The sequence below is a fragment of the Maylandia zebra genome, linkage group LG22 (genome assembly GCF_041146795.1).
Source record: "Maylandia zebra isolate NMK-2024a linkage group LG22, Mzebra_GT3a, whole genome shotgun sequence".
Classification (NCBI taxonomy): Eukaryota; Metazoa; Chordata; class Actinopteri; order Cichliformes; family Cichlidae; genus Maylandia; species Maylandia zebra.
Window position 1 is genome coordinate 37,105,834 of NC_135187.1, and position 123,722 is coordinate 37,229,555.

General features: G+C 42.3%; 4 protein-coding genes and 1 pseudogene across 4 annotated transcripts; 3 read left to right on the top strand and 2 right to left on the bottom strand.

Annotated features, from left to right (window-relative positions):
* Positions 1-5,511: 5,511 nt before the first annotated feature.
* LOC101473557 (uncharacterized) lies at positions 5,512-23,271 on the bottom strand. The gene is made up of 2 exons (XM_004561034.4): positions 23,117-23,271; positions 5,512-7,224 (listed from the first exon to the last, which is right to left on the bottom strand). The coding sequence occupies exons 1-2, from the start codon at positions 23,178-23,180 to the stop codon at positions 5,597-5,599; spliced, it is 1,692 nt and encodes a 563-aa protein (XP_004561091.3). The 5' UTR covers positions 23,181-23,271; the 3' UTR covers positions 5,512-5,596.
* Positions 23,272-30,080: 6,809 nt separating this feature from the next.
* Positions 30,081-38,950, bottom strand: LOC101473267 (uncharacterized). Its single transcript, XM_004561033.4, has 2 exons — positions 38,779-38,950; positions 30,081-31,376 (listed from the first exon to the last, which is right to left on the bottom strand). The coding sequence occupies exons 1-2, from the start codon at positions 38,795-38,797 to the stop codon at positions 30,523-30,525; spliced, it is 873 nt and encodes a 290-aa protein (XP_004561090.1). The 5' UTR covers positions 38,798-38,950; the 3' UTR covers positions 30,081-30,522.
* Positions 38,951-49,193: 10,243 nt separating this feature from the next.
* LOC143414516 (dynein axonemal heavy chain 6-like) lies at positions 49,194-106,588 on the top strand (annotated as a pseudogene).
* A 4,734-nt stretch (positions 106,589-111,322) lies between these two features.
* Positions 111,323-113,875, top strand: LOC143414517 (uncharacterized). The gene is made up of 4 exons (XM_076879060.1): positions 111,323-111,378; positions 112,295-112,463; positions 112,804-113,637; positions 113,793-113,875. Exons 2-4 carry the CDS (start codon positions 112,295-112,297, stop codon positions 113,873-113,875), a joined length of 1,086 nt encoding a protein of 361 aa, XP_076735175.1. The 5' UTR covers positions 111,323-111,378.
* Positions 113,876-113,962: 87 nt separating this feature from the next.
* On the top strand, positions 113,963-120,680 carry LOC143414550 (HMG domain-containing protein 3-like). The gene is made up of 19 exons (XM_076879196.1): positions 113,963-114,096; positions 114,196-114,335; positions 114,471-114,675; positions 114,753-114,854; positions 114,940-115,130; positions 115,214-115,355; positions 115,440-116,090; positions 116,186-116,263; positions 116,929-117,104; positions 117,201-117,320; positions 117,395-117,442; positions 117,528-117,611; positions 117,721-117,786; positions 118,844-118,904; positions 119,002-119,052; positions 119,138-119,182; positions 119,267-119,331; positions 119,408-119,516; positions 120,260-120,680. The coding sequence occupies exons 1-14, from the start codon at positions 113,967-113,969 to the stop codon at positions 118,895-118,897; spliced, it is 2,187 nt and encodes a 728-aa protein (XP_076735311.1). The 5' UTR covers positions 113,963-113,966; the 3' UTR covers positions 118,898-118,904; positions 119,002-119,052; positions 119,138-119,182; positions 119,267-119,331; positions 119,408-119,516; positions 120,260-120,680.
* The last annotated feature ends 3,042 nt before the right edge of the window (positions 120,681-123,722 follow it).

Here is a 123,722-nt window from a genome sequence, read left to right on the forward strand (position 1 = left end):
GAGCGCAGGGCAAGCTAGCGAGACAGAAGTTAAGCTCTCCTTGCAAGATGGACCTCCCCCACCCTCATTCAGATCTGGCGTTTGGAATTATTTTGGTTTTCATGTGACGTATGACCCTGAAGGTAAGCGAGTCATGGACTAAAGTAAAACAGTATGTTGGATGTGCCATGCAATGCTTAATTACATTGGTGTGAACTAGTGTGTTAGCGCAGTTAGCTCGTTAACGTGTTGGCCGTCTAGCCCCATGCACGGGGCGATCGGCGGTAGCTCGTTAACGGAGATTTGCCGTGTTGTGGCGTTAAGGTCATTTCAACGAGATTAACCTGAAAGCACTAGTGGGAACACAACGAATATGACTGCACATTTACGCCGACATCATCCTAGTGCAAAGACAAAAACAACAAGCATGCTACTAACTTTAGCCGAGTCATTTAGACAGCTGTTAGCACAGGATTCTCCTTATGCTGCTGAGAATATAGCCCAGAAGAAGCGGATAGTATAGCTTTTATTTTGGAAAGAGACATTTCTCTGTAATAAACTCTCTTTTCCAAAGATGAGTGATTCCTCAATCAGATACAGGGCTTGCAAAATCGCTAGCCCGACGTCCCGGAGCTAGCGATTTTTTCAGTCGGGCTACAAAAATCTCTCTGCCCTGCCCGTCGGGCTATTGTAGGAAAAATATATGTCAATGCTTTTGCATTCTTTCAGAAATGTAGCTGGGTAATTATGTCATTGGCATCGGTGAGCCACTGTCAATATGTGACATATTGAAATCGCGTTTGAATTTGCGCTTGTTTTTTTGCTTTCACTTTGCAATGACAGCACTGATCTGTGAGTGATGATCATTTGTGCACCAATTCCTCTGACATCGTCTTATTAATCGTTAGCTTACTATGCAAACATGACAAGTGAAATCTCCCGCAGCTTAAACATGCGAGAGGTTGATCGCGCAGAGAATCGCTGAGCTTATGTGAGTGCGTGTGTAAAAGCAGCACGATATATATTTCAGTTCTGCTGAGCCAAATAAGACAGGTCAGGGTGAAGAAGTGACAGCCAAAGAAAAGCTTACCACAAAACGGAGAAGTTATGACAAATCAGACTATAAGGCAAAAAGAAAGTGCAGCTTTATGGTTTCATGGACAAAAGAATTTCTGTGGCTGCAATATGACGAGCTAAATAACCAGGGCTGCACATAAGTGGTCCGCAGGTGCGCATTCGCTGTCAAAATAAAAAACACGCACAAGGGTTAGGGTTAAATTTAAAAACTGTACTTTTGAGTTAAAATATATATTTATAATTTTAATAAATGACAAATTAAAAATGCATGAACATTTTTTTGTATCGAAAAAATATCGAACCGTGACACCAAAGTATCGAACCGAACCGAACCGTGAATTTTGTGTATCGTTGCACCCCTAATATATATATATGTATATATATGTATACATGTATATATATATGTATATATATATATCATTGATCATTTGATCAGATTCAGTACCGAGTGTCGAGACATATATATATATATGTATATATATATACATATATATACATATATATATATATACACATATATACACATACATATATATCTATATATAGTAGAAGTGCAAAGAGTTGGCCGTCCGACTGCGGTCTGGAGTGTGGGGCCTCCCTGCTGCTGCGGAGTCGGGGCGGTCTGCCTCCCCCCACCGCAGGGAAAAGGGTAACACCACCTGGGTCTGGGTGCAGTTCCCCCCTCCAGGGGCAAGGGTACCTAGACCCGGTTTGTAGAGTACGCTTGGGGAGTGTGATCGTGTGTACAGCGTCTCTTTATGTCTGTCTCCACGTTGGTTGAGTGTGGAGTAAGTGCATATGAGAGCATGAGGGTGGGAATGGATGTTTGTATATGTGTGTGTCTGTATTTCTGTGTCTATATGTCAGGTTGGGTGTCAGGCGCCACCTCTCTGGGGACATCTCAGGCCCTCCAAGGTTTGGAGGCCTATCTCCCCCCACCACCACTTCCCCTGCCAGTGGCGGACTCCCTCAGACATCGGTGCCTTGGTGGTTCTTTGTGTCCGGGGATGGGTGTCCAGGTACACACCGGCTCACTCCTTGGCGGCCGCTTATCGGGGCCTGGAGCCTGGGGCTCGCTCGGGCCACTTCGGAGGTGGGGTGCCCCCGGCCTCTCGGCCTGGGGCTCGGTCACTCAGGCACGGCTGGCTGCCGGCGGAGCTCACGGGCGCGTCACTGCAACTCCCCCTGGCTTCTGCTCCGCGGCTGCTGAGTGAGCCCTCATCTGGGACTCTCCTCAGCTCTTTCTGGGACAGTGGCGCAGCTGCCCCTCTGTTGGTCTTCCTTGGTCTCTTGTGTTCTGGGGACCTCTGGATGTCTGGAGTTTTGATCTCCTCCATACCTGCTTCATGCCCTGGAGGACGGGGCTGTGGCCCCCCCCCCCACACCCTCTAGCAGATCATTACATGAAGGAACCTTTTAAAAAACAAAAAACAAGCGCGTCCATGCTCACAGGTGTACACACGGGTGATCACACCCACAAACTACACCCTTTTTGGCTCCTACCTCAAAGCACACTGTGTTCTGTTGATCTTATGTGCTGCACAATAATGTTTAATATTTAGTATTTACTGTCATATTCCCATATATCATCGTGATGTTGTTTATTCTATTACTCTTGTTTTCTTCTGCTTGTTTTCTTTTTTCTTTCTCAGCAGGTGATCCAGGTGATCGATATATGCATTTTTTTCTTCTTTTTTTTTCTGCTCATTCTGTTGGTTTTTGCCCTTCTCCCCCGTCCCTCTTCTCAGCTGTTTCTCTTTCCCTCTTTCTTTCTCCCCTTCTTTCCCCCAGTCAAGTCTGTCCCGTATTCAGTAAGTGAAAATAAAATGAACAATAAAAGGTGAATCAAATGGACCATTACGGCAAGGCTGGGATGGTCAATTTGGTAAAGTAAATCCGTTGGGCATCTTTGTTTGCCTTTAGACAACAATTCTGATGCAAAAGAGCCAAACGGGACAGGCAAAAAAAAAAAAAAAAAAAGATTCACAAAATTCACGGTTCGATATTTTTTCGATACAAAAAAATGTTAATGCCTTTTTAATTTGTCATTTATTAAAATTATAAATATATATTTTAACTCAAAAGTACAGTTTTTAAATTTAATGTTGCTGAAACAACAAAGTAATAAAATAATAAATATATCTGATGGAGAAATCACTCATCTTTGGAAAAGAGAGTTTATTACAGAGAAATGGCTCTTTCCAAAATAAAAGCTATACTATCCGCTTCTTCTGGGCTATACTTTCAGCAGCATATTAAACATATCAGGTCCCCATAAGGAGAATCATGTGCTAACGCCTGTCTAAATGACTCGGGTAAAGTTTGTAGCATGCGTGCTTGTTGTTTTTGTCTGCTTCCACGCGTCTTTGCACCAGGATGATGTCGGAGTAAATGTGCAGTCATATTCGTTGTGTTCCCACTAGTGCTGTCAGCGTTAATCTGAAATGACGTTAACGCCACAACACGGCAAATCTCCGCTAACGAGCTACCGCCGATCGCCCCGTGCGTGGGGCTGGACGGCCAACACGTTAACGAGCTGACTGCGCTAACGCACTAGTTCCCACCCATGTAATTGAGCATTGCATGGCACATCCAACATACTGTTTTACTTTTGTCCATGACGCGCTTACCTTCAGGGTCATACGTCACATGAAAACCAAAATAGTTCCAAACGCCAGATCTGAATGAGGGTGGGGGAGGCTCAATTTGCCATGTTGCAAGGAGAGCTTAACTTCTGTCTTGCTAGCTTGCCCTGCGCTCTTCCTTCTGACGATGCTGTCTGTGTTGAGCGCTCAGTGGATCTGCGCTCGACAGTGCAGCCTAGGCGGAGCAGTCGAACGCAGATCCACTGAGCGCTCAACACAGACAGCATCGTCAGAAGAAACGTTGATAAAATAAATTTAAAATTTTGTATTGTTTGATACATATGCATACCGAACCGAAAGCACTGTATCGAACGGTTCAATATCGATACGAATATCGTTGCACCCCTAATATATATATATATATATCAGCCATTAAAGGGATGTTGTCAAAGTTCGGCTTCATGTGAGCCTCACAATCAAGAAGTGTGCAGACAGTAAAGGTTTTAGACTCGGAATTCTAAATTTATAAATACACATATTCACAAACGGAAAATGTTTCTGCAAGGAAGGAAATTCAGGAGTCAGGAGGTTTCAAGAGTAAATATTTCAACAGCAGCATCATTCCATGAAAAATCTGTCAGTGGCCAACTTCCTTTAGCACCAGCAGACTTTCTTCTACATGGATGGATCAACATGAACGAGCAGCAGCCCCCCTCTAAACTGATGAGAAGCTCAACATTAAGCCCGAGTTCTCTGGGATCCAGAACCTTCAAACAGTCATAAAACCTTATTCAGGACGTAATGCTGTTAGGCTGATGTGGTCTGTCCAATCTGTTACACAGAACGTGATTTCACAGGCACGAGTCAGCTTCATAGGGTTAAAAACTTCCTATATCAGAAAATTATTTTGACACAGAAGGAACTAAGATCACCCTGGTATGAAAAGAGGACTGATTCATCACACTGATGCTGAACTGTGTGATGGCTCATGCTGACAAACAGAAACAGATTTGGTCTATAGTCGGTGTTTCCTGCAGTGTCACAGAGTGAAGACCAAATACTTTGAGTTTCTGTAAGTGAAAATACTCATAGTATGAAAGTAACGTAATTTAACATAGTGTGATTAAATATGCTAAACTCCTGCAGAAGAAGATGAGCTGATTCTGAGGGGGTCAGGTGTAACTCATTCAAATTGCAGCATTTTAAACAGGTTTGTTTTTCTTGTATTCAGACAATGATATAATTTTGATGCAATATTTGATAAAACAAATTTAAAAAGTGAGGCGGATTGTTTTCATGTATGCTCAGCCACAAACATTTAAATCAACATACTCGCTTCTTTGGACAAATCTATTCTACAGGTTCATTATGAAAATACAGTAGAACCCCGACTTACGAAATTAATTCGTTCCCGAGGGTCTTTCGTAAGTCGAAAATGTTTGTAAGTCGAAGCACCCATCGCGCCTTTTGAGTGAAAGATAGGCTATAGGCTAATTGCTAACTACAACAACAATACGTCGTTCAAGTGGAACAGCGAAGCGCAAGTACGAAAGCCAAGGGGGTTGTCACATGATTCGGAAGGCATTGTGGTTATTGTAGGCATTCTGGGCTCAGCCAATCAGAGCCAGCGGATTTCGTTACGCGAGCATTTTGCTGTAACACGGGCAGAAATATTGCCGTTAAGTGCCTTCGTAACTTGAATTTTTCGTTAAATGGGGTATTCGTAAGTCGGGGTTCCACTGTATTGCACATCCCAGAGTCTTTTTGTTGCTGTCAGGATGCAGCACTTAAACCTTATGCAGGAAGATTTAGGCTCAATGCTCTATATTTTCAATATAAATGACAAAAATGTATGTAACACTCAGAAACATACTATGAATCACTACAGCTTTAATATTAAGTGACTTATGAATATAAATCTGTGGATGTGATCAGAGCTGATAAAGCGTCCAAGCTTAAACACAGGTGTGGTTTTTAATAAGTAACTTCTTATTGAATCCTTTACCGCAGATGCTGCACTTATAGAGTTTCTCCCCTGTGTGAATTGTCATGTGTTCAGTCAGATGCACGTTTTGTTTAAAACTCTTTCCACAAACTGAACAACCAAATGGTTTCTCTCCTGTGTGAATTCTCATGTGTGTCTTCAAATTGCCCTTGAGGCTGAACATTTTACCGCACTCAGTGCAGCTGAAGGACTCCTTCAGAGGAACTGTCTTCTCACTTTGGTTCTGGCGGAGCTGTGATGGCTCGCCGACACACCTGTGCGTTTTGAGCTGCGTATACCAGGTGAACCTTTTGTCACAAGCGCTGCAGCTGAACCGTTTCTCCTCTGTGTGGACAGACATGTGCAGCGTCATGCGTCTTTTGTGCGCAAATCTTTTATCACAAAAAGGGCAGGTGAAGGGTTTCTCTCCCGTGTGAATTCTTACGTGAAGCTGCAGTGTTCCTTTCTGGCTAAAACTCTTCCCGCAGAACGAACATTCAAACGGTTTCTCTCCTGTGTGGATTCTCATGTGTGCCAAGATGTTCCCGCTACAGCTGAAACGTTTCTCACAGACTGAGCAGCTGAATGGTTTCTCTCCAGTGTGCGTTCTCATGTGGCTGATCAGGTGGTCTCTACGGCAGAATGTCCGTCCACACTCAGAGCAGCTAAATGCCTCCTTATCAGTACTTCTTATCTCACTCAGAGAGACAGCGTCACTCCTCAGAGAGTTTAAATGGGGCAGAGATTCTCCAGGTTCCTTCAAAGTTTCGTGGTTTGCTTCAGTCTCAGGTTCTGGGGCTTTAACATCACTTCCTGGTTGTAAGGAAGTGTCTGGATGTAAGCTCCCGCCAGGTCTTGACCTCACATGAATGCCACTGCTGACCATGTCGCTAACCTTGCTGCGGCCTTTTTTCAGTCCTGTGTGGATTTTCATGTGCCTGCTCACGTCACCACTGTACCTGAAACTTTTCTTACAGATGGAGCAGCTGAAAGGTTTCTCTCCTGTGTGAAGTCTCATGTGGCTGATGGAGTTTCCTTTCTGAGAAAATGTTTTGCCACAAAAAGAGCAACTAAAAGGTTTCTCTCCAGTGTGAATTCTCATGTGTGCTTTGAGGTGTGGCTTTCTGCCGAACCTCTGACCACATTCGGAACAGCTGAACGATCGCTCAATGTTACAGTTAATGTCGATAATAGTGAAGTTGTGGTTTTTCCGGCATTTTTGACCTGACTGAGGTTCCTTGTTCTGCTCCCAGTCACCGTCACTCACCTCGGTCTCAGAAGAGTCTGAAGCTTTGTCAGTTCCTGGCTCTGAATGGCTTTCTGAGTCTGAGTTCCTGGCTTCTTTTTTCATTCCAGTCTGATGGCGATGAAGCTGCAAGGACTCTGGTTTCTCCTCAGCATCTTCTTCATTTTTCACGGGACTGAATGTTAATATGGTGACACAGGCCTCCTGCGGACGTCGAAGCTGATCTGCGTCCTGGCTGCTCCAGGCTTCCTCCTGCTCCTCTTTGATGTGTGTGTGCTCTGAGTCCAGGAGGGGGCTCCACTGTTGCTGCTCTTCTTCACCAACAATCACTTTGCGGACATCTGACGGTAAAACTGAAACACAGATAGGACAGATGCTAACAGCTTGTTAACTGAGTTCTAACATGATGCTTTAAGTTAATCTTTACAGGCCTATAGCAGCGAGGATCTGTGCAACAACCTGCTAAACTGTTCCTGTATAACAGAAAGAAGAGGCGTCCTGGAAATGTCAGGTATATGATATTAAACTATTAAACTATACTTTGGTGTGGTTACAAACTCCGATTAATTAATTTTTTTCTATATAGTGCCAAATTACAACAACAGTTGCCTCAAGGTGCTTAATACTGTAAGGTACAATACAATAATACTCAGTAGACAAAGCAGATAAATAAGGAGTCAAACTGTTTCTTGGATACTACAGGCTTTTCTCAAGAACAGATTTTAAATCTGCTGATTATTGATGTTTTTGTTCTTTTAAGAACAGTTGTCATATACACATATTTGTTTTTAAAAAGAAGATATCTGCAAAAAAGACAGCGCTATTTTATAGGTTATTAGTCAGACGTTATGTGAAAGTAGGCAAAATGCTTAGAGGGATCTGAAGGCATCCGCGCAGGAAGTGACCAGCAGGACGAAGCAACCAGAGAAATGAAATGAAAGCCAGCGGTTTCTGGCAACAAAATAATGGTCAGTGACTGAAAGTGAGGCGGCCTCAGGCTGAGATCATGTCAGTTCTGATGTGAGTGATTAAAGAAGCTACCAATAATACTGACTGACAGTCCAAATCTTACTCTTTCCCTTAGAATGTTCCAGCCCAGTTGTTCTCTGAGGTTTGAAGACTCTGAGAACATCTGGAGCCTGAGCAGGAGGGGCACAGGAGGTAGTGCGCGGCTCTGAGTAGTGATGGATGAAGCGAGGCTTCGTGAAACACTGAAACACTTGGGCTGGAATTCAATCGAGCCACAGAGTGACATCTGCTGGCCAATTTGGCCATCGCTACATCTTAACAATACTTTCCTGTGAAACAGTGATGCACTGGATAACTGTGTCCATCAGTACAAACAAGGACAGAAAAATAAAGACAGCAATCTGTGACTGAGGATGAGTGTGCTTCAGCAAAATTCTCTATCAAAACATTTGTGTTTCTCACCATCGATGTCTTTATAAAGTAAAACACACACAGAAGAGACAACTATGTTTACTGTAATAATCACAGGGTTACAGTTGCTTTTGGGCTCAGTTGGCTCAGAGACTCTGGATGTATTTGCTTGACTTTCAAGATTTCTGGGAGTTAACATCTAACTTAACATCTCATATTCTGACCAATCATAAAAGACTATTTAACACACATCTTTAAATCAGCAACTTCAACCTCTAACCATGAAGAAACTTTCCTGAACTTTAAACTGCTCTGGATTTTCCAACATGTAACACTTGCATGGTGTTTTAGTCAGTGTGAGTGTGGCGCTTCGGTCATAGTGAACCTGCACAATGGGATCAGAACGATGCCACCTTGAAATGAATATGAAAAAAATATTGAAACTGAAATAAATGTACTGAAAAATTGATAGTGAAAAACAATTGATTGAAACCGTCATTTTTTTTCAGTTTCACTCTGCTGGCACTGTTTTGGCGTCCGGGGGCGCGCTGGGGGGCGGGGATTCCGACCCGCATATATTTGCATATATTATGATGCTGACCAATGACTGGAGAAAACACTGACGTCGCAGCTGCGGTCACGGACAAACTTGCACGTGTCTGTTCGGGAATGGCAGCGTTTACATTACCGACTATTTCAAAGTGACAGCCTGAGGTGTTCTTCAGTAAATTGGACTACCAGACAGGAGGACCTGAGGCTCCACCGCATTATTTTTGGTAAGCTAAATGTGTTTCAGAATCAGAATCAGAATCAGAATACTTTATTGATCCCTGGGGGAAATTATTTTTTGTTACAGTGCTCCATTTTAAACCAACATTAAGACAAGACAGACAATACGCTAACTAAGAATAGTACAATATATACATATATATACATACATACATACATACATAAGTCACTCATAAATAAATATTTGGAAAAGAAACATGTGTAGTTGTAGCAGCAAACAGTGTGTTAAGTGGATGCGTTGTACAGGGAGATGGCCACAGGCAGGAATGATTTCCTGTGTCGTTCAGTGGTGCTTTTCGGTAATCTCAGTCTCTCACTGAACGAGCTCCTGTGACTGACCAACATGTCATGGAGTGGGTGGGAGGTGTTATCCAACATTGTCTTTATCTTGGACAGCATCCGCCTCTCCGACACCACCTTGAGGGAGTCCAGCTCCATCCCCACAACATTGCTGGCCTTACGGATCAGTTTATTAAGTCTGTTGGCATCTGCGACCCTCAGCCTGCTCCCCCAGCATGCAACAGCATAGAGGATCGCACTGGCCACCACAGACTCATAGAAAATCCTCAGCATTTTCTGGCAGATGTTGAAGGACCTCAGTCGCCTCAAAAAATAGAGACGACTCTGGCCCTTCCTGTAAAGTGCTGTGGTGTTTTTAGCCCAGTCCAGTTTATTGTCAATGTGTACTCCAAGGTATTTATAGTCCTCCACAATGTCAACACTGACCCCCTGGATTGAAACAGGGGTCAAGTGTTTCCTGGTCTTCCTGAAGTCCACGATCAGTTCCTTGGTCTTTGCCACGTTGAGCTGCAGATGATTCTGCTCACACACGTGACAAAGGAGTCGACCACAGCCCGGTACTCTGTCTCATCATCCCTGCTGATGCATCCAACCACCGCAGAGTCATCAGAAAACTTCTGAAGATGGAGGTCTTTGTGCAGTGGCTGAAGTCTGTGGTGTAGAGGGTGAAGAGGAAGGGGGAGAGGACAGTCCCCTGTGGTGCCCCTGTGTTGCTAATCACCTTGTCAGACACACACTGTGGGAGACGTACATATTGTGGTCTTCCTATCAGGTAATCAACAATCCAGGACACCAGAGCAGCATCCACCTGCATCGCTGCTAACTTATCACCCAGGAGGGTCGGCCTGATGGTGTTGAAAGCACTGGAAAAGTCAAAAAACATGACCCTCACAGTGCTCGCCGGCTGGTCCAGATGGGTGTAGACACGATTGAGCAGGTAGATGATAGCGTCCTCTGTTCCGAGACGAGGCTGATAAGCGAACTGAAGGGGATCCAGATGTGGTCTTACTATGGGTCGCAGCTGGTCCAGGATGAGCCTTTCCAGGGTCTTCATGATGTGGGAGGTCAGTGCCACGGGCCTGTAATCCTGGGGGCCACTGGGACGTGGCGTCTTTGGTACAGGGACGAGGCATGATGTCTTCCACATCACCGGGACCCTCTGCAGACTCAGACTCAGCATAAACAGTTTATGAAAGACTCCACACAGCTGGGGGGCACAGGCCTTGAGGACAAGGGGACTCACTCCGTCTGGTCCAGCAGACTTGCCTGAGTGAAGTCTCCTCATTTGCATCTCAACCTGGTATTGAGTGAAGGTGATGGGTGGGGGAGGGGTGTCAGGAATCTCACAGGAGGCAACATGTGAAGAGAGAGGCTGGCACAGTGGTGTGGCTCTGGATTCCAGGCTGACTGCAGGTGAGGTTGTGGGGGTGGGAGCAGACACTGTGGTGTCGAATCTATTGAAAAACAGATTCAACTCGTCGGCTCTATTCTCACCTCCCTCAGCTCCCCTGCTGTTGGTTGGCCTGAATCCAGTGATGGTCTTCATGCCCCTCCACACCTCTCTCATGCTGTTCTGCTGGAGTTTCCACTCCGGCTTCCTCCTGTAATTGTCCTTAGCCTCTCTGATCTTGTCCTTTAGTAACACCTGGATCTTCCTCACCTCCTCTTTGTTGCCCCCTCTGAAAGCCCTCTTCTTGTTGTTGAGGAGGGCTTTGATGTCCTTAGTCACCCACGGCTTGTTATTTGGGTAACAATGAACAGTCTGAGCTGGAACAATGGAGTCGGTGCAGAAAGTTATGTAGCCTGTGATACACTCAGTAAGCCCATTGATGTCCTCGGCGTGAGGCTCACAGAGTGTTTCCCAGTCGGTCACCTCGAAACAGCCCTGTAGTTCCGCTATTGCCTCCTCTGACCACCTCCTAACAGTCCTGGTGGTCACAGGTTCCCTCCTCACAATTGGCACATAGCGGGGGGTGAGGTGAATCAGGTTATGATCTGACCTACCAAGTGGGGGGAGGGAGGAGGAGCTGTATGCATCCTTGACGTTAGCATACAGTAGGTCTAAAGTTTTCTCTCCCCTGGTGGGACAGTCCACATATTGTTTGAATGTTGGTAGTGTATTGTCCAGTGATACATGGTTGAAGTCACCCGAGATCACAATAAAGGCACTCGGGTGCTGAGTCTGTAGCCGAGCTATGGCAGAGTGGATAGTGTCACATGCAGCTGTGGGGTTAGCAGAGGGGGGAACATAGACAGCCACCAAGATGACGTGAGAGAATTCCCTGGGTAAATAATACGGCCTGAGTCCAACAGCCCACAGTTCAGTGTCCGGGCAACAAGTCCTTTCTTTTATTGTTATGTTGGCAGGGTTACACCACCGGTTGTTAACTAAAACAGCAAGCCCACCTCCTTTACGCTTACCGCTAGCGATGCTGTCCCTGTCCGCCCGAACAGTGTGGAAGCCTTCCACGGAAGCATTCTCATCGGGAATGTCCTGGTGCAGCCATGATTCGGTGAAACACATCAGGCTACACTCTCGGTATTCCCTCTGACTCCGTACCAGTGCTGAGAGCTCGTCGATTTTAATTGCCAACGATCGCACATTTCCCATCACGATAGACGGCAGACACGGTTTAAACCTCCTCCTCGCTTCGAGCCTCCGCTGTCTCACCGTCACCTTTTTTCTTCTCTTCTGTCCTTGACCTCTGCATCCCCGATGTGTTTTCCTCCAAATTTCAGCTGGTACTTCTGCGGGCCTGGCCAGCGAGCCGGCCGGCATCAGGGCGATCAGCTGATCTCTGGAGTAAACAGTCCGTGCGTGTAGGAGATGTGCCGCGGTCCCGTTCCATGATAAAAGTAACAGTTCCACGGCCACCAGAAGAACAAAAACTCTCTCAATCCACATGATTGAGTAAGAGATAGAAAACGGAGGAAAATACAAGTCAGAAAAAAAAAGAATACGTAAGAAAAAAGAGCTAAACTAAGAGAAAAGCAGGAGCGACTGTAACAGGCTGCACGCTGGTTGGCGTTTGTAAGCTAATCCGTAACTAAGGTCCTTAGCTAGATACCTAGATAGCTAAGGACCTAGCTAGCTGAGATGACCACTCGGCTGTCGGGGAAACTAGTTTTGTAAAGTTCGTTTAGCTAACCCGTGCAGGTGAATGAATTTACCCTGACTAAAGAAATCAAGAGAAACGCACCGGGCTGCTCAGTGACTAACCACGCTTACTGTACTCTTATTATGAGTATTATACTGTAAGAGCAACAGGCTGTAACTCCAAAATTAACTGAAGAAAACAGTACAAAGGTTAAAGTACCACATGTGCTGTCAGTGAAAGCTGCAGCTGTTTTATTGATAAATTTAAAGACAAAAAGTCAAAAGGATTAATCACCCCTGTAACTGTGTCACTATACATCAGCATTAACAGGACCTCAGTTTGGTGTTTCAGGAAACTGCTGATCTCAGACCTGCACAACTATGGCGTTATTTTTGTGCCACTCTTCTGAGCGCACGTAAAAAAAATTTGCAGGTGCAAGTGTTGCATTTTGAGGAGAAATTTATTTTGAGCGAAGAAAAGCTGAATTTGAGTGAACAAAATTCATTACTGCGTGCAAAACATGTATTTCAGTGTTTGCTATTATCCACACACACACACACACACACACACACACACACACACACACACACACACACACACACACAGCAGCCCCTCTCACTCAGTTTTTGCATTTGCGCTCGCTCGCAATGTGTTGCTCGCGCTCTCAACATTTCTGCCAGTGCGCGCTCAACTCTTTCTCTACACCGTTATATTTGTGCCACAAAACCAGCCAATCACAGACTTGGATGCAAAAAAATCTGATTGGCTGTTCTGGTCTCCAATCAGCTCGAAATGATGAAATGCAATATCCCAGAATGCATTTCGTCCAAAACTCAAACGAGGCAGTGGCGGAGGAACGCAGAGTGGCGGAGTTTGAAATATTACTCTGTCTGGGTCACAAAATAAACTTTTAAGATATTTTCATGCGAGAATGTTTCTGTGTAAACTTCTAATATCTGCTCGATTCATCAAGACATCACATATTTGCATAAGTGCTCTAATGTCTCCTACAGAGACACGGGTGTCCCTAAATTTAGCAAATATTAGCTTCAGGCTAGCTTGCTACGACGAATAGGCTAATACCAGCATTTTACCACAACTTCACCAGATGTAGCTAAAAAAACTAAACTAATGTCCAGCCCAGTGGGACAGCAAGGAAAGATGACAAAAATATTTACTTACCTGCGGTTTAGAGGGTCAAGCTGAAATTGAAGCAGCCATTGAAAGACGGGAAGAGAGAACGATGGCAGCTTGGTCAGCACTAGTGGCCTCTATAATGTATGCAAATACACGCAGGTCAGAATCCCCGCCCCCCCAGCGCGCCCCCGGACGCCACAACAGTGCCAGCAGATTGAAGCTGAAAAAAAAATTTGTTTCAATTAATTGTTTTTCACTATCAATTTTATTTTCACTTTCAATACAAGATTTTTCAGTACATTTATTTCAGGTTTTTTCAGTTTCATTTCAAGGTGGCGTCATTCTGATCCCACAGTTTTTGCGTTATTCCCAATAAAAGCATCAGTGGGAATAAAGAAGAAGGAGAAACATACTGAGGATGAAGTCACTGCTGCAAATTACATTTTCTGTTGAAAGTAGAAAAGATTTGGGAACAGACGAAGGCAAAGCTGTTGTATTTTCTCACTGAAAGCAGAGGCGGTTTTTAGTAAGTTTCCAGTGCAGCGTGCCTCTCTCTCTGTCTGCTGGAGTGTTGGAGCGCACCCACCAGTCTGTCTGTCTCTAACCTATAAGCTAGTAATCATTCAAATAAGACATTTATATATTATGATATATAAATTACATATCGATATAATGTTCTAGATAGTCTAGTCTTCTGGCTACTATTCACAATCCACAGGAAAAATAATAAGAGAGAGAGGGGATTATTTTGTTTTGCACATGCACGTATAATTAATTGAAGTTGTAGTATAAAAAAATATGAATTCATTAATTCAGAAGTCCAAACGATTCTGAATGTTTGCTCCCGGCAATATAACACTGAATATTTCATCAGTGACGTGTGAGGTTACCTTAAACACAGCCCGGCAGTCTTTTTTCTCTTGAACAATAAAATATTAAAAACTGTCGTGAGTTCACCTGGTGATATTCTCACGCACGAGGCAACTGCGAAAACGGCAAATAAACGAATGTTGTTCACAGCACAGAAAGAGTCAACCATCATTATCGTTCCCCTCGTGCAGCCTCACAGCTAAAGTGTGCAGGTTACTTTGTGTGCACTCAAATGGAGTCGAGTCAACCAGCGCTACCTGTGTCACAGCCTCCTATGGAACGCCAGCACTGACATGATGAATTAATTAAATACACCATTAAATAATTAATAAAAATTGGAAATAATTCATTAAATAAATATTTACAACACACTTAATTAATTAATAACACATTTAAATCATTATTGACAATTTTAATTATTTAATGATGCATTTAATTCATTTTGGCACTTTTGTCCCCTTCATGTCTCACCTTGAAATCATTTCATCTGTCAGCCTCACCCATCAAACTCAGGGGGCGGGGTTAATGCTGCCACTGCAGCTTCTCTAACATTTGATTGGTTGTCGTGCAAAGCAAGTCAAGACAGGTCGATCCTAGATAATAGATTGCTTGTGTGGACTTGGGGCAGCCAGGTATCCCAGAATGCATTTCAAATCACAGGCAGCAATGGTTTTAAAATAACCTGTTTTTCTGTCACCAGCTACACTTTTAACAGTGTTTTCGCCGCGAATGTCACACGTCTGGTCAGGTTGTCAACATAGAACGTGTTTGCAAAAGTGCTCAGGTGCTTTCAGAGACGTCACTCGCTCTGCGAACAGTCAGCTGACAGAGAGCACCGAGCTCACAGCCCCGGTGTTCCAGCTTCACTGTTTGTTTGTTTTTGTCTGTTTGTTTGGGGTTTTTTGTTTTTTGGGGGGGGTTACGTTAACCGGTTTGTTTACATATTCCACTCTCCGTGTTCCACATGTTGCATTCGCAGATTCTCATTTTCACCGAACGATCGTCTCTTTCCGCCTGGTCTTGTGTCTCTGTGCTTCTGTAACATAAAGAACGAGCTGACATTTTTCTCACGAAACCAGCGATCAGCTCAACAGGCCCTCAGTTTACCTGCATGCATCCTCCTCCTCATCTGTCAGCTGTTTAACACCTGCTGCTAATTCAAGAAACACGCCTACGTTACCTGGTGATAGTCACAGTTTAACTGGGCAGCCGGTACTCGATATAAAGCAATGTCAGCGCATTTTTCTGCACAAGATAAGTAAATATAGTGTTTTCCCCGAGCGCAGAGCTGCTGGAGCTTGTTTCCTTACAGAGCACTTTATAGGCGAACAGCTTCATCAGCGGCTGATGTCCAATCACAGCTTTGAAACCTCAGCTGAGTTTTAGCTCTCAGTGGTTAAACGCTGGACTTCATTCACTCAGGTTCTGTCTGTCGGGTCACGTTTACTTCGCTGTTTTATTTACAACTGAGCAAATCGGTTTGGCTGAGGTTAAAGTTACGTTTCATAACTGCATAGTTTCACAGACGTTTAATGGTTCACTGGCACATGTGTTAGACTGAACTATTCTGGTGTGTTTTGGATTTAACAGTGAATTTTGAGATTAAACTGACATTTAAAACGTTTTTATTGAAAGAGGAAAGAGAAGAGAAGGCGCATTTCCACCGAGAGGAGCAGAGTTTGCAATAGAGATGGCACGATACCACTTTTTTATGACCGATACCGATATCACAAATTTGGATATCTGCCGATACCGATATGAAGCTGATATAGTGTTTTTTTAATCAATAAAACTGTTTTTTTAATATCTTGCTGCATTTTGTAGAAGTTCATACTCAAGTTTAACTAAACAACAACACTAAAGCTATTCTGTTATACCTGTATGTAAAAAACACACTGCACCCAAAATATTTCATAGTTCAGCAAAACTGATCAATCTAATAAACGTAAACCTGCAACATCCTCCCTACTCTGGTATTTTAAAGAGTACTTACCAGAAATATTAAACAACCTAACTAATAGGGCTGCAAACTCCCAGCAAAAAGAAAAAATAGGGAACCACCCCCCGCCCTCCACCTCATGATGCTTAATCGATGTAATCAAATTTAATTTGATGCAGTGTGAAAAAATGCACAGAAATCAATTATTTTTCAAGAATAATTAAACAGATTCAACATCTTTCTTCAACAGAACTGCAGACTGCACAGATGGTTCCCAAAGGAAAAAGTACTATAGCTTACTAGGGTATATTAGACTTAACAGTTACTATATACAGTAATGGACTTCTATATATTTTACATCAGATTAAAACTTTGGGTGTCAGATTCAGATAATTATTTATTAAAAGCTCGACATTTTAAATGAGTGTCAGTTTTGGCCGGCGGTCATAGGTTCTGTCCAATAATATGACGCGAGACTGGAGTAAAAGACATCCATGGATTGGCCCTTTTATTAAAGAAGGAGCATGATAAGAGCACAAACACTAACTACAGCTAGTGATGTGACGTTCTGTATCGAGGCTTCGGAGCGTGTGTCGAGTAATGGAGGGGGCGTTTCCGCGAAGCGCGTATCGAGGCTTGCTTCATTTATGGGAGGAGCTGAAAATGATGACGTCCGCAGCCTCGCTGCCCGGCTGTACCACGTGACTGGTTCATGAAGTGGTTCGAACTTTGCCGCGAGATATGACAGCGATATAAACCCCTCAGACTTCATTCAAAAATGTGGGTGTTTGATGGAGAGTTGCGGTTAGTGAGAGTTTGGAGACCGTATGGAGGTTTATGAGAGTGAGGAGAGAAAGTCAGGAGAGAATGGAGCCAGCTAAGAAGAGGAGGATGTCCTCCCCTGTGTGGGAACATTTTGATCTTATTCCTCCCAACAAGGTATGTAAATTTCTACAGAAGATGTATTTTCATGATACTGATGGTGCAATAAAACTTATGTTGAGCTGTCTTGACTTTTGTACAAGGTGAAGTGTTTGCTATGTGCCAGGGAGCTGGGATATAACAACAACACCTCATCCATGCTTAGGCACTACAGAGCTTTGCATGAGAATAAGAGGAACACCGATTGTGGAGCAAGACCAGGTGAGCCATCAAATGCAATGATAATATAGCATGCAGTAATGTTACTAAATGATATAACAATATTATACAGCTGTAATAAGTTACGTGTGTGATATTTATATCTGTGCTTTGTCTTTATTGTCTTTCCTCAGGAGAACAATCTCAAATAGATGAAGACCTGGTCAGCATGGTGATCGAGGACTCCCAGCCATTTAGCATTGTGGAGGACAAAGGATTCAAAAGATTTGTTAAATCATTAAATCCTAGCTATGTTCTCCCCACTAAAAAGGCCATAAAAGCAGTGAAAATTTAGTTTTTACAGAATAAAATGTGAACAGGCAGGACTGAGGCTCAAAGCCTCAGTGTGTAGCTGTCCATACCTCAACGTTACAAAAGCACAACTACTGTCCACACCCCAACCACACCTCACCTCACAGTAAATGATCATTTCCATTTTAAGCATTTCCAAATAATCATTTCCCATACTGCCACTATAAATATACACAGTATACTGCCATCACTACAATATAGATGTTTTACACACTCCTTTTGTTGTTGACATTTACAGGCTGTGTGCAAAAGGCCACACTCTTCAAATTCATGCCAGCTATTATTTTTACGTCCAGTAGGTGTCCTGCTAGAGCAAATGAAGCTTCATGAAGCTTCGCGTTGGGGTGAACCAATTGGATGAAAAGCTTCAGTGCTTCATGGGGCTTCATCTGCCCATCACTAGCTACAACTAAACAAAATGGCTTCCTTTTATACTCTACCTTTTCAGGTGAGCATCCGGAATAGCCCAAGTACGGGGGTTAACTAATCAAAATGAACACATAACCCTCCACACAAACAAACATACAATAACATTAAAGCACATCACAAACATATACATATTTCCAACACATACTATAAACAGACCAATAACATAAGCTTCACTCATTTCTATCTAAATTAAAACCCTCTTTAACCATACTCCCTAACCCGGCACACTGGTCTGCTCCAAGAGCTCTTAAACAGGTGATTGAGCCGCTTTCACTCTTTTGCTCCACATCCTGCAAGAAGCAACCAGGACAGGTGAGTACCTTTACAAGTTCTCATTTCACATACGTTTAGGTTATTGATAAATGATTAACTGCAAGCAGCTCTAACTTTGGCTCTTCTCCGACACAGGTAGGATGGCCAGGTCCACTGTCTCTTTTCCGTTACAAGCTGTCAATTTAATCGTGTGTCAAATAACCTAATAAAAGACTCCATAAGAACTAATGTGTTTTCTTTATTACCCTATTTTAAATTCCCAATCCAACAATTTATTATTAACAATACCAACCAGGTAATGGAACCCCTGGTCTCCATTACAATCAGAATAAGAAAGAAAAGTATGTCTTTGTGCCCCCTTTTCCCTGTTCATGCCCTATCGGCCCCCTTGGCTAAACTTTGCTAGATCCGCCCCTGCACAGTTACCAGCCGTCAGCTGTAGAAAAAGATCCTGGTGTAGAAAGTAATATTAAATAAATCCTAACAACAGTCAAGCTTAAACGTGCTGCTGTTGTTCAGCCACTGGTTTCCTCTTTCTGGCGCAAAAACAAAGAAGAGAGACGATCAGCTGATCATTGATCAGTTTCATGATTGAAGTAGCAGCAGGAGAGAGAGAGAGGCAGTCGCTCCATATATCGGTTGTTAAGCTTAACGCTGGAATGCTTTACAAACATTCAGAGATGAACTTACACACTTGCTTTACTTCTCTCTGGGATCACTTCCTCAGAGATGAAATGCCGGTTTGGTAGTGAGGCTACAAACACACAGCCGCTCTATCACGTGAGCACACTGCTGCGACGTGCTACGGTTATGAGCCGAGTTACGCCGTGTAGTTTAGTGAGGTGCTTTTTTTTATATTTAATGGATCTGATTACATCTTTTATTTCTCTCTGATATCCGATCCAGTAATTTGGGTCAGTATCAGACCGATACGTAATATCGGATCGGTCCATCAACAGCGTGTTCATCATGCAGACTGCAACCTGCACAGAAATATTACATCTGTTTTTTAATAGTTATTCAACTGTATTCTAAGCACAGTTTAGAGTTTACTTAACTAAAAATAAATGAGGTTAACATATGATTTGTGTGTTTTTTGGGGTGTTTCGGTCATGTTACGTTTACCTGTCAAAGGCTTGTTAGAAACTATGAAACACATCGTGGCTCAAGAGTTGGGAGTTCGCCTTGTAATCACAAGGTTGCTGGTTCGAGCCCCGGCTTGGACAGTCTCGGTCGTTGTGTCCTTGGGCAAGACACTTCACCCGTTGCCTACTGGTGGCGGTCAGAGGGCCCGGTGGCGCCAGTGTCCGGCAGCCTCGCCTCTGTCAGTGCGCCCCAGGGTGGCTGTGGCTACAATGTAGCTGCCATCACCAGTGTGTGAATGACTGGATGTAGTGTAAAGCGCTATACAAATACAGGCCATTTACTATTTACATCGTGCAGACTTCTGGATGTTAGAAGAAAACTAATACTGCTCATGAAGGAGACTAAAGGCAGGAAGGTGTCCTTTAAAACTAAACCTGTTAATAGGACCTCCCTATTTATATCACAGTTAATGATATAGCACGTGTATTTCAGTAATAGCCTGCTGATTTCAGTGGTGAACAGTCACACAGCTCCGTGGGCGTTATCTGTGATACTCCTTAACTATAACTTATCCAAGTTAACTTCAGTTAACCATTCAGACAGTCAGACGGTTCTTTTGCAATGAAAAATCTAAACACCCATGTCACTGGTAGGTTTCCAGCTGTTTACATTACAGCTGCTTATGCAGTAACCATGGTAACCACAGACTGTGAGTGGCTGGATCTACGCAGGTCAGGCAACAATTTTACATGTATGATCTTAAAACAGGACACAGCCACTATACGTGCTGGCCTCATATCAAATGTGAAGGCAGACTGAGTCTATGTTTGACGTTTTTTATATCTAATCTTCCTCTCAAACATTTAAACAGCAGCGAGTCTGCAGCTGAGGGAATACAAACTCAAACTGTTCGAACAGGTTTGTTAATTTGGTGATTTATTAAATGTGTAACTGTTATTCTAATCTGCTGCTGAGTCTCTTACACTGATGAAAATGCAGAAAACACAGATCACACCTGTTCAACCAATCACTTTCATTCCACTTTGATCTGGACAAACTGACGCTTCATCTCTGTTACAGTGTTGCTATATGTTTGTGTTCTTTATGCTGTAGATTTTCACGTCTCTGGAATAGTTGGCAGTAATAAGGATGATTTTCTGTAAAATCATATAGATATGAGCCGTGACATATTCGTAGATGACAGTTAGATAGTCAGCTGGGAAACTCTGTGTTAACTCAGAGCTGAGGATATCGTGGATATGCTGACCTCGCTCCGTGGTGTACAGGGCCGTTTACCCTCATGATTAATATTCACAATAAAAATATTAGCCGAACATCATGAAGTCTGTATGTGTTTCATAGTGTCGAACAACCTTTGTACAGTTAAAGCCAGCAGTTACTACATGACAGAAACACCAACGTTATCTCTTTTATGTGTTTATACACAGGTCACGCTGATTACTGAACAAAAACCTAAAGATCAGCTGTTAATCGAATTTATTTGCTCTCTCTCCTCCTCAAACATGTTTTTGATGTTAGTTATAATTCAGAATTATACTGAAACACGTAGGACACATAAGAACATCAGGAAATAAAACACCGATAAATATAACCTCAGTAAAAGAAGTCAGCGGGGGTTACTACAGCTGTGTACCGGGGCCTGCGCTTTGTCGGTGGGATTGCTTGCGAGGCGAGCGGGTCTATCCCACGCTTTGCCGTGAGACTGGGCAGACATCTCCGAAATCATCGAAACACTTTTGCAAAGAGGCTGTATCTTGACAAACCGACCAGACACATGAAGATTAAACCACTACATTCTCCTCTAAAAAAATATTAAAACGGTATTTGGTAACACACAAACAGGGTTTTTCAAAGCTCAGTTCTGTTAGCTTCCACATGCCGGTTGTTGTGTGCTAGAAACAATGGCCACCAGGCCAAAGCAATGGTTTTGACTCGATCAGCGTTAACCCCGCCCCCTGAGTTTGATGGGTGAGGCTGACAGATAAAATTATTTCATGGTGAGACCCGAAGGAGTCAACTGTGCCAAAATGAATTAATTAAATGTGTCCAAAATATTTATTTAATTCATTATTTCCCATTTTAATTAATTATTTAATGGTGTATTTAAATAATTCATTATGGCATTCCTGGCGTTCCATAGCCTACAGCCACATTAACTTGTGACAAGCATCTGCACCACGTTTTATTCCTGTTTCATGGACAATACATTTGGAACTTTCAGTGTTTTCTGTTCTTGTGTCTTGCACATAAACCTTAAACCAATGAAATGGTATTGTGTACTTACTGTCAGCCTACCTACATCAGTAAGAAATGCCGAATTAGGTGATTTCTAGAACTTTGTGTATATAGTTTGGCAAATCGTTTTCAAACTCACCGCCGTCTTTCGCTACTCAGGTTAAACATGATATATGAGTCACTTAGATAACTTAAAATGTTATTGTTTGGCTTTTTTCAGTATTTTATTTGTTCCTGAGTAAATCGGTTTGGCTGAGATTAAAGTTTTTACACAGCTGAATAAACGTCAAGCAGACAGCTGATCATCAGAAGTGTGAGATGCTCAGAGTTTACTCCGGTGTCCTGTTATATTTTAGATAGAAGGAGTTTATTAAACTTCACCGAAACAATCTGCAGATTTCATTAAACTTTAATAAACTATCATCTTGTCTTTATTTTTAGTTAGCACCTTAAACACTTAAAGCTGTCAGCTAATGATAGTTATATAAGAGCAGATGCTGCTGGTGCAATAAGCTGTACCTGTACGTCCAATGGATGATGATCTGATTAGTCGACTATCAAAATAACCGTTTGTGGCAGCCCTAGTGCGCAGCAATCTGCAGTAACTTTAAGCATGTTCAGCTGCTTCATTCTACAACCTGACTTTGGATGAGTGACTGTGGCAAGATACAATTTCTCTACTCGACGTGGTGATAGAGGCAGGTGCAGATGTGTGTTCATCTGGCTGCAGGCTACGGCACTTGGCCACAGGTACGTGGAGTGCACTCCACCTGAGACTGCTCCAGCTACTGTATGATCCAGCGACAAAAAAAGGACCGTATGCAATTTTTGGAAATTAAATCACGAATACTGTTAACTTAGAAAGTTTACGTTTTAAAGCCAACTCGGGTCAAAAGTCAGAAACACACCAGCTGGCACACCTGAGTCACTCGCGCTACGGAGCAGTGTTTCGAAACATCTGAAGCTGCACAGCGTCTGTGTGCAGCTTCCATCCCCAGCTCTGAGGGGTTAGCCTGCTCCGTGGACTGTCACTTTTCCCCGCAGCGCCTCTTTGCTCCCTCACGGAGATCGTCAGTGTCTCACTGACTCACTAAACAGCCTCTCATCCAGTAACAAAAGCCTCTGACGGCGGACAGTCGGACAAAGACATGTTTTCTTGTCGGACTTTTTGACCACCGTTGTCTTAGCTGGGCAATAGCTTAGCACCGCGGTTCCGGTAGATAAAACCGAGCAAACCTTCGCCCTGCAGCTTCGGTTCAGGGTCCAGAACCACATCCGGGACTTCACGGTAGCGGTCCATGTCTGCTCCGCTCACAGAACCGCAGAACACCCAGCGGCTGTTTATCTGTTGTTTGAGAGACGTGGTTTGCTCTGCTGCAGCATCGATAAAACGGGCTGATGTTAGAAAACTACTTCCGGGCGCGATTTTCACAGTAAAATAATCTTTCAAGTTTTTTTGTTTTTTTTTCACTTTAGGTTCAAGTAAATGAGAGGATGTAAACGAAAGGAGTTTACATCCTCTCATTTACCACATTTCATTCTTTGTTTTTTATTATAAGTAATAGTAGTAGTGGGAGTAGTAGTATAATTATTAACAAGTAGCTGTCACATATATGTGACAGCTGATACTCAGCTGTCACATATATGTGACAGCTGAGTATCAGCTGTCACATATATGTGACAGCTGATACTCAGCTGCAGTTTGTTACTGTGCTTGTTGGACCTTCTCGTTCAAACACCAGGTTGATGCTGCCAGCGTCTCCTCCTCCTCCTTCCTGCTACATGTGATAGAAAAGACTGTATATAAAGGACAGAGGCACCGTGAGGTCGCCCACGTTTAGTGCCTTTGGCTTTGTCTCATGTGAGGGTTACATAAGTTACATTTGAGAAGCGTTAAATGGAAAATGTCAAAATGAATAACAAAGGCATTTTAAACCATTTTAATCACATTGGTCAATAATGAATCATACTGTGCAGCACCTCAATGTGACGCGTTATACTGCAAACAGACAACAAAGACAGAAAACACTGAAACTAAACCGACATTAAACATGAAAACATGTCACTACAAACGATGTTCATGTAACACTAAAGTATGACAAAAACAAACTGGAATGTGTGGCTCACTGTGGGTGCATTATCCATGATGCAATGACTCAAACATTCATTGCAACCACTTTAGTAAAGTTGAAATCTAAAATAAATCATCCGTGCATTTTCTTCCGCTTATCTGAAGTCGGGTTATGGAGCCGACAGCAGGGGCGACCCGACCCCCCTCTCACCGCCTCCTCAAACTTATCTGGAGAAACATCGAACCTTTCCCAGGACAGCTGACAGACGTAATCTCTCCAGAGTGTCCCGGGTCTACGCCGGAGCAAATCAGCTCCTGTTTTTCCGACTACTACTGGAACACAGTCGATGCGGAAGTGCGGAGCAGCTCCGAGGTAAAAGGAATGCAGCACTAAAGTCAGGTTTAGTGGATGAGTGCTGTTGTGAGTAACTGAAGGAAAGCTGGACATGTTGTTGTGCAGTCTTGACTATGCGCTCAGAACCAGAGGCAGTACATCATCCCACAGACAGTATCTGCTGTGGGTTGACCTTCTGAGTGGCTCTGATTGGATGCCCCAACATGCACAGAAGCTTGAGACTGTGACTCTTCACCTTACACTTGGCGCCCTGAGAGGTCAGCGCAAACATCTGCAAACTTTTTCTTCCCTACAAAAATCAAATTAACCACCTGTATTCATAAACATGTTTTTTGGGTTTTTTTTGCCTGTCCCGTTTGGATCTTTAGCCATCAGAATCGTTGTCTGAAGGCCAAGAAAGATGCCAAGTGGATTTAATTTACCAAGTGGATCATCATGGCCATATTGGTCCATTTGATTGACCTTTATTATAATTATGAATTTATTTTATTTTCAGTTGCTACAAACGGGACAAACATGACTGGGGGATAGGACGGGGAGAAAGAATGAAAGAAAGAGAGGGAGAGAAAGAAAACCAAAGGGGAGAAGAGACGGCGAGAAGGGGGGGAAGAAAAAACAAACAAAACACCTGGATCACCTGTATGGAGATAAAAAACCAGAAGAGAAAACAAACAACAAAGAGCAACATAATAAAAACAGCACCATCACAATAAACTAGCTAACAATAGATAACAGTAGATACTTTAATTTCACCTGTTGAGAATGAAAAAAGAAAACAAGCAGAAGAGAACAAGAGTAATAGAATAAACAACATCACAATGATATATGGGAATATGACAGTAAATACTAAATATTAAACATTATTGTGCAGCACATAAGATCAACAGAACACAGTGTGCTTTGAGGTAGGAGCCAAAAAGGGTGTAGTTTGTGGGTGTGATCACCCGTGTGTACACCTGTGAGCATGGACGCGCTTGTATTTAAAAGGTTCCTTCATGTAATGATCTGCTAGAGGGTGTGGGGGGGCCACAGCCCCGTCCTCCAGGGCATGGAGCAGGTATGGAGGAGATCAAAACTCCAGACATCCAGAGGCCCCCAGAACACAAGAGACCAAGGAAGACCAACAGAGGGGCAGCCGCGCCACTGTCCCAGAAAGAGCTGAGGAGAGTCCCAGATGAGGGCTCACTCAGCAGCCGCGGAGCAGAAGCCAGGGGGGGTTGCAGTGACGCGCCCGTGAGCTCCGCCGGCAGCCAGCCGTGCCTGAGTGACCGAGCCCCAGGCCGAGAGGCCGGGGGCACCCCACCTCCGAAGGGGCCCGAGCGAGCCCCAGGCTCCAGGCCCCGATAAGCGGCCGCCAAGGAGTGAGCCGGTGTGTACCTGGACACCCATCCCCAGACACAAAGAACCACCAACGCACCGATGTCTGAGGGAGTCCGCCACTGGCAGGGGAAGTGGTGGTGGGTGGAGATAGGCCTCCAAACCTTGGAGGGCCTGAGATGTCCCCAGAGAGGTGGCGTCTGATACCCAACCTGACATATAGACACAGACATACAGGCACACACAGACACAGACATCCATTCCCACCCTCATGCTCTCATATGCACTTACTCCACACTCAACCAACGTGGAGACAGACATAAAGAGACGCTGTACACACGATCACACTCCCCAAGCGTACTCTAAGCATAAACATGTTAAGGTACCAGAGTCTGTTGCTGGTGTGCTTCCAGATCAGTTACCAGCTCTTGTCTTATGGCTCCTTTCTACATGTAGTGACAGGCATGGCTGTTGGAGGTGATTTAAACTGGAAGTCTTTTACCCACGTTTGATAGTGGACAAAGATTTATTAAAGTTATTCTAAAACCTCTGATTCTTTTTCCCTTTGTGCCCTCTCCTGTGTGGACTATCAGCCCACTCAGGTACTATGAAACAGTAACTGTGCCATGCTGCTGCTGGTAACACTGCCTAAGAGAAAATGCAAAGACTGTCTTTAAATCTCACTATATTTAGCAGCTAACTGTAACACGTACAAGCCAAAAGGCGGATTCTGTTCATCTGGCTGCAGCGTTTGCAGTGAGAGAAACGTTTCATCATCATTCAAGTCGGTCAGAAAACGCTAATCCAGATGAACAGAATCAGCTTTTTAGGATTTCCTTACCTGGATGGTTGAGCATGCATCCAGACAACATGTAGCATGTTTTGCAGCGATAAAATCATTACATTTAGTGTGAAACTGATGAGCAAGCCTGAAAAGAAAACAGCATTTTTCGAATCGACCGCCTCACTCTCTAAATGAGATTCTTGGTGTAAAGGCTTTTTAAGAATGAAAATGTCTCCTGCACTTCAACAATAATTAAAAATCATTCAATTCTGCCCAACTCCCGTGTACTTCCTGCAACTAACTGATAATGTTCACAGAATGAAAGTTAAACCTTTAATGAACATTTACAAACTGTGGTGTCTGTTATGAACCCGCCCCTCCTTTTACCCCATCGGCCTTTAACAGCTGAGGGGTAAGAGCAGCTGATCCTGAAGGTTCAGAGGGGAGGAACTCAGATTGTCGATGAAACGACCCACACTGGATTGATTCATGTCCTCCATCTTTATTCTTTTGATGTCTCTGTTTCAGAGGCATTGATATGGAGAAGCTTACTGACAGCCACTGATTCAGCTTCATTTGAAAACAAAAAGAGGAAAAGTGGTTGAAATCTTCACAGAAAGCTCCAAAATTATGTTTCTGTGACTTGACTTCAGTGGTTTTTGTTCTTGACTTTGTGTTTAGTGTGAAAGACTGTTGCCTACTGAATGTCCTGGTGCATGCTCGGTCATCCAGGTAAGGAAATCCTAAAGTTGATTCTGTTCATCAGGACGTTTTCAGTGGGAGAAACGTTTCATCATCATCAGGTGACGTCTTCAGTCTCAGCTGACTGCAGGTTTCCAACCTTTAAACAGGACATTTGCACAATGACTGAAACCAGCCCACTGAAGGAACAATGGGCTGGGAGGTCAGTTCCTTAATCTTAATTATGCAAATTGTCATGATCATTGATCAACAACCATGAGTCCCATTCACAGAGAGCTGGGGAATGGCTGCAATCACAGCATGTAAGATGGTGACAGATGTACCCTTAGGCCCCTCCTCCATTCAGAGATGGTCTTTCCCTTTACACGTAAATGGCCTCCTTGACTCCGCCCTCAAACCAGCCTTCCTCCCTGTCCAGGATGTTACATCCTCATCATTGAAAGAGTCCACTGGCCTGTAGGTGTAAATAGACTGCAGAGTCCTGGCATCTTTACCACAGTGAATGCTTAAATTGTATTTATTGGCATATACCTGACATTCAAAGCTAAGATTCAGCACACTGTGTTAGAGGCTGGGACTTGATGAATTCATCAAACATCCATCTTTTAAGTATTAAATTTCAAATTGCATTAATAAACAGCCATCATGTCAAAAATAAAACTGGATCATTATTTATGTCCAGCTGAGAATGAATCTGGGCGCTCATGTTACAATAAATTAACTCAAATCAAATCTACAGTCTTAGCAGCGCACAGTGATACAAGGGATGAGAGAACTGACAGCTATTACTTTAATCACCCCGTCTCAGTTTTGTGATGTAATGTGGTAACATCTGGACTGCTGTGTTTACTCTCACCATTTTTATTGCTAGTTTAAAGGCTGTATATATATATATATATATTAGGGGTGCAACGATACACAAAATTCACGGTTCGGTTTGGTTCGATACTTTGGTGTCACGGTTCGATATTTTTTCGATACAAAAAAATGTTCATGCCTTTTTAAATTTGTCATTTATTAAAATTATAAATATATATTTTAACTCAAAAGTACAGTTTTTAAATTTAACCCTAACCCTTGTGAGCGTTTTTTATTTTGACAGCGAATGCGCACCTGCGACCACTTATGTGCAGCCCTGGTTATTTAGCTCGTCATATTGCAGCCACAGAAATTCTTTTGTCCATGAAACCATAAAGCTGCACTTTCTTTTTGCCTTATAGTCTGATTTGTCATAACTTCTCCGTTTTGTGGTAAGCTTTTCTTTGGCTGTCACTTCTTCACCCTGACCTGTCTTATTTGGCTCAGCAGAACTGAAATGCTTTTACACGCACTCACATAAGCTCAGCGATTCTCTGCGCGATCAACCTCTCACATGTTTAAGCTGCGGGAGATTTCACTTGTCATGTTTGCATAGTAAGCTAACGATTAATAAGACGATGTCAGAGGAATTGGTGCACAAATTATCATCACTCACAGATCAGTGCTGTCGCTCTCTATACACAGTTCGCACGATTGCAAAGTGAAAGCAAAAAAACAAGCGCAAATTCAAACGCGACTTCAATATGTCACATATTGACAGTGGCTCACCGATGCCAATGACATAATTACCCAGCTACATTTCCAAAAGAATGCAAAAGCATTGACATATATTTTTCCTACAATAGCCCGACGGGCAGGGCAGAGATAGATTTTGGTAGCCCGACTGGAAAAATTGCTAGCCCCAGGACGCCGGGCTAGCGATTTTGCAAGCCCTGTATCTGATTGAGGAATCACTCATCTTTGGAAAAGAGAGTTTATTACAGAGAAATGGCTCTTTCCAAAATAAAAGCTATACTATCCGCTTCTTCTGGGCTATATTCTCAGCAGCATATTAAACATATAAGGAGAATCATGTGCTAACAGCTGTCTAAATGACTCGGCTAAAGTTAGTAGCATGCTTGTTGTTTTTGTCTTTGCACTAGGATGATGTCGGCGTAAATGTGCAGTCATATTCGTTGTGTTCCCACTAGTGCTTTCAGGTTGATCTCGTTGAAATGACCTTAACGCCACAACACGGCAAATCTCCGTTAACGAGCTACCCCTGATCGCCCCGTGCATGGGGCTAGACGGCCAACACGTTAACGAGCTAACTGCGCTAACGCACTAGTTCCCACCCATGTAATTGAGCATTGCATGGCACATCCAACATACTGTTTTACTTTAGTCCATGACTCGCTTACCTTCAGAGTCATACGTCACATGAAAACCAAAATAATTCCAAACGCCAGATCTGAATGAGGGTGGGGGAGGTTCATGTTGCAAGGAGAGCTTAACTTCTGTCTCGCTAGCTTGCCCTGCGCTCTTCCTCCTGACTATGCTGTCTGTGTTGAGCGCTCAGTGGATCTGCGCTCGACAGTGCAGCCTAGGCGGAGTAGTCGAACGCAGATTCACTGAGCGCTCAACACAGACAGCATCGTCAGAAGGAAAATTGATAAAATAAATTACAAATGTTGTATTGTTCGATACATATGCGTACCGAACCGAAAGCACTGTATCGAACGGTTCAATATCGATACGAATATCGTTGCACCCCTAATATATATATATATATATATATATATATTGTTATGATCCAGTGTTGTGTTTGTTTTGTGTTACTCTTCCCACCAGAGGATGGCTGTGGGTTTTTGTTTTCCCCTTTTCTCTCTTAGGAGGTGGACACCTGGGCGTGCCTGCTGGGGATCTGGGTGGAGTCTCGGCCTATCCTCGGATTGGATAATTGACTAATAACCTCCAGTTTTTAACTACCAGATGACAGCCACCTGGTTCCTCTCTCCTAACCTCCACCATTCAACCAAGAATCGTTACAGTGTAGAGTTTCTTTGACAAAGTGATTAGCCATATATATATATATATATATATATAAATATATATATATATATATATATACATATATATATACACACACACACACATATATAAACAGGTGAAATTAATTTTCGATATGAAGTATTTATTAATGGATTGATAATTCATTTTGAAATATTGATTTAAAAATAGTGTTTTTATTTTAAATGATAAAATAATAAATTACTTTAGTAATGTTTCGATACACGTGGCTCTTGTGGTCCTCCATAGCTGATGAGAGTGAGCGATGATGCTAATGACATCAAGATGTTTTCATTACTTCTGAACTTCATAAATTTGCCTCCAACAAACCCCCCAAAAAGAAATCCAGAACTAAACGTGAATCTGAGCATTTTTAAAGAACACACACTGAAAAGACACTCAAGTAAAAAAAAAAGAAAAAAAGTTTCTTCCTGTCTGAAGTTAGTCGTTGACCAATGAAAACGCTCTGAGCATTTAATTCATCAAAGAAACATGAAATCATGATTATGTTTGAAATAAACTTCATAACTCAGCCGCTGAAATCACTAGGTGAAGTGTACAAACACAACTACTTTGTCATTGTGAGGCCGAGGCATTAGCACTCGGTTTCGGGCTGGTTTCGGACTGATACACTTGTGTCTGTTCAGCTGATAATTCCAGGTGAACGTCTTGAGACAAGTACTGCAGCTGAAGTTCTTCTCCCCACTGTGAATTTTCATGTGAGCGTTCAGGGCCGAGCGGCAGCTGAAGGGCTTGCTGCACTCGGAGCAGCTGAACGGTTTCTCTCCCGTGTGAAGCGTCATGTGGTTCGTCAGCGCCGCCTTCTCCATGAAGCATCGGCCGCACTCGGAGCAGCTGAACGGTTTCTGGCCCGTGTGAGTCCAAAGGTGTTTTTTAAGACTTCCGCTCTGAACGAATCTTTTGTCGCACTTCGGACAACCGAACGGTTTCTCTCCTGTGTGGCTCCGTTTATGCCTTAACAGGTGTGCCATGCGCTTAAACGATTTCCCACATTCGGTACAGATGAGCGCTTCTTCGCCCGAGACACATTTCATATCCCCTGCGAGCACTTTGCTTTCTTCCGAGCTTGAAGGTTCACTGCTCTCCTCCAGATCTCCTTCATGGACCTCCGTCTCCATGTCCTTGTCCTCAGGATCTAAACCTGGATCTGGTGCTGGTCTGCCAGCATCCTCTCCTCCCACAGAGTCTCTGCGCTTCTCAGTCAGGGTGTGATGAAGCTTAGAGGACTCAGGTTTCTCTTCATCCTCTTCACTTTTTACAGCAACAGGACTGAATGTGAACTTGATGATGTCGACCTCCTCCTGTTCCTCTTTGATGAATACTCCCTCCTGCTCCTCTTCATCACCAACTATTACCTTCTGGACATCTGGAGGTAAACCTGAAACACAGACATTAACACTGACATTACTCAGTGTCACTGAAACCACAAATACTACATGCAGATGATTTGTGACAGCTTGGACTTGTTATTAATCTGCTTGGTTGCACTGTATTCACCATCTGCTTTAACACAGTTTGCAGACACAGCAGTGGACACAGGAGGGAAGTAAAGCAGACGCCCAAGAAACACTTCCACTCAGACGTAGAGTGGCACAAATGTGTTTCATACACTGAGCACACATACAGGTTTTATTGAGATTACTTATTTTATGTTTCTATGATGAAGTGAAGAATGATCAGAAGCATTTCATAAGATTCAAAGACCTTTATTGGAAAATAGAGCCAGGATTTACAGTGGTGAACCCTCTTCTTAACTTCAGCTGGATATCAGCTTCACGACCAAGTCCTGATTGATGGACATCATTCCTGCCTCCTCAGAGCTCCAAGCTGATCTTAGTTTTCCTTTTAAAGGAATGCTTGGCTCAGCAGAGCTCTGACTGTTTGTCAGCCTGGCTACAGTGCTGCAGAGAAATCTAGGCTTGTTCTTATTTCCTTCAATCAGTGAGATGTTCTAGGTTTAAAGGGGGCTTTTTTATGAAGCAGCAAACTGGCTCTCCAGGCTAAATGATGATCTTCTAAATTAGCATGACGCCATTTCTTCTCCAGATGCGCATTTGAGAATTATACCAGGGTCAAGTACTTCTAATTTGAGGCTTTCTTTTTCACAGGAGCTACAGTATCTAGAGTTGTACGCAGTGAAGAAGTAAAACTATTAGCAAGATAATCGACCTTTGTGGGAGTTCTAGCTGCTCTACACTGTGTTGGCACGAGGCACTGAAGATCACAACAGTGGAGGAAATATATCCTTACACTTAGTTACAGCGCTTTCAGAAAGACATCTTCTTTCTCTCACCCCAACCAATCACAGCAGATGGCCCCGCCCCTCCCTGAGCCTGGTTCTGCTGGAGGTTTCTTCCTGTTAAAAGGGAGTTTTTCCTTCCCACTGTCGCCAAAGTGCTGCTCATTAGGGGTGGGGGGAAAAAATCAATACTGTGTAGTATCGTGATATTTTGTTTGCTAATGATGTATCGATACAGGGACAGCAGAAATCGATATTTTGTTACAAAAAAGGTTTTTGTGCTCTGACTTCAGAGCATGTTGATCCTTTTTCTGAGCAAGAATCCTGACATTCCTTCACTGTCCAAATGTGTTTAACTTTTTTTTGGCAGCAATAAACATGACAGTTTACTTATTTTAATTTAAGACATGTCTTATTTTAATTAAGTTTAAAACTTTTTTATTTAATGTAAAATTATATTTTGTTTTAATTTACTTTCAAATTCTTCAGTTGCTGAATGGGCTGCATAGTTTTCATAAATAAATAATAATAATATAATATATTATATTATTATAATAATATAATAATAATAATAATAAATAAATAAATAAAATTGCAATAATATCGTATCGTGCGTTAAGTATTGTGATAATATCGTATCGTGGGATGTATAGTGATTCCCACCTCTATTGTTCATAGGAGGTCACATGATTGTTGTATGTATGTATTATTGTAGGGTCTACTGTACAATATATAGAACCTTGAGGGAACTGTTCTTGTGATTTGGCGCTGTGTAAATAACAGTGAATTGAATCTACTCCTGTGTAATCCAAAAATATAAAAATAAAATACATGTTATTGCATTAAATCTTCTTTTCTTCTATTTTCCTGCTGGAGAAGATCCAGTATAACCTTTTCCCTCCTCCTTAGGATTTCTGTGACCAAAACTCTCTAATATCAGCTGAACTTAAGTAAACACTGAATAATCACAATCCTAAAAGCTGCAATACAAAAACAGACATTACTAATGCAAACTAAAACATACAGAGCCCTACAGAAACTTTGACCAGGCGTTTGGACCTGCCTCAGTCTGGAATAGCCAAACTCAAAATGTACCCATCTGGACAGCATGATGGAGCTCTCTGTGTTATTGTTGGGTCTAGAGCAGGGCGATATGACCAAACATATTTATCACGATATACATTTGAAAATTTGCGATAACGATATAACTGACGATATAATTGACACTAGACAAAATACTTTACAACTCCACAACTTTATTAGTGCAAAAAACCCATCAATGTATTTTCACTTAAACAAGCAGCTGTTTTTTATGTGCATTAAAGTTATATAAAAATGTAACAGTGCAAATTCTTTGCTGACAGTTTAACCAAAAGGCATTTCCAGTGGAAACTGGCCGACACATCCTCAGCATAACCATGTATAACATCCACAAAACTTAAAAAGAGGTTATACACACACAATATGGTAATATTATGTTGAAGCACAGTACGTATCACTCCGCGAGGCTCCGCCTACGATGCCGTAATGCTCCCACAATCCATCAAGCGGTGCGGCTTCGTAGCTTAGCAAAGTTTTACTAAAACATTTGACAGATTTTCGAGCTCCGTGCACATAAAATCGTTTCCAGGTCAGTAAACACAACCAGAGTTCATACATAAGGCACACGGGATTATAAGGGGCTCTGTCGACTTTCAGAAAAATCAAAGGATTGATTCTACGTGCGCCGTATTTTCCAAACAACACAGTAATAACGACGGCCCGCTAAGATAAGATAAGATAAGATAGAACTTTATTAATCCCTCGGGTGGGTTCCTCTGGGAAATTTGATTTCCAAAAAAGCACAGCACCGACAGAAGTTACAGAGTTACAGAATATTATATATATACACACACACACACACACACACACACACACACACACACACACACATATATAAATACAGAGACAATATAAATAAAATATACGAAGGGGATAAATAGAATAAATAGGAATAAAAAATAAAAATACAAGTGAATTGCACATTTCAAGTATTGAGGTCTATTGCGCTAGCATGCGCTACCAAAAATAGTGCTTTGTTGTGTATCTGACGGACGAAAGCTAAACCAGTTCCACACCACTGAAGCTGCAGCATTTTTACAAACCAGTTCTGGTTCATCCGTTTCATTCAACGATCCGCTTTCACCCTTCTCATTCTCTGTTGCCGCCATGCTTTTTCCGCCATGTGTGTATGAAAACAAAGGCTCTGCACATGCGCGTTTTACCCATATTCTATTTTATATTTCCTTTTCTTATCGTTGCCCAACATTACGATATGGTACGGTATGATATGTCCCAGCCCTAGTTGGATCTTTAACTTACTGTATAAAGCACCTTAAGGCAACTGTTGTTGTGATTTGACACCATATAAATAAAATTGAATTGAACTGAAAAACGCAAAAGTGATAACTAAATGGCTCAGAGATTTAACATTTGGATCCATGGCCTGGAAACTCCCAACATCTTAATCATCAATCATAATTAAACCAGTATTTAAAAAGCAGAAGCCCAACTGAGGCAGCAATGATCTCCACTCAAGAAAGGTCAGCACTGTAAACACAGATTCTTCACACCATACCTGTGCGATATGACCAAAATCTCATATCCCGATATAAAATATTTATCATCCCAACAGCGATTGCATTTGTCTCTAACCATCAGGAACCTTCACGTTAACTTTTATCGAATGGAAAAGTGTTAGCGTTCATCCTGCAGCTTCACTGTGTTTGTTATGCTAACATAGCTGTGTCGCTAGCGATCACGTGGCACATCATTATATAGCAGCTAGCCCAACTTCAGTAACCCTACAAACGTCACTGCTGTTTAGTTTCCTGTCTTCATTTATGTTGGAAGTGACAGCAGAGCTGTACATTTGAATGTTTCAGAAATCTCTCAGTCAGAACATGCTTTAACATGCTTAGGTAACTAACGAAACTAGTGAGCTAACTTCCGCTAGCTTCCTGCTAACTTCTAACTCTGTTAAATGTCATAAATTCTGTTTTCATGGATGCCTGGAAGTTAAACTGAATTGTTACACCTGGTAAAGCAGCAATGCTGATCATTTTATTAAAGATGAAAGAATTTAGACAGTTTTTAACTCTCAGTGATGCCGCAGTGTTCGTTTGACTTTGGGACCTGAAGAGACGGAGTTTAGGACCCAGATTACCATGAGACCGGACAGTGTGCGCACCGCGGATGACGTCAGTGCGCACACTGTGTCTGAGGAGGATGTGCGGAAGTGCTTCAGGAAGGTGAACGCGCGCAAAGCTACTGGTCCGGACGGGATTCCCGGCCGCGTCCTCAAGTCATGCGCGGCTCAGCTGGCTGGAGTGTTCACGCACATCTTCAACCTTTCCCTCTCTCTGTCTGTAGTCCCAGCCTGCTTCAAATTGGCCACCGTCGTCCCTGTACCCAAATCCTCCACCATCTCCTCATTGAACGACTGGCGACCTGTAGCCCTGACCCCCATCGTAAGCAAATGCTTCAAGAAGCTGGTCAGGGACTTCATCTGCTCTGCACTACCCGACTCACTGGACCCTCTACAGTTTGCATACCGCCACAACAGGTCCACTGATGATGCCATAGCCCTGACACTACACACTGCCCTGTCACACCTGGAGAAGAGAGACACGTATGTGAGAATGCTGTTTGTAGATTACAGCTCAGCATTCAATACCATCGTTCCCTCGAAGCTGGACAGGAAACTGCAGGATCTAGGACTGAGCAGCTCCCTCTGCAGCTGGATCCTTAGCTTCCTGTCTGACAGACGCCAGGTGGTCAGACTGGGCAGCATCACCTCATCCCCCGTCACACTGAACACTGGTGCTCCACAGGGGTGTGTACTGAGCCCTCTCCTGTACTCACTCTACACCTACGACTGCACAGCCACTAACAGCTCCAACATCATTGTGAAGTTTGTGGACGACACTACAGTGGTGGGTCTTATCACCAACGGTGATGAGACGGCTTACAGGGAGGAGGTCAGCGCCCTGACCCACTGGTGTCAAGACAACCATCTCACCCTCAACGTCGCAAAGACAAAGGAGTTGATAGTGGACTTCCGGAGGTGCAGAGAAGTACACACCCCCATCACCATCAACGGCGCTGCTGTGGAGAGAGTGAGCAGCTTCCGCTTCCTTGGTGTACATCTGGCTGAGGATCTTACGTGGTCAGTACACACAAACAAAACAGTGAAGAAGGCGCAGCAGCGCCTCTTCTTTCTCAGGAGACTGAAAAGATTCGGCATGAGCCCCCGCATCCTCAGGACCTTCTATCACTGTGCCATTGAGAGCATCCTCACTGGATGCATCACCACCTGGTACGGCAACAGCACCGCCTACAACTGCAAAGCTCTCCAGCGAGTAGTGCGGTGCTCTGAACGGATAATTGGAGGTGAGCTTCCCTCCCTCCAAGACATCTACAGGAAGCGCTGCCTGAGGAAAGCGGGGAGGATCATCAAGGACTCCAGTCACCCCAGCCATAAACTGTTCAGACTGCTTCCATCAGGAAGGAGGTTCTGCAGCATCCGGTCCCGTACCAGCAGACTGAGAGACAGCTTCTTCCACCAGGCCATCAGACTGCTGAACACGTCATAGACACCTCAGCTTCACTACTGGAACTTCAACATTATGCACTCCACACTGTATATAAATGCCACTTGTTTTGCACATATTCAACTCTGTATATTTTATATATTTTATTATTATTATTATTATTATTTTTTTTTTTTACTATTTAATTTGTAAAAATGTGTACACACACACACACACACATGTAGGAAAATATTTAGTATACACATCCAGAAATGCATACACTATTATATATTGCACATATATTTATTAGTTTCAGGTTGGCCATTCTTGTATTTTGCTCGTTTGTGTTGTTGTGTTTGCACATCTCTGTTGCTTGTGGGGCTCGCACACAAGAATTTCACTCGCATGTGCTGTGCCAGTGTGCCTGCACATGTGATGTGACAATAAAAGTGATTTGATTTGATTTAGATTACTCCCAGATTTAAGAGCACCTTAGTCCGACAAATACGACAATAACGATGGCCGCTTGCATGTTCTGCAAAAAAATGTGCTTTGTCGTGTATCTGACGGACAAACACCAAACCAGTTCCACATCACTGAAGTTGCTCCATTTTTACAAACCAATTCTGGTTCATCTGTTTCACTCAACAATCGGCCATGTGCGTATGAAAACAAAGGAACTGCGCATGCACGTTTTACCCATATTCTATCGCGATATTTCATTTTCTTTTCGTTGCCTAACATTGTACCGGTATTACTGTAAACAGTATAATATGGCCCAGCCCTAATTACATCCTTTACTGGAAAAAGCTGGCAGGACCCAGAGCACCTGATTAACAAACTCTGATGTTAATTTTGTAGCTGCTCTATCCACCGCCGTTTGTTTTACAGAGAAAAATCTGCAGAAAATCTCCAGTCGTATTAACATATATTCAACTTAACTTAATATTAATCAACATATACACCATCAGTGCTGGCCTCTCTGCACTGGCTGCCTGTGTCTTTTAGAGTTAATTTTAAAATTCTTATGTTTGTTTTTAAATGCCTTCACAGTCTTGCCCCGCCTTACCTCTCTGAGCTTCTTCATCCCCACATACCCTGTCGGTCTCTCAGGTCAGCTGACCAGCTGCTCCTGGAGGTACCGAGATCCAGGAGGAAGCTCAGAGGGGGCGGGGCCTTCTCTATTGTGGCTCCAAAATTATGGAATAATTTGCCCATGCATGTTAGAGAGGCCCCTTCACTGTCCACTTTTAAATCACGTCTTAAAACCCACTTTTATTCCTTGGCTTCTAACCTCAGTGAGACTTAGTTTCTTTTTTAATGCAGTAGTTATTTAATTAATGATTTCACTCTTCTTTTATTTGTTTTTTATTTATATCTCATGTAATTTTATTTTACAGTTCCAATGTACAGCACTTTGTGTCAGCTGTGGTTGTTTTAAAGTGCTTTATAAATAAAGTTGATGATGATGATGATGATAACAGTTTTTGGACAGCACAAAAAGCACAGGACAAACTTCAGAATGCTTGCTTGTGGTCTCTGGTTATCACCGACGCTTGTGGCACACATAGAGGCTTTAATGTTAGAAAGTGCTTGAACAGGTGCGATCGAAGCTTGTAGTAGATCACTTTATCATATACTAGCAGGTCTGTGCTGCTGTTCGTGGAAACTGCGGATGCCACAGTTGGAACACGAGTATATATAAACAAATGGCAGCATTTTAAGTATAATAGGGAGGCATCTGTGAGGCTCCGGCCTTCGGGCTGACAACGAGACTACACCCCACACTGAAGATAATCACTCTTTGACCTGCTGTCTTTAAATCCCCGACACGTTCTGCCGTGACTTCCTGAAATGTTCTGTTTACTGCTGCTGAACCCGACAGCCGCATCTGTAGCACGATGCTAACGTTAGCTTAGCAGCACTAGCACAACACTGAGCCTGTTTCCAGCAGCAGCGACTAAACTAACCTTCTCTTCTTGCCTCCATTTCCGCTTTTAAATCCACATCCGGTGGTTCACTGTGTCAGTCCACCTCTGCTCCGTCCACAGAACTGGACTCTGGAGAACTTTCTGGTTCCAGCTGTAATTCTCTCTGCTAAGCGAGAACAGCGTGAAGTCCGCTCAACTGGCCGCTATCACTTCCGGCACATTTTTCAAAATAAAACCACAACGCTAAAGCAAGCCCATGTCATCAGAATCCTTTATTAATCCACATGATCCCTAAGGAAATCATGTGGTTACTGTTGCTCCGAGACAACAACAGTAACAACCTGGACTAAGTTAAATATTACAATAAATTACAAAGTTGCAAAATTTAAGAAAGAGCTTAAGAAAAAGCTCTAATATATACAAAAAAAAGCTTTATTATAAAAATCCAGAATATTACAGAGATTAAATATATATTATTGTCATTTTACTCTCAACTGTAAAACTTTGTTATTTTGTTATTTTGACTGGTAGAGGATGTGCAGATATTAAGGGTGTGCATTAGATGGAGATAGAGCCACAGGCAGGAGTGATTTCCTCAGTGGTGCATTTGGAAAATCTTAGTGTCTCACTGAACACACTCCTGTGACTGGCCAGCACCTCATGAAGTGTGACGCCACCTTATTAAGAGAATCCAGCTCCATCCCCACAACATCACTGGCCTTTCAGATCAGCTTTTCCTGCTGCCCCAGCATGACACAGCATAGAGGATGGACTCATAGAAAATCCTGAGCATTGGCTGAAAGAACAGCCTCAGCCCCTCAGAAAATAGAGTCCCTGTGAGAAAATAGAGTCCCTGTGAGTACCTGTTTGTGCACACAGGTGTACACACAGGTACACCTAAGTACCTTTGTGTACCTGAATTAATGAAGTCTTGTTCTTTCAGTAATAATGTGTTAAATTTCCAGCTCCTAATTAGTGGTCTGACTCTTTTCTGTGTAAGAGAGATAGATTCTGGTGCAGGATCACTGACAATGACAGGATGAATCTGAATGCCTGTGATGCTCAGGCACGTGCAGAGGGGGGGCTAGAGGGGCTTGAGCACCCGCCCCTTTCCTGATGGGTGCCCAAAGTGCACTTTTGTTGAGGCAACTTTTAAATTTTTTTTATTTATTTATTTATTTTTTTATGTGTGTGTGCGTGCGGAGTCCTGTCTGTGCCCCTCAACAATAATATTTAACTATTAATCACAGTTTTGCTAAATAAAAGGATCTGGCTTGCATCAGTCACATGACCACATTTAACCAATGATCGCCCTCGACGGCAGAACGCGCTGGTTACGAGCCGGGAACGAGCTCACAAAGAGCACGCGCATTTTTTGCGGTCCGGAGCTGCAGGAGAAACACAAGTTAACTCAGAGACACAGACTGATGCGACACAACCAGTAAGTAGGTGTACAGCGTACACTGTAGTGTGTAGCACCCAGGAGTATCAGCTTATTACGTACACGTTGGTAAGCTGTCTTGTTGCAGCTGACGAACTGAAACAAACGAGCGTGCTGTGTGTGCAACAGCGCGACAAACATTACCTGTCCTTTTATTAACTGCACAAGTAGTGCTGGTCACAGCTGCTGGCTACCTGTGTAAGGCTGTCATGGGTCTGTAGCTCTGTCACCGTTTTAGGGAACATATTTCGTTTTAAAGTATTTAGAACATATTTAGTTTTAAAGTATTTAGAAACATATTTAGTTTTAAAGTATTTAGAAACATATTTAGTTTTAAAGTATTTAGAAACATATTTAGTTTTAAAGTATTTAGAAACATATTTAGTTTTAAAGTATTTAGAACATATTTAGTTTTAAAGTATTTAGAAACATATTTAGTTTTAAAGTATTTAGAAACATATTTAGTTTTAAAGTATTTAGAACATATTTAGCTTTAAAGTAAGTTTCCGGGCTTTTCCGGACTTTCTGGAGGGAATATATTTCACTAAAAAACGATCTAATATGCATGTCTACATAATTATGCATTATTATAATTATAATATATTAAAAACACACGCTGTATTTTAAAGAACATACATTAAGAAGCAGATCCCCCCAGGGATCAATAAAGTATTCTGATTCTGATATTAGATTTATATTTTAAATTAGACAAAATTTAGATTTTACAGCAGTAAAATGATTGTATCTCTAGTTTAAAAATGTAATAAGCTTTGCCCTGCACAGAGTGGATAGTGAAACAAATGCAATCATCATAAATACATTATTTCATATTTATTACTTCCCCCTCCTCATTGCTTTATTATTGTAGCTCTAGTAATAAATAATAATGTAAGGATGCCCATAGTATATACAGTATTCTGAAGAAGGTCTAAAATGTCACTGTGCGTGCATGTGTGTTTTATTTAGATGGATTTTTAAAAAAAAGTATTACTCATGATATAATATTGTGCAGACATGCCTGGTAAGGACATGAGGAGGAAACAGTAGGACAGGGCCGTTGCTAGCCATTTGGGTGCCCTAAGCACAAATGCTTTATGGTGCCCCCCCCCCCCCCCCGCCACTGAAAAAAAAAAAAAAAATAATACTTTTGAATTTCTCAGTGGAATTTGTTTAATTAAATAACAACAAACATGACAGTTAAACAAATAAATAAGGTTAAAGGAGGTTAAAAATACTGTTACAAATAAATACTGAAACAAAAATTGAACATTGGAACAAGAACAAAGAGCCTGGCAATAATGTGTAATTGTTTTTATAAAAAAATAATATATATAATATAATAGTATTATTATTAATATATTTACAAATAGTTTCACAATAGAATTTAAATAAGAAACTTAAATAAGAAAAATAAGAATTTGAACACAAAAGCCACATTCCTTAAGTAACTATATTAAACATTTTTACAATTCGTTGTCAGAGTATGCCCTAGACTCTAGGGCATACTCTGACAACCAGAAAATGCAGGCGTGGTGTGCCTCTCTAGGGCCTAGAGAGGCACACGCCTGCATTTTCTGGTTGCAAAATCAGCTATAAGGTCATCATATGATAGCTTCTGAGCCACGTCACCATTGATGCTGATAACAGCTAGACCACTTAAACGTTCCTGCCCCATTGATGAACGCAGGTACGTTTTAATGAGTTTGAGCTTTGAAAAGCTTCGCTCAGCAGAGGCAACTGTGACAGGCAGGGTCAGTGCAATACGCAGAGCAATCCACAGATTGGGATATACCTCTTGAAGCTGATTGTCATGTAAAAATGACAGCATTTCCAAAGCAGACGTCTGTGGTGGCAGCTGAGGAAGGTTGATGATTTCCTGCATCATCTCAGGTCCATCAATGTCAGCTACTCCCTTATCTGTCAGTGTCTTCTGTACTTCAGTGCAGTGTTTTTTTAAATCCTCCTTGGACATCCCATTCACTTTGCTGAAATCAAGCAGCACTCCATATTTCTCCTTCACTTGATTCATGGTCTCAAACCTCTCCTGTAGGGAGATTAAAGCAGAGTCCACAACACAATTGAAAAATGTGACCTCAAGCTTTCTCTGCATACAAGAGAAAATATTCAGGGATTTTACAGAAATACAATTTTGAATCTACAGTAGGCCTACGAAAGATTGCATTATAAGACTAATAAATTAAGTAAGTCACTGGTACATTTAAAAATTACTAACTATATTTTACATGTATAGATTTTCATAATGGCAAATGGCAATATAAACATGCTGTACATAATTTGATATAAATGCGCAAGTAGGAAATCTATATTACTGGAAGATATAGGTTTCATATTACAGTTTCACCAACAGATGTCGCCCTTGATCTATGAACCTAAAGAAAGACGAGAACTATTTATGTGTTCAGACGTCAATGGCATAAATAAGATATGCGTCTTTATAGATATCCTGAAATGCAGCAACATACAAAGTAATCTTGTCTAATCTGATAATAATACTTGACTGCATCACTGACCTATCCCAAAGTTAAGGTTAATCAGTAGCATGCATGACGTTAGCCAGCTAGCAACCTGAGGAGGGAAATGCTAGTCTCACGAATCACGATAACGTTAGCAATCGTGAGTCACGATTGCTAACGTTATCTGAAAACCGTCAATTGAGTGACCATGATGAGTTGCTTTTAGTAGTCCATTCTATATTCATATCCACAACGTAAACAAACTACCCAACATCAATCATTTGCAACATTTGTTAACACAGTATGAACACTGCTAACAGGAGCTATCACAGAGTTGACGGACATGAGCGTGCAAGCAAGGGCTACAATAATGAACTTTTTTTATTATTATTATTTAAACATTGCCTTACCGGCAAGCGACGCCTGAGTTTCATCACGCTTCCTCTTCTTCTTTCTTTTCTCCGCTCCCGACTCCTGTTGCCGTTTCGAGGCCATGTTCAAACAGGTGTTTACCAATTATAGAACAGACCACTGGGAGTGGGGGGTCACCAGGAGGAGACTGGAGACAGGGCACAAAGCAGATTCACCCCTTTTCTCGGGAAAATTGTTTTATGTTGCTTTTGTATTGTTTAACCATATTAATGCATATGATATTTATAGTATTAATATGGTTTACTTTTTTTTTTTACGACCCTGATTTTTTTGGTGCCCTACCGGCCATTTGGTGCCCTACGCAGTGTGCGTTATGTGCGTTTGCGGAGCTACGGCACTGCAGTAGGAGCTGTGTGAGGCTACTAAAGGCAGGGCTATAACATTTTTCTGTCATCATTTTATTTTAGATTAAGTGCTGGAGTTGTTAGGTGTGGATAATTAGATTATAGTTTATTGCAATAGCAAGTAGTGCCTTGTTCTCAGATAGCAAGTGGAGAGTGATATATGAAATGATGGGAAGGAAGGAAGAAGAGAAGCAAAGAGTGATTCACAGGCAGAGCCTAAATTATTTCTCACAGTTTTTTGTTGCCTTATGGTTCCAAGCGCTGTCACCAATCTTTGCATTTTGTTATTATCTCATGACACTTGTTTAATCAGCTACCATCTCTCCTATGGACTTTTTAATGTCTACAGTCTCAGATCAACACAGCCCTGCCCTTCCCATATTAGATTCTTGATGAATGTGTGTTGTTGTTATTCAGCCTGGTTCAATGTGCCCCTTTTTAACTTTGAGCACCCGCCCCTTTAAACCTCTCTGCACGTCCCTGGTGATGCTGCTAACTAAAAAAACAGCCTAAACCAGATTATGAGTGGTGTAGTCGTAAAAGCAAGGTAATGGATTGGATTTATATAGCGCTTTTCAAGGCACCCAAAGCGCTTTACAATACCACTATTCATTCACTCTGACACACTGGTGGAGGCAAGCTACAGTTGTAGCCACAGCTGCCCTGGGGCAGACTGACAGAAGCGAGGCTGCCATATCGCACCATCGGCCCCTCTGGCCAACACCAGTAGGCCTGTGAAGGTTCTCAGTCATCCAGGCAAGTAGGCAAGTAGGGTAAAGTGTCTTGCCCAGGGACACAACGACCAGGACAGAGAGCCCAGGGATCGAACCGGCGACCTTCCGGTTACAGATGCGATTCCCAACCCCCTGAGCCACGGTCGCCCACGTGGCTCACCCCACTCTCACGTGTCCCTGAGAGTGGGGTGATGTGAAAGCCAAGCATCGCAAAGACCAAAATTACTCATGTATTGTTTAAGAACATCCTTTGACTCACTGCTGTACTGAGCCTGTCAATTTCTGGATTAAATACGAGGATAAAGTCTCCTCCTATTATAAAGTGTGGTGTCAGAGTCATCCGACAAGGAAGAAAAGAAATAATGAAAAAAGGAGGAGTTAACAACATTTAGAACTTTTATTTTGAAAATGTATATATTTCTGCTAATTAAAATGGCTATGCCTCTTTATTTTAAATTGTAACAGGCTGAGTACGTTTGAGGGAACTGTGGAGAAGTGACTGTGTGTACAAATGTTTTGGACATACGTGTCTCCTGTCTGCCTGTAAGTCATCTAATCGGTTAGTAATTTTAAGCCTCTTTTCCCTTGAACCAACTCCACGTATTATCCATGTGACAAACCTCAGTGTGGTCATGTTTGAACTAACTAGTTGAGTGTTAGGTTTTCACTAGGGATGGGTAGATGAGGCCTCGTGAAGCGTTTCAGCACATTCCCCAAACTGTATCGACACTGTGTCGACACAGTTTTGCTGTTTTGCTCCATACTGACACCTGCTGGACCTTAAATATCATTGCAGGCAACTTACTTGAGACGCACAACAGACACTGATTCAATGACCTAGTCATACTTATATACAAGGCTGGACTGGGACAAAAAATCGGCCCGGGCATTTTGACTAGAGACCGGCCCACCACGATAAAGATTGAAAATGTGACGTCATTCAGGGGTAAAACCGCAAAGGATTCTGGGAACTTGTGGCAAGAGGTACTAGCGCACGCAGGCTTTCAATAGAGATTGACAGACCACGTGACTTTCGCGCATTGCATGCCGTGAACTCGTGGCAAAACAATCCAAGTACCTGCATCAAATGCAAGCATTTGCAGCACCGCAAAACGTTCATTCTTCGGTTCCAATAAATTCTTGCTTTTTCTTTGCCCCCCAAAAAGGTTCTGTACAAAACGAAGGAGAACAATGCCGGTCCGTACAAAGACAGACTTGATGAAAAGTCAAAGAAAAGATACGAGGAAAAAATCAAAGGTGTGAAAGGGTCAGACCCTTACGAGCACACAGAGGGACAAAAGACGTCAGCGTGCTGCCCAACTTTCACCACGCTCATATTTATAATCATACGGTTCTTGGAGTGAGTGCATACACTCGTGAAGTTGAGTAACTTCAGGTCACTGCAACAAGCCCAGGTACAGTTTACCGACGGATGGGTGCAGGACCTTGAAATGCACCGTGTAGAAAGTAAAGACCATCGTACGTATCATAAGTTTACCAGTCTCACAAATCATCTTCATAAATACACATTCGTTAACCGTTTATTAATAGGACCTTTGAGCTCAACGGTAATTAATTAGTAGTAGAAATAATTTCTGGTAGCATCACAGAAATGTAGCAGTGACAATAATATTGTATGCTGTAATCGCACTGGGCAATTAGTGATACAAAACAACTGTTTTATCCTGTGAATAAAACTATATGTTTTTGTCAGTGTACCATAATAACAGAAGCGAAACGCAATATTGTGTCGGATTAAGTCCTTGAAGAGAAATTTTTTAAGCCATGTTTCCGAAGTAAGAGCCGACGGATGGTCTGGATATACCAAATATAACGTCTCAGAACCCTCCAGCTCACATGTTAGTCTGCTCCAAGCATTCCCACAAAGGTCAGAGTTTTGTAGTAGTTAATACGTCATTTTTCTTAACATAATTGGTGATATAGGTTACAAGCAAGTCTGGCGCTGAACAGAAATTGTTGCACTATGCTCCTTTGTTTATTGTGTTTATTGTGCATAAATAGTGAATTGTCCTGACACAATATTGCGTTTCGCTTCTGTTATTATGGTACACTGACAAAAACATATAGTTTTATTCACGCTGCTGAGCCAAATAAGACAGGTCAGGGTGAAGAAGTGACAGCCAAAGAAAAGCTTACCACAAAACGGAGAAGTTATGACAAATCAGACTATAAGGCAAAAAGAAAGTGCAGCTTTATGGTTTCATGGACAAAATAATTTCTGTGGCTGCAATATGACGAGCTAAATAACCAGGGCTGCACATAAGTGGTCCGCAGGTGCGCATTCACTGTCAAAATAAAAAACACGCACAAGGGTTAGGGTTAAATTTAAAAACTGTACTTTTGAGTTAAAATATATATTTATAATTTTAATAAATGACAAATTAAAAAGGCATGAACATTTTTTTGTATCGAAAAAATATCGAACCGTGACACCAAAGTATCGAACCGAACCGTGAATTTTGTGTATCGTTGCACCCCTAATAAATCTCTCTCTCTCTCTCTCTCTCTCTCTCTATAGATGGAGCATTATGGCAAAAATGATAATCACGATTATTTTCACTGAAATTGAGATCTCGATTATTTGACGATATTTATTTAACTCTTCAAGTCCTACCATAGAACCAAGTCCGCCAGAGCTTATATTGTTTTTTTACATGTTGTAGTGCCATTTGTGGGAGCATTTCAAGTTGCTATACAACTTTTATAGCCCATATTTTAATAATATGTCTCCATTAAGTCCATAGTAACTACATTAATTGCAAAAAAGTGCAATAAACTACAAAAAAATTTGAAAATCGTTTTTGTTTTTTGTTTACATATATTTCTACTTGGAGAAATTTAAGAGGTTTATCCCTCAAAACTTTAAATACAAAAAAGTTGCAAAAAATAGTTTACAACAACAGGAAATTTATTTTGAGTGTCTTCATAGTTTTATTTTGGAGATACACCAATTTTTATATACTGCAGGAAAAACGAAAAAACAATCCTATGATACAAATTTGCAAAGAAAACAGCATGTGCATCAAAATAAACTATTTCCAGCAGTGCAATTCGAGTTCTAAGCATCCCAGAAACTATTCAGAAAAGTCAAACATGACCAGTACAGGCTTTTAAGGCCTACAAGTAAAAAACTACAATTTCCGCGAAAATGACGTCACTTCCGGTATCGGCCAGGAAATGGCGGACATGCGATAGTTCGCGCTGACCTCTGTTTCACTGTGGGAAGTGTTACGAACAGCTGATAGGATCGGCAAAGCGTGTTTCTGGAATATTATGTTTTTGTTCCTGCAAGCGCTTTTTAGGCAATTTTTGCAAAGCTTTATGTGGAAGGAAACCGTGACCGAGGACAAGCTGATGGCATCAGATGTAAGTACAGCTCCTCCGGTTTCATATGCAAAACAAATTATTGCGCTAGCTTACACGGTTCAGGTTCTACAGGGATTTAACAATAGTTAAACAACACGGAGCGTGCTGCTCTGACCGGCTTTAAAGGGTTAACAATGACTTTAAAAAAATAATATAAAATAGTGTGCAACACCACTGAAGTTTTTTTTTTTTTAACTCTCTTTTCAACCAACAGCAGTCACTCTCCTCTCCAAATAACTTCTGCTTAGCTTTCCGAGCTTCCCTCGGGTCCTCTTAATCAGCGGTCTCCAACCTTTTTTGCGCCACGGACGGTTTATGCCCGACAATATTTTCACGGACCGGCCTTTAAGGTGTCGCGGATAAATGAGGGAGGGGCTAATAATCGGCTCAGTCATTTTTAATGATCGTTGAAAGCCCAGATCGTAATCGTGATTAAAATTCGATTAATTGAGCAGCCCTAAATTATAATATTTCTGACTGTCTGAGGCTAAGTTGAATCGAATCGGGACTTTGAAAACCGGAATCGAATGGATTATAGAAATCAGTGATGATACCCAGCCCTAGTGAGCAGCCTAGGCAGGACAGAAGTGGATGTAGCTGTAATAGGAAAAGAACTATTGCTAACTTTTCTGTTAAGGCCTGATGCTTCTGAAATTCATAGCCAGCTCTGACACGGTGTCATCAATCTTTGAATGCTGAAAAACCACAGTGTATTCGTTACGCCATTTTTCTCTACACCAACAACAACTCTTCGCGGGCAACAGTACTCTCGCGATATAAGAGAAAATAACAAGTTAACATGTACATTCTAGTTCCCATAAAGATTGCCTACAAGTAAAGACAAAATCGTTCTAGACTCGGCTACTATGGATGTTTTCCCCGTGTTCAGTTTTTGAGCATGGTTAAAAACCTCATTTGTTCTGTTTGCTGTTTTTAATCTTGTGGGCTATTTGTTAGCTTTTTTTCTTGCCATTTATAAAATGGGAATCAGAATGTCTTTATTGTCATTGTCGCAGGTACAACGAAATTAAAAGTGGTCTGTGATCAGTGCATCATCCATAGAATGTTTACTACCTTAACTTGTGCTATACAAACACACATATACACACAGGCACAACTGATTTTAGAACATTTCTGTACTGTCTTTAAATGCCCCACACAAGGAACCCCTCATCTTAAATGGAACATTTTATTGTCAATGGTGACATGTCAGGAAAAAGTAACATACTAGCGTTTTATCAGCTGTTTAGTAGTCCCTTTATTCTTTCTTTTTCTTCTCAGGAAATGACCATTACAGCAGCATTATGGATTTGATCAACTGGTCTCTGAATGCTATTGACACCCTTTAACGAGAAGTCTGGGCTCGGGAGAGCCCGAGTGCCCTGGAGGGACTTTCCCTGCCGGATACACGATGGACGGGTGGCAGAGGATCGTGTGCTTGGCGGGACTGTCGATCGAGGACGCTGAAGATATCTACCTATTTGGAACCATGATAACAGGGTTCATGCTGATCGGAGCTGGCTTGGCCCTGGCTTATCGGAGAATTAAGAGAGCGGAACCGGCTGTTCAAACCCCCACAAGGCTGCCCGCTGGGATTGGAACGACAGGTGCGACTTCTCATAAAGGGCTCACTGAAGGCAGCATGGTTAAGAGCTTGGAGGCGCTAACGGCTGCAGTGAATGCTCAGAATAACACCTTTGAGCGTATGTATGTTGGATTACATCAGGAAAGAATCAACTCAGAACAACATCTCTGGGCGGAGCTGGATTACACCTCGGATCAGTTGGCTGCGGTCGTGAGGTCTCAGAATCTGCTATGTGAGCAAAAAGAGTGACAAGTCCACAGAATCGACGGCTAATAACATCACGGAGAAGCTCGCAGCTATTAACGGGAGACTGAGAGATCAGTGTCGGAGTGTTAAAAACAGCTTGAAATTCTCAATTACCATCATAACCCGGCTACCCCTTCGGCGCCAGCTCAAGGCTGGAGCCGAACAACAACTCCCTGATAACGACTGTGTTGAGTCTGTTCCTTCCCATTCCCTGCAAGGCCACCTGGGTTGGCTGGAAGACTGTTTACTTAGCCTGGCAGGGCGAAGGACACTGTCTCAGCTGAACTATGGACACGCACACACATGCATATACTGATACTGATAAGCACTCACCGACGCATCACCCTCCCTACCCCGGATCCAACGCCACCTCCAACGCTTACCTCCCCTCTGATGTGGACATCAGGTCAGCTGGAGGTGCAGTCGAAGATTGCAGCGGTCCCAGATCAGATGTCCACACTGGAACTCTTTCCCATGTTGCTGTCTGTGTTTATTGTGCTGTGGTGTGTTGATATCTGTGCATTCCTGTATTATCCTTCTGTGTTGCACATTTCAATGTTTTTTTTCCTCACTACCTGGCCTGACCTGTCTCCCCAATGTGATGTTTGTATTGTATGTATGGTCGGCAAGGTCTGTCATCTCGGTTGTGGGCAAAAGACCTGCAGCTGACAAATAAAGGCTATCTCATCTCATCTCATGTGCTCCTCCAGGAGGGGGGCGAAATCCTGTGACCCCCCAGACTTATTCGCCACTTCAGCATGTTGTGCCTGCCAACACCCTCGGACACCAGCCTCAAACAGATCTTCAAAGTCAGGAGTCCTCCAAAATACTGACACACACACACACGTATGTACAGAATTACATTTTAGGGAGTAGTGTTTACAGTTCAAAAGATATCATGTCCGTGCTTATTTATTATTAGTTTAAGTTAATCTTTATAGATTAAGAATTTCTATTGAGCAGTCTGTATGTGTTATATCCATGAACTTCTCTCTATGAGATGTTGCGCTTACTTTAAATGTTTTAATTTTTCCATTTCCTGCTCCGCCAGTATATGTAATTTTCAGTATACCCCTCTTCATGCCCTCTCATTTGTGTTACAACCACTTTTCATACCCAACCTCCTTCCAGGCTATACTGAACGGTTTCCTCTGAGTTTTCCCGGGCAGTGAAGGACTGTGCCGGACAGATTGTGCATGCAGCTGTGGAGATTTATAACTGTTTAAGTGTGGATCTGCTGCCCACCCCAGGAAGTCCCACTATGTTTTTAATCTCCGGGACCTCTCCAAGTGTGTCCAGGGTGAGTATTCCTTTGGTCTTTGGCTGCTTTTTCAGTCATTGGCAATCCAGTCCTTGTATCTGACTATTTTCAGAAGAATTATTTTCTTGGTTTGTTAAGTGGCTTAACACTGACCTGTGAACCATTCAAGCAGGAAAAACGCCCCTAACTCGAGAGCTGAACCAGCACAAGTCTACACATAACAAACTTCACAAAGAACCAATTTCAGATTGTATCTTCGGGCACTTTGTTACTAGCAGCCTGTTGCAAAAACTTTGTTGCCATCTCTTGAATCTATGAGAAATGCCAAAAATAACACAACTTGACCATCATAAAATTTTCTTTTACAATGACAAGGTGAGTCGCAGATTATTAACTGAATTTGACCTATCTCAGGATGGTGTGCCCTTAAATAATAAGATAAGATAAGATAAGATAACTCTTTATTGTCATTGCACAGTCATACATAGTACAGTAGTACAATGAAATTGGAAAAACTGTCCTACGTCGGCACTACATATAACACAACACGACACGATATGACACATCACAACGTAACAAACAACACAACACAGTATATTAACTTAGTATAAAAAAGAAGAATAAGTGTATGTGTATTGCACACTGTTATTATTGCACATTAATTATTATTGCACCTTGTTATAAATATAAATATTATTATTGTTATCGTTTTAAACATTGTTACCTCCCCCTAAAAAGTCCAGGGAGGTATCCAGTCAGGTCAGCTATTTACATTGATCAGGGCTATTGCCCTGTTGTAAAAGCTGTCCTTGAGTCTATTTGTTCGGGACCTCAGCAGCCTGAACCTCCTGCCAGACGGCAGCAGCTTAAACACCCGGTGTCCTGGGTGTGTGCAGTCCCGTAGGATGCTGCGTGCCCTCTTGAGACAGCGAGTGCTGTACAGGTCCTTCAGGGAGGGAAGAGGATGTCCAATGATTTTTTGGGCCATGTTGATGACCCTCTGGAGTGCCTTTCTGTGTGCTGTGGTGCAGCTGGAGAACCACACACCGATGCAATATGTCAGCACACTTTCAATGGAGCAGCGGTAGAAGACGGTCAGCAGCTCCTTCTTCAGGTCCATTTTTCTGAGGATTCTCAGAAAGTGGAGACGCTGTTGGGCCTGGGGAAACAGGACAAGTAGAGCACAAAAGAACAACCTACTTCAGATATAGTATCTAAATGTCCCTAAGAAATAGAAAAAATAAGCAGGAAAGTCCCGACACAGGACCTGAGAGATGCATTTCAGTTTTTATCAGAAGTGGTCTCGTTGGAAGGGTGGGTCTCAAAAAGAATCCCGTTTTAAGAGAGGGAGAAATGGTTAAGGTTTGCTAAATTACACAAGAACTGGATTCCTCAGAGTTTGTACCTTGACATTATTGAAGTAGTGTGGGATCATCTATACAGGGAATGGAACAAGAGGAAGTCAAGCTATAAATAAGAGCTTTGAATACAAACCTGAAGAACTAATCCTGAAGACTACTTTCAAAAACTGCAAGAAGCTTACCTAAATGTTCAGACTGTGTTGAAGAATAAAGATAGTCTTACCAAATGTTGATTTTCAAGCTTGTTGTGAGTATATAGATTCTCTCTGTTGCTTACCAGGCATACTGCAGTGTGAGCCAAGTCAAGTAAGAGACAAGACCCAGATCTTCCGCCTTTTCTGCCATGAATGCCAGCGCGTATTTCATGACCGACTCATCAACACCCAAGATAAGACCTACTTCAACACCATCATCTGTGAGATGGCCAGTAAGAACTCTCACAGTCCAGCCTCAGACTTTATTTTCTGAATGCTCAGTTAATTGTTATCAGCTCAAAATCTATATTTTGGCTTTATGGGTTTAAGATAGACCTCTCTTTTTTGCCAGGGCGATATTTTGACATCCACTTAGTCTTCACATTTTGTGTCTCATCCCATAATATTTGGGGACTTCATCAAGGTCAGGTTTTCCTCCAAGCAACTTATTTACAGGTCGACACAAAAATACTGCACATTATTTACTGATTTGCAGTTTTGTTCTGTGTCCACCATCATCCACATAGATGCATGCAGAAAAAGATCGCCTGTATGAAGACCTGACAGACATGAATAAGATCCAGACTGTACTTCAGGACTATCTTGATGATTACAACATGACCTTCTCCAAGGAGATCAAGCTGGTTTTCTTCCAGGATGCCATTGAACATGTCTCCAGGTGAGTGAATTTAACTTGTTTTTGTGTAGTTTCTTAACAGGTAGTTGATTTATTTTAGCTGTAGTTGGGACAAACTGAGTCACCCAAAGGGCAGTAGCAATACGAGTGATTGTGTTTTATTGGTTTTAAAATAGAACATGCAATGCCTGTGATATGAACTGTAAGGATCATTTATCCATAATAATAATTACTTGCATGTCTAATTAGCAGACATACCTTCCACATAAGTAAAATGCAGGCACTCTTTCTTATTTTAACGTCAGTAATAAAATTTAACTGCACATCTTCCGATTTTTTTTTTTTTAAAGGTAGTGTCATATCAAGTGATTTGATCTGATTATAGCTAGCAGTACATTTTCTAAATGACACGATGCATGTGCCATATGGAACGAAATAATCTTATTATTTTTTTAGGATTGCTCGTATAATTCGCCAGGAGCGAGGCAATGCCTTGTTAGTCGGGGTGGGAGGTACAGGCAAGCAGTCACTCACTCGCTTGGCAGCCCACATGTGTGGGTGCCGCTGCTTTGAGATTGAGTTGAGCGGAGGGTACAACTATGACAGCTTCCATGAAGACTTGAGGAGGCTCTACAAGATGGCTGGTGTGGAGGGCAAAGATATGGTGCTCCTCTTTACAGATACTCAGGTATTGCAAAAAGATTGAGCCACAAAAATACTTACAGTATTTAAGTTTCTGTGTACTTACTGTGTTTAACTATTAAATCTGTTGTAGATTGTAGTAGAAGATTTTTTGGAGGATTTAAACAACATGCTTAAACTCTGGTGAGGTGCCTAACCTCTTTGAAAAAGATGAGCTAGAACAAGTGCTTGCTGCTACCCGCCCTAAAGCCAGAGAGGCTGGAATCAGTGAAGAGAGCAGGGATGAGGTATGTACGGTACTTATGTAAATACATAAGGTTTATAAAACATGTGTCATTTAAGCAGTAACTTTTAAATACAGCATATCTGCATTATTTGTCAGAAAATAAATGAATTAAAATTTTCTGTGAAAGTTAGGATAAAGTTACAGTTAGCAAAAATGAAAAATACAATCTCGACACAGAACTTTGTTTTGGATACGACCCAAAGTGTTTAACAAATTAGAATGTGGGACGAACGTGGAGTCACGAATGTTCATATCCTGAAAAGTGTTGTGGCTTTTCTTAAATGTAGGAAATCATTCTTTAACTACCAGATATAATCACTTAGTGTTTTCAGCGACAGTACATAGATCTTCAACAAGATAAAAAAAAATGAAATTAAACATTAATTTCTAATATGAGAGAAGGATGATGAAGCCTGACCTTTGAGTTGTTTAAAGAAGATAATAAACACCTAGCAAAGCATCTGAGATTCCCACTATGGGCTAAAATTTCCACAGACTGTATGAAAGCAGACAGTTAAAATCAGTGTCCCAGGCAAAAGGAAAGAACACATGAGAGCTGATGCTGTTTGCCTGTTGTGATCTTCTATGTGCGTGTGTCTTTTTTACATGTCTGTCATGGTGCGTTCAGGTGTTCCAGTTTTTCATCTCCCGTGTTCAAGAAAAACGACACATTGTGCTGTGTATGAGCCCTGTGGGCGATGCTTTCAGGTCCCGATGTCGCATGTTTCCTTCACTGGTTCACTGCTGCACTATTGACTGGTTTGTGCAGGTATACTGATATATATGAATCACTCAGTATATACGTCACTACCCTTGTCGATGGAATCACTCTTGTTCATGTAAAATATTTCTAAAATAACCCTTTTTTTTTATTTACACCACCGTCCCTTTAGATTGAATTCTTTTTCATAATCTATAGCTTTAAGGTAATCCTATTCATGTCCCTTTTTATAGAAAAAAATAGTTTCATCATCGTCATGAAAGTTGTAGTTTATATTTTTTAAGCTTCTTTTGAACTTATTACTTTAAAAAAATCTTTTTACAATTTCTATTTTTAAATAAATGTTTTATGTCCATCTGCTGAATAACTGTTCAGTTGACAGGAGCTAAAGGTCAAAGCTACAAATCGTTGTCCTCGCTGCTAACTTTATGTCACTTTCCTCTCTTTCGCTGTACGTTCTGGTGCTCAGTGGCCCCGGGAGGCGCTGCGCTCTGTCTCTGAGGCCTTTTTCCAGAATGTGGACTTTGGCAATGAGAAGCTGAAGCAGAACATCTCTGCGATGTGTGTCGAGATACACGTTAGTGTCACTGAAATGGCTGAGTGCTTCTACTTAGAGCTGAGACGCCGGTACTACACCACACCTACCTCCTATCTAGAGCTTATCAACCTCTACCTCAGCATGCTTGGCAACAAGAGACAGCAGTTAGTTCTGGTATGTCAACACAATTATGGGCGATTTTTCACATATGTTGTTGATGATGAATCGTTACCTGATATTGTGTAGGAAAAATAGCAGCTAGAGACATTAGCTGGTGGTGAGTACTCATAGTCAGTTTTATTTTTACTGTGACTGTAATGCATCATGAGTTATGTCAATAATATCAAACATGATAATTATGTATGCGTGTGTTACTGTATAGGCCAGGGATCGTGTAAAGAATGGTGTCACTAAGCTGCTGGAGACCAATGAGCTTGTAGACAAAATGAAGGTGGACCTTTCTGCTCTGGAGCCAGTCCTCAAACAAAAATCTACTGATGTCGATGCCCTCATGGAGAAATTGGCTGTAGGTCAAGACAAGGCTGATGAGGTCTGTCTGTGTTTTATCACAAAACTTTCAAAAACGTGTCTGATGTTGCCTATATTTCAATTATAAATCATGGTAACTCTTTGTCATTACTTCATGAGCATAACTAAAATAATTCTCCTTGTCACAGGTACATAAAGTAGTAGAAGAAGATGAGGCACTGGCCCGAGTTAAGGCTGAAGAAACCCAGGCCATTGCAGATGATGCACAGAGGGACTTAGATCAGGCTCTGCCAGCTTTAGAGAGTGCCAACCAGGCCCTCAGATCTCTTAACAGGGCTGACATCTCTGAGATCAAGATGTTCACTAAACCCCCAGCCCTGTGATGACTGTCATGGAGTCTGTCTGCATCTTGCTTGATTGCAAGTGAGTGTGCACTATTTTCTTAAAAAAATAATAGATAAATAAATAGCTTCTTAACATGTTACACTTTTATTAGGTATCCACCCTGCACTGGTGATGGTTTCTAAAAGTGCAACTCTTTATAATCACAATAATGTAATAACTTTATCACTCCTTCACTTCAACGGGACTATTTTTTCAATCTTATGTATTTTGCGTTAAACAGAGATGACTTGCAGATTTCACCATTCACTAATCTACTGCATTGTTGATCTGAATTAAATCTTCACAATATCCTCTTTGGGATTTTGAAACTTGCTGTTCTGCCCAAAGAATTTTCATTACTTTGAAAAGCTCAACTAATGTCACGGTCTAATGTATCGAGCAACCGTGACATTTCTTTAGTCCTTATTTGTTAACAGTGTCTCACTAACTTTCTTCTCTCCTAACAGACCAGACTGGCTAAGTGCCAAGCAATTACTGGGCGATCCCAACTTTCTCAGGCGTCTGACAGAATATGACAAGGACAATATCAAACCTAGGATCCTGCTGAAACTACAAAAATACATCAATGACCCTAATTTCATGCCTGAAAAGGTCAGTTTGGATATTTTGGCAGATTAAAAAATGTCAAAGTACAAACAGAGCCAGTGAAAATAACATCTTCTTACTGTATCATTATGACTAAATGTGGTTTTTCAGATAGTATAACCTATCAGAAATTCTGAAATGTTTCAGTATGTTTTTGCTTGGCCTAGTTTCTTATTGTGTCGCTCTTATTAGGTGGAAAAGGCATCAAGGGCGTGCAAGTCCATGTGCATGTGGGTCAGAGCTAGGGATGGGTACCGGTGTCCGGTGCCATGATGGCACCGGTTCTGACATAAACGGTAGTAACCAGACCGAAAAGCAGCGCACATTTCGGTGCTTTTTTTTTCCTGAGATGTCACACACTTTGGATTCTAGCCAATCATTTTACGTTTCCGAGGATAGTAGGCGGGCCCAGGTACGTACGTTCTTTTAGAGCAGAGCTACAGATTAAAAATGCCCAAGGCGAAGCGGTTAAAAGTCTGGCTGTACTTCACAGCAAAATATGCAAACTCAGCAGCAACAAGTGCTTTAAGCTGATACTGTGATACTGTCAAAGGAGGTAACACCTCAAATCCGATGAAACACCTGGCGACGCATAGAGTTTTTTTTAAAAGCCCAGAAATGCGCCGTATTTGATAGCTTGCTGCGAGACCTCACACCGAGCACATCTACTGCGGGTGTGGTGCCTGTTATCGAGTTAGCAACATCCCCCAAAAACACGAAGAGGAGAGTCCTGGCCCCTAGCCCTGCCAGTGTAGCAGAAATGATGAGGATGATGATGCAGCAGCAGCCGTTCTTCTCTGCGTGAGTAGCTTAATGTTGTTCGTGTGTAATTTACGTTGAGTAGGCTAACCACGTTATTACATTAATGCATGTAAGGTGAACTAGCAAACATCATCATAGCTACATGCGGCTGTCTTCTTGTTTGATGGCAGATGCTCCCTTCACCCTGGCCAAAAAGGCTAAAATGACCAAAGAAAAAGTGGAAAACAGCTAAACAAGAGAGGTTTTTGGACAAAGTTTGTGTTTTTTCCATTGTTTAAGCACTGCTTCCAGCCAAGAGTGATACCATACATGCCCCATAGCTGCAGAAAAGGCTAACATTGTTATATTTTTACAAAAACAGCTGAACATGAGAAGTTTTTGGACCAATTTTGTGTTCTCCATTCTTTAAGCACCAGTTTAAGCACCGTTTGAGCACCGGCACCGTTTCAAAAGTACCGATTTGGCACCGGTATCGGATAAAACCTAAACGATACCCATCCCTAGTCAGAGCTATGGATCTTTACTCGAGTCTTCAAAGAGGTTGGCCCAAGAGAGAAAAACTGGCCAAGGCACAGGTCAGTTACAGAGTGCATTGTTGATGTGCCGTCATTGTTAGCTGAAGCTGAAATAAATTAACGTTCTAGGTTTACCTCACTAAGGAAAAATATGTTCTTACAGGCTTATTCAAATGTAAGTTATTAAGTGTTTCAAAGTAATTATAAGGATTCAACCTGTAAAAAAAAAAAAACAGTCCTGTGGGAGCCCTGATTTAGGGTTTTAACATTATCTATCATTCAGAGTTGTGTTAATTTTAGCCACATCATACAGGTTAAGGGGGAAATTATAATGTAGATATGAAATAGTTTGTAATATTTTTGGTTTTTTTTGGTTTGTTAATAGCGCAGCTTAGGCTGCTGCCCCCGCGACCCGGCCCCGGACAAAGTGGATGAAAATGGATGGATGGATGGATAATAGTGTTACACTAAACCAGGACAAAAATATCTGCATTTGTGGGACTACGACTGCTGACATTTAAGTAAAATGTTGATCTAAACATTATTTCTTCTTCATAAACATAAGAAAGAGTTAGTGTCGTCTGTGTTACCTGCTATATATAAACACAAAGCAGCTTAATGTCTTTAGCAGACATATTACCAATGCACTCTGGTGCATTGGTAATATGTCTGCTAAAGACATGGTGAGGTCTAAAGAAGGAGATGATCAGTTTGACGCTGTTCACTAGTGGATCATGAATCACAGTTTATATAATGGAAGTTTGTAAGCTACCCAGTCTAAGATGGGTCACTGCAAAGCCAAGTGTTGGTGGTGGTCTTCAGCTCTCTCATTAGTGTTTTATTCCACTCGCTGTTTCAGATTATTGGGGAATTTTAGAAAATTTAAGGCAGGAGACTATTTTCAAGACAAACGCATCGCTGGATTTCTATGGGCTTTGCCAATGTTGTAGTATTGTAGCTAGAGCTATGCAGCTTATTGCTTTAAGGAGCAGTCAAGATTTTGGCCAGAGTACGTTACAGCACTAAGTCTGATGTAGGTTTGGCATATGTGCACTAAACTTAATGATGAGAAATAAAAACCAGACCAACACATCAATCAATCAATCTTTATTTATAAAGCACTTTTCATACAAAAAAAATGTAGCACAAAGTGCTTTACATGGTTAAAAGCAGCCCACCCCACCCTCCAACTCACTCCCCACACTCACACACACACACGCGCACACTTAAAGAGTAAAAATTGGGCTGGGTTCACATGAGCCAAGTGAGGAAACACTATAACAGAGAGCCGTCTGCACCGGGAGCTGGTCACAGACCGCAGCCTCCAGGCTGGGCACACAGCAGGAGGGAGGCAAAGAAGCCCCCCAGCCAGGCTGAGAGGACCCCAGAGACCCAGCAGCCACGGTCGATCACAGCCCCGGTGCAGAGAGCGCCCTCCGAGGAAACACTGGAGATATGACACAATAGGATATATACAGGGTAAAATGATAAAATAAATAAGAACAGGATACAATATAAATATAAATATAAATAGAGTAAGAAGATTAAAAAATGAATAAGAATAAAATCAATAAATTTTAGGTAAATCCTAAATTAATAATAGAATAACAGGATAGAATAAATAAGCATAAAATAAATAAACGCTAAGTAAAAGCTAAATTAAAAAGGTGGGTCTTGAGCCTGTTCTTAAAAACATGTACGTTCTCTGCGGCCCTGAGCTCCTCCGGCAGGCTGTTCCACAGACGAGGACCATACCACTGAAAAGCTGCCTCTCTGTGAGTATGTGTCCTGACTTTAGGGACAATCAAAAGGCCAGTACCAGAGGACCTCAGGGTCCGCGAGGGTTCGTATGGTAAAAGCAGATCTGAGAGATAAGAAGGCCCAAGACCATTAAGACATTTAAAAACCAGTAAAAGAACTTTAAAATCGATCCTGAAACACACGGGGAGCCAGTGCAGCGATTCTAAAACCGGTGTAATGTGGGCCCGCCCTCTGGTCTTCGTCAGCACACGAGCTGCAGAGTTTTGTAAAAGTTGTAAAGTTGAAATATTCTTCTTAGGAAGACCAGAGAGCAGGGCATTACAGTAATCAATGCGACTGGTAATAAAAGCATGCATCAGCATCTCCGTGTTGGCCCGAGAGAGAATAGGGCGGACTCTGGCTATATTTTTTAGATGATAAAATCCAATTTTGGTTACATGTTTAACATGTGGGATAAAACCAAGCTCAGAGTCAAAAATAACACCCAGGTTTTTCACTTGTAGCGAAGGACATAGTGAAAATGCCTCTAATTTAGACAAGAGTTTCTCTCTCTGAGCCTCGGGACCGACAATTAAAACTTCAGTTTTGTCCTGGTTAAGCTGTAAAAAGTTTTCTGCCATCCAAGATTTTATATCCAAGATACAGTTAAAAAGGGCATCCATTGGTCTGGTGTCATCAGGAGACACGGAGATGTACAGCTGCGTGTCATCAGCGTAACTGTGGAAGTTCACTCCATGCCTCCTGATGACACTGCCGAGAGGCAACATATACAAATTAAAAAGTACAGGGCCTAGAACCGACCCTTGAGGCACACCACATGTCATTTCATGGATCTTAGAGGAGCATGTATCCATACTCACCATAAAAGTTCTGTCAGAGAGACAGGAAGTGAACCAGTTGTGTACAGCACCAGAGAGGCCCACCATGTGTTTTAGTCTGTTTAAAAGAATAGCGTGGTCTACTGTATCAAAGGCTGCGCTTAGATCCAGTAGCACCAGGACTGAGAGCTTTTGGGCATCCCAGTTACATCTAAGATCATTTAAAACCTTTAGGAGAGCCGTCTCTGTGCTGTGGTTCACCCTAAATCCAGACTGGAATATCTCCAGGATCTGTCTATCATTGAGAAAATCAGTAATCTGAGTAAAAACAAGTTTTTCTAAGATTTTACTTAAAAATGGTAAGTTGGATACAGGTCTGTAGTTATTAAAATCATTACAGTCCAAATTGCTCTTCTTCAGAAGGGGCCTCACCACCGCCGTTTTAAAGGCAGCAGGGAAGACACCCAACTGAAGAGAGCAATTCATCATGTATAAAAGCTCAGCCTCAAAAAATCCATAAAGTGTTTTAAAGAGTGAAGAAGGAATTGGATCTAAAAGACATGTGGTGGGTCTCACTGTGGAGAAAACCTTCTGAAAGTTCTCAGCATTAACCAGGACAAAGCTGTCCAGTGTCTCCTCAGGTACAATCGAGCCCTCAGATGTGTTTACAATCATATCGCGATTAGATAAAATATCAGATCTGATGGCGCTGACCTTTCCCCTGAAGTGGTCTGCAAACTGCTCACAGAGCGAGTCTGTGGGCTTCTTTGGGAGCTGTTAAAATCAGGGTTAAATAAATGATCTATGGTGGAAAAGAGGACCTTGGGATTATTTTTGTTATTACTGATTATTTTGGTGAAGTATGAATTTCTTGAGTTCCTTAGTGTATTATTGTACATTTTAAGTTGCTCGGAAAATATTTGATGGTTGATAGCATTTTTATTTTTCCTCCATCTCCTTTCTGCTGCCCTGCAATTTCTTTTGAGTGTTTTGACTTCTTCGTTTCTCCAGGGTGATGCATGTTTTACGTTAATCTTTTTGGTGGTGAGTGGAGCAACGGAGTCAAGGCTTTTCTTCAGTTTGCTGTTGAAATGATTAAAAATCAAATTGCAGGGTGCAGGTAGAATCACAGGGGGGCATTCGTCTAAAACCCTGGTGAAATTTGCAGCCACTTCAGAGGTTAGATAGCGCCTCCTCACAGTTCGCACCGAGGTCTCCCGCTGAATAAAACCGGTGATGTTAAAAAACACACAGTAGTGGTCAGAGACAGCCAAGTCAACAACAGAGGACACGCTGGTGGACAGCCCATGGGTGATGACCAGGTCCAGAGTGTGTCCTCTGTTGTGAGTCGGCTGCGTGACGTGCTGGGTAAAATCCAAACAGTGAAGAATGTTTAAGAATTCTTTTGTTGCAGGGTCAGAAGGATTATCTATGTGCAGGTTAAAATTATCATGTTATATTTTGAATGTATGTTTGTTAAAAATTCAGAGAATTCCTTGATAAAAGCAGCGCTGTCTTTAGGTGGTCTGTAAACTGTGACAGATAAAACTGGAGGGCTGCTGAAAACAATAGCATGGAATTCAAAAGTGGTAAAATAGTCAAATAAAATTTGTTTGGTGGTGAGTGTGTTGTTGGCTAAAGATGCAGTCCCACCACCTCTCTCACCACTTCTAATAGAAAAAGAGAAATTAAAATTTGGTGGGGAGGCCTCAGTGAGAACAACTGGTGCATCCGAACCCAGCCATGTTTCAGTTAAAAATGAACAGTCAAGTTTATTATCTATAATTAAATCATTAATAATAAAAGACTTGTTCGACAGAGAGCGTACATTTAAAAGTGCCATACTGATTGAGACTGGTGGATTTTTGACAATAGAGTTGGATGGATGTTGATATTTTTGAAGAGGCCGGAGGTTATTAATGTTTTTGGAGTTACTGGATTTATGATAATTCTGTTGCTCTGTTTGTGATTATGACGGGTATTGTGTTGACTGTGGGAGAGAGAGGTCCTAGTCCAGAGTTTCGTGTATTACTGTTAAAAGTGGAACAAATATAGGAGCTGGGACCAGGGGAACATCAGTCAGTGGGAGACAGATCAGCAGGTAATGTCAGTTTGGGGTAGTGACAGGGCGGTGTGCGGGAGTGCTGTACGCCAAATGCCAAATTGGCGGACAGCAAACGGCGTCCCCAGGCGTTGAGGTGGAGCCCGTCTGCCCCAAAAAGATGCCTCCTCTCCCAGAAGGCATCAAAATTGTTAATAAAACCCACGCCGTGGGAGACACAGGCGGAGGAAAGCCAGGTGTTAAGGCTGAGCAGCCGGCTGAAACGGCCTATCCCTCTGCCACAGGTGGGGGTGGGCCCAGAGATAAAAGCACTCACCTGCAACTGACCAAGGAGGCTGAAGAGTTCGAGGAAGTCCAACTTCAGCAGCTCAGATTGCTGTTTGGGGATGTCATTGGTGCCGATGTGGATGATGAGCCAGTTAACCTGTGGGTGGGATGCCAGAATGTTGGGAATTCTGTCCACTATGTCAACAACGGTGGCTCCCGGGAACGACAGCGTGAGCGCCCCCCTCATCCGCACGTTCCTGACGATGGAATCCCCGAGGACCAGCGTGAAGAGAGGAGGTGCCACCGGGGGCTGCTGGTCATCTGAGACGCCCGCGCCGCGGCACCGGTGGTGTTCAGATGGAGATGCGCCAGCCGGACTGCGTGAGTGACTCCCAGGTAGCCACGCCATGGGTCCTCTTCTCCAAGGAGCCGGGGTAAAGCACAGCTCTCCGCGGTGAGTTTGCACCACAGCGTCGGGTTGCCCGCCGCGGCTCCGGGGGCGTAGTGGTGGAGATGGCGCAGACCACAGCGGGATGGCGAGGGCTAGCGGCCAGAGGAGGAAAGTCCACAGGATCCAGGACATTGAATTTATTCTCCAGTACTACCGCGCCGGAGGGGTGAGGTATTGCTTTAATGATTCCTGTATGATATTACCCTACCATTTCCCTCTTCATCTGTGCTTACTCATTTGTGCAGGAAGAGCTGGATGTGACCATGGCAACCCTAAAAGAGAAGCAGAAGAAGCTTCAGGAGGTGGAGAACCAGATCAAGGTCCTGCAGGAGCAGTTTGATAGCAGCACGAATGAGAAAGAAGATTTGGGTGAGAGTTGTGCCAAAAAGTGCAACATAAAATATACTCTGTGAAATAAGTTCTACCATCTGTCTTTTATTAAATGTTTGATGTACCTTGCTGTCTTTGGCTTGCTAAAATTCTTTCTCTTTCTTTTTCATCAAAGTTAATACGATGGCTCTGACACAGGCCCGTCTGATCAGGGCAGGGAAGCTAGCGTCCGCTCTTGGTGACGAACAAGTATGCTGGGAAGAAAGTGTAGCCCTGTTTGAGCAAGAGATCATCAATGTTGTGGGAAATATCTTCATTGCAGCTGCTTGTGTGGCATATTATGGCGCATTTACTTCCCACTATAGACAGCTGGTAGGTACAGGTTTATTCTGTGCTTTTTAAGGTTTTACAGGCTGCTCTAACAAAGAATTAGCAGCTTGTGCCTTTAGTATGAGTTTAGTCTAATTTTTGAAAATCAGTAGAAAATAGGACAAACAAACAAAAGCTGAGCCCAGTTTTCTTATTACTGCTATTGTGCTCAGTCACACGCAATCCCCATTATCGTAATGGCCTTACACCTTGTTTGTTTTTATTATAAGACAGGAAATAACATGTAATAATAAGGGATGAAATCAAATACAACCTGAGTTGTTGTGCTTGTGTGCGCTCTGTTTCCCTCTCACCAGCTAATTGACCAGTGGATAACGCAGTGCCAGAACCTGAACATCCCAATCAGTTCCACTTTTAGCCTGATTAACATTCTTGGTGATCAATATGTCATCCGCCAGTGGAAGGCAGAAGGTTTGCCTCGTGACACTGTTTCTACAGAGAATGGCATCCTGGTGACTGAGGGCCACCGGTGGCCTCTTATGATCGACCCACAGGATCAGGTGAACTAGAAACAAGTTTCCAGCAGCATCCATGTAGTGCCGATAATTCCAGCACTGATTACTTTATGAATGAAATGGGTTATTTTTTTAACACTTTAACTTCTCAATTATCTGTATAATCCCAAGTGATTAATATTCATTTCACACGTGTATTACACGAGAACCTTGTTTTTAAAACTAATTTTGATTTTGAAAATAGTGGTATACAGCTGCATAGCAAGGATAAATAAGTTTAAATTCATTCTTACAAATTTTTTAAAGAAGTCATCTTCATCACATTAGGGATTAAGGATTATTTCTTTCATTCACAGGCTAACCAATGGATCCGCTCCAAGGAGGCTAAACATGGTCTAAAGGTGATCAAGCTAACGGACTCTGGCTTCCTTCGTACCCTGGAGAATGCCATAAGCATGGGTGTCCCTGTACTGCTAGAGGAGGTAGGATTGCACCACTCATGTGACAGTAAAACAGACTTGATCATAAAAAAACAATTTGTGGTCAAATGTTGTATTGTAATTGTGTATTTTTTAAGGTGGGCTAACACTGGGCGACATTAAATAAGTTGAAGACCTTTATTGGACAGATTGTTATTAAATAGTGTTTTTAATTTTGCGTTGCCCCTGGACACGTTATAAAAGAGTTAATCCCCATCCTCAGCTGCCTCCCTCTTCCCGCTCCACCACACCCACCCACACACGCAGGGCTTGGGGTGCAGGTATGTCACCAGGGTGCAGGGGAGGCACGCCCCCTCTGTCCCCTTCTGGCCGCCTGTGCCTCAATTTTATTCTGCAACCTAGACATCCACATTACACAGACATATAGGGCCTTGGGGGTGGGCACGTTTTACAGCATCCAGAGGATGGTCAGTGTACTCCAACCCACCTCTGGCGCTGGTGCCCTACCCTCAATTTTAAATGCATTTAGACACTAAGGGTTTTCGGGAGGAGCCGTGCTGCTCTCTGAGAGGAAGCAGGAACCATGCTCTCCTGAGTTTTAAATGCACTTTAGAACAGCACGCAGCAACACTACATATGAGCGGGCGTAGGGAGGTTTGAGGTCTTCGCACACCCCGGTTCTGTTAGCCGTCAGGGCTGGGGGGCTGGGAGGAGGTGCTGGCCGTCAGACTGGGGTCTGGGATGCGGGGCCTCCCTGCTACTGCAGATAAGGAGGTGGTCCGCTTGCCTCCACCCCAGAGAGAAGGGTTACATCTCCTGGGTCTAGGTGCGGCTTGCCCCTCTGAGGGCGGGGGTACCTGGACCTGGGATATAGAGTATGTTTGGGGAGTGCGACTGTCTGTGCAGTGTCTATTTGTGTCTGTCTACACGTTGGGTGAGTGCCGAGTATTTGGTTGTGTATATGGGGGTGGGAATTAGAGCTGGGCGATATGGACCAAAATTCATATCTCGATATTTCTTTAATCCCATAAAGTAAGAACAAAAAGAGAGTTCTTGGTCAAAGGTACTTGTCCCAGATGTCACACATGTAACTTTTATTAAGATACAACTGTAGATGTACATGAAAAAATTGTCAAAAATAAATTGTCAGCATTTATTAAATAATAATGCTCCATTTTTTTTCTTTTCATACATAACAAAAAGCTAAAAATTGTAAACTAAATGTAAAATGTAAACTAAAAAGATGCAGATCTAAAATAACAAAGGCATCTTGCTCTTTAAAAAGTGCTTACACTGAATTAAAGTTTTCTAAAGTGCTTCCTTGTGTGTATTGCTGAACAATCATCTGGTACTTTGTGCAAAAAACCAAACATGTAAACAGATTGAATGAAATGAACAAAATTACATTCTTTGCTCAGTGGGTCTTTGTGCAAATCTCCAATGACAATAACAATATAGAAAGAACACAAACAATTGGCAAGGCCAGCTACTGTACAGCTTCCAGATTTTGTGCCAGGAAAACTAATCTGTCAACAGTATCAGGCTTCAAGGATGCCCTGTGGCAGGTTACCATGTTTCCACTGCAACTAAAAGTCCTTTCAGAAGGGGAGCTGGTAGCTGGCACACAAAGGTATTTCTCGGCCAGGAGGCTCAGTGCTGGAAAGGCAACTTCATGTTCCTTCCACCATTTGAGAGGGTCAGCATCACTCTACACAAACTGACAACAGGTAGCTAGAAAATTCATTTTCGATTGCCTCCCTCCTTGTGAAACCAGTGTTGGTGGCTGTGCTGTGCTGGGAGAAGCTTGCCAGTGATCTCTTTTTAGCTGTGTCACCCACTGCTGCTTCTTCTTGGTCTGCAGACTCAGGCACGGCTGGATCAGGCAGCTCAGACAAACACGTGCCCTGATAGCTGAGCAGAGACTCTGCCTCCAAGACGAGTTTATGTTTTAGTGCATTAATTTTCTCACTAGGGATGTATTTCGCCCTGAACCGTGGATCCACAAAAGAAGCCATGTCCAACAGGTCACTGGTGGATGGATCTGCATATTTATTGTTGAGGTAATCCACAATGCGGGTCTTGATGGATTTACACAGCTCACTATCCTCCTCTCCAGGTGCCAGGAGACTAGTGTTAAACAGGTGTAGCACAGGACAGGGTCACATACTTCTCTCCTGAAAGTGCATCAGTGAAGTCCTGACAGGGTTTGAGAGCTTTCTGAACTGCCTCCAGGACCTCTATGTCCCGCCAAGTAGGGACTAGAGGTCTGGTTTTCATGTCGACAGAGAACTTTAGAAAGTGCTCTTTCCTGCTCCAGAACTCTCTCTATCACGAGAAGCCTTGATCCCCAGCGAGCTGTTGCCTCTGTGAGTAGCTGGTGACTTGGAAGACCCAGCTGTATTTGCACTTCAGCCAGCTCTCTTCTCTTCCTCCAGCTGTAGGAGAATCTGCTGACGACTTTCTTACACAGAGAAATAACCGGGTAATGCGGGCATCATCCATAGCATGTCCTGTGACACACAAAATGCAAACTTTTAAAATCACTTTAATTGTTATGTTAAGAGGCAAATCGCTCAAAGGGAAACTAAGATCCATCTCACTTATATAAGATGTGATGCATAAGACTCAACAATATTTGCAAAATGTGTCGTGTAATGTATAACCTAGAAATGGTTGTAGTTAGCATATCTTGGTAAAATCACCAGATCACCAAATGATTAGAACATGTTTTTTTGTTTGTTTTTTTTTACACCTTTTAATCTCACTATGTATTTAAAAATGTATCCCTGTCTTGTCTCAGCTGTGGTCCTCATTTAGTGTCACAACTCAATCTAATACAAAGACAAATGCACCCCAATACGTTTATTGGATTTAATAGGGATAGTTTATTTATTTATTCAACTAACTTTCGATTTCTAAGTGATAGATGTATATGCTGGCTATGACTTATAAAAATATTTGTCTTGTGGTCCATAGGCATGTTTAGCTCTACAAGAGACTCTATACACTTTTCATTTATTAGCGGGGTTTTTTTCCAAATCAAAAAATTCAGTATTGCACTCACCAATGGCCAGATGAAGCATGTGACCAAAACACTGGATCCTCGACCACTTGTTCAGTTGAACCGCCTTGACAATATTAGCCCCGTTGTCAGTTGTTATAGCAACCAGTCCCGTCGGGTTGAGCTTCCAGGTTTTGAGCACATCCTGCAGGGCTTCAGCTATATGCTCTCCGGTGTGGTCTTGAGGAAAGTAGCTGGTCTGGAGACAGGCAGTTTTCAGTTCCCAGTCTTCCATGAAATGTATAGTCACACTCATATATGGCTCGCACGTCCTGCTGGACCACATGTCGGTTGTCAGTGCGAAGTGAGACACTTTGGTGAGCTGGGCAGCGAGACTCTGTCTAACATCAGTATACATTTTTGGCAGTGCTTCTCTGGTGAAGTATTTCCGGCTAGGTAACTGGTATCTTCGGTCAAGAGTTTTTAGCAGCTGTATAAAGCCCTCTTGTTCCACAGTTGAGATGGGGACCATGTCTTTAGCAATATGATAGGCCACTGCTTTAGTAATTTCCCCCCACTTCTCACTTTTTGTATCATATGGCACAGCACGAGTATATGAGTGTTGTAAGGTGGTCTGTTTCACGGCAGGAACCTCGGAAGACTTTGCGGTCTGGGCTACAGCACGCAATTTCACACACTCTTCATACTGCACTTTATGGCGCAGTTGTAAATGGTGGTAAAGATTAGTGGTGCTCGAACCTTTCGTTGCGACGCTTTTTCGACATTCTCTACAGAATACATTATTCTGCTGCTCATCTGACACTTTGAACCCGAACCATCTCCAAATAATTGAGCCATTGGTTTTCTTTTTTCCGACGAGCTCCTCTTCGCTAGCTCCTGTGTCCATCTTGTTGCCAACTGGAGGTTTAGCGATGGGGGAGGGGGTTTGTGTTCAGTGAGGGTGAGAGGCGGGGCAAACAAACCCAGACGAGAGAGAGGCAAAATAGCGGCTCCACAAGTGTAATTATAACGCAACATAGACTATATCGATGTAAACGATATTGTCACAGCTTATGTCTTGTATAAAAATATAGCGATATTTTTAAAAAAAATCGATATATCGCCCAGCACTAGTGGGAATGCATGTTTGTGTCCGCGTGCGCCTGTTCGTCTGTGTCTATATGTCAGGTTGGGTCTTAGACTCTCTGGGTACATCTCAGGCCCTCTAAAGTACGGAGGCCTATCTCCCCTCACCACACTCCCTGCCGGTGGCTGATGCCCTCAGACGTTGGTGTGTTGGTGGTCCTTGTCATCTGGGGCTGGGCGCTCATGTATGTATTGGAATGCAAGCGTGCTGATCCACACAGGTATGCACACAGGTGTACACACGGGTGTTCACAGACGCAGACTACACCTTTCTTGGCTGCTGCCTCAAAGCACATTGTGCGCTGTCTATCTTGCGTGCTGCACAATATAGTTTAATATTTAGTATCTACTGTTATCTACTGCTAGCTAGTTTATTGTGATGGTGCTGTTTTTATTATGTTGCTCCTTTTTTGTTTACTTTCTCTTCTGTTTTTTTTTTTTTCCTCCATACAGGTGATCCAGGTGTTTTGTTTGTTTTTTTTCTTTCTTCCCCCCCTTCTCACCGTCTCTTCTCCCCTTTGGTTTTCTTTCTCTCCCTCTCTTTCTTTCATTCTTTCTCCCTGTCCTATCCCCCAGTCATGTCTGTCCCGTCTTAAAAAACAAAAATAAAATAAATTCATAATTATAATAAAGGTCAATCAAATGGACCAATATGGCAAGGCCATGATGATCCACTTGGTAAAATAAATCCGCTTGGCATCTTTCTTGGCCTTAAGACAACAATTCTGATGCTAAAGATCCAAACGGGACACAAAAAAAAAGAAAAGAAAAGCATGTGTACTGTGAAGGGCTCTGTTTGGGTATTTTGTGGGTGTATAGTTAAAGGAGACCTTGAATCCAGCACTGGAGCCCGTCTTGTTGAAGCAGACGTTTGTGGCTGGCGGGCGAACAATGATCCGACTGGGAGACTCAGATATTGACTATGACAAAAATTTTAGGTTCTATATGACCACAAAGATGGCCAACCCACATTACCTGCCAGAGGTAAGGACAGCAGCACACCTACTCAAACCTACTTATACTGTATGTGTACAAAAGCAGATACTGTAAAGAGATGCAGTCATATGTCAACTAGCAAAACCCTATAGCTGAACACCAGTCTAGCAGAATGGGCTCACACTAAATGCAGTCATGTACTCTCTCATTAGTTCAAGCCAACAGTGCATACATACATCACAGACATTATAAAAGAGAGACATGGCCTCCAAAGAATCCTGAATTAAAACCACAAAGACGATCTTTCAGACCAGCAAAGTAGTTCAATTCAATTTTATTTATATAGCGCCAAATCACAACTAAAGTCGCCTCAAGGCGCTTCATAGATACAGAGAAAAACCCAACAATCATATGACCCCCTATGAACAAGCACTTTGGCAACAGTGGGAAGGAAAAACTCCCTTTTAACAGGAAGAAACCTCCAGCAGAACCAGGCTCAGGGAGGGGCGGGGCCATCTGCTGTGATTGGTTGGGGTGAGAGAAGGAAGACAGGATAAAGACATGCTGTGGAAGAGAGACAGAGGTTAATAACAGATATGATTCAATGCAGAGAGGTCTGTTAACACATAGTGAGCGAGAAAGGTGACTGGAAAGGAAAAACTCAATGCATCATGGGAATCCCCCAGCAGCCTACGTCTATTGCAGCATAACTAAGGGAGGATTCAGGGTCACCTGGTCCAGCCCTAACTATATGCTTTAGCAAAAAGGAAAGTTTGAAGCCTAATCTTGAAAGTAGAGATAGTGTCTGTCTCCTGAATCCAAACTGGAAGCTGGTTCCACAGAAGAGGGGCCTGAAAACTGAAGGCTCTGCCTCCCATTCTACTTTTAAATACTCTAGGAACAACAAGTAGGCCTGCAGAGCGAGAGCGAAGTGCTCTAATAGGGTGATATGGTACTACAAGGTCATTAAGATAAGATGGGGCCTGATTATTTAAGACCTTGTATGTGAGGAGCAGGATTTTGAATTCTGGATTTAACAGGAAGCCAAAACAGGAGAAATCTGCTCTCTCTTTCTAGTCCCTGTCAGGACTCTTGCTGCAGCATTTTGGATCAGCTGAAGGCTTTTCAGGGAGTTTTTAGGACTTCCTGATAATAATGAATTACAGTCGTCCAGCCTGGAAGTAATAAATGCATGAACTAGTTTTTCAGCGTCACTCTGAGACAGGATATTTCTAACTTTAGAGATGTTGCACAAATGGAAGAAAGCAGTCTTACATATTTGTTTAATATGTGCATTGAAGGACATGTCCTGGTCAAAAATGAGTCCAAGGTTCCTCACAGCGTTACTGGAGGCCAAGGTAATGCCATCCAGAGTAAGAATCTGGTTAGATACCATATTTCTAAGCTTTTGAGGGCCGAGTACAATAACCTCAGTTTGATCTGAATTAAGAAGCAGAAAGTTAGCGGCCATCCAGGTCTTTATGTCTTTAAGACATTCCTGCAGTTTAGCTAATTGGTGTGTGTTATCTGGCTTCATGGACAGATAGAGCTGGGTGTCATCAGCATAGCAGTGTAAATGTATGCTATGTCTTCTAATGATGCTGCCTAAGGGAAGCATGTATAATGTAAACAGAATTAGTCCTAGCACTGAACCCTGTGGAACTCCATAATTAACCTCAGTGTGTGAAGAGGACTCTCCATTTACATGCACAAACTGGAGTCTATTAGATAGATATGATACAAACCACTGCAGTGCAGTACCTGTAATACCTACAGCATGTTCTAATCGCTCTAATAGGATATTATGGTCGACAGTATCGAACGCTGCACTGAGGTCTAGCAGGACAAGCACAGAGATGAGTCCACTGTCAGAGGCCATAAGAAGATCATTTGTAACCTTCACTAAAGCTGTTTCTGTGCTGTGATGAGCTCTGAAACCTGACTGAAACTCTTCAAATAAACCATTCCTCTGCAGATGATCTGTTAGCTGTTTGACAACTACTCTTTCGAGGATGTTTGATATGAAAGGAAGGTTGGAGATTGGCCTATAATTAGCTAAGACTGCTGGGTCTAGAGATGCTTTTTGAGTAAAGGTTTAACTACAGCCAGCTTGAAGGCCTGTGGTACATAACTGATTATTAGAGATAGGTTGATCATATTTAAGATCGAAGAATTAATTAATGGCAGGACTTCTTTGTCAAGGTTTCATTGTGATTTAATGAGTTTCTGTTTCCACCTTTTAAGGTTTGCATCAAAGTTACAATTATCAACTTCACTGTCACTAAATCTGGCTTAGAAGACCAACTTCTCAGGTAAATACATGCACACACATGAAAAAAGCTATTGCATTTCAACTATGTAACAAGTAGAGATGAACCTATTCGATATGATGTATCGGTATCGCTCCGATACTGACTTAAATTACTGGATCGGATATCGGAGAGAAATAAAAAATGGAATCCGATCCGAAGTATCACAAAATCACCTCACAAAACGCGCTACTTGGCGTAACCCAGCTCGGCGCATCTGTTATGGCCCTGTCCATAATCTGTTTTGGTGGCTGTTGTTGTCTGTGCCTTTAAGTCTTTGCAGGTCCCGGAGTGGATGAGCTGACGGCTGCTGATTGGTCCCCTGGCCATGTGATCTTCATTCAAATCCCTCACCAGCAGTTGTCCCGGGGCAGCCACTGACAGCAGCAGCAGACCTGACCCTGGCCTCCAAAACTTGAGACTTTTGTGCTTGTGATTTGTGCGGCTTCTCTGAGTTTTGTATATAGTGTGTATATTAGCTTTCATTGTACATAGCACATTGTAAATAGCACTGCAACAGAAGGGGTGAGCTGCCGTATTGTTTTTCCTTGCACTGTTTTCTCCTGTTTATTTCAGTTAGGGAGTTAGGTGTAGCGCTTGTCTTTTGTTTGATGTTTGATTTCACATAGGGTTTTAGATAGCACCTCCTCCTGACTTAGCTTGTTTTGTTTGTTATTTTGGCCTTTGTTCACCCTGGAGCTTCATTTTTGCAGTGTAGATAATAAAACACGATTCACTAAGGAATTGGTTTCCCTTTGTGTATGGTTTTGGGGACCAGGGCGGGGCAGTCTTTTCAAACTTATGTTGCGTTCCTGTACCCCTAGACTGGGGCGTAACATAAAGTGGGGGCTCGTCCTTTTTTTTTTCTTTTGCCATTCTTTTTGCTCATTGTATTTTGTGGGTTGTCTGCAGTTTTTGGTTGGCAGTTTTCTTGTAGTGTTGGGGGTGGTCTAGTCACAGTGACTTTTGATGTGGATGATTTTGCACTACAACCCACCGTGGATAAGTTGGATCGATGCACAAAGGCGGATTTGTTGTTGGTGGCAGATTTGTTTAATGTTAGTGTGCCTTTACATGCTAAAAAGGCAAAAATTAAGCAGTGCCTGACAGCTCAGCTGGTGGATAAGGGGGTTTTTGCGGAGTCGAAACCTCGGCCGGTTGAGGCGACTGGAGGTTTGGTGGTGGATGCGGGAGCAGAAGCTGCTGCAACCATCCCAAAAGCTCCCAGTGGACGGGTGTCGCCAGGGGCGGAGGCTCCTGCTGCCATTCAGATCCCAAACGTTAGCCCAGCCGGACAATCAACAGGATTGGTTACGGAGGATCTTGGGCTCGCCCTTCGCCTGAAAGAGGTGGAGCTTGCGACTAAGTCCAAAGAAGTTGAGCTTATGCATCTCCGCATACGGGCTATGGAGCTGGATCCTTCCCGGCAGCGCAATGTTACCTCTACCCCAGTGAGTAAAGTTGTGAGTAAATCTTCTGATTCACTCTCCTCTGACCAATTTGATGCAAGCAGGCAAATTGCTTTAGTGCCACCTTTCAGAGAAAGTGAGGTTGACTCTTACTTTAATGCCTTTGAACGCATCGCAACCACTTTGAAATGGCCCAAGGATGTGTGGAGTTTGTTGCTGCAGTGTAAATTGGTGGGGAAAGCACAGGAAGTGTGTGCGAGCTTGTCTATTGATGACAGCCTGGATTATGAAATTGTGAAATCCACTATTTTAAGGGCTTATGAGCTAGTTCCAGAGGCATATCGCCAGAGGTTTCGGTCGTGTGAAAAATCTGCCAACCAAACACATGTAGAGTTTGCCAGGGAGAAGACTCTCTTGTTTGATAAGTGGTTAGCTGCAAGTAAAGTGAAGGACTTTGCTCAGCTAAGAGAGTTGGTCCTGCTGGAGGAATTCAAAACGTGTCTTCCAGAGAATGTTGTTGTATATATCAATGAGCAAAAGGTGGATTCGTTGTCTAAAGCTGCTGTTCTCGCAGATGAGTTTGTGTTGACCCATCGCGTTGCGTTTTCAGCTGTGCGCCATGAATGTGCCCCGTTGTCGAAACCTGCGAGGAGTTTGAGGGTTTCTCCTAAGCGTCAAACGCGCCCTGATCAGGTCCCCATGACTGTCCGAGAATGCTTTTATTGCCATGATACTGGCCATCTCATTGCCAGTTGTCCGTCGCTCCGTCGCAAAGAGCAAACTCACACATGGAAAAAGCCAAAAAGCATTGGTTTTGTTCAATCGGTTGCTACTCCTAACCCCGTCAGTGATGAACCAGGAAATGACAGTCTTGACAGCAGTTACCGACCATTCATTTCACAAGGGTTCGCCTCACTGACTGGAATAGAGGAGGATCGCGTGCCGATTGTAATTTTGCGCGACACTGGGGCTGCCCAGTCTCTCATTTTGGAAAGTGCGTTGCCTTTCTCAAGTACCTCGTTTTGTGGTGCTGATGCTCTCGTGTGGGGAGTGAAAATGAGTGTGTTACGAGCTCCGCTGCACAGAGTCTTCCTACAGTCGCCTCTCGTTTCGGGCCCGGTAACAGTTGGGGTGCGCGCTCGCTTGCCCGTGCAGGGGGTTACTATGATTCTGGGGAATGATCTAGCCAATGGGAAAGTTTTCCCGATCCCTGAAGTAATTGAAAACCCCGTCGATGATTTTGATTTTGTTTCCGAGTCTGCTGCTGACAGTCTGCCCTCTGTTTTTCCTGCCTGTGTTGTCACATGCGCCCACAAGCGTAAATATGGTGATGTTGACTTGTCTGACTCTTTTCTATGTTCTGAAGCTGTTCCTGAGAAAGCTGAACTGCCTGTGGAAAAAGCTGAAAAATGTGTGTCTGATAAACTGCTACCCGCTACACCTGACCTGTCTTTTGAGGTAAACAAAACAGATTTTATTCATGCGCAACAGAATGACCCGACTTTGGCCAAATGTTTACTTGCCGCAAATTCAAGCGATCAGAATCCCCGTGTCTACAGCATTGAAAATGATGTGTTAATGCGCAAATGGCATCCTCCCTCCTCTAGTGATCTTGGCTGGAACGTATTTCAACAAGCAGTTGTACCGCAAAATTTCCGACACCAAGTACTCAGCCTAGCACATGACAGTTTCTCTGGACATTTAGGAATTAGGAAGACCTACCTTCGTATTCTGCGTCACTTTTTCTGGCCAGGTTTGAAGACTGATGTGACCAAATATTGCCGCTCTTGCCACGTTTGCCAGGTCAGCGGAAAACCCAACCAGGTTATTCCTCCTGCTCCATTGCATCCAATCCCAGCCTTAGGCGAACCATTTGAGCACATAATCATCGATTGTGTAGGTCCGCTTCCAAAAACCAAGTCAGGACATCAGTACCTCTTGACTTTAATGTGCGCCGCCACACGCTTCCCCGAGGCTATTCCGTTACGCACTATCAAAGTCAAAGCCATTGTCAGAGCATTAGTAAACTTTTTCTCCCTTTTCGGTTTGCCTAAATCAGTTCAAACAGACCAAGGGTCTAACTTCATGTCCAAGATATTCGCTCAGGTCTTAAAATCGCTATCCATCAAGCATCAAAAATCCAGTGCATATCACCCCGAATCACAGGGTGCTCTTGAGCGTTTCCACCAGACTTTAAAAGCCATGATGAGGAAATTCTGCCTCGAGCCAGGAAGAGAGTGGGACGAAGGTCTGCCACTTCTCCTTCTAGCGGTGAGGGAGAGTGTGCAGGAGTCCACGGGTTTCAGTCCCGCAGAGCTGGTGTTTGGACACACAGTGCGTGGTCCCCTGCGGCTGCTTAAAGAGAGATATCTGTCCGACACAGCTACCCCCGAGCAGAACGTATTAGATTACGTAAGTTGTTTTAGGGAGCGTCTGCATAAAGCATGCGAAATTGCACGCGAGGCTCTTTCCGCGTCTCAGGAAAAAATGAAAAGGAAATTCGACAAAAAGTCCGTGCAGAGAAAATTTGAAGTGGGTGACAAAGTGTTGACTCTCCTACCCGTTCCTGGATCCTCTCTCCAGGCAAAGTTCTGTGGGCCCTATACTGTCCAAGAGAAACTGAGTGACACAGATTATGTTATAGGTACCCCAGACCGTAGGAGAAAGTGTCGTGTGTGTCATGTTAATCTGATGAAGCCTTATTTTGTTCGTGATGCAGGTGTAAACTCCTCCTCATCCCCCGCTGCGCTGTCTGCCGTGTCGGTAGTTGTGCCAGCATCCCCGTCTCAGTATAGCCCAGAAAGTGATGGCTTAGCTTTCGTTTGTGCTGAGGGTTGCTCCCGACTCAGAAACTCTGAAATATTGGATAATTTGAAATCTCACCTAAAACATTTAGATGAGGCTGCCCAGACCGATGTGTGTTCTCTGATCAATACTTACCCATCTCTGTTTGCTGACACTCCGTCTCGCACTACTGTCCTCGAACATGACATAGATGTAGGTGACCACCCTCCGATCAAACAACACGCTTATCGTGTGAACCCTACCAAACGTGCACTTTTTCAGCAAGAAGTTTCCTACTTGCTGGAAAATGGTCTTGCTGTCCCTAGTTCGAGTGCCTGGAGTTCCCCATGCCTTCTTGTGCCGAAGGAAGACAAAACTCCACGTTTTTGTAGTGATTTTCGAAAAGTGAACAGTGTGACCAAACCCGACTCCTACCCTCTTCCCCGCATGGAAGATTGTGTTGACAGGGTTGGCTCCGCAAAGTTTGTCACCAAACTGGACTTATTAAAGGGTTATTGGCAAGTTCCCCTCACTCCGCGTGCATCTGAAATTTCTGCTTTTGTCACTCCTGACCACTTCCTCCAATACACCGTCATGCCTTTTGGCCTTCGAAATGCCCCTGCCACATTCCAACGCCTTATGCACATTGTCTTAGGTGGTGTCACAAACTGTGAAGTGTACTTAGACGACATTGTAGCCTATTCAGAGACTTGGTCAGATCACCTTGGAACACTCACGGAGATTTTTGAAAGATTACAAGAGGCATCCCTTACCCTAAATCTTGCCAAATGTGACTTTGGTAAGGCCACTGTGACTTATCTAGGGAAGCAGGTGGGTCAGGGACAGGTGCGCCCCCTGCTGGCTAAAATCCAGGCTATCCTAGATTTCCCTGTGCCTCGCACTAGACGTGAGCTTCGCCGGTTCCTTGGTATGGCCGGCTATTATCGTGGCTTCTGTAAGAATTTTGCAGATGTAGTTGCACCTCTCACCAGTCTCACAAGTGTGTCAAAACCATTTGTATGGTCCCCCACATGCCAGAATGCTTTTGAGTCTGCCAAAGCTCTCCTCTGCAGCACACCAGTACTTGCCGCTCCTGTTTTTTCACATCCGTTTAAACTTGAGGTGGATGCCAGCGCCAACAGTGCAGGTGCGGTACTGTTGCAGGAGGATAGGCAGGGTGTTGATCACCCAATTGGTTACTTTTCGAAAAAATTCAACTCCCACCAACAGAAATACAGCACCATTGAAAAAGAAGCCCTCTCTCTATTGCTTGCTCTACAGCATTTCGAGGTCTATGTCGGTTCCAGTTCAGCACCCGTCATTGTTTACACAGACCACAACCCCCTCGTGTTTTTGACCCGAATGCAAAATTCTAACCAAAGGCTCATGAGATGGTCCCTCTTAGTACAAGATTTCAATCTGGAGATCATCACAAAAAAGGGACAGAGAATGTACTGGCAGATGCGCTGTCACGTGGTTTTCGGAACCCCTAAGCGCCAAACATCTTTAGGGGAGATGTTTGGTCTTGGGAAGGGGGGTGTTATGGCCCTGTCCATAATCTGTTTTGGTGGCTGTTGTTGTCTGTGCCTTTAAGTCTTTGCAGGTCCCGGAGTGGATGAGCTGACGGCTGCTGATTGGTCCCCTGGCCATGTGATCTTCATTCAAATCCCTCACCAGCAGTTGTCCCGGGGCAGCCACTGACAGCAGCAGCAGACCTGACCCTGGCCTCCAAAACTTGAGACTTTTGTGCTTGTGATTTGTGCGGCTTCTCTGAGTTTTGTATATAGTGTGTATATTAGCTTTCATTGTACATAGCACATTGTAAATAGCACTGCAACAGAAGGGGTGAGCTGCCGTATTGTTTTTCCTTGCACTGTTTTCTCCTGTTTATTTCAGTTAGGGAGTTAGGTGTAGCGCTTGTCTTTTGTTTGATGTTTGATTTCACATAGGGTTTTAGATAGCACCTCCTCCTGACTTAGCTTGTTTTGTTTGTTATTTTGGCCTTTGTTCACCCTGGAGCTTCATTTTTGCAGTGTAGATAATAAAACACGATTCACTAAGGAATTGGTTTCCCTTTGTGTATGGTTTTGGGGACCAGGGCGGGGCAGTCTTTTCAAACTTATGTTGCGTTCCTGTACCCCTAGACTGGGGCGTAACAGCATCGAAGTAGTATGTGTCACGTGACAGAGCGGCTGTTGTCTGCGAGACCTGTCAGCGGTCTGGTGGAGCATGTGGAGCCTCACTACATGCTTCCAAACCGCGGCATGTTATCTCGGCAAAAACTATCCCAGAGAAGTAAAGCAAGTGTGTAAGTTCATCCCTGAATGTTTGCATAGTATTTCCACGTTAAGCTTAACAACTGATACATGGAGCCACAGCTGGTCTGGCCATCGGAGTTACATACGGAGGTGAAAAGGAAGCGATTTGTCCTGTACTTAAGCTAGAATGGAAAAAAGACACAAAGCTGGAGTTATTCTGTCCTTGCTGCAAAGCTGATTCTTCTTCTCTCATTCCCTCTCCTGTTGCTACTTCAAACATGAAACTGATCAATGATCAGCTGGTCGGCTTTTCTGTCACAAATCCTGCCTTTCTTGTTTGTTTATCGCCCACTTTGCGCTAGAGAGAGGAGACCAGCAGATAAACAACAGCAGCACGTTTAAGCTTGATCAGCTGTTGTTAGAATTTATTTAATATTACTTTCTAGTATCAGCTGATGTTTGCTGGAGCCACAGCTGTAAAGCTGCTGGTCATGATGTCGGTTTGGATATGTGGTGAGAGGGAAACATGAAGATGAAACCAGGAGATGTCCTTACTGAATCATCAGAGCTGAACAGGTGATGGAGAAACAGGTTTACCTTTTAGGTGACATGAATGAGTTGAAGGGAAGTTATGAACTTATGCATTTGTTTTACAGGTGCATTAAATTAAAGTTGATTACGTCGATTAAGCATCGAGGGTGGGGGGTGGTTCTGGCAGATTTTTGTTAGGAGTTGGCAGCCCTATTAGTTAGGTTGTTTAATATTTCTGCTAAGGACTCTTTAAAATACCAGAGTAGGGAGGATGTTGCAGGTTCAAGTTTATTAGATTGATCAGTGTTGCTGAACTATAAAATATTTTGGGTGCAGTGTGTTTTTTGCATACAGGTATAACAGAATAGCTTTAGTGTTGTTGTTTTTTAAAACTTGAGTATGAACTTATACAAAATGCAGCAAGATATTAAAAAACTGTTTTATTGATTAAAAAACACTATCGGATTCATATCGGTATCGGCAGATATCCAAATTTATGATATCGGAATCTGTATCGGACATAAAAAATTGGTATCGTGCCATCTCTAGTAACAAGCATTTACAAAGCCATCTACATTTTTAAAAAATGGATAGAAATACGGCACATAATTTTATGTATCCTAATTGTATGTATCCTTTTCCCCCTTTCTGATAATGACCTCTGGAATCTCTTGATTCAATCTTTTTTCAATCTGTTTTAAGTGATGTGGTGCGTCCTGAGAGTCTGCATCTTGAGGAACAGAGGAACGAGCTGATTGTGCGCATCAACGCTGACCACAGCCAGCTGAAAGATATTGAAGACCGCATTCTTAAGCTTCTCTTTACCTCGAAGGGGAATATACTTGACAACGAGGAGCTAGTTCAGACTCTCCAGGAGTCAAAGGTAGGGATTAGGCTATATGGATATGGAGTTGTGGTTGTTGAATTTAATATTACCTGCAATGATCCTTTCCTGTTTTTCTGATGTTCATCCTGTTTATTTCCATGATTTTTTTGCATCCTCTTGTCTCCAGGTGACTTCAGAGGCCATAAAGCACCGTCTGGAAGAGGCAGAAGCAACTGAGCTGATGATAAACTCTGCGAGGGAGCGCTACAGGCCTGTGGCCACTCGAGGATCTGTTTTGTACTTTGTCATTGCCGGTCTGTCGGAGATCGAGCGTATGTACCAGTTCTCACTCAAGTACTTTAAACAGGTGAGGGAAAAAAGAGCTGGGCTTTACTCTAAAATTTACAAAGCTACTTGTACAGGAATGTTTAATGAAAATGTGTAAGTACCCATTTAAAGTAATTATTTTCTTTTTTCTCTCTTTTTTGTTTATTTCTTCCTTCATCTTCAGCTCTTTAATTCCACCATCGAGACATCAGAGCAGAGTACTGTGCTAGAAGAGCGCCTTCAGACCCTCCTGAATCAAATCTTGCTAAACTCCTACATTAATGTGTCACGTGGACTCTTCGAGCAACACAAGCTTAGCTACAGCTTTATGTTGTGCGTAGAAATCATGAGGCAGCGTGGCGAGATCTCTGATGGGGAATGGTGGCGCTTCCTAAAAGGAGCTTCTTCACTGAAAAAGGTGAGGTGGGAAATCCAGCCATAGAAGTTCAGCTCGATAAAAGCAATAATGAATAAAATAATTAACTAATAAAAAAGATTTCCTATGTTTTTTTATAACCTCCTAGGACCTGCGTCCACATATGTGGACATCACATTTTTGGTTATTTAGACCAAAATACTCAATTTTGCTCTACAGGGGCCTGATATGCACTTACGAGGACATTATGCTGCCACTGTTCTATCAAAATTTTATATGAATATCCTCATACGTGGCTCTCATTTTTCATTTTTCTTAGAAACAAAAATTAGGTGAAAAAAAAACAACCTGGCAATTCTTTGTTTTTACATTCATCAGGTCCCAATCAGCCCAAATATCGAAGAGAAATTAAAAATGCATGCCATGGAAGAGTGCAGGTATTAGGAGGTTAAAAAGTATATAGTGATGGTGTTAACCCACCATTTGTTTTTTATGCCACTAGACTGGATGCACTGATTGTTAGCAGTCACAGTCCTCATGCTAGTTCTGTTCTTCTTTCTCCTACACCTCTGTTTTAGGTCTCCCGTTTATTGCCTCTTAGCATTTCCTGCTCAAAGGTTTGGAGTAACAGGGAAATGTATGTTTCTGACAAAAAGCAACCTTTTTAAAAATCAAAATTAAAGCTGCAAGCAGCGTTATGAGGGCCCTCACACCCTGGCGCGTCGAGCCACGCCCAACACCTAAAACCAGCACGTCCGAACTGATGTCACATTGATCGAATTCCTGCGTAGAACCAGTAGCTGAAATTTCATCTCATTCAATCATGATTACACTCGTTCAACTAGGTGATGCTCTAACCATTACTGACAAATGGCATAACAAACATTTCCGAGCTCGACTCTTATCATGCCTGCAATGTTTTCGGAGAGATTGGGCATTGTGTTTTTGAGTGACAGCAGATTACTTCTTTTTGGCGAGTGATTGAAACTCCACGTGCCACCATGACCACCCCGTTTCCCTCAATGTGAAAAGCTTCGCAATTTAACATCACAAAGGTCTTTAGATTCTACGCACCGGAGATCGTGTCTATCTGATGAATACACTACGAGGAGTTCGTCAAAGTACAAGGCCTGAAACGAGGGGGAAAATGTTGCCAAAATTACACATTAATTTTAAAATGGCTGACTTCCTGTTGGATTTGGGATATTGCTCCAAGAGACTTTTGTACATCTTGATATTTCTTATAAGCTTACCAGGTTTCAGACTCATACATAAAACACAGACCAGGGGCTGATGTTTTGAAATTTTGTAGGGGGCGCTGCGGAGCCATTTTGCGCTATTCAAGGAAAATGATCACATAACAAGAAAGCCTTCATCCCATTGAAGCTGTGTGCCAAATTTCAAGACTTTTGAAACTTTCCAAGCCCCTCAAACATCACTTCATTTTTCATGGTGAAGAGCGCTGCCACCAGGGTGCGCCGTTCAGTTTAACCCTTTAAGACCTACCATAGAACCAAGTTCACCAGAGCTTATATTATATTTTTACATGCTGTGGAGCCATTTTTGGGAGCATTTCAAGTTGCTATACATCAATACAACCATTATAGCCCAAACTTTAATAATATGTCTGCATTAGGTGCATAGTAATTACATAAATTGCAAAAAAGTGCAATAAACTACAAAAAAATTGAAAATCGTTTTTGTTTTTTTAACATATATTTCTAGTTAGAGAAATTTAAGAGGCTTATCCCTCAAAACTGTAAATACAAAAAAGTTACACAAACTAGTTTCCCACCACAGGAAATTTATTTTGAGTGTCTTCATAGTTTTATTTTTGAAATACACCAATTTTTATATACTGCAGGAAAAACGAAAAAATAAATATTATAGTGCAAATTTGCAAAATAACAGCATATGCATCAAAATAAACTATTTCCAGCAGTGCAATATGAGTCTTAAGCATCCCAGAAATGACACAGAAAGTCATAAAGTCAAACATAACTTTTTAAAACACATAACAAGTAAAACACAAGCTCATAAGGCCCCGATCGTAAAAAACTACATTTCCGCAAAATGACGTCACTTCCGGTTTCGGGCAGGTCATGCGGTCATGTGATAGTTCGCGCTGATGGACGTAGGAAGTGTTACAAACAGCTGATGGATCGGCGAAGCGTGTTTCTGGAATATCATGTTTTTGTTGCTGCAAGTGATTTTTATGCAGTTTTTGCAAAGCTATATGTGGAAGGAAACTGTGACCTAGGACAAGCTGATGGCATCAGATGTAAGTACAACTCCTCCGGTTTCATATGCAAAAAAAATTATTGTGCTAGCTTACGTGGCTGCAGAGCTACCGGGATTTAAAAATAGTTACACAAAACAGAGCGTGCCCGCTCCGATCGGCTGTAAAGGGTTAAAGACACAATTTTCTCACTGAAGCATCACGAGGGACTGATGGTGATATTCACCGCTTTTGAGGTGTCCACGATGAACCTGTGAAAATCAGTACAACAAAATGAAAGACATGAAATTTCCTGTTGCCACTAGGTGGCGCTCTGTGTATTCCTGACAATGGGCACATCAATCTGTTCAGGGCGGGTCTGACATCATGCCTGTAAAGTCTGGTAATGATCAGACTGGATTTCATTGAGTTAAACTAATTTGTTTCTTCATGGCGTGACATCAAAGTTCGCCATGCTGCTTGGGTCACACCCTTTCACAAAAAGTCACAGTTTTCACTGTAACCCAAGACCAACTCCTTAAGGCTTTCCTGGAGAAATTTGAGGCTGCAGATGTCACCCATCACTATACTGTACCCCAAAGTGTAAAACATGACATTTCCTGTTCCCACTAGGTGGCGCTCTCCCTGATGTCAAATATGGCAGCTGAAAAATGTTCAGGGGTGGAGCCTTATCATATGTGTGCTCTTTGGTCCAGATTGGACAGTGGCTGTGTCCCAATTCAGGGTATGCACGCTTGAAGTACGCATTTCAAGTGCGATCACGTCACCGCCACGCGACGACGGCTGTCCCAATTCGAAGTGCACTCCAAATGCGCCGTCGATTTCCCCAAATATCAAGCGTGGTCCGGTGCACGCTTCGTGGTGCCATATATCCCACAATGCATAGCGCGATGCAGCCAGGCCAATGCATAATGATGTCAGCAGCTGCGGAGGAGGTTGAAACGGCGGCGGAGGACAGCAACACCCGCAAATGTAAGATATGTGTGAAGGAGCAAAACAAACACCAAGATGTAAAAGCTAATGGGAGGTTAATAGAAAATGTCAAGGTGAATCATGTGACACCTGCCCGACCCATGTAACCGTAAATGCACAGACCCGCAAAGCTGTGAATCCTGTACCAGACCGAGGGCAGTATGAATAGACGTATCACCACTACAAGTGCAATCAACTGTACTAATATGACCCTGCCTGTGCCGCAAACAGGAATGTCAACATATACCAGGCAGGAATGTAGCTGTGTCCGCAGCACATTAAATATAAAATGCATAAAATATAACATATACATACATTTGTTACAGTTATCACACCTGCCATGTCAAATACGTCAAAGGGGATATTTCAAAGCACCCTGAGGCGACTTTTGTTGTGAGTCTGCCCCATCCAAACAAAACTGAATTGAATTGAATTAAAACAAAACATATGACAGAGAACCCCCAACCCCAACCTAGGGCCTGATAATGTAAATGTTCTGCCCCACTCAGTGCTGTAGTATTGCCTGACATTGCTGTGTGTATGTTCCACACAGCTGTAAATGCTGAACTGACAGCAAATGGAGAAATGCTAAAACAGAAGTGCAGGATGGTGGGGAATGTAATCCAATGTCACGCTGCATTACAGGGACCAAGGAGCAGACGGCAGACCTCATTCGACTCCGCCGTGACAATGAGCACCTGTTCACGGGTGCGAAACACTCAGCCGCAGTGGGTTGGAGGTACAGCAACAGTATGAGGTCTACAAGTATTGAGGCACAAGGGACAGTGAACTGTCTGCCCTGTGGTCCCAAGCCAGTACATACTGCTGTGGATGCCATAAACGAAATGACCTGATATACATGTGCAAACGTAAATGGGAGAACCTGAAGAGGAAATACAAAGTATGTACAGTGGTAGTGACAGATGTAACTCCACACAGAACACTGAAAAGTCACCTATGTAAACCTGCACTGTTGCTGTTGTTGCCAACTGCCACCTGTGATGTATCCTCCCTTCAGGAGTGCAAGTATCCAGCGACGGTGCAAGTGGGAAGCCCACTGCTGCAACATGGCCATGGATGAGGTGCTAGGACAGAGGCCCTCCACCAGGCTACCCGTCCTAATCTCCTCCATCCAGGAGGATGCACCAGGACCCAGTGCAGCAGTGGGCAACCCACTCCCACACCAGGAGGGACAGGAGGATGAGGACCCGCCTGAGGCACGGGTGGTGAAAAGGAGGAGGGACTGGGAGGATGAGCTCATTGCCCTAATAAAGGAGGACATGGCCCAGCAACGGCAAATGGAGGAACGTAGAGCCGAGAGGATGGACAGGCTGATAGGCGTCCTCGAAAAGCTAGTGGAGCAGAAAAAGGACTGAGTCGTGTCCACAGACAGCCACTGTACATAGTTGAACTTTATTTATGCTGGCACCCCAACCTTTGTTTTGTACAAACATGATTATTTCAGTGATTATATTTCTGTAGATACGACGCCATGTACATAGTTGAACTTAATTTATGTTGTTGTTCCAACCTTTGTTCTGCACACACAAAATGATTTCAGTTATCAGAATCAGAATACTTTATTCATCCCGAGGGAAATTAGGGTTACAGCAGGCAGCACGCTAATGGCGCATGCGCACTTACAAAGGAACCTTCTGACCAACTTTACACAAACATCACATTGGGCAGACATGTCAGAAAGGTAGGCTGATAGGAAAAAACAACGAAAATACACTACATGAGGTAAGAGGAGGAGAAAAAAAACTCCACTCAGACTGAGCTCCTAGTGGGAGAACAGTTTGATAACAGAAAAAACACCTCAGCACAAAAGCACATGACTATCAATACACCATAGAAACACAAGATGTATGTAAATAAAGACAGTGGGAACATCCCAACTGTGAGTGCATGTCTGTCACAAACTACATGACACAATTACGGGGGCCTGACCTATTGCACGTGCCACGTTGTGGAAATGAAAGCAGTGCAACGTATAACACAACATGATTGTGGGAAATGCACTACCCACTGCGGTCCAGGATAAACCTGAGTGTCCCAGCATGCACACACATCATCAACCAGGCCTGACGTGCCTGAGCAGGGAGTCTTGGGCAGTGCTGCTTGGTCCGCTGGACCAGGACCACAGAGATGAGGGAGGTGCCACAGGTAAGACCCCCGGTTCATAGCCAGGTACTGAGTGCAGCATCCCACATAGGCATCCCCAGATGTTGCTCAGGCATGCTCATTCCCACTGTCCACCGCAACATCCTCCACTTGGGTCTGCAGGGCTGGTGGAACCGACAGCTGCCATGTCACTAGATTGTAATCATGGCGTTGGGAAAACGACATGGTGAAAACGAGCATGTTAAGACAGATCTGTCACGTGAAATCCCAGCACTGTGCAGATGCACCACTAAGGGATACTTGCCTGCTGACAATAATCGTGGTCCAGGGGTACCTCTTCCAGGGCAGACACCTCAGCAGATAGCTGGTCCCGCCAGTGTGCACCACTGACTGCCTCCACACCAGTCTCCCCCTCATCTTGGGCATCATCCTCGGGTTCCTCATCTGGGGCCACAATGCCACCAGCACCGATGCAGATGTTGCACGGCACAGATGCACGGCACATGCTGTTATGACCTGCAGCAGATGTTTAATCTTGTAAGTACAGTGTACATGCCAGGGTATGCACTACAGTTGCCATTATGATTGGACATACAACAATGATGCTCGTATTAGCGTGACATACCTGTGGCACGAAGGTGTGGTGCACCTCCAGCGCTTGCAGGAAGATGACAAGGTACCTTGTCTTCATCATTCCAAAGGCACGCTCTATGACAGAGTGTGCCCTGGAGTGATGTGCGTTAAAGCGCTGGGCTCCCACACTGTGGACTGGCCTCTTGTAGGGGGTGATGAGGGGGAGTGGATGTTGGAGACATGGGTACCCTCCATCTGCAAGGATAAAATGCCCTGGGGGAGGGTAACGGGCCTGTCGGTACAGTGGGCTGTGGCGGAGGACCCTGGAGGCATGCACTGACCCCGGCTAGCCCACATGTGTATCGACAAAGCGGCCCTGATGGTCACATACCGCCTGCAGGATTATGGACGGGTACAACTTCCTGTTCCTGTAGCACTGACCCTCAGGGCCGCTGGGGGGCTTGATGCGGACATGGCAGCAGCACCAGCAGCCTTCACAAAGGCCCTGTGGCCTGCCAGCTGTGCAAACCCATTGGACATGGCATCTAGGTCTTCTGGGGTCCGTGGGAGGTGGATGACCTGGTGGCGCGTGGCCACCACCACCTCTGTGACCCTGTGCACGATGCGGTGGACAGTGGAACGAGGTATTGTAAACACCCTGGACACGACCCTGTAGGCTGCTCCACTCGCCAGCCAGAAGAGGAACAAAATTTTTCACCAGACCTGGCATGTGTGCAAAATTTCATGAGTTTTTGAGCATGTTAAAGCCCTCAAAAAGGCAATTCATTTCAATGAAAAATAATAATAATAATAATTGTAGATAACCTGCTGTTAGTTTGGTATTTTGTCCTAATCCGCTTGCCGTACCTCCGTGTAGGTGTGTGTATGTTTTGAGTGGTATAGGCGCCATTCCGTTATTGAATCCAAGCATGTAAGTTCTCTGCTGCTGTGCTGGTTAATAAAACCATGTTAACTGAGATTACTGCTTCATCATTATCATACTGGTGAACATACAACATGGTGTCAGAAGCGACAAAACACGTACTTCGTAGTTGACGGTATTTTTTCCCCGTCTCAAGTCTATTTTGTGGGTGCATTTTTTGTATCTGGACTGCAGACAACATGGCGCAAGGATTCAGGAGGCCCGACCCGCTTGTTTTCAATGGTAATGTTGCTGAAAATTGGCGCATTTTTGAGCAAGAGTATGACATTTTTATAGCGGCGGCACACTCTGACAAGCCAGCGCGCACACAAGCCTACATATTGCTCAACTTAGCAGGTCCCGAAGCTATAGAACGGGAGTGGTCTTTTGTTTACGCGCCAGAAGTGAGAGAGCCCGGCGATGGAGGACGAGTCCTCATTCCTGCAGAATCGAAGGACGATCCTGAGTGCCTCAAAAAGAAATTCAGAGAAATGTCCAGCCCACAAACCAACGTCATGATGGAAAGACACAAGTTCAACACGCGGAATCAGAGGACGAGACTGTTGAATCCTATGTAAGTGATTTACGGATTAAAGCAAAAAGCTGCAGATTTGGTGATCTGAGTGAAGAACTAATAAGAGACTAGTTTGTGGCATCAACAATGACAATTTAAGGAAAGTGCTACTACGTGATAGTGATTTAACGCTAGCAAAAGCCATATCTGTCTGCCAAGATTCATGAAATGACTGAAGAGCATAATAAAACACTTGCTTTTCCTCAACAATCTGCATCAAATGTTGATGTGCTCCAGCCCACATTTACAAGAAAGCACAGAGGAGATAAAATGAAAATACAAGGAGACAGGTCTGAAACACAGCATGTCACTAACTGTACTAACTGTGGGGGCGCTCATGCTGCAAAAAAGAGCAAATGTCCAGCTTTTGGGCAGCAGTGTCATGCATGCAAAAAGTGGAATAATTTTAAGAAATGGTGCAGAGCTGTTCAGCCTACCCAAAACGTAGCAAGACACAGAAAGTCAGTTCATCATGTGGAACCAGACCAAGCTGATGACAGCGGAGATGACACATTCTACGTTGATGGAGTAAATCTGCAATATGCAATCCATGCGACTGATGTGCATGTGGAACACAAAGAGGAAGTTTTTGTCACCGTGCAGATTAATGGGATTCCTGTTGAGATGAAGGTGGACACAGGTGCTAAATGTAATGTGCTTCCCAAGAAAACGGTTAACATTATAAGAGCAGATAAACAAATGAAAGCACACCCTAAGTCCGTTAACCTAGTAGCATTTGGAGGCAGCAAGTTTCAAACCTCAGGTGTAATTAAGCTGCAGTGTTTTCTGCATGGACAGTCACATGTGCTATCATTCTTTGTTATTAATGAAGATGTTCAGCCAATACTTGGACTATGTGCATGCAGAGAAATGGGAGTTGTATCATTCAGCAATGACGTCCACCAATTGAGCATGTCTGCAGATGACCTGTCACAACAGCTTATCACAGAATACAGCAACTTATTTTCTGATGAGCTTGGAAGGTTGCCAGTCACCTATCGCATGACACTGAACCCAGATGTGAAACCAGTTGTTCGCCCAGCACATCGCATCCCTTTGGCCATGAAAGACAGGGTCAAGGCAGAGCTGGTCAGGATGGAGAAATTAGGCGTCATTACTCCCGTCTCAGAGCCGACAGACTGGGTGTCTTCTATGGTAGTCACCAACAAGAAAGGCAAAGATGAAATCAGGATATGCATAAATCCTCGAGATTTAAACACTGCTCTGAAAAGACCACACCATCCCATGCGCACAGTAGAAGAAGTGGCTGCAATAATGTCAAATGCTACTGTGTTCTCTGTTTTGGATGCTAAGAACTCTTTTTGGCAGGTGTCATTGGATCAGAAATCATCCATGCTAACCACCTTCAGCACTTGCTTTGGTCGTTACAGGTTCCTCAGAATGCCTTTTGGTCTTAACGCTGCTAGCGAGGTGTTTCAGCGAGCCATGGAGCAGATATTCGCTGGATATCCATGTGCCATCATTGTTGATGATATACTCATCGGCGGAAGAACCATGAAAGAACATGACAACAACCTGAGAAAAGCCCTTGATCGTGCCAGAGAAGTAAACCTGCGACTAAACCCATTAAAGTGCAAATTCCGGCTGAATCAGGTCAGTTATGTCGGACACATTTTCACAAGCGAGGGGCTTAAAGCAGACCCTTCCAAAACAGCCGCAATCAAAGAGATGCCAGTTCCAACAGATGTCCAAGCCCTGCAGAGGTTCCTGGGGATGGTCAATTATCTTGGAAAATTCATTCCAAACTTCAGCCATCTGTCAGCTCCTCTGCGACAGCTCACACACAAGGACAGCGAGTGGATGTGGGACACACAGCATCAAACTGCGTTCGAAGCACTTAAAGAGCACATGTCTAATCCACCTGTTCTGTCATATTATGATGTCAGCAAACCTGTGACACTAACGTGCGATGCATCACAGTATGGTCTTGGTGCAGCTTGCTTACAGGAAGGGCGACCTGTGGCATATGCTTCACGTGCTCTGACAGACACTGAAACCAGATATGCTCAGATAGAAAAGGAGCTGCTGGCTGTTGTTTTCACAAAGTTTCATGACTACATTTATGGCAAGCCTGTGGTCGTAGAAACAGACCATCAGCCACTGGTCACCATACTAAAGAAACCTATTCACGCTGCACCAGCCAGATTACAGAGGATGTTGTTAAGGCTCCAAAAATACAACATCACCCTCACATATAAATGTGGAAAACACATGTATCTGGCTGACACACTGTCTCGTGCTCCCGACAGCTCCACTTTCCAGCAGCCTGAAGAAGAGGACAACTTTGATGTCATGACGGTGAGCTGCATCTCTTCTTCACGCCTGGAGGAACTTAAAGGACACAGCTGAGGATGAGACACTGCAAGCGCTCAGCTCGTTCATCAAACATGGTTGGCCACAACAACTCCACAACCTTCCCACGGCGGTTCATCCATATTTTCCTTTCAGGGATGAGCTGATTGTGGATGATGGCATCATTCTTAAAGGTTCCAAAGCCGTGATCCCAAAATCCCTGCAAGGAGACTACATCACCATCATGCACAGAGGACATCCCGGCGTAGAAGCTACCAAGCGGAGAGCACGGGGGATCGTCTTCTGGCCGTTCATGTCAAGAGATATTGAACAAACAGTTACTTCCTGCTCGGTGTGTAACAGCACTAAACCTCATCAACAAAAAGAGCCCCTTCATCTGCATGAAGTTCCAGAGCTTCCTTGGTCAACTGTGGCTACAGATATCTTTGAGTGGCACTGTCAGCACTATTTAGTAGTAGTCGACTCATACTCAGGCTGGTTTGAGATTGACCTGCTAAAGGATTTGACATCAGCGACAGTCATCAAGAAGCTGAAAAGACACTTCTCAGTTCATGGTGCTCCACACACTCTGATCTCAGACAATGGCAGGCAGTTTACAAGCCAGCGTTTCAAAGACTTCGCTTCACAGTGGGACTTTCAACATGTCACCAGCAGTCCAGAGTATCCTCAATCCAATGGGCTTGCTGAGAGAGCAGTGCGCAGTGCTAAACAGCTGATGGAGAAATCACACAGAGATGGCACTGATGTATTTCTCAACCTGCTGAACCTCAGGAATGTTCCACGTGATGTGAACCTGGGTTCCTCTGCAGAACGACTTCTATCCAGACAGACTCGAACTACGCTCCCAATCACAACCAAACTGCTCGAACCACAACACCGTGAATCTGAGAGAGTGAAAGCCCAACTACTCAACAAGAGACTGACTCAGAAGGTCTGTTATGACAGATCCAGCCGACCACTTCCACCTCTCAACGAAGGACAAGTAGTGAGGTTACAGACCCCACAGGGTTATGACCGCACAGGTGTGGAGAAGGAACTTTGTAAAGAACCTAGATCCTACCTGGTACAGTCGGATGGAAACACTTACAGGAGAAATCGCAGACACATATTGCCTGTGTCTGAGCCTGTCACTGTTCAGAAAGACACTGATCATCATCATTATGATGGACTGCAGGTTGTGGGTGAAAACAATGATGTAGAACAGTTTAAAGAGAGCACTCATGTTGAGAGCTCTTCTGATGTTTTGCATTCTCCAAGACCTTCCAAGAGTGATGGTGTTTACAGGACACGCTTTGGTCGTGTGTGCAAACCAAATCCAAGATATAGGGATTAATTGGGTACTAGTTAAAACACAGAACATTTTCAGGTTTGATGTTTGAGCCAACAGTAACTGATGTCAATGCTTCAAGTTAAATTCTGTTTGAGGTGATTTTCAGTAGTAATCATATTTAACTTTATACAGCAAAATGATATTTTTGTCATGTTTATTTCTTCCATCTGGTTGCAAATTTAAATGTTCCTAAGGGTCAGCGTATGTCACCTTTTATGCTGTGATTATTATTATTCAGTATGCATTAAACTTTATATCCGGTTGGGGATGTGCTAAAGAAGGGGGATGTAGATAACCTGCTGTTAGTTTGGTATTTTGTCCTAATCCGCTTGCCGTACCTCCGTGTAGGTGTGTGTATGTTTTGAGTGGTATAGGCGCCATTCCGTTATTGAATCCAAGCATGTATGTTCTCTGCTGCTGTGCTGGTTAATAAAACCACGTTAACTGAGATTACTGCTTCATCATTATCATACTGGTGAACATACAACAACAATAATAATAATAATAATAAACAGAGCAGATACAATAGGGCCTTCGCACTCTCAGTGCTCGGGCCCTAATAATAGTAGTTTGATTGGATACGCTAAAAAAATGGTTGGAGAGGTCCCTCCAACATGGCTCGCAAAAATGTCTTTGTTTTGTTCACCAGGCTGTGACATCTGAGTCATAGACATATATAGCTAGCTGGGATTTTTATTTTTAATAGTCAGTAGCTTCTGTCTTCTGTAAGCCAAGTAGTGGAAGGTTTTTAGGATCATCTCTGCTTTTTGTGGATGATGCCGTCAATTTGACTGCACCAAGCAATAATCTGCAACTTGCACTGGGACAGTTCAGCCATGTGGTTCTCTGCCAGAAAAGGGTGGATTGTCCTCTTCAGTTTGAGAATGAGTTGCTTCCTCAAATGAACAAGTTCAAGTTTAAGACTGCAGATACAAGCAGTGGAAATGAGCTGTCTTATAAAGGGTGTCTAAGCTCAGTCTCAGACATAGGATGAGGAGTTTGGGAGGGGCTCAGAGTAGAGCCACTACTCATCCACATCCAGGAGGCCTTCTGGACACCTCTTACATGAAGGGCATGTCCAAAGGTCATGCTGGGTCATATCCAGAAGACATGTTCCCAAACCAGTATTTCACTTCGATATCTGCTTGGAAGTGTTGGGGTAGTGGCTGGGAAGAGGGAGGTCTGGGCACCTGTCTAAACTGTTGTCCCTGTGATCCTGGACTAGACAGGTTGTTGCAAATGAATGAATAAAGTTTATAAAGGCATCAAAATGGTGATTTTTCTGTGTTTTTCAGGGTCGAGGCTATCTCACTGGGGCAAGGCCAGGGACCTATAGCGGAGAAGATGATCCATTCAGCGCTGACAAGTGGCAACTGGGTCTTCTTGCAAAACTGCCATCTGGCTGTGTCTTGGATGTTAGCCATGGAGGAGCTCATTAAGACCTTCGCTGAGCCTGGTACTATTTTTAAATTGAGCTCATAAATTTGTGTTTATTTCAGCCTTCTGTGCTAACATTTGATGATGCTTATGAGGGCGTATGGAAAAAATAGTTTTAAATTAGAATAATTACCACATTTGCTTCAAACTGGGAAATCCCAGTGGTAGTAATGTTAGTGTTTGTGGATGGGGATACCCAAGAAAGAAATGCTGGGCTATGGTTTAGTTTCAGTTTAGTTACACTTTGCTAGTATTCAGTTAGAACCCATTTGACCGTCAAGAAAACGTACTTTAGTTCTTCATTGTGCAGACTCAACAATGCTTAAAGCATTCCTCAGAGGTTTTGGTCCACATTAACACGATAGTGTCACACAGTTGTTGCAGATTTGTTGATCGCATTATAGCCACTAGATAATGGGTACGCTGTGGTCATAAAGGGATGAACATTGTTAGCAGCAATGCTCAGGGACACTATCACATCTAAATAAGTTCCTTCATATTTCAAACGTTATTAGACATAATTTGTCATTTACAGGTGCATTTCTAATCTCTGAGAAACAGAAACGAGTAAATTGTGGTATTGTATGCTTTGTTTTTTCAAAGTGTTTGTATTATTGATAAAAAATACTGCAGACTCCTTTAAGGACTTTTTTATGAATATGCAAATAATTTTCTTATCTGTTTCTCTGCAGACACATCCGTCCATCAGAACTTCCGTCTATTTCTCAGTTCCATGCTGACCAAAGTATTTCCTGTTACAGTGCTCCAGAACTGCGTTAAGGTAGTCACACAGAGACCCAAACACTGTAATACTATATAAAAAAGCTATAGATGATCAAAAATACTGTTTTTAAAAAAGAACTTGTCTATACTGGTGGATTGAACAAGAGTGAAACATAAAAATGACTTTGGTAATTACGAGTACTGTTTATGTAGGGTAGCTGTGGCATAAACCTTACATTAGTTAAGCACTGCCTTTGTAAATATGGGTCGAAATCTTTGACGTCAGTTAAACGTACATTAACTACCAGCACTTGATTTATCGTCATCATGACCATGACTATCTTGAAGAGTCGTTGGGATTGTATGTGGGGTTTGTATGTGCACTCGAGGACTGCCTGGACAACAAGGAGGAGACGCTGAACCAAAAGGTTTTCAGGATTACTGGTAGTCTTCTCAGTAGGTCTCTGTGATGTCATTGCCAGGTGACTAACGAGCCTCCTAAAGGCCTGCGAGCCAACATGCGACGAGCCTTCACAGAGATCACCAGCAGTTTCTTTGAACACCGCATTTTGGGACGCCAGTGGAGGAAGATTGTCTTTGGAATCTGCTTTTTCCATGCAATCATCCAGGTTACATACACTCTTTCTCAGTATTTTACATGTAAAGTGCCTCATCATTATTACTTTGTTTTCTTGGATGTGTTTTACTTTGTGTGTGGTCGTACAGTACTTCTCTGCCTGTGTGTCTCATGTTTAGGAGCAGAAGAAGTTTGGTCCCCTGGGCTGGAACATCCGCTACGAATTCAATGACAGTGACAGAGAATGTGCTCTGCTCAACCTCAACCTGTACTGCAAAGATGGCACCATCCCTTGGGATGCTCTGGTCTACATCACTGGTAGGAAGCAAATATCAACAGAAATGTTCTTGTATCTAAATTCAACAAGGTAATAAGTTAGGGACTGTTTGTGTAGCATCTTATTTCCCATATGTAATGCATGTCTTATTTGTATTTTGACATTTTATATTAATAGAAAGCCTTTTCACAAAACAAACATGATTGCATGTCCTTGAACCTAAACATGCAGCTGTTTCATAAAAATAAAAGTGTGGGAAGGATAATAGGACACTTTAAACCAGCGGTCAGCAACCTTAAACACCCAAAGAGCCATTTGGACCGGGTTTCTACGGAAAAGGAAACACTGGGAGCCACAATACTTTTTGACATCTAAAATGAAGTTAATTATTGTTTTTTTTTTTACCTCTATGCTTCGTATAAACAACTCTAGTGTGTTACTTATGAAATCCATGAAGTGCTATGGAGAAAATTTAATTTTATTTATGTAATGAACACATTGTCAACCCTTAAAAAATAATAACTAAAAAGACACCAGTTGAAGGTGTCTTTAAAATGAATTAAAAAGCTGAACTTAAATTATCCATGTAGCAAACAAAAACAGTGAGCCGTCATCCTTATATCGCCTTCTGGGCTTTGGGAGTGTAGCGGAGCTACCGGCTTCCACAAGTGTGACGCTTATTTTGAGCGACGAAAAATAATAAAATATAACTTTATTATTCAGGATCACAATAATCTTCCAATTTAGAACTACAAGTTTTAAAAAAAAGAACTAGCACAAATAAAATAAACTTCAGTTAAACTTAATTTATTTTTCCAAACCATGCAGAGCCGCAATATAAGGACTAAAGAGCCGCAGGTTGCCGACCCCTGATTCAGATCATTCAGCTTTATATAAAAGAAAAAGGGACGATTTTTTCCCCCGTGTTTTCTGTTCTGTAATAGATTTCTCTTTTTAGTATTTCATCTTTAAATTGAATGACCTGAATCCAACTTCTTTCAAAATTATCTGTATAGGAACGGGTATTACACATATCTATGTAAATATTCTATATGCATATTTTTTTAGTTTAAAGTTGTTGCTGTTTTTTCCGTAACTTTTTTATTTTTCTGATTCTGAGTGAGATTTTGACCAACTGAAACTAGAACAGGGTCTGGTCTTTAAAAGCAATATCTCCTGCATTCATAAACAAAGAAAGCCATGAAATATCTCAAATCCTACTGTGTCTTTTTTCTCTTCAGGTGAGATCACATATGGAGGCAGAGTGACAGGTGCCTGGGACCAACGGTGCCTAAGGACAACCCTCAAAGGCTTTTTTTCTCCAGAAGCTCTGCAGCCTGGCTACACCTACTCCCCCTCAGGTATTGTTCTTTCTGCCCTCTTTTGTATGTGTGTGTGTACATGTGTATGTAAGCACGCGTATGCACAGTGCACGCTCACATGCTATATATCTCAGTTAATGGTTTTCTCCCTGTAAGGTGTTTACTACGCTCCAGAGTCAGATGAACTTGAACAATATAAGAAGTATATTAAGAATCTTCCAATCATTGATGATCCTGAGATCTTTGGTATGCATGAGAATGCCAACTTGGCTTTTCAGGTGAGGAACAATACTGTAACAATACCAGGACATTACAAGCAAATGTCTCTGTCTCTATTTTATACCAGACTGCCAGTTGTCCTCTTAAATATAAATGACAGCAAGTTCTTATTTATACGTAGTTTTTCAAAATCTGTTAATTTCTTCAGTCCACAGCAATTATGAGAAATGGCTTGTGGTCGTTTTAGTGATTTAAAGTTATGTTTGTCATGCAGTTTATGAGCTTTGGGAGTGCTATGATAAAATATCAATATATGAGTGTGTGTGTGTGTGTTTGCCTCTGCAGCGTCAAGAAACTATAACTCTGATCAATACCATACTGGATGTTAATCCTCGTTCTTCAGCACAACATGGAGCTAAGAGTAACGATGACAGAGTCTGCGAGCTCGCCGAGCTGATTCTAGCCAAACTGCCCGGTACGCTGACCCCACATGGATTCACCTGCACATCGATCTCAGTTACTGCTGAGACTTTGCATTATTGCGCTCACTCTTTTTCCCCATGTTTTATTGGTTTGTGTTGTCTTTTATCTCTCTGTGAACTTGTCTTTCTTTTGGAGTGCGGAGCGACTGGACATGGAAGAAGCAACTGACACACTGTTTATCAAAGACACCAATGGGCACCTGATCTCCCTCACAACTGTTTTGGGCCAAGAAGCAGACCGATTCAACAACTTGCTTAAAGTTCTCAGGGTGACGTAAAAACCACACACCTTTAATTGGTGGAGATCATCTCATGACCACTTCAGGAGTTGTTTTCTTTGGATTGTAGTTTATTTACGTGATCTTAGAGGAAAATTCAAAAAGAAAAAAACCTAAACAATCAAAAATATGCGTTCTGTGTAGTTTCAGAAATAACATTTTTAGGAATCTGTCGTTACTGTGATGTGTTATTCTCACTTTCTTTTTCGTAGATGTCTCTTATCACTCTGCAAAAGGCAATAGCAGGTCTCGTTGTGATGTCAGAGGAAATGGACCGAATCTACACAAGCTTTCTGAACAACCAGGTCCCCGCCCACTGGGCGAACTCTGCCTACCCTTCCCTCAAACCGCTGTCTTCTTTATCCAGGTTTGCACACAGATATTAACAAAAACACACACGTTTTCAAGTTCAGTCCAGTGGAATTATAGAAGTTTGTGTGAAATGTGTCTTTATAAAGCGAACATAAATTATGTGGGGAAATTGGAATAGAATAGAAGTCTTTTTCTAGCTCAGGTCTGGCATATTGGCTGTATTTTATTGTGTTACGATCCAATGTTGTCAGTGTTTTGTGTTAGGCGTGACTGTTATGTGTTTCCTGTTTTACTTTGAAGGTCTGTCTTATCTCAGTGTGTTCAGTTTACACTTCCTTGTCTCATCAGTTCTGATTTGCCCCAGCTGTGTTTCCCTCCTGTTGTCCATTCCGATTGCTCCCTCTATGTATTTAAGCCCTGTGTTTCAGTTTGTCATGGGTTGTGATCATTGTGGTGTTGGTATCTTAGTTTTTGTAAATAGCTGTAAATAGATTTATAAAGTAGTAATTGAGTATTTTTCCACCTTGTATATATTGTTCACTGCAGCAGCCAGGTAGGCGTGAGAAGCCATTTTTGTTGATTAAGTTTTCTCCTGTTTTTCATATAAAAAGTTAGGTAAGAGAATTGTCTTTTGTTTGGTTTTCATTTTTGGGTAGGAAAGCGTAGGGACCATTAGGGAGTTTTGTTTGTTATTTTTGGCACTGCTCACTGCTGAAGCAAATAAATGGCTGCTTAGCATTTTAAAAGATACTATTGTTTGGGTTCTTGTTTTGGGTGGAGTGTGGTGGGCCAATGTTTTGTTGCGTTCAAGACACGCCTAGACTTAGGACGTAACATAAATGGGGGCTCGTCCATTCGCTGGAGGGTCCGAGGGTGGGACCGCTTCAGCATTCCATCTGTCTTCGCTGGAGGGTCCGAGGGGCCCGTCTGGCCTTCGTCCGTCTTCGCTGGGGGGTCCGATGGACCGCTTCAGCCTTCTGTCTTCGCTGGAGGGTCCGAGGGACCGCTTCAGCATTCCGTCTGTCTTCGCTGGAGGGTCCGAGGGACCGCTTCAGCCTTCCGTCGTCGCTGGAGGGTCCGAGGGGCCGTCTGGCCCGTCCTCCGTCAAATGCACACATTTGATTTGTGTGTTATCTCATTAGGTTGGAAAAATGTAATAACACATGTACATTCTGAGTTCACCTTCCTGCACATCCTGGTTTAGTGTTTGGTTCATTTCCCCTGATTGAAGCTGCTCTTCCTTAAGTCTGCTCTGAACATGTGTATCGTACAGTCACTATAATTCACGTAAACAAGCATAAACGGGGTAAAGTCCTATTAGTTTATACAGCAGTGGATAAACACTGAGTCACACTCCACATGCTGATTATCTTAGGAAACAGAATCCAATGTAAACTGATTCACTGGGTCAATTCAGGTCCCCTCAGTAATAGGATGCCTGTAATGCAATATATCGAATAAAAGAAGAAGATACTGCATAAAGAAACTGTTATTTAAAGATACATATATTTTAATTGCGTCTCTGCTTCTCTTTTCCTCTCTTGCAAGACTTGGATCACACGTGGTCAGCCCAAATCACTTTGGATCTCCGGGTTCTTCTTCCCTTAAGGCTTTCTTACTGGTAACACACTGAAACATGCTGTTTTTTAATGAACACTAACAGTAAGGCAAACTTTTAGAGCTGAGCTTGAGGACTACAATGATCACTCTGACTACTCTTTCAAGTATACAGTGTAAAAATAAATGAATTAAGTTTAAAAGAGAGCTATTAATTAAATGTGTGTTTATTGGTAGATTTAGCTAAACAGCACAGTGACTTGTTTCAATGCTCTTGTGTCTTTGATGGCCTGTAGGAGTGTTGCAGAATCATGCCCGGCGTTACAGTCTGCCTATTGAGGAGCTTAATTTCCGCTTCAGCGTGGTGCCGGCGTACAGGGATGAGGAAGCAGTCTGTGAGGCTCTACGCACTCTTCCCATTGGTGCAAAACTGAACATGGATGAGGAGGTACTGTAAGAGGAGCAATGCTCTTAGTAATGCTTTCAGTAGTGCTTAAAAAAAGGGCACAAACATTCTTTTCTCCAGCCCTTCAAATATTAGCAGTACTTTAAGATGCTATTTTTCTGGCTAATAGCAGGAGAGCTAATGTGGAAGAGCAGATCAACAATCTCAAGATGCAATCTAAAATACTACATCAGTTTGGTTTTTATGTGCAATATTTTATTCAAACTTCTTACATTTTCACACAAAATCAGTTATGTAGCGAACCCCCCGAATGAAGGATGACACTTTACTGATGACGTTTTGAAGGTTTAATGGCAGTAAACCATCAATCTCACCGTAAGAGCTGGGGATGTATACATAGAAACAGCGTGTAAGCAAAATAATCCACACTCTTACAATCGTAAACCTTATAACATGAAGTTCGTTTCAACGTAACATTTAACAAATGTAGCGACTGTTACAAAAACATCTAAACGTCTCCTTATTTACATCATAACCATACCTTGTGCCTGTATCAAGGGGGCTGCTAATGACAAAAGAAATCACCATAGGCTCCGTTAAGCCATCACTTTTCTAAACTCCCGCAACTGCTGCTGAAAACTGCGCCAAAAACAGTTTTACAGGAAATCGTCCCATCAAAATAAAAGCTTCTACACACGGACAGGAAGTTGGTAGTAGAAAACAGGAATGAGTGCCAAAATAAGGTGCAAGGGAAGGCATTCAGGGTTATTTACACTCCCACCAAAATTACGAATAATTGGTTTACATAAGAACCAAAATGAATAATTTTCCCAAACAAAATAACCCATGTAGGAGTTACCTTAGGAACTTTCTAACAACAATAAAAGTTTTTGTACTGGACGCTCAACAACTGATAGTTTAGTAGAGCGTTGACCTTTATTATTGAGTCTCTTTTCTCCAAGTGAGATCTTTACCCTTCGCACAAGTCCATCTTTTCCACTGACAGTCTCTACAACTCTTGCAAGTCTCCATTCCCCTCTGGGTGCCAGTTCATCCATTTCCAACACAACATCACCTACTTTTAGATTCCTCTTTGGTGAGTGCCACTTTTGCCTTGAAATGATGTTGTGAATGTATTCTTGTCTCCAGCGGCTCCAGAACTGCTCTGCAAGGAACTGCACGCGGCGCCACCTCTTCTTGCTGTACAGGTCCTCATTTGAAAAGGCACCAGGTGGGGGCAACGGTGCATTGGATTTCATGTGCAGCAGATGATTGGGTGTGAGCGGTTCTAGGCTGTTGGGGCTGTTCAAGTTATCTATAGTCAGAGGTCTGCTATTGACTATAGCCATGGCTTCATAGAATAACGTCCGCAATGAAGCATCATTGAGTCTGTCATGAGCCAGTGACAGAGTGGTATTCAGCACACTTCTGACAGTCTTTATCTGACGTTCCCACACTCCCCCTGTATGACTAGCATGGGGTGCGTTCATCACAAAGTCACATTGTTTTTCAGTCAAGTATGTATTTAGTCTCTGAGTGTCTAGCTCATTTAAAGCTGCTTTAAACTCATTCTGAGCACCAACAAAGTTCGTTCCCTGGTCACATTGGATGTGTCGAACTGCACCTCTGATTGAAATGAAACATCTTACTGCATTAATAAATGCATCAGTAGACAAGTCCTCTAAGAACTCGATGTGAATGGCACGAGAACAAAAGCAAGTAAGTAGGAGTCCGTAACGTTTGTGTGGTTTTCTTCCCTCTGTTGTCACAAATGGACCAAAATAGTCCATGCTGCAGTGTGTGAAGGGAGGAGAGGGCTCTAAGCGATGTGGAGGTAGGTCACTCATCCTCTGACCCTCTGGAGCTTTGCGGAGTCTGCGGCAGATCACACATTGTCGGATGAATGAGGCAACTGTTTTACTCATTCCAGGAATCCAGTAGCCACTGGATCTGATTTCATTTATGGTGAATCCCTTTCCTTGGTGTTTTACTTTGTTATGAAAGTGAGATATTATGAGTTTGGCTGCACAATGTTCTTTTGGGATCACGATCGGGTGTTTGAAGGTGTCACTCATTGCATGCTGGAGTCTCCCTCCCACCTTGAGGAGACCATCTGTATCCATGAAAATGTCCAGTTTAAACAGTTTGTTATGATGTGGGAGCTGTTCTCCTTTCTTCAGCTGTTTTATTTCCTGTTCATACGCTTGACTTTGTACATGTCGAATGATCACAAGTTCAGCATTTTTCTGCTCACTCACTGTAGCTGATGCATTTGACTTGATGTGTCTAGCCCTTCTTATGAGACGTGCTACAGCCTTAATTGCTTTGGACCAGGAGGAGAACTTACTTAGACATTCAGCAAGACTTACAGTGTCTGTGACTTTAGTTAACATTGTCTGTACTTTTCTGACTTCTGGATCTCCTATGGTCAGATCCAGCTCGACAGGTTGTGCTGTGGGCAGTTCATTTTTGTAGTTCTCATTCTTGTTCAACCTTCTCCTTAAGTGTTCCAGTCTGATCTCTGCAAGCCTTTTGTTGTCTGGTAAGTTTGGCCTTTGCTTGAATGGAAGAGGCATCTCACAGTGTCCTTGTTCGTTTTTCTTTATCCCTTCCTTAAGTTTTTCCAGAAAAACGAGATCCTCTTGTGTCACGTGCCTTTGTAATCCGATTGAAGAACATTGATCATGTCCATTGGTGTTACAGCAGGCATTTCCTTTATCATGACCCTATGGCACAGACTTGTTTCAGTTTCATTTGACTCTGATGAGCCACCAACAATGCTCCACCCTAGGTCTGTCTGTATGGCAAATGGCTCATTGTCTTTTCCGAGCAGAACCTGTTTTGGAGCTAGAGTTCTTGGACAGTTAAATCCAATGAGTAGTCCAACATCACAACTCAGGAGAGGGGGTATCTGATCAGCGATCTCTGACAGATGGGGCCATTGCCTTGCAGTTTCATTTGTGGGTATGTTGTCATAGTTAAATGGGATGTACTCCTTTGTGTAGGAGGGTGGAAGGTCAATGTGAACATCTGAATTATAACCTCTCACACGTAACCCTGCTACTCTCTGACTTTTGACTGTCATGTGAACTCCCAGCATCGTGGTTAGTTTTAGCTTAACTGGATGGGATGCTGCTTGTAACTGGTTAGTTATCTCCTCACTGACAAATGTGTTGTCACTTTGTGTGTCTAATAAAGCGTACACAAGCTGCTCTTTAGATGGACTCTGAGTAGTGGAAACCCACACAGGAACAATCATGGAGGTACTACCTGATTGACCCACCTTAGTAACATTCAGAGCTGTGGCTGCCATGGTATCATTTTCTGTGGTTGAAGCGACGTTTGTAGAGCTCTGAGGCCTTTCATTTGCCATGTGACTCTCATTGTGCAAACAGGTGGGGTGTCGTCCTTTGCAAGTGTCACATTTGTGGCGATGACGACAGTCTCTGGCATTGTGGCCCACCTTTAAGCACCCGTAGCACAGTTTATTTTCCTTCACAAATGTCCGTTTGTGGTCTAGTGACTTCTCTGAGAAGCTTGGGCACTTTGACAACTGATGACTTTCATCTTTGCAGAACATGCAGGCCACCTTTAACCTTGTGTCATTTGACTTAGTTTTTTCTCCTTGTACTGTGGCTTGTGTAGTAAAGACTTGAGTCACAGATCTGTTTGGTTTGGTCTCCCTTATGTATCTTTTCTCCAAGGATGAGCTGCATGAATAGAGTGCATATGAAGAAGTCACAGGATTACATGCGATTACATGCAATTTCTGCCTCGAGTGCTACAAACTCTGCAAAATCCTTGAAAGAGGGAAAATCTTTGCCTTTCATGAGAGCAACTGTGACTTGACGGTTCCAACGCGTTGCAAGCCATTCTGGAATCTTATGCAATAACTTTTGGTTTTCCTCACAGTCACTTAGTATCTCTAAGCCCTTTACATGTGGTGTTGCTTGCAGACAAGTTGTGAGAAAATCAGAAAAGGCCCGTAGACCTTCTGCATCTTTTGAGTGGATTTTAGGCCACTTTGACAGTTTGTCTCTGAATGCCTTTTGAACATCAAATGGCTGACCGTAGCGTTGGTCAAGTCTTTTCCATGCATCTTTGTATGCCTCTTCATCACTGCGGTAGAACGTGCCCTCAAGACACTTAAGAGCAGGACCAGTGATATACCTTTTTAACAAATGCAGTTTTTCAGCTGGAGATATACCTTTGTGGCCCACCAGTGAGATGAAGGAAGCCTTCCATTCGATGTAGGTGATGGGATCTCCGCTGAACACGATGGGCACAGGCACTGGAATTCTGCTTACTGCTATGCTGTCTTGAATAGCTTTAGCCAGCTGCAATACGTCTGTGGGAGGCGATGGAGTGACAATTTGTGAGTGCAGTTGTTGTAGAGGATTATTGACAGGGATGGATGCATATTGTTCCACTTGTGGGTGATATGAACCTGTAGAGAGCTCTGAGGCTGGTTGTGCAAAGCTTTGGTTGATAACAGACATCCCATTGCTCTGTAACATTAACTGACTGTCCATATCAACTTTAAACTCTTTGTCATAAATCTCTAATTTTGCACGTGCTGCTTGCCTTTCCTTTTCTGCTTGTAAACGCTCTAGTTCAGACCTTTGTGCATCCAATTCCCTCCTGTGTTTCTCTTCCATTTCTCTTATTTTTTGTTTTATTTCCTCTTGTGTGATTTTATACTGAGCTTCTTTTGCAGCTAATTCTGCAGCAGCATCGATTATTTTGGCTGCAATGCTTGCTTCAGATTGGTAACTTGACTGTGATGCAGTACCAAATATGGACTTAGCATGTTCATAAGCTAAGAGCTGATGAAGGCGCTGCCTTTCTCTATCTGCATCATACTCATCTATAGCTGCTAAACGCTCAGATATGATTTTCATAATGTCCTTTGACACTGATTCACAAGAGTCCATTTTGCGCCTTATGACATGGGATGGTTCATTATGCTCTCTATATTCACTGTATGCTTTTGTCATATCATTTACGGTCCTTTCAATATCATCAGCCATTTCTGCTAACCGTGAATCTGATAAATCATTTTTCAGGTCTTCTCTGTATACTCTGACCTGGCCTTTCCAATGTTCATAAATGGTTAGCAGTTTCTTCTCTCTTTTATTCTGTTCATCCCTTTGATATAAGAGCATTTTCTCCATGGGCACACTGAGCCGTTCTGATCGCCTTGGGAACATTTCATTAGCTGTTTCATCAGCTTCGCATGTTAATTCCTTTCGTTGTTCCTTTTCGTTTAACTGACCTCCTTCTATATTTTCCATTTTGAGAGCAATTGCTTGTTACCGGACCGTTGCTGTAGCTTGCTGCTCCGTGCCGTGCCGTTACCGTTCCGATCGCAGGAAGCTCTCGCTCTCGCTGCTCCCGGAGGTAAGCTCTTACTGTAGCGAACCCCCCGAATGAAGGATGACACTTTACTGATGACGTTTTGAAGGTTTAATGGCAGTAAACCATCAATCTCACCGTAAGAGCTGGGGATGTATACATAGAAACAGCGTGTAAGCAAAATAATCCACACTCTTACAATCGTAAACCTTATAACATGAAGTTCGTTTCAACGTAACATTTAACAAATGTAGCGACTGTCACAAAAACATCTAAACGTCTCCTTATTTACATCATAACCATACCTTGTGCCTGTATCAAGGGGGCTGCTAATGACAAAAGAAATCACCATAGGCTCCGTTAAGCCATCACTTTTCTAAACTCCCGCGACTGCTGCTGAAAACTGCGCCAAAAACAGTTTTACAGGAAATCGTCCCATCAAAATAAAAGCTTCTACACACGGACAGGAAGTTGGTAGTAGAAAACAGGAATGAGTGCCAAAATAAGGTGCAAGGGAAGGCATTCAGGGTTATTTACAAGTTATGTTATCAATTATGTTTTTAAATTGTGTTTGCATGATTTCAGTTAGTCCTTGGAAGCAAAACAAACCTATAGGTTTGTTTTGCTTCCAAGGACTAAGGATTTATCTTCAGCCCGCTTTAACCATTAATATGACCTCTAGCTTGTTTTGTTTTTAGGCAAGCATTTGAAATGGTCAATGTAAAATGTGAATTAGAAAGTTGTAGGAAGCTGAGATGATGACCTATTTGATATATGTCTCTAATTCTTGTATTCATTGATTAAGGTTTTTGTGACATTACTTTATCCTGAATCTCTAAATCTGATCTGATGGTCTCAAAGTTAGCACCACAGAGCAAATGTATCCTAAATGATCAAATTAAATCTGTTATCCATTATTTTTGATTGGACTACATACTGATTTCTTTAGTAAGGTTGTGTTATACTTGACTCCGGTGTGAATCTGGAGGGCGGTACAGCCACCAGTATTGTTTTCTTTTTTAAAATACTGAGTTTATTTCCTGATGAGATATCAGATTGATGCCCTCCTAAGCGTCATAAATAGTGAATATCAACCCCAACTTGCCAACGCTTCTTTAAATCTCTGTTCATGAAAATGAAATCCTTAAAGAATAAAAAGCTCTGGATACATCTGATCAAAGCAAAGCCACATGTTCTTTGTTTTCTTTTCTGCCTTTGCAGGTATAGAAACCACCATTTTTTCTGAAAAGGCACAACCTGCAAAAAGAAAGCCTTTGTATTTACTTTGTTTCAAGAGTTTGTCAGTAAAAAGGTAATTCCTTTAATATGGTTACTTGTTAAAACAGTTACCTGAGCCACAGGACGGTGTACTTGTTCACGGCATGTTCATGGATGCCTGTCGCTGGGACGATGTCGGCATGGTGATTGATGACGCGCTGCCTCGGGTTAGGAACGCCATGCTGCCGGTGGTGCACTTTGAGCCACAGCAGAACTACGTCCCAGAGCCCGACCTCTACCACGCTCCTCTGTACAAGACCTCAGCCAGAGCTGGCACTCTGTCCACCACAGGTACACACCTGATGTATCCAAAGTCACTCCCTGGAAACCTTTTTACATTTAAAGTCATGACACATTTTATACTATCATAAGGCCAAGAGTTCGTTTTTGGGCATTGCTGGGAGTTTTGGTGGGATACAGCGCCCGTCCCTGTTACCAACATATAATGTCAAAAAAAGAAAAAAGGATGTTTGCTCAGATTGTTTCCTCACCCTTCATGTCTCTCTCCCTTCAGGTCACTCAACTAATTTTGTGGTGACAGTAATGCTTCCCTCCCAGCGACACAGCGACTACTGGATATCCAAAGCCTCCGCACTCCTGTGCCAGTTGGATGATTAAATGTTTATTCCAGTGCAAAGCAGAATTTTGAATGGCACCAAAACATTTGCACAAACTTGAATTAATTTTGTGTACAACACAGACCGTAATAAAAATTTCACTCTAACTGATGTTTCTGCGTCCTTCATCTCGCACATGTGTTTGACTACATTTATTTATATAACAAACTCTTTAGAAAGGAGACGTCCCATTTTCACAGTGGAAGCACTACACTGCCTTACACTGCTTCATTTCATCTGTCAGTTAACAAGTCACAAGAAGCAGAGGTAGCAAAGGTAGATGAGTTTAAATACCTGGTGTGAGCCATCACTATCCAAGGCAGCACACGGTGAACAAGAGAGGCAAGGTGGAGTGGGTGGAGACGAGTGACAGAAGGATAACTGTAAAAGTGAAAGGAAATTTTTTTAAGTTGATGGCTTCGTGAAAACAAGAAAAGCAATGTTTTAGAAAAACTAAGAATTCTATTTTTTTATTTAGGCATTTATTAGACAAATAAGGCAAATATACCCAAATTTGAAGCAGGAAACTGTACGGTGGCCCATAAAGACAAAGCATGTACAAACTCCAAGACACTTACAAATTCCAAATAGCACGCACAAACTCCAAAACACGTACAAAATCCAAAACACATGCAAACTCCAAAACACGTACAAACTCCAAAACACATGCAAAATCCAAAACACATGCAAAATCCATAACACGTACAAAATACAAAACACATGCAAACACCAAGACACGTGCAAAATACAAAAACACGTACAAACTCCAAAACACATGCAAAATACAAAACACGTACAAAATTCAAAACACGTGCAAACTCCAAAACACATACAAAATACAAAACACATGCAAACTCTAAAACACATACAAAATCCAAAACACATGCAAACTCCAAAACACATACCAAATCCAAAACACATGCAAACTCCAAAACACATGCAAAATACAAAACACATGCAAAATTCAAAACACATGCAAACTCCAAAACACATACAAAATCCAAAACACATACAAAATCCAAAACACGTACAAAATCCAAAACACATGCAAACTCCAAAACACATACAAAATCCAAAACACATGCAAAATCCAAAACACATGCAAAATCCAAAACACATGCAAACTCCAAAACACATACCAAATCCAAAACACATGCAAACTCCAAAACACATGCAAAATACAAAACACATGCAAAATACAAAACACGTACAAAATTCAAAACACATGCAAACTCCAAAACACATACAAAATCCAAAACACATACAAAATCCAAAACACATACAAAATCCAAAACACGTACAAAATCCAAAACACATGCAAACTCCAAAACACATACAAAATCCAAAACACATGCAAAATCCAAAACACATGCAAAATCCAAAACACATGCAAACTCCAAAACACGTACAAAATCCAAAACACGTGCAAAATCCAAAACACATGCAAAATACAAAACACGTACAAAATACAAAACACGTACAAAATCCAAAACACATGCAAAATACAAAACACATGCAAAATACAAAACACGTACAAAATACAAAACACGTACAAAATACAAAACACATGCAAACTCTAAAACACATACAAAATACAAAACACATGCAAAATACAAAACACATGCAAAATACAAAACACGTACAAAATACAAAACACGTGCAAAATACAAAACACGTGCAAAATACAAAACACATGCAAAATACAAAACACGTACAAAATACAAAACACATGCAAAATACAAAACACGTACAAAATCCAAAACACGTGCAAAATACAAAACACGTGCAAACTCTAAAACACGTACAAAATACAAAACACGTGCAAAATACAAAACACGTGCAAACTCTAAAACACGTACAAAATACAAAACACATGCAAAATACAAAACACGTGCAAACTCTAAAACACATACAAAATACGAAACACATGCAAAATACAAAACACGTGCAAAATACAAAACACGTACAAAATACAAAACACGTACAAAATACAAAACACGTACAAAATCCAAAACACATGCAAAATACAAAACACGTACAAAATCCAAAACACGTACAAAATACAAAACACATGCAAACTCCAAATCACAACGGAAGTGCTCCAGGACGCTAGGGGCAGTGTTGAGCTCGACTTGCAAAATAAACGGCAAGTTTGTTGCAAACACATGGGCTCTAGTCTCTGTTGCGCTTCCCAGGTTGCCTAGCAACCATGATACTAACAGCTGGAAACGTGTCATACAACTTTGTTTGACAGAAATGAAGGAGAACATATTTTTTTTCATTTGTTTGTTTGTTTCTACAAGAGCTTTGTGTGATTTGATGAGTATCTGAGGCTGAGACCACAGGACAGTAAAACATGATTGTTGGGCTTCATTTCTGTACTGAACAGTCATTTAACTTACTTACAGTCATTTAAATAACAATTAGCTAATGTTGTTCATGAGACTAAAGTCATATCACTTTGGTAATGTAAATATAATATGGCCAATATTATGGTTATTATATTAGTCATTATTAGCTATTACAGCAGTGAACATGAACTCTTTGTCAAATACTGAGCTTCAGTACAGATTCAAGTTGCAGTTATTTACATGTCTTACCACCTTAAATCTTCACTCAAAGACAAGTATATAGGAATGACTACCAAATTTATTTGCCACTGAAGCAGAAGGATGGCATCTGAATAACACCTCTCTTGACATGCCTAGATGACATTGAAGCTTGGTTGGCTCTAAACTTTTTAAATGTGAATGAAAAGAAAACAGATTTGTTGGTGTTTGGACCCAGTGGCTCCTGTGAGTCCTCTTCTTTTCATTTGGAACCCCTGGAAGTTTATTTTAAACCTGTTGTTACTGCCCTTGGTTTTAAGTTGAACCAGTCCATTTTTATCATTTAAGGCGACTGGCAAGAGTGAAATCTTTTCTTCCTAGGCAGCACTTTGAAACCGTGATCCATGCTTTTATTTCTTCCCCTGTGGACTACTGTAACGCACTTTATGTGGGGGTCAGTCAGTTGTTACTCTGACATCTGCAGCTGGTTCAAAATGTATATTGACAGTGCATATATAGGTGTATCATATATAAGAGACAAATGTTGTTCCTTCAGTATGTTGGCATTACTAAATTTGGCTCAATGCTTACATACATGTGTAAAAAGAAAATGTACAAGCTGTGATAACTGTGTCTGATAGAATGAAGAGTAGACTGATATATGAAATATTCCTTTATTGGGTGAGAAAATCAGACCATGTCATAACTGCTGTAAGTCACACAGAATAGATATCAGAGCCTTAAACAGGCTGACGTCTGCTAAATGGGTCAAACTGGGCAGAAAGTCTACAAACACATAACATCCTTATAGAATATGATGTAACACTATAGATCAACTTAGCTCAGAATATATAAAGCATATAAACAGTTACAGCAATATGATGCAACAAACACAGCAGCTACTGATCCAAAATACTCAAAGCTTCATAGAACTGAAACCAACATTTATTTTAGCTCCATTCTGCTGCTGATACAGACTTTAGGTTTCTGAACATTAAACTTGTTGCTGCCTTTCATAGTGTGTAGCTTGAAGGCCCTGAGTACTCTGAGTACTTTCTCCCACACTGGAAACACTGGGATGATCACATTATTTGAACATTACCTAATAAGACTGATTCAGCACAGACAGTTATGTTAAACTTTTCTAGCAGTCCTTCACAAACAGGGAACAGTCTGTCTATTCTCTCCATCTGTCAGCTGCTGCTGGCTCTTCCTCCTCCTCTTCCTCACACACTGCTGAGTTTGTCCTGGTGGATCATCAGGGCTGCAAAGCCTCACAGATGATGTGCAGCAGTGGCTCCCTCAGTCTGTCCTCACTCTGGACACTTGCAGTTGTCACACATAGAAATCAAATGTGTGATAAGCTGCAGGATTCAAACACAAGTGTAACTTATAAACACATGTTCATACTTTTATTCCACAATCAGAGAGAAAGAAACAGAGAGAGAGTGCAGGACAGACAGACAGGTGACAGTCTCAGGTGTACACACTGCTACACAACAGCACAGAGAAGCAGGATTTAGTGTTTGTGTCATTACGAGTGCTAAACAAGAAGAGTTCCCAGATGGTGCAGTGGACACATGTGACTCCTGTGATTAAAGCATCTTTCTTTCAGCTTAACGAGTGAACCGTCAGCTGACTGACATGACTGACTTTAATTATGCATAAAATCATCACATTCTCTGTAAGATTAAGCTCAGCTATTGAACGGCGAATATTTTGAAGTAAAGGCTTTAAAACCAAGTTAGTACAAACGTCGCTAATGTCACATAACTTTCCCGACATGTTGCCAACAGTAATTTTTTTATGTTCTTCATTATAAAAACATTTGCACATAAATAAGTGACATAATATTCAGTACTTACTTCTGAAAGTTTACTCTTCGTCCGCTCCGCTTCCGCCGTTTTTTAAATTATCCACACCACCGCCGAGCTATGAAGTCTGGGATATGTTGGGCCATGAAGGCTACACCGACCCATCCTTAAAATTCAGGGAAATTAAGGACGCATTTGAGGGCCGCATGTAGAGCAGCCTTTGAATTGGGACAGTCTTCGTCGTGTCGCTGTGACGTAATCGGCCTTAAAATGCGGCCTTTAAGGAGAAGGGTCTGGCTGCAGCCACTGTGGAGCTCCACACTAACCAGAAACACGTGACCTCCACAGTAGCCAGAAGCACGTGACCTCCACAGTAGCCGGAAGCACGTGACCTCCACAGTAGCCGTAAACACGCATGGATACCGTGGAAGTCTTGCAAGTTGATCGCAAAGGTTGGTTAAGTCTTTCTTAAATAAATTTGCCGTTAGTGATTTCATAATTCTAGGAATCGTCTAGTTTTCTTACAATGATCATGTTGCCACTTTTTTTGCGTTACAACAACATTCCTCCTTATTTTAATGTTTTTTCATCGTGCTCCATGGCAGAGAAACACACAGATATGCTTTTTCCTGGGCCTGGTTTCAGTAAGAGAGCTGGATTAACGGCTTCTGTGGGCGAGAAGAAGCAAAAAACACATTTTGCATTAGAGTATGATTTATTGTTGGCGTCAGAGATGCGAAATAACGAATACTTCAATACTGTACTTAAGTAGAATTTTCTGGTATCTTTACTTTACTGCTGTACTTTTTTGTGCCTACTGTATACTTCTTTATACTTCTACTTCTCACATTGTAGCACGCGTATCTGTACTTTGTAATCCGTACATTTGTAAATCAGCCCCCCGCACGCGTGCTTTGGACGCAAGATTACTTCAAAATTTTGTACATAAATGATATTTTAGACCCTGTACTTCTTACTTCGACTTGACTAAAAAGTCGAGTCAGTGCTTTCTAAACAGAGGTATCTAAACTGTAGTAAGGAACGTGTGCACTTGTGACACCTTTGGTTAGCGTCAACACTGTAAATTTCGTCACAAACAGATTTATATATTTATCAATACTTCTATTCGTCATTCTATTCTGTACAGCTTTTTTATTGCCCAGATTTTAGTTAGCCCCTGTTCAATTGACTGTTATATGTCAATAGAAACATGTCTCACAAATTAAAGTGTCTTGTAAAATATTTGTGGGGTTTTTTTCAAGGATTTTCTTCCCAAATCTATTACATGCCAACTGTAAATTGTTATTTCTGCTAAAACCTTAACTTAAATGTGTATGTGGTGTTTATCTGTTTCTCTCTCTGTTTTAGATGCACTTATCAATCTGGAATTCGGGCTTAAAGCCAGAATTGCAGGAATGCAACACGTGTTGCAGAGGACTCTTTCACTGCCCTCTGTGCCCCACTTTCAGCCCTACTGTCAGGGCAAAGATTGAGGAGCATCTAAGTGTGCATATAAAAAATGCTTTGCCTTTCAAAGGTATGTTTGTATGAAATATACTTTATTGTTATAAATATGCACTTTTTTAAGCACTTCTGCAGTATCTTTGTTGACTTAAAAGTTGCTGTTGATATTGTACAGTTCAGTTCATTCATCTGCAACAAAAATAGTGTTTTTATAAAATATATTTTTATTTAGTTTTCACCACTTTCCTAGACATAACTTTTGTGATCCATACCATTTTGCTTTCATTATTGAGGTTGGCTTGGATGTTTTTGTTAACATGTACAATCTGATTGTTAGACAAATTGGTTGCATTCTATACAACTACATTTAAATTACATCTGTTTGTTTGTTTGTTTGTTTTTTTCTCTTACAGATAAAATGATATGCCGGTGCAGGCTGGCTTGTAGGACAACAGGACACTTTCACTGCCCTGTCTGTAATCTTACAATCATACGGCGTGGGGATATGGCAAGGCATTTATTGTCTTGTCAGCATTCTTCAATACCAAGTCAGCCACCATTATCAGGACTGCTCCCCGCTGAACTCTCCGAGGAGACCCGTATTCCTCCGGCAGTACTCTTCGAGGAGCCCCGTCTCCCCCCCAAGGTTTTGTCTTTGGGATCTGAACCATTTTCTGAGTCTTTGTTAGAACATTCATATGCTCTACCCTCTGTGTTCAATAAAACTGCAGCTGATGGAAAGTCCATGAAAATGACATGCCCTCACTGTGGCCTTGCTCTTCGTACCAAAAACTACAAGGCTCACATGATGAGGAAGCACTCCAACCAATCAATAGATGTTTGCCTGGCCAGTCATCTGCAGTGTGTTTGTGTAGATGAAACTACAGGGTTATTTGCTGTGCAGAGAACTGGCCATGGGTTTTCTGTGCCAGTTCACGTTCAGAGGAAAACATGGGGGATGTCTCACAATATCAGATGTGAGCTGGAGGAATGTCAGCAATACCAGTTGCTGGCCCAGCGGAGCGGACTAGGCTTCAGTTTATGTGAGCACCTTCGCTCACTAGATTACTGCCGAGAAACTGTAAAGGAGGTTTTTCTTCAAGAGCACATCGTGATGGAAATGGTGGACCTTAAATTTTTTGGAGAGGCCAAAGCTGCTACATGCATAAAGAGACAGAAAGCTGCCCAGATGGCACATGCTCCACTTTGTGTGATTGTGGATTTTGGTGGATCCTCAACACAGATCTGTTTGTCTGTATTTGAGCCGGAAATACACAGTTTCTGCCGTCTTGGCAGAATATTTGTGACTTACAATGCTCTGAGGAACACCTGGCATTGTGCTTGTGCAAAGCCTCGAATATCATGTCCTCATAAAAACATAGCTAAATGGCATCTCTTCCAGACACAGAGAGACATCTTCAAATCAACTGTACCACTATCATCAGGCACCCCATCACAGATGACTCAGGAGATTTCTTCCTTTGAGGACAATGCTGCCGTCGAAAGGAGTATACGCTATATTTTTAAAGAGAAAAAAATACCTGGATCTCTTCCAGAAAATATCATCTCACAGAAAATGGATCATCAGAAACAGCTCTTTCCATGTGAAACGTTGTGCCAGGTGTGCCCAGAGCACCCAAAACTTGATGAGGCTGTTCTAGTTACCAATAAAGCGAGGATTGTCAGCATGATGGGAGTGATTGAGAGTAAGTTTTAATGAATAAGATTAAACATCAGTGTGAAATAATTAGTTATAATTGTTCCTATACTAATGTTTTGACATTAATGTGATTTGTCTTTAACAGATGTTTCAACACACCATAGATCGTGTCCTCGGTGCCACATGGTCTACAGGTACCAGGAGTGGACAGATGGGCTTCACAACTTTGACAACCATGTTGTTTTGTCTCTTGAACTTTGCCTTTTTTTGAGAGAAAATCTGCAGGTGAGGATCACAAAAATAAAATATACTCATCTGAAGATTGCTTTAAAAATGTGTTTGTGTCATTATGATATTTTGGTGCCCAAATTTAAATATCTGTGTAATCATAGTCTTCTTCACCCTATTGTCATATTACAGAACCATGTATCTGCTTCAAGGGTCATTGACTCATTGGAGGGCTTAAGAAGAGTGAAGTTTCCTTCTCGGGATACCATTTTCCATGCTTATTGCCATTTTGAGGCTTTGACTGACGCAGAATACATGTACTCCTGCATAAACTGTGGGTTTCACCCCCCTGTGGTAGTTATGGACTTACACAGAAAAGGGGTGTTCAAGTTAGCAGGTAAGTTTAATGTACATTTGTGTATATAGTTCATTGTGTACATTATGTGCATGTTTTTATGAGTCAATTTATTATAGTGAGTGACCTCAAAGCCCCGGAAGACTTCAATGGTGAACATGACATTGAAGGTTTTTGGAACTCTATTCACCTGGAAATGATAAGCCGTGGGTTTTTTCCAAGTGAGTGATGGCAAAAACTTTTTGAAAGTCATTCAGTGTTTTAAAGTAATTTAGATTGTAATTAAAAACATGCCATTTTCTGTAGGCGGTGTGAAGAATCCATTTTCCGTTCCACCAAGTTACACGCACTGGGCACCATGGATCGGGAGTGAAACTCGAACAAGTGACATTGTGCTTAACACAGAGTTTAAAAAAGTAGGAACAAGCTCTTCACATGAAGCAAAGCTTAGCAGTGTCACAGAAGACCGTCTGTTGGATGAACTTGCCAAACAAAAGGTAACATTGCTTTGAAGTTTTCAGAATATGTGACATAAAGTTCTGGGGTTGTTCCATTTACAGTTTTCCCTAATTGCTGTCAGGTTGGAGTGGTAAGAAAATTGTGTAAAGCATGCAACATCGACTCCAAAGGCTCCCGCTTTGATCTCATCACCAGACTGAGGGAGAAGATGAAGAGCAGGCAGACATATGATAAGGTCTTTCAAAGCATATGGGGTGCCTCTGGTAAGCATCACTTAGCGATTATTAGAAGTAGCATTAAAAAATGTAATTACAATTACAAACAACTTTTTAAATCTTTGCTTGCAGGAGGATGGTCTGTAATACTATGTCCACATGGCATTGTATACAGTGTTAAATTTAATCTTCGTGCTGAAAGTCCCCGGGATTTTGCTGACCTTCTCCTGTCCTGGAAGCACATGCCAAACGTCTGTGTTTACGATTTTGCGAGGGGTTTGGCAGCACACACCAATTTGCGGGTTCCTGATAAACTGCCATTTCATCCACATGAAGGTCGACTTGCTGAGCCCACTGAGGAAAATGTCAAGGCTGCACAGGATGGAAGCCTGAAAGTGAATCTTCCATGGCTACATGAAAGGATGGATAGTGTAAATGAAAATCCTCATCCTGTCACTGGATCATCTGACCATTATGTCCTGTATGACAGATTTCATGAGGGAAATACAAAAGATCCCAAGGACATATTACGCAGAATTCAACTTGTCCCGGAGCTGAAAGGCTGGCTGAACAGTCAAGTTGTTGAACAGTTCTTTGCAAACATGAGGAAAAGCAATTACTTTTTAAGTAATATGAGTCCATCCACACATGTGTTTCTGATGAGAAATATAAATCATCATTATAACACTGTCACCAACAAGAAACTTCTGGAGAGGCAGCTAAGACATGGTCGACTTGGAAAGATCAATATCTCATTGTCGGCACTGGGTCAAGCTGTCGTAGGTAAGTACATGCATTGTGTCATGACCAGAACGCTACCATTGTTTACATGTTAGGTTTGTTCCTATCTGTGTATATTCTTTTCTTTGTGTACCTAGCCCCACTGGTGTGCAATAAACCCAGAGAAATCACAGAAACGGTGTTGAACCCAGCACCTTCAGCGTCTGGTGACACTGGTAAAATTTCTTATTTTGAATAGTGATTCTCATATATAGGTGAAATAATAATCTTGCATTCATTATCTTGTTGTAGTTGATGGCTCATAAAAGAATTTGTTACATGCTGTTTCAAATGAATTTTGTCACGGGTAATGGGGGAAATACAGACTCAGTCGCGGAGCTCTGGATGCGAAGCAAACAGTGCGTTTATTTACAGTGCTCAAAACAGTCACAAAGCGAAGTACAAAAATCCAACGGTGATCATCTCCAAATTCCCAGTGGTGTGCAGGTGAGTCTCCCAAGTGATTATCTGAGTGTGTTTCTCCTCCGAGGGCTTAATCCAGCGGACTCCTTCTCTCCAACCTTCTGCTCCGTATCACTTCCTCCTATAAACAAGTGACGACAGCTACAGGTGAGAAGGGTAGCCGGCTAAGGCTATGTTAAAAGTAAGAAAACACTCTTTACTACCGAGCCTCCAGTACAATCCAGCGTCGACTGCCATCCAGACACATAGTTAAGTACCTCAGTCCACAACGAGGATGATCAGTGACAGCTGGATGGCAAATTAGGTGCAGGTGTGTCAGCCACTGGGTGGAGGAGGAGAGAGAGAGAAGCACACACATACACACACAGACAGGTCGCTCCGGGAAGGACCGTCCGACCATGACAGAATTTCCTTATAGAAATCCCTATAGAACCTCAGGAAAGAGTTGACAACAAGAAAGCCAATAGAAGGTCAACAGATGCAACTTTTCCTGACCTGTGTGGACCACCGTGCGAAGCTCTGACAAAGCCTGAGAACATTTTGGCCAGCCGTTCATCATGGTGTTTTGTACCGCACCCTGGCCAACAACAGCTTGTATGTTAAAGTTTTCAGATGTCGCAAAGTGCAACTTTTAGTGCTTATCTGATTTGGTCATCCACAGTCTATGACACCTATCTGTTTTTTTTTTAGCTCAACTATGTTCTGGACATCAGCAGACCCAAAGATGAGCTGATTGTTGAAACGTCTTCTGGATGCCTCACGCGGGCAGAATTTTGGACACTGCGTTTAAACAAAGAAATGGAATCGACTGTAAGTATTTTTTTTCTACGAATATGAAAAAATAAAGTGTACATTCATTGTTATCATGACTTTTTCTGTTTCAGATTGGAAATGGCTGTTTCGAGCTTATCACTAAAATTGTTCAGTCAAAGGTACTGTATGTTGTATATGATGATTGCCAAGCTTTAATTGAAATAGTTGTTGTTTTAAATGTTTGTTTGTTTTTTAACATTCTAGGGGATAAGCATTTACATAGAAAATCTGTATGTCACCCGGACTTGGCTTGCACCCTATGGCTGTGATCCACTGCAGTCCTTTCCTGTAAGTGTACCGTCCTTTAAAGAAACAAGCAAGTAATCAAAATGATTTTTTTTTATAACTTTGGTGCGAGTTCATATACAGGATACTTAAAAATACAATTCTGTTTCAGACTGATGCTCAGAGGATGCACATCATAGTTCTCCCTCTCTGGACCCCTGGTCATTTCCAGTTGTGTGTAAGTCTTGTTTTTTGACACGTACAAACTGTTAGAATTTTGCTATGTGTCTGAGATGTATTCAAGCTTTTATGACGCAGTTTCAAAAGTCTTTGATTGTGATCGCTTGCAATGACATTGTTTTCAGGTTTGAAGTCATGGCTAACTGTCTTTTAGGTACTGAAGCCACCTAAAAGAGAAATCCTCTTTCTTGACCCATTATACACCATGGCAGGATTTGGTGGCCAACAATATGTTTCACTTTTGAGGTCACATTTTTATAAGCATTTTTGGTTTGTTCCGGAGTTTTCAGGAACCTGTTCAGTGTTCCAGGTTAAGTGCATCCCAGATCATGTTCTGCTGATCTTGAGTGTTCACACATACAGTACACTCACATGCTTTTTCTATAAACTATATCAGCAAGTTTCTGTGTGGAGTTTGCATGTTCTCCCCGTGTCTGCGTGGGTTCCCTCCGGGTACTCCGGCTTCCTCCCACCGTCCAAAGACATGCAGCTTGTGGGGATAGGTTAATTGGATAATCCAAATTGCCACTAGGTGTAACTGTGTGAATGAATGTGAGTGCGAATGGTTGTCTGTCCCTGTGTGTTAGCCCTGCGACAGACTGGCGACCTGTCCAGTCTGTCGCCCTATGACAGCTGGGATAGGCTCCAGCGCCCCCCGTGACCCTGAAAAGGATAAGCGGAAGCGAATGGATGGATGGATATATCAGCATGATGCTTCAACATTTTATTCTCATCTTCAAATTATGATCAAGTCAGTGATACTGTCTTTAGATGAGTTTCAGACATAAATAGGGTCTTCCAGTGTTCTATTTTTAACATAAAACACCATTAAAAATGAGTTTATAAAATATGCCAACCTTAACTTAAAGCTGTTAATGCTTTATTTTGACCAACTGTGAGCATGTGACTGTAGTTTTTCATTTTGTTATGCTGTTTTTTTGAGGTCGTGTTCCTAAGGCCTGTAGTTACACTTGGTGCTATTAGCAATAAACATTTCACACCCATCATGATGACATCTGTTAACTTGTGAATGTAACTGTCTTTAAAACAAAAAGGAATCTTGCAGTGAAGATCATTCCCGGGCAGTGGTCAGAAAAAAAGAGCTTTGACTTGAAGGTATGTGCTAGTTTAAGTGTATGGTGAATAATATGAATTGCACTAGTCTTCTTTTAAGGGATTTTATTAACGAGCCTTTATTTTCAATGTAATACAGGGTTTTCCAAGCCAAGACTATGGAGTTGACTGTGGGATCTTCATGCTGATGGTAATTTTTCTCTTCTCTTCTTGAGATTCAGAAGCTAATTTAAGCTTGTAAAAAAAATGACATTTTCATTTTTTCTTCCAAATAGTCTGCTCTGTACGTGGCACTGGATGCTTCATTTGACTATACTATAGTAAGTATTCTATTTACTTTCACAGCAATGGAGTCTTGAATCTTTTGAAAGTTGTTAAATATGTTTCATATTAATATTTTACAGTCAGACATGCCCTACTTGCGTAAATGGTGGTGCTTGCTGTTGATGGAGAACTTTGATCTCAGGAGGTATTTATATTTTGACTTCTGTTCTATGTCGTGTCAAAGTTTACACACCTTAACAATATCAACATTTTCTGTTAAGCTCTGGCAAGCTATTTGCACACTGGAGAGAGGAAGCCAAAGCTGTGCTTGAAGGACAACACGTGCCCATTTTCAGACTGAAAAAGCGCAAGTTCCAGGAAGTCGGTCAGGTCAGTATTCACTTTAACCAGTAGTGTAATTACATGGTTAGTGACATTTGAATAACTGTTAAAAAACTGTTCTGCAACAGAGAAATAACTTGTCATGGTCCTGGGTCGGTGACCCAGCGCTTTTAGTTATCATTTTCTAGTTTATGATGATGATGATGATTATTATTGTTTGAGTTCTGTGTGTTATATTTGGTCTGCCTTTGAGTCTGTCTCTGTCTATGGTGTCACCCCATCTGTTTGTGAATCTGTCTGTTTAGTTCAATGTCTTGTCTGGTTCCATGTGTCTGAGTTTCCTGTTTTATTGTGAAGGTTTGTGTCATATGTGAGTGTGCTCAGTTACGTTTCCCCTGTCTCGTCAGCTGTGATTTCTCCCAGGTGTGTTCCCCTTCTGTCTCTCATCCCTTGATTACTGCCGTCTGTGTATTTAAGCCCTGTGTTTCTCTGTGTCAGTGTCGCGTCGTACCCTCAACTAGCTGTGTGTTCTGCTTCGATGTCCCTAGTGTTTGGTCTCCTGCTCCAGTTTAGTGTTTCTTTCCAGTGTTTCAGTCCTTGGTTCCTCTGTTCTGACTTTTGGTTTTCTTTTGGTGAGTTTAGTTTGTACGAGGTTTTTCCCAGCAATAAAGCTGCGCCTTAAGTTTCACTTCCGTGTCTGAGTTCTGCATTTTGGGTCCACCACTCCTGCTTGCCTGCCACACAGCGATTCATGACATAACTATGTTTTTATCCCCGTTTGCCTGACACAGGAGCCAGCAGTTGTTGAAGATCTGCGTCCTGCTGTGCAATGGGTTGTCCAAAATAAGGCACTTTTCCGTGGACACGTAACAATGCCCAAATATGTGTCCTTAAATCAAGGGGACCAGCAGAGGGTCTTAAGAGACATGTCAGAGGAAGAAGACACCGGAGCAAGGGACTTGTTCCTCTTTGTTTTTCAGTTTGCAGAGGACATGGAGCTCTTTTTGAATGCATGTGCTGATGAGCAGGGACTAAGGGTCAGTGCTATGTTTGACATGTGATGGACAAATGAAGGCACTGGCTGTGTTTGTTTGTTTGTTTAATATGTTGTTGTTGTTGTTTTTTTGCGTAGTACAAAATTCCAATTAAACTTATTTCAAAATGTTGTTCACTTGATTCTGTGTCCATACTTATAATAAAGGATTACAGTGTAACAGCATTAAATGTAAATGTAACAGCATTTTTTTTAACTTGTATTTTCAAAATAAAAAGCTTATTGTTGATATTAACAGTAAAGAATTGTAATCAATAATATTTATATACATTTTAAACATTAACACTCTGGGCTCTATCCTGGCCATTTGTGGACACTTCACTTGTTCTTTTTTTTGACTACTGCACTGCAGTGGACCAAAACAATGACACGGGTTTGATCTTAAGGATCTAATAGTTGTGTGTGTTGTGCATGACATTGCCACACAAATATGTATTTGCAAGATAGAGTAGAATAAATTATGACGCATGAAATATTACATAGGCTGCAGGGAATTTCTGTTGATACAGACTATTGAGCTTTGAGTTTCCCAGTCAAACTTAGCTTTGAAGCACCTGCTAAAAACACTTTTACTCTTGTACATTTCATAACAAGACACCATAGCCAAAATATTAACAAAATATGTATTATTAAAAATTTAAAAGCTGCAGCACATACAGCAACAAACACCGTTATTAAATGTGTCCTGGAGTTTATGCAGGTGCAGAAAGTGCTGCTGCTGTAAGTCAGCCTAACAGCTTCCAGATCACTTATTTTTCTGGAAAGATGGTAGGAAGGGCATCACTGCTCATTTCTACAGTCTCCCAGATCTTGGAATACAATCCCTTTGTACCATGAAACCACTTCGCAGTACTAGGAGTCCACTAAAACCTATAAAGAGAGTGATCCTGGAAGAAATGGGGCACACACTAGTGACCTCAACAATTGCAAGACAGCCTTTTCCCCGATGCTCAGATGGGGAAAAAAAGGAAGTTTCATGAAAACATTAGGACTTTATCACCGTTTTATCTTCAAAGTTAATGGTAATATATAACCTAACTGGCTATAAAGAGTAAAAAATTTATATACAATTTTGATTTTGATGAAAAGGACTGGTGCTATTTTAAAGAGTCACGTCGGTAAAAGTAGATAAATGTTTTAAGAAATATACATTTTATAGCATTTTGTGAACATACACAAAAAGTGGCCATTTTTGGCAACAAACAAGCTGAGAGAGAGTTTTATATTTTTGGCTCTCCTTGAACAAAAATAATAGTGCATAATAATCAATGTTTATGTTAATCAATTAAATGTCCCAGACTCTACTATTACTAATACAGCAGCCCCTCGTTTATCGCTGGTGTTACGTTCAAAAAATAACCCGCGGTAGGTGAAATCCATGAAGTAGCCAACTTTATTTTTTACAATTATTATAGATGTTAAGACTGTAAAACCCCTCACTACATGCTTTATACACTTTTCTCAGACAGGCATGAACATTTTCACACTTTTCTCTTTTGTTTAAACACTCTTAGAGTTCAAACCTTCGTAGAAACATAAGTCCAGTGCAAAACGTTTCGTCGGCATTGTTGTGTTTGTTTGGGAGAAAACTTACAAACATACAGTACAGCACTTCAGAGTTACACTGCTATGTAAATTCGACAAGCTAAACGCATTCTGTACTGTACAGCAGGAGTCCCCAAGCTTTTTGCACCACAGACCACTTTAATGTCAGACAATATTTTCAGGGAACGAGCTTTAAGGTGTCGCGGATAAATACAACAAAAGAATTAAAAAAAGAAACTGTGGTATTTTGTAAATATAATAATAAACGTGACTTGAGCTGTACGCCAACAACAATGACAGTGACATTCTCCTCTCTGCTTTTTTTTTTTTTTTCCATTTCACCTTTTATTGTTTATTTTATTTTCACTTACTGAATATGGGACAGACTTGACTGGGGGAAAGAAGGGGAGAAAGAAAGAGGGAAAGAGAAACAGCTGAGAAGAGGGACGGGGGAGAAGGGCAAAAAACAAAAACCAACAGAATGAGCAGAAAAAGAAAAAAAAGAAGAAAAGAAAGAAAAAAAAAAGAGCATATATCAGTCACCTGGGTCACCTGCTGAGAAAGAAAAAAGAAAACAAGCAGAAGAGAACAAGAGTAATAGAATAAACAACATCACAATGATATATGGGAATATGACAGTAAATACTAAATGTTACACATTATTGTGCAGCACATAAGATCAACAGAACACAGTGTGCTTTGAGGTAGGAGCCAAAAAGGGTGTAGTTTGTGGGTGTGATCACCCGTGTGTACACCTGTGAGCATGGACGCGCTTGTTTTTTGTTTTTTTAAAAGGTTCCTTCATGTAATGATCTGCTAGAGGGTGTGGGGGGGCCACAGCCCCGTCCTCCAGGGCATGAAGCAGGTATGGAGGAGATCAAAACTCCAGACATCCAGAGGCCCCCAGAACACAAGAGACCAAGGAAGACCAACAGAGGGGCAGCCGCGCCACTGTCCCAGAAAGAGCTGAGGAGAGTCCCAGATGAGGGCTCACTCAGCAGCCGCGGAGCAGAAGCCAGGGGGAGTTGCAGTGACGCGCCCGTGAGCTCCACCGGCAGCCAGCCGTGCCTGAGTGACCGAGCCCCAGGCCGAGAGGCCGGGGGCACCCCACCTCCGAAGTGGCCCGAGCGAGCCCCAGGCTCCAGGCCCCGATAAGCGGCCGCCAAGGAGTGAGCCGGTGTGTAACTGGACGCCCATCCCCGGACACAAAGAACCACCAACGCACCGATGTCTGAGGGAGTCCGCCACACTGCTTTTTAATGCTCTCTGGTCGCTATGGTAACGCGTAAATAGTTCTTTCAAAATAAGACACACAACTACAACCATACATTTCACACCGGAGGATCAACTCTCGCGGAACGGTACCAAAAGACTCACGGACCGGGACCGGTCCGTGGGCCTATTAGGGACCGCTCCAGTACAGGAGACACTGGACTAGATTGATTGACAATGGTCTACAGCAATCAGAACGCACAACGCGATGTACTGTAAAAAAAAAACATAAATGTGTCACTTTTGGCCACGAATAATTTAGGGGATGGTGAATTTTTTTTGAACAAACCCAGAGTGTTAAAAACCCCCACTTAAAACCATTTTTATTTCTCAGCAGCATCAATAGTAACAAAAACGCAATTTAGTTTTCGCTGTCAAAGTCG

What these genes read in the sequence shown, in the direction of transcription:
- LOC101473557 (XM_004561034.4), bottom strand. Translation starts at nt 23,180, where the DNA reads ATGGACCGCTACCGTGAAGTCCCGGATGTGGTTCTGGACCCTGAACCG. An exon ending in ACCGAAGCTGCAGGGCGAAG is followed by an intron (nt 7,225 to 23,116) that starts GTTTGCTCGGTT and finishes TCTGTGTTTCAG; the next exon opens with TTTTACCGTCAGATGTCCGC.
- LOC143414550 (XM_076879196.1), top strand. Translation starts at nt 113,967, where the DNA reads ATGGATCATCAGAAACAGCTCTTTCCATGTGAAACGTTGTGCCAGGTG. An exon ending in ACAAAGAAATGGAATCGACT is followed by an intron (nt 117,321 to 117,394) that starts GTAAGTATTTTT and finishes TTTCTGTTTCAG; the next exon opens with ATTGGAAATGGCTGTTTCGA. An exon ending in CTGGTCATTTCCAGTTGTGT is followed by an intron (nt 117,787 to 118,843) that starts GTAAGTCTTGTT and finishes TAAAACAAAAAG; the next exon opens with GAATCTTGCAGTGAAGATCA.
- LOC143414517 (XM_076879060.1), top strand. Translation starts at nt 112,295, where the DNA reads ATGCACTTATCAATCTGGAATTCGGGCTTAAAGCCAGAATTGCAGGAA. An exon ending in AAATGCTTTGCCTTTCAAAG is followed by an intron (nt 112,464 to 112,803) that starts GTATGTTTGTAT and finishes TTTCTCTTACAG; the next exon opens with ATAAAATGATATGCCGGTGC. An exon ending in TGGATCCTCAACACAGATCT is followed by an intron (nt 113,638 to 113,792) that starts GTTTGTCTGTAT and finishes CATCTCTTCCAG; the next exon opens with ACACAGAGAGACATCTTCAA.